This window comes from Tenrec ecaudatus, unplaced genomic scaffold (genome assembly GCF_050624435.1).
Source record: "Tenrec ecaudatus isolate mTenEca1 unplaced genomic scaffold, mTenEca1.hap1 Scaffold_693, whole genome shotgun sequence".
Lineage (NCBI taxonomy): Eukaryota > Metazoa > Chordata > Mammalia > Afrosoricida > Tenrecidae > Tenrec > Tenrec ecaudatus.
The window spans coordinates 683-144,861 of record NW_027459585.1 but is presented as its reverse complement, the minus strand read 5'-3'; the positions used below and the strand labels follow the sequence as shown (position 1 = coordinate 144,861).

Sequence of the window (144,179 nt, the reverse complement as noted above, 5' to 3'; positions counted from 1 at the left end):
GGACACATGCACACTAACTGTTGGGGGACTCAGCTGTCACCACAGGGGCCAGGATCTGAAGAGGATGCTGGCACTGCAGGGCTTCCTGAGGGAAGCCGAGGACTTGCAGAGCTGGCTGAGCAGCCAGCAGCTGGTGGCCAGAGGAGAGAGGACTATGAGCACACCCTAGTGAGGAAGGGGCTAGGGGCAAGGAAGGTGCCCAGGAGCCGAAGGAAGACGGGTGGTGGAGGGGGGGCTGCATGCACAAGGGGCTGATGGGGAACATCAGTCTGGACTGAGGACAGCTGTGGCTTCCTATTCCCCTCTCTGCGTAGAGGGGCAAGTTCTGTGGCTGTCCAGTCTTGCCCTGCCCAGTCACTCACTGAGGTGTCTCACAACCACACCAGCCAGGGCCCCCTGGAACCCTTCTCCTCTCTTCTCAGCTCCTCTTAACCAAGTTTGCAATGTTTCAGCACCAAGTGAAGATGGGTGGCCACCAGGGGGCAGCCTGCCCCACTAGCGGAGAGCCTGCTGGAGTGGCGGCCCAGCACTGCCCCCAGGGCCCAGCAGTGGTGACAGGACCTACAGTGAGTACCAGCAGCCTGGAGCAGGGGTGAGTTTGGGGGAGGTGCTGGGCATGGGCTGGAAGGGCTTCCAGGGAGACCCTTGCTGTGCTGCGGCTCTGCCAAACCCCTGAGAGGTGAACTTGCTTTCTGTGTGCCCACATTGGGGGCCCGGGCCACGTGTTCCAGGGAGCAACTTGTGCAGCCTGTAGCTTGGGACCCCTTACTTAAGCTGAGAGGCCATGTCAGACGACCTTCAGCAAAGCTCAGCCTTTGAGTTCTGGGCTTCTGGCTTCAGGGCACGGTGAGGGCAGCTGCTGGTTCTGGCCCAGCTGCAAGCAGCCTGGCTGTACCTGGCTCTTCTTGGGACTCCAGATAGCACTGGGGAAACTGGGTGCACCGAGAGCCTGGGTTACTTGCTAGAGACCACAGCTACTTAGCAGTGAAGTTGAGACCCGATATGGCCCTTACCATAAAAAGGAAGTGTTTTCTGCCCTGGTGACCCTTGGCCTTCCCTGAGGTCAAGGGTGACCATAGCAGCCATATGAAGAGTGTCAGAAGCAGGGCACAGTGACTGCCTCAACCTCCCCACTCTCCCCTGCCGGGGCTCTTCCAGTCTTGGCCTAGTGCCTCTATTGCTGGGGAGCAGACTGGAGAGTCCCCCACCCCTGCAGGACCCACAATCTTCCTATCAGTGCCAGCGGATCTGAGAAGGCACAGTCTGGCAGGGTATGACCAGGCTCCCTGGAAATGGTCCCATTGAAGATCTGGAGAGCAGACCGATTGTTTTCCTTTGATTGTGTTACAGACACCTTACAGGAGAGAAGGACGTTTATAGATCACTGTCTACAGTTTCTGACCTTCAAAGCACTCAAATCATTGCCATCGAGTCGATTTCTATCATCGAGGCCCTGTAGGACAGCACACGACGGCCCCTGTGTCACTGAGGCTGTCACTACGGGAGCAGACAGCCGAGCCGCGTCTTTGTGATGGGTTTCAGACCACTGACCTTGCCATGAGCAGCAGCCCAAGGCATGCCTTTTTCTGACCTTGGGTTTGACTAATATATATATATATATACACACATATAATGCACATATATATATGAATTTTAATATAGAGGGTTTTGTTTTAAGTGGAAACATGCAGAGCAGTTTAACAATTTATACACATTTTGTTTGCAGCCCTCATAATATAACACAGCACTCTTCTTGCCTTCTCCCTGGCCCCTCCCTCCCTCCTGAACTTTGAGGGCAAATGCTCCCCTTTGCTCTGGGAAGCACTTGCCTCACAGGTGCCATGCGTTCACTTTATCAGCTCGACTGTTGCTTGGGCAGGGGTGATTCCCGGAGCTGGGCTCTGTTTTGAATTTGAAGGGCCCTGGTCTTGGGGTTCCAGCAGTCCCTGTCAAACTTGTAATGCCCTCTCTTCATGAAGTCACCTTCCATTGGCTTTCAAGCTGTGCACAAGTTGCCAGTTTGAGCTCAACCAGAGCAGTTTGAGGCGGTGGCTGGGCACCATCTAACTCTCCTGGTCTCCAGGACAAGGATGGAGGGCTGTGGTGTTGGTGGTCCGTTAGTCCTGTGGACTGCTTTACTTCAGTTTTTTATTTTCTTCACTCGTCAACTCCAGATGGGGAGAGAGGGGATCCTAGTTGCTAGAGGTGGCTTTGCAATGGAGACAAACATTTTATACTAAAGTGAGATTCTTACGTGACATTTGCATGACTGCAGCAGCCCCTGATCATCTTCCTCCGTACTCACCCTAGCTGACCACCTTCCTGCCTCAGAGGATGGGGCACTCCCTCTGCCCGTCCACCCTCAGGTCCTCACTTTCAGTCCCACAGGATCCTGTGGTATCAATCCCCCCCTATCAGCCCCACCCCCAGCCTACACAAGGATTACAAACCCTTGCTCCACTCAGATTCTCTGTAGCTAGTGTCACCTCCCCTGTGTTCCTCAGAGTGTGCTCTGCACCCATGAGATTATTGATTGGTTTCCACCCATACTGACCCTGTGTGTCCCACAGGGCTTGCTCTGGGGACAGCTCTCAGAGGGCGAAACCAGGAAGAGGAGGGGAGGGAGCAGTTGGGCAGAAGAAGCTGTGATGGACCCCACAGAGCCAGACTGCCCATGGAGGACAGGACCCTGTGGCTGTTTTCCCGAAGGGGTGCCCCTCAGGGTAGATCAATGCTCTGGAGACCCCACCACAGGTGGAGGCCCCTCGACCCCTACTCAGTCCCGCCCTCCACACCCTCACCTACATTTGGAGCTGGGTGAGCTTCTCCTCATGGGCCGCCAGCTGCCTTTCCAAGTCCTGGTGCCAGGCATGTGGCCCTCTAAGGGGCGGATCCCTGCTCACTCCACAGTCAGGGTCTAGCAGGAGGTCCTCTCAGGAGGCCAGCCAGACCTCGGCCTGACCCAGCATTCCACGCAGCTCCTCCTAGTCCTGGCTCACCTGGCAGTGCTCCTGGTGAAGGGCCCAGGCCGTCCGGAGTTCCTGCAGCTGCCTGTCCAGCTCCCGGAGACACTGTGACCTGGGGGGCAAAGGGCTGTTGGGAGGGGCGCAGGGTGTCGCCTGGGTGGGGCAGGGCTGGGTTACCGTGGAGCAGGGAGCAGCAGGAAAGGGAGCTCTGGCCACGCACCACCCTGGCCCTAGCCCTCAGCGCGCACATCTCTGGGGCCATGACGTGGCTGCTGTCCAGCAGCTGCTACCCCGCCGGCCGCAATGCCTGGGCTCTCAGGCAGAGCTCCTGCCCCAGTGTCTCCTTGGCCCCCAGCTGGCCCTTCTGAGGATATAGACTAGCGCCTGCTTCTCTTGAGCCCGAGTACTGGGTAGGGGACAGGGCATGGGAACAGGTCTCAGGGCCAGAGGGCAGAACAGGGAGGAGGCAGGGAAGAGCTGGGTGCCCCCACCCGCATGGAACAGAGCGAGCCCCCATCCAGGTGGGGTGGCACATACAGCAGTTCCTGGCAGTGCCTGAGGAAGGTGTGGCCATGGGCTACCCACTCCAGCTGCTGGCCCTTCTCCCAGGCCTTCATGTTCAGGTGGCCCAGGCCTCCAGCACCTCAGCCAGCTGCCCGGCCAGGCCCTCCTTGACCGCAGGGTGTACCTGGATAGCCTCCATCCCCATCTGAACCACCACCTCGTCCACAGCCACCAGCTCCCTCTGCAGCTGGCAGAGAGCAGGCTGAATGCTCCTCCACCCAGGACTTTGCAGGCCATCCTGGCTGTACCCCAGCCTAGGTCAAGCCCAGGCCCGTCACCCCCCATCCCAGAGGGGGAAGGGGCGGGCTGCAGTCCTGCCTGGGGTCAGCTGGGGGTGAGGGTTCCTCATCCATCCATTGCCTACAGAAGAGGGGTTCTTGCGGGGGGGAGGGACTGGGGCCCTCCCCTGCAGGAGGCAGTGCTGGCGCTGCAGGACCTCCACAGACACCAGGTCGTGGCCAAGGACAGCACCCTCCACCAGGACCACCTTCTGCATGTGGCCCCACAGCTCGAGCGCCGCCTTGTGGAAGTCGAGGGCACAGCGGGTAGGAGGGCCAGCAACTTTCTCCCTGAGAACAGGGCCACCTCCTTTTGAGCAAAGACTGTGGCTTGGGGATTTGTGGGGCTTTAACACGGAGGGAAATAGGATGAAGACTCTATTCCCTAACTTATAACAGGGAGAATCTGGAAAGCTGGTATTCCACGGTAGGAAAGCCTCTACTTTGGTAAGTTAGAGGTAAAGTCCAAGTACATTATCCTGCTTTAAAAATCATTCCCACGGATTCTCCGTTAACAGCTAGGCTGCCATAATGTGAGCACATGGCTGATTGTATCTCTGTGTAGAAGCAGATATGATCCTTTTGCCCTCTCTTCCCACCGTGACACCCAGCCCCCCTTGTAGCCTCCCCCAATGCAGGTATTAGCTTTCCTCACCTTGGTGAGCTCAAGTACAGGGGCCTTACGATAGATACCGCCCACCTTGTGACCATGTCACTACTGAAGAGGTGTGTCTCCAGGCTCCCTATACACGCCCCAAGATAGCAAAGGTTCCACTTCTCCCAGTTCCACGTAGTCCATCAAAGGAGCTGAAGTGAGCATGCCTAATAAAACATGTCTGACTCTGTATTGTATTCTCTCGCCCCTGTCTTTCCTGTCCTCTGTGACTTTACCGTGACCTTTACCTATTATCATCGCTGTACATTCGCGCCTTCTGGCCCTTCGGTAGTTAGAAGATGGATGGTTTCCTCTGATCACAGCAGGTTCCTGATGAGGCCCGGAGGCCACAGGCAGGGCCCGAGGGAGGCAAGGGTCTTGACACGCATGTTGGGTGGAAGGCAAAAAGATGGGGAGCCCTGAGCACATGAGGACGGCGGCTCAGGGAGCGAGTGGGCTGCCTGTCAGGGGGTCTGCCTGTAGCACCTCCAAAAGTCAGTGAGGAGAGGGCTGGCCCCGGGGCCACCCAGCCCCAGGATTTCGGTTGCAGGACCTGTCAGGTGCTCAGTGCACTGAGACACCAGATCCCGCGAAAGGAGGGTGTGGGGAGGGGCGGCAGGGAGCTCTAAGAGTGGCGGTCAGCAAGAAGACCAGCAGGGCCTGTGCCCCCAACGAAACTGCGGCCCGTGCTCAGGGAGCATTGGGAGAGCCCACTTCGTGGTCCTGCCACAAGGAGTGACCTGCGCTGAACGACTCCAAACTGGGGGCAGGAAGGAGCGTGGTTGGACGGGGAAGGCTGATTGATGCTGGGAGCTGGAGTCAGCCATGCCCCTTCATACAAACATGTGCACACGAGAATACACACAGAAGTATGCATGCACACACCCACATGCCCACCCCTACACATGAGCACACACACACACGCACACACATGCACACACATCTGGGGTAGGCCCCTGTGTCCCGAACCCCTTGGCTGTCACTGGCCTGTCCCTCTGGGCACCCACCTCTGTGCGGGCTTTCATTGCCTTGTCCAGCCTCACCCATGTGGCCTCAACGCCGCTCCTGTGGACTTGACTCGGCCATGGAGCTGGGTAGGCGAGTTCCAGGGCACCTGACAGCTCCCTCAGGGCCTGCACCCTGGCAGCCCCACACTCTGCCCTTTCTCCCGGAAGACCTTGAACTTCTCTTCCAGCATGTGCCAAAGGTGGGGCTGGAGAGGGTCAATGTGGATGGAATTCAGGCAGCTCCTAAAACTCACGAAAGGGCCAGCTGGCCCCAACAGCTCCCACATCCCTCAGCCCTGGTTCTAGAACTCTGCAGGGCATCTCCTGCCCCCTCAGCCCACCCAGCATCTACCCTACCCTCCGTTCCTCCATCCACTTTCCCAGCACGACTCACTTCCACACCCTCCAGGTCCTGCCCACACTGTCTCTGGAGAGGACCCGGGTTCAGGAAACCAAGGGCAGCCCCTGCTGTCTGCAGCCTGTGGAGGAGGCAAACCTGGGTCGGTGGATCAGGGAGCCTGGTCACAAAGCCCACTTAGCAGGGTCACTTTCCCAAGCCAGGGGCTCCCTACAACTGCAAGGGCGTTCTGGGAGGAGTTGAGCTGGGCTGAGGATGCCCTGCACAGCCCCAGGCTGACCCAGGTCACAGTACAAGCTACTGCGTTTCCAGACCAGATGGAGCTTAGGCGAGATAACGATTTGCCCATGATCCTAGCCCAATTTTGTAACAAATTCATCTCTGATCATAACTCGAACAATTTACTGGCCCCTGGCAACAGTGAATCCTCAGCAATGGTGTAGGGTTTCATAGCGCTGGTGATTCTGAGTGCCACCAAATATGAAACTTCAATGACTGCTACGTTTTGTTTGTGGTACTTGCCACCAGTGTCAAGTCTGGCTTTCTTGAGTTTATCATCAGCTTTGCTTTTAAAATAGTTGGTATCCTTGCCAGCAAAGCTCGGATATTTGCTATCAAAATGGCATATTAGTTTGTTCATCTTCATAGATTCAACTAATAGAACTTCACAACAAGTAAGACATTGTAGTTTCTCAGTTCCTGCTGTCATTGAAGTAAAACCATACCATAAAAAAAATCCTCACTATCTTTTCTTAACGTTCTTCTACATGATCCATTGTCATGGGATGGTTGGCTAATGAAAATAATATATAACCATAGCTTTAATAATACAAAAGATGGCTCTCCCTCCTCCACCACTGCCAACTCCTCCTGCTGTTCCTGCAGCTGCCTGTGTGCTCGTTTGGTGCGGACCTGGTACCTCTTTTGAGAAGACTTCAGCATTCACCCTGGCCAACAAAAAACTCAAGGGAGGAGTCAAGACTGAGAACAATGATCAGATTAACTTGAAGGTGGTAGGGCAGGATGGTTCTGTGGTGCAGTTTAAGATTCAGAGGCACACCCACGTAGTAAGCTAATGGAAGCCTATTGTGAACAGGGTTTGTCAATGAGTCAGATCTGATTTGATTCGACAGACAGCCAATCAATGAAACAGACACACCTGCACAGTTGGAAATGGAGGATGAAGATACAATTGATGTGTTCCAGCAGCAGACCGGAGGCATCTTCTAAGGGAGCCTGCTCCTTTCCTCCAGAACTCTCTTCCAGCCGACCAAGAATCCATTCTCGATTAGAAAACCACAGTTTGATTCCACCACCTCCTGACAACTACAGTATAGTTTTCTCTTTATTTCATTTCCCCTTCCTCATTCCTTTATTGTACACAAAGTAACTGGTGCATGTACACAAGCATATTAAATTTTTCCCTTTGTTTATTTATTCGTTTACTAAATCACCAATGGTATGTTTTGATCGACATCAGGTGGAGATGGGATGGGGAAAACACTGGTTCTGTGAAAGCTCCCCTTCTCCATCAGTGGCTTGCTCATTCAGCTTCTCTCTTTGTATTTCAGTAGGTTATTTTGCTCTCACTGTTTAACAAAAACAAAAAAAATGACATGAAAAAAATCCTTGCATGCCTTGTTCGATTGAAGAATTTTTATGTTTTTCATTTATCATTGTAAAACCAAGGACACTTTTATAACATTTTTGTATGTAGCTATTACATGTAGGGCAATCTGTCTTTAAGTAGGCGTAAATTACTCTCAATGAAGCCTAGATAGTTTTCCCTTCAAGTCAAGCGTCTTGTTTAAATTTCTTATTAAAAAAAATAGTACTAAAGATGATACATGGCACAATTTAGTCAATACAGTTTATTAAAATTTCCTATGATTTAACATTCTCTATGTTGTGTTTTTACATACCTGTTACTATCACAAGGAGCAGTATTCACATCAACCACAGCTGAATATAAAAAGACCAATCAGCATCCAGATAAAGTTCCCATGGTACAGATATCGACTTTTTGCAGTAGTTTATGATTTTACCCAGAAATAATAATTCATGAAGTGTCATTTACCACCAATACTGCTGCTTTTAACACTGTCGCTGCTTTTAACACAGTAGCTGCTTTTAACACAGCAGCTGCTCTCTACGCATGTGTGACTTGTCCACATAAACACATTGTGGTGCCAACCCTGTCACATCCACCTTTATTTGTACAAGTTGAATGTGATGGGGTTGTCTGATTATGTCATTACGCTGCGTACTCGTATGTGGGCAGACCCTCCTGGAGATGGATAGAGGAGCAGTGACTTGGTTCCTAAGACCATTGGAAATACATGTTTTCCAATGGTCTTAAGTGACTCCTGTGAAAGGGTCCTTTGACCCCAAAAGAGGTCGTAACCCACAGGTTGAGAACTGCTGTATTAACAGGGTTGTTACAGGATGATTAAGGCTGCCCATTTGGAACATAGCATAGAACGGAATGTGATCAATGCTGTTATTGTGTGAGTTTGGTATAGTATATCACTTATGAAAGAAAGTGTTAGTCTGGGTTGACTAGAGGAACAGTCATACACTCATGTGTATAAGAACTTTATATAAAAGAGCAATTATATATTGAGAAAACATCTCAGCCCAGTTCAGATCAAGTTCATAAGTCCGATATTAGCCTATATGTTCGGTACTAGTCGATAAATTCCTCTTTAGATTCACAGTATATGTAATGATGCCAAATGCAGGAATATCGCAGGCCAGTGGGTAGAAGGTCTTGTGGATCCAGTGGCAGTGTATGCATTTCAGTGTTGGCACGGGTCTCCTCCAGCTCTCTGACTGTCTCAGCGCAGAAAAGGAAGGCAGAGAGACTGGGTTTGATCTCCATTGAGCTACTTATTTCTGTCATGCCTCAAAATGAGGTCATCAAGCTGCAATTTTATTGACAGGCTGACAGGATATAATGTAATTGCCACGGCATGTATTCAGTAAATTTGCCATGAGTTTTATAAACAATTTACTTGCTAACTGCATTTAAAAAATTTAACTTGAGTTTAATTGACATAATTCATATACCACACAACCCAGTGGTTTAAATATATTAAAAAGAGCTGTGCAGTTATGATCCCCATCAATTTTAGAACATTTTCTTCAGTCTTAAACTCACCATTTGCCCCAGCCTGCCCTGTCCTAACCCAAAGAAACTTAATCCATTTATAGTCTTCACAGTAACTAAGTCCTATCCTAGATTTTATTTAAAGAAAATCATATGCGTATGGATTGTGATAAGAGTTGTATGAGCCCCTAATAAAATGTAAAACACAAAATAAAAAAAACACCTAACTATCCTAAGTCATCATGGCAAAATATTGAATGCTCAAGAAACCACTGAAAACTCCAAAAAAAAAGAAAGAAAATCATATGCAAAAAAAACAGCCCTCAATCCAAAAGAAAATATAAAAACTAGAACAAATTTAAAAGGGACCAAAAGAGAGAAAAACAATAACGTTAAAAATTATCTGTGTTAATCTACTTTCCAATGCACTCAGTGTATAACAAGACTATTTCCATTCTTTGTTCATGGTCTAAGGAGATTCACTGGAGGCTTAATCTGTGTGGGAACTGTGCAAATGGAGTTTGGGCTTCCACTGTCATCCGCAGTCTGCTCAGGTTTTAATCTCTAATACCATTGCCTCCTCTGATCTTGGATTGCTAAGTACATTTCCATGCTTTATTTTTATTCTGTTCATGTTCTGGAGAAAGAAACAAAGTACCTCAGCTTCTTGAGGGAACTACTAAATAATTACGTTACCAGTTAATTTTTCAGGTTCTTTTTCCATGGTCTTTGTGCCGGAATCTTACATTAAGTGGACTTGAGGGGTGCCTCTTTATTATGGTGAAATGAACAGAACATGTTCTTTCTCTAATAACAATAGCTATAGTATTTTTTTAAAAACATAGAGTGTTTAAGAGTAATAGTTCTTGTAGGATTTTATCTTAAAATTTAAGTAACCAATAGATGAGGATTTTATTTTAAACATAAATACATGAACTTGTCGTGCATAAACTTTTTTAGTTTAGTACAAGGTAGTCATGACAAGGCACACAAGTAAGACTTCAAGATGCTGATTTTAGAACCAGAAAATTATAATTAACAATTATAATGTTAGTCTTGAGATTAGATTTCCATACTTTAGACTTCATTTTGACCTTGAGTTCAATGGAAATCCCTTATAGCTGGGGTCCAAATTCGGTGTTAATAGAGTCTCTACAAGGTCTAGTCTATGGAGAGAATCACTGCCTCTGCCTTTTCCTTCTCAGAGCATAAACCGAAATTCAGTTTCTATATGTGAACATTTCACTTTGAACTCACCGATAAGGGATAGGTGATGCCATCTTTAACAAAGATTAGTGTATTATTTTTTTCCATGAAGGTAGACAAATAGTAGTTTACAAGTTAGAGACTCCAAGACACTTTAGAGAGAGATAATCTTATGTCATAATTTCTTTTTTAAAAATCATTTTATTGGGGCTCATACAACTATTATCACAATCCATACATACATACATTAATTGTGTAAAACACCCACTGCCATTGACTTTTAACAATCCTTAAGGATGAGCAAAGTAGAACTGGCTCTTTAGGTTTCTGAAGCTGTATTTCTTTATAGGAGCAGAAATCCCCGTTCTCCCTAGGTGTAACTGGTTGAGTCAAACTGTTGACCTTGGCTTTAGCCAACACATAACCCAATACTAACCAACATAGTAGTGGTGGGTGCCTTCTCGTCAGTTCCGCCTCACAGTGGCCCTGTCTAGATCAGCATGAAGTACTACTGGACTCTGCATCCTCACAATTGTTATGTTTGAACCCATTGTTGAGTTACCGTATCAATTCATCTCCTTGAGTTGTTTTTGTTTTTCCCACTGACTTTGCACTGTACCAAGTATTGCGTCGTTTTCTAAGGACTGGTCTCCTGAAAACATGCCCAAAACTTGTGAGACAAGTCTTGCCATACTCATCTCTAAGGATCAGTCTGGCTGTGATCTCCCGAGACAGATTTGTTTGTTCAGTTAGCAGTCCATGGTACTTTCGGTGTTCTTTGCCAACATGCTAATTCAAAGGCATCTATTCTTTGGTCTTTATTAATTGTTGTCCAACTTTCATATGCTTATGAGGCAATGGAAAATCCCATGGCTAAGGTCAATGGAAAATCCCATGGCATTGCTCAGTCCTCAAAGTGTGACATCCTTGCTCTTCATCACTTTAAATTAGAATTTCAGAAATCCAAAATATGTTTAGTGAAAGAAATTTGTCACAAAATAATAAATACTGTGTGGATCTATTTAAAGTACAAATAATGAACAGCACTAAACTAGTGTTTTAGGGATGCATTCTTGGGTGATAATGTAAAATTTTCAGAATGGAACAAAATGATAAGTCTCCATTTTGGGGCTGAGGATGTGTTACTCCTTGACGAGGCTGTTTCTTAATAATGTCATTAACCTGTACATCTTTGTTTTGCCTACCTTTCTGTAATTATACATAAATAAGATTCTGAGGAGATTGCAACTAATGTCACAAAACAAAATATATATAAATTATTGTATAAAACATGAGTTTTCTCTGTAAACTTTCACCCTAACCATAATAGACTTTAAAAAATAACAAATGCCTTTTATTATTATTTCCTTCCCCCAGCCCTTTGGCAACTCTTAATCTACTTTTTTACATTTATAGAATTCCGATGACTGACTTTCCTACAAATGCAGTCGTAAAATAATGTGACCTCTTGCACCACTTTACATGTGATAAAGGTTTACCCTTGTCAGATACAACTTAGAACTGAATTCCAAAGTAAGCCTCACTATCTTCTATTGTGTGCACTCCTCATTTTGCTTGTCCTTCCTTCTCTTTGGGGACATTTGCATTGTCTGCTCAAGCATGTTGTTCCATTCTTATAAAAAGAGTCCGTGCAGTATTTAAAGCGACCATAACTGAATCATGTGTTTTTCGTAGTGTTGTTTCTGGTTGAATGGTTTTTTTAGATCTGTGCTTAGGTCTACTGGTTTGTAAGCTATGTGATAACAAGAATTTTGTCTGTTTTGGTTGAATGCTCCATCCTAAGTGCACAGACAGTTCCTGACTCGTAGAAGACAACCATTAATGTTCGCTATATAAATACAGGAATGCCACACTCATGATCTACATGGGCATATGTGCTGTTTGAAGTCACGATTACACAATGTTGGCAAGCTTGTTTTCTTTGTCACTTGGTAAAAAGACCATTTTTCTGTTTTCAGATAGAATGGTTCAATTGTTATAAGAAGTCCCTTGCTACTTACATGAGGTCATTGGGAGGAAATGAAGGTTTGGACATAACACAGGATATGAAGCCTCCCAAAAGCTTATATATTGAAGTAAGTTTTACCTCTTGAGAATGGATTTTATTGAATGTGTGGATTATGCTCCTATTATGTAAGAAGGAGATATGAATATAGTTTTGTTAGGTGCCACCAAGTCCTATTCATAGTAACTAGATGTACAACAGAATGAAACACTGCCTTGCCCCGCACCCTCTTCTCAAACATTGCTGTTTGAGCCCATTATTGCAGTCATGGTGTCAATGTATACCACTGAGAGGCTTCCTCTTTTTGACCATCCAGGGACTTGCCATCCAGATGACATATACACGGAGTCGGCCTCTTTAAGGGGCACTCCCGCTGTAGCTCTTCCAGCATAGCTTTGTTTGCTCTTCTGGCTGTTGATGTTTTGTCAGTGCTTTTCTGCGATATCATAATTCATAGTTATCAATTCACCTCTGTCTTATTCATTGTTCACCTTTCATATACATATTAGGTGATTAAAAAATAGCATGGCTGGGGTCAGATAAACCGAGGACTAGTTTTCATAGTTTTACTGAGATAAAAGGACCCCTGGTGGTACAGTGGTTACACATTGGGTTGCGATCAGCATGGTCCGCAGTTTAAAACCCACAAAAACTCTGTCCCTTGACTCCACCCCTTGAGGGATAAGATGGGGTTCCTGCCAGGTCTAGAGGCCAGGTGTGTGGATTTCTCACCCAATGGGGGGGGTTAAATTAAACCTCTCAAGTCTACTTTGAGATTGGTGCGGGAAGTGCTAGGCTTCTCTTTCCCCCTTGCCCCCTAATTGTGTTGTTTTGCTAACACATTTCCTGCTTGGGGGTGGCAAGGTGAGGAATGTTGAGCAAGGGCTGGTGGAACTGTAGAACAAAGCAAAAGTTAAGCTTGGCTAGTGACTGTCTGCACCAAGCTGACTCTGCAAAGCTGTTCTTCACCAGAGGACAGCAAGCCAAGAGGCTTGGTCAGCTGGGTTAGCTCAGGGACCAGAAAAAATTGGCTATGCCAGGCAGGAGGGAAGCTTCCCCAGCGTGTGGACAGCCTATAACAAAGAGGGGAATCTGTTAGTAGTTGCTACTGCTCTCTCAGTTTAAGAAGCTTGGATGTACTTCATATTGAGATTCTCTTCCATGAAGTTTAGGATATCGCTCCTAGTGGACCTTCTCTATAATTGCTGAGAGTTGTCCGAGTTTGTTGTCTGACAGTCATTTTGCTGACTCTGCTGCTCTTTAACACTTTAAAGAAGTCTTTTGCAGCATTTATCTCATGGCTTGATTTCTTCACTAATTCCATGAATGTTGATTATGCATTGAAATAAATGAAATCCGTGTCAATTTATTTTTTTCTCTTTTTATCATTGTGTTTATTGGCCCGAGCATGAGGCTTTTTTTTTCCATCGAGCCATAATCCCTACAGAAAGCTTTAGTCTCAGTTCTTCATTAATGTGTTGAATCCTCTTAGCTTTCCATAAGCAAAGTTGTATCATATGCATATCACAAGGTCTCTGCTTTTACACTGGACATTTTAATACTTTCATATTGAAAGTTACTACCACTAAGGAAGTACTTAACAAGGAGCTTCAAATGTTTCTGGGACTTTTTTCAGTTTTTAAATTCCATATTTGCACACACTTGAAGTCCCTGTCATATAATTGTCATTTTGTTACTTGTTAAGTGGGTTATCCTCTCTTTGCTCCTCATTTCTTCCAGTAGTACCACGTACTTTGGCGCTTAGTTAATTTTTGGATTTTGAACCATCTTTATTATCCTCTTTTGTATACTTTTGAATATTGAATAAAGAAGACCAAAGAAAAATGTTTGCATTCAACTTAGGTGTTGGCTAAATATGTTAGGTAGCCAGAATAGGGGCCATAAAGGGGGAGTGTTAGTCTGGGTAGACAAGAGAAACAAATTCATAGAAACTCATGTTTATAAGAAAGAGGTTTATATAGAAGAACAACTGAATATTGCGAAAACGTCCCAGCCCAGTCCAGGTCAAGTCCGTGAGCCCAATATTAGCCCATATGTCTGATACCAATCTGTAAAGGCCTCGTCAGACTCACGAAACATGCAATGACTCCGATTGCAGGACGATCTTGAACCAGCGAGTAGAAAGTTTTTGGATCCAGTAGCATTGTAAACATCTCAGCGCTGGCAGGGTTCTCTATGTAGCTTCTCTGGCTCCAGAGGTCTGTTGCATCAGGGTAGGTCCGTGTGGCTTTCCCAGCTACCAGGACGTAGTGCCATGTGTCTTGCCAGTAGAGCATCTCCAAGGAAGTGAGCTGAGAGAGAAAAGCGTCTCCTGTTTAAGGAGGAAATACTGGAGTTCCCAGAATTCTCAGGCGAAGGCAATGCCCACACAGAGGCCTCACTGGCTATCCTGATTGACCAACTAGACTCCACCACTTCACTCTTAATCCTCTCAAGTCCCAAATTGACATCAGATTACATAAGCACCACAAGGGGGTTGTCTCCGCAGTAACTGCATAAGGCTAAAGCAAAAGGATTGGAAGAAATCAGGCATCCATTAAATTTTAGAACAATCAAACTGAGCATGCTCAGACAAGAGCTCCCTCCGCCCCGAGGGGAGGTCCACCAGGGCACACAGATTAGGCTCAGTTACATTACCTCACACAGGTGGGCCTAAACTCAAGCCAGTGGAACCAACCAATACCTTCAACCATGCTTCCCCCAGCCGTTGTGGAGAGGAGGGAATAAAGACCCTGCCTTGACTTCCTTCCATTCCAGCATTCTCCACAAGTGGGGGGTGGGAGCCCTTTTGGCCCCTGGGATTTCCTGGTTCCACGTGCTGGGTTATGTGTTCCTGTTCTTTCTATGTGTTTTTTCCCCATTCAGCAGTGAACCCATGTGCAGTTCTGCGGATCCTTGTATGCTTTCTTAAAACAATGTGTATTTTTTGAGGCTGTAATACCTGAAACTTCCCTTTTCCCCATAAAATCACTTGGATTACAAACCTGCTTCTGCTGTGTGAATTCTTTCAGGTACCTGAATCCAGGAACCTAACACCTTTTCTCTATATTGCTTCATCTTGCAATCTACTATCCTTGTATTTCAATCTAAAGGAATGTCTCAACATTCCCTCAGGTTTTATTTGTTTTCTTGAATTTTATCCTCATTTATAAAGGAAAGTTTTGCTGGCTATAGGAATCTTGGATGGCTGTTCATTTCTTTCATTATTTTAAATATGTGACTCTATTACCTCCTGGTTTCCAGGGTTTCTATATATGTAAATTGGTACTTCATTTTATTTGATATTGTCAAGATTTTATCTTTTTTTTAAAGAGTTTGATGATAAGATATTTTGGTGTGGATCTCTCAGGCTTTCTTCTGATTTGGAAATTCTTAAGTGTCATTGATATGTACATTCTTGTCCTTTGTCAAGTTTTGGTAATGTTCTGCTGTTGTCTATTAAGTTTTATTTAGTTACCCTTTGCCCTCTTCTGGGACTTCCATAATATTTGCATTGATTTGCTTGAGGGTGTTCCTTGGGATCATGTTTCTTTACTTTTGTTCCTCAGACTCAATAAGCTGTTCTGTTCTTCTGCCAACTCAAATATCCTGTTGAGTTATCCAGTAACGTTGTTTCTCTTATTTGTTAGTGCTAGTAATTGGATTGGCTTCTTTAAATGTAGGAAGACATATCAGAGGGCCGTATTTGACTTTCTCTGGCTTCACTGTTTCCATGAGGCAGAGTTCAGACATGCCTCCATCCTTCATCCTTCAATATCTATTCTGACACCACCCACTCCTCCCTCACACACTGCCTTTCTGTCGGGTTCAATTATCGCTCCCAGTTGGCCTCACAGAACTCACAGACAATATTCACAATTTAGTGGGCTTATTAAGGAAGGTAACTAGTTACCACAAGTCAGCATCAGGAAACAGTAAGTGTACCTCTCCTGTCATCCAGCAGTCATGTCAGTCTTTAGTCCTTAGCCTCTCAGTCACATAGTCCCTTTGCCTCTTTGGGCCAGAAAGGCAGCCCACTGCTCTGCCTCAAAGTATCATAGTCTCAGTATTGCTCCTCTGTTTTATGTCATGGACGCCTTGCCTCAGCCTCTGGTCTTGGCCTAGTTCCTATGTTCTGTCCCATGGTCTCTGTGCTGCAGCCTTTGATGCCTCCATCTCAGTCTCTACCACTTCAGACAAAGATCTCAAGTATGTCCCACTAGGGCCTCTTACACCTTGATGGTCCAGCATTTCTCTGTGTTCCTGCTTCTGAGATGGCTTTTCCACATAACCATCCCTCCAAAATGGGATTTTAACCATAGCCATATAGGCTAGAATTGATAATACAATGCATAAGAGATTATGGCTAGATGGGCCTTATTCATTGACTACATCTCTTCATCTCTTTCTTAGGATCCCTGCTGGCATTGTAGGATAGGCATTGATTGGACTGCTAACCATAAGGTTCCAGAACCAAACTCTCTGGTATTGAGTCAATGCTGATTCCTAGGGATCCCCTATGGGTTTCTGAGTAGAAAGCCCAGGCTTTCTCCTACTGGTACTGGTAGTTTTGAACTGTCGACCATGCAGATTGCAACCCAGTGATTAACTGCTGTACCACCAGGGTTCTGAGTTTCTTAAGGTTCAAATTTACCAACTGTTGCTCAGGAGAAAGATGAGACTATTAGTTTCTGTAAGGATTTACAGCCTTGGAAAACCAATATAGGGTCATTGTGAGTTAGAATCAACTAGAGGGCGGTGATAGAATCTCTTTATAGATATTTTAATTTATGTATATATATTGCTAACCCAGTTTTCTTTTGTTCTTTGGGCCTGTTTTTTTTCCTAATTGTTTTATTAGGGGCTCATAGAACTCTTATCACAATCCATATATATATACATACATCAATTGTATAAAGCACATCTGTACATTCTTTGCCCTAATCATTTTTTTACATTTTATTAGGGGCTCATACAATTCTTATCACAATCCACACATATACATACATCAATTGTGTAAAGCACATTCCTACATTCTTTGCCCTAATCATTTTGAAAGCATTTGCTCTCCACTTAAGCCCTTTGCATTAGGTCCTCTTTTTTTCCCCCCTCCCTCCCTTGCCCCCCCTCCCTCATGAGCCCTTGATAATTTATAGATTGTTATTTTGTCATATCTTTCCCTATCCGGAGGCTCCCTTCCTCCCTTTCTCTGCCGTCCATCTCCCAGGGAGGAGGTCACATGTGGATCCTTGTAATCAGTTCCCCCTTTCCAACCCACTCACCCTCCACTCTCCCAGCATTGCCCCTCATACCATTGGTCCTGAAGTTATCATCCACCCTGGATTCCCTGTGCCTCCAGCTCCCATATGCACCAGTGTTCAACCTCTGCCCTATCCAGTCCTGCAAGGTAGAATTCGGATCATGGTAGTTGGGGGAGGAAGCATCCAGGATCTGGGAGAAAGCTGTGTTCTTCATCGGTACTGCATCGCACCCTGACTGACCCATCTCCTCTCCTAAACCCCTCTATGAGGGGATCTCCAGTGGCCGACAAATGGGCTTTGAGTCTCCACGCTGCACTTACCCCTTCATTCACTATGGGGTGTGTGTGTGTGTGTGTGTGTGTGTGTGTGTGTGTGTGTGTGTAAAATTAAAAACTTTTATACAATAGCCTATACTGCAGGATAAAGTGTAGCTATCTGCTTTGTACTCCTCCTGGATCATTGCAGTATCCCCACTTTGGGAAACACTGCTATAGAGGGACAGGAGTATGGAAATGCTTATAGTGCCCTCTCTGCAACAAACTTTGATTCACAGTTTTAAGGTAATAGTGATGTGTGAGCTGAACTATATTAAGCTTACATTTTATAGGTCAAAAATGATTGGATGTTGGCACTTTAATTTCAAGCATCTTGATGTAATCTAACATTCCATCTTCCATAAATTTTGTTTTATTATTAAAATACTAAATGAAAATTAATTGATTGCTAAGTTACTGTGTAAGCAAAATGAAAGAGCATGAAACTGAATCTTTTAAATGTATTTTTAAGTATTCCTGAGAAACAAGAGATTGGAAGACTTGATTTCCTTTGAAAAACAGTTTGTTCACTCCCTCAATGCATGAATATCTCCTTTTATTAAATTGGAACTCTATGATGCTCACTCTCCCGACACAACGGCTGGAGCCAAAGTGGGTGAACAAGTAAATGTGGTGAAGAAAGCTGATGGTGCCCGGCTATCAAAAGAGATAGTGACTGGGGTCTTAAAGGCTTGAAGATAAACAAGCGGCCATCTAGCTCAGAAGCAACAAAGTCCACATGGAAGAACACACCAGGCTGTGTGATCGAGTGGTCCCAAAGGGATCAGTTACCAGTCATCAAAGAACAAAAAATCATATCATTGACTGCACACCTCCATGATAGGATCGCTGAAGACAAATGGGTGCATAAGCAAATGTGGCGAAGAAAGCTGATGGTGCCTGGCTATCAAAAGAGATAGTGTCTGGGATCTTAAAGGCTTGAAGGTGAAAAAGCGGCCATCTAGCTCAGAAGCAAAAAAGCCCACATGGAAGAAGCACACCAGCCAGTGCGATCACGAGGTGCCAAGGGACCAGGTATAAGGCATCATGCAAAAAAAAAAAAGATATGTGTGTATGTATGTGTACATGTGTGTATATGTATATATGTATATGCATATATGCATATATATACCATATTAAATGAAGGGGGAAGTGCAGAGTGGAGACCCAAGGCCCAAGTGTCGGCCAATGGAGATCCCCTCATAGAGGGGTTTAGGAGAGGAGATGGGTTAATTAGGGTGCGAGGTAGTACCGATGAAGAACACAACTTTCCTCCAGATCCTGGATGCTTCCTCCCCCCAACTACCATGATCCGAATTCTACCTTGCAGGGCTTGATAGGGCAGAGGCTGTACACTGGTACATATGAGGGCTGGAGGTACAGGGAATCCAAGGTGGGTGATACCTTCAGGACCAAGGGTGTGAGGGACGATGCTGGGAGAGTGGAGGGTGAGTGGGTTGGAAAGGGGGTACTGATTACAAGGATCCACATGTGACCTCTTCCCTGGGAGAGGGACAGCAGAGAAGGGGGGTAAGGGAGACTCCGGATAGGGCAAGATATGACAAAATAACGATGTATAAATTAGCAAGTGCACACGAGGGAGGGGGGAAAGGGGAGGAGGGGGAAAAAATTAAAAAGAGGACCTGATGCAAGGGGCTTAAGTGGAGAGCAAATGCCTTGAGAATGATTGGGGCAGGGAATGTATGGATGTGCTTTATACAATTGATGTATGTATATGTATGGATTGTGATAAGAGTTGTATGAGTCCCTAATAAAATGTAAAAAAAAAGAAAAGAGAAAAATATGATTAGGGCAAAGACTGTACAGATGTGCTTTATACAATTGATGTATGTATATGTATGAACTGTGATAAGAATTGTATGAGCCCCAATAAATTGTTAAAAAGAAAAACAGTTTGTTTTTAGATGTATGTTCTTTTATCCTGATGGATTATGGGAAGGATCTGGTCAATCTAGTTGAGGTAAAATGCTCTTTTCTTTCTTGTTTGCCACTGTTATGTCCCTCATTTTTATTCCTTCTGATTAATATAGTGCATTGTTTGAGAGGAAAACGTCCAACTATGTAGTCTCCTTTTATCTAAATCCCTGGTTTCCTTATTGGTAATACCATCCATGTATACATTTGCAAAGCTTATTTTTCCCTTCCCGGTGACGTAGGAAATTGAGATCTTTAGGTTTAGGACCACAGTAAATATCTGGGAATAGTAAGGTTCCTAAGTACACAGAGGAGGAAACAGACACATAAAATACAGTACTTTTACTGTTCAGGCATTTATATAATCCCACTTCATGTTATGATCACTGCATATTTTAAAAGGTAATTTGGATAAAATATCTGATTTTCTTTTCAGGTACGGTGTCTAAGAGACTATGGAGAATTTGAGGTTGATGATGGTACCTCTGTGATACTAAGAAAAAACAGCCAGGTATTTATTGTCTTAAGAATGTATACTTTGAACTTCAATAAAAGTATTGAATGAAGAAAATGTTCGAATCAATAGTAAAATAATTACCTTGTGATGACAATTTATAGCACAGGCATTATGTTTAATATAGATCACCTTGTTTTGTACTTTTTGTAAATGTTAAGACTTACAAATATTGAATATACAATGGACTGCAAAAAGTGGGAAAATTCCATTCTGTGATTCCATTTATCTACCATGTGTTCTAAGCAATGTACTAGTAAAATTTTTATCTATTAATTACAAACAGATATAATTTTTATGAGTATATTACTTGGGCTTTGTTTGTTGTTTTTTCATTCTCTTTTGTTTTGTTTTTTCTATAGCACCTATATCTTTAGTGACTTCTTTAAGCATTAAAGAGGGCCACATCCTAAGAACTCATAGTTCTTAGATTGGGGCTAGATTTAAATGGGAGCACAAAATCCATTCACATATCTGTGGTTTATATATGTCTCTGGTTCACTTTAGAAACAACATTATCATTTTATGATAACGAAAACTTTTCAAACCATCTTCCTGGGGCATAAGGTAACGATAGTGTTATTCATTTAGCTAATGATACAGAATTTAAAACACGGTTGAGAAAAGCATATAGAAGTATAGGCTGGTTTCAGACATCAATTCATGCTCGAATTGTTGACTTATATAGATTAAATTCAAGTTTCTGAACAATTTATTAAAAAATCTTTTCTGGGGGGACTCATACAGCTCTTATTACAATTCATCCATACATACATTGTGTCAAGCACATTTGTACATTTGTTGCCATATAATTTTCAAAACATTTTCTTTCTACTTGAGCCCTTGGTACCAGCTCCTCATTTTCACCCTCCTTCCCCCACCCTCCCTCATGAACCCTTGATTATTTATAAATTATTATTATTTTGGCATATCTCACACTGTCCAACGTCTCCCTTCACCCACTTTTCTGTTGTCTGTCCCCCATGGAGGAGTTTATATGTAGATCTTTATAATCCCTTGCCCCTTTCTACCCTACCTTCCCTCCACCCTCCCGGTATCGCCACTCTCACTTCTCGTCCTCAGAGGGTCATCTGTCCTGGATTGCCTCTGTTTCTAGTTCCTGTCTGTACCAGTGTACATCCTCTGGTCTACCCGTGTTTGTAAGGTAGAATTGGGATCATGATAGTGGGAGGGAGGAAGCGTTAAAGAACTAAAGGAAAGCTGTATGTTTTATCTTTACTATACTATACCCTGACTGGTTTGTCTCCTCCCCAAGGCCCTTCTGTAAGGGTATGTCCAGTTACCTGTAGATGGGTTTTGTGTCCCCATTTCGCACTCCCACTCATCACAGTGATAGGACTTTTTGTTTTTTGATGCCTGATACCTGATCCCATTGACACCTTGTGATCACACAGGCTGGACTGGACACTATTTACACAAATAATTAGGGTTGATGTTGGAACAAAACTTTCAACAAAATTCATTCCAAAAGGTAGCAACATGCATACCTGGCTAATACATGTCATAACAAAATAAGAAGAGCATTAAAGTAGTAAATATTTGGTATTCCCGGATCACCATTCATTAGGCACCCTGAAGGCCAGAGAGTCAAACCAAAGTCCAATAACTGCCAATTCCATAACTTGGGATAGCAGTCATCATCTTCTCACACTGATGAATTTCAGTCTTAAATCAAAGGGCTCCTGATGAGTTTGAATGAAAGCCCAGTTTACAAACTCCAGTGAATGTAGCTTCCACATGGATTCTTTCTGGTGTGGCTTATGAAAGATATTGTGTGCCTCAAAAGAACAATATTACGTCCACTAGTCTGTAGCACACACCCTGGATTACCAAGAGCTGGATAGAAAGTAGGTCCAAAAGGTCCAATTAGGTGGGCCTCTACTCAAGTACTCCCTCAACGCAAGAACACTTTGTTCTAGTCACCTGGCATTCTGTGATAACCTTCCCGCCAGAATTGCTGAAGACAAATGGGTGCATAAGCAAATATAATGAAGAAAGGTGATGGTGTCCAGCAATGCAAAGATATAGCATCTGGGGTCTTACAGGCTTGAAGATGAACAAGTGACTCTCTAAGAAGCAACAAAGCCCACATGGAAGAAGCACACCAGCTTGTGTGATAAAGAGGTGTCGAAGGGATCAGGTATCTGGCATCAAAGACCCAGAACAAAAAGCCTTATTGATGTGATTGAGGGGGAGGGTGGACTGGAGACCCCAAACCCATTTGTAGACAGCTGTGAGAGTAGTGGTACCAAGAGGGGGCACTGATCACAATGTAACCTCTCCCTGGGCATGGGCAGTAGAAAAGAGGGTAAAGAGAGACCTCGGACAGTGTAAGACATGAAAAATTAATAACAATTTATGAATTATTAAGAGTTCGTGAAGAAGGGAAGAGGGAAAAATGAGGAGCCCATGCCAAGGGCTCAAGTAGAATGAAATTGTTTTGAAAATGATGATGGCAACAATGAACAAATGTGCTAGACACAATGGATGGATGCATAGATTGTGATAAGAGCTGTATAAGCCCCCAAGAAAATGATTTTGATCAGAATTGTGTTCTATCTATAGATTTATTGCTTTCAGTAATATTCATATTTTGATTTTTCTGTAGTTTCCTTTGTACAGGTCTTTTGTTTCTTTGGTTAAGTTTATTCCCAGGTATTCATCTTTTGTATGGATATTATAAATGATATTGTTTTCTCTTTTTTTATATTTTTTTCTTGATGTTTTTATTTTGGAGCTCTCTTCAATAGCATATTAAAATTGATTTCTGCTTATTAATCTTGTATGCCATTACTTTAACAGATTCGTTAGTACTTTCCAACAATCTTTCTGTGGAGTCCTTGGGGCTCTCACTATGTAAAATCATACTATCTGCAAATAGTGACAGCTTGACCTATTTTTTGCCCAATTATATTCCTTTTATTTTAAAATTTTTTTGCTGTCTGTCTGGCTAAGATGTTTATTGTAGTACAATGTTGAATAAGAATATTGATGAGGGACACTCTTATCTACTTCCTGTTTTCATTTTTTCTAAATGATCGTGATCAGGTTTTGAGGATTATGCTCATTTCATAGAATGCGTGTGGGAGTTTGCTGTCAGTTTCTATATTTTGGAATAGTCTGCACAGAATTAGTTATGGCTCTTCCCTGAATACTTGCTAGCATTCTCCTGTGAAGCCAACATACATACTTCTTTAGAATCTTTCTTGGTTGGAAGTCTCTTGGTGACCTCTAATTCTTCTTTTGCTCTACATGTATCTTTTTATTTCATTTGGATCTTTTGTGATGGTACCCTTTTCATCTCAAATTCTAGATATTTGCATCTTTCTTTTCCTTTGTTAAGTTTTCTATCAGTTTGTCGATTTTGTTAATCTTTTCATAACCAACTTTTTGTCTTGTTGATTTCCCCCCCATTTTTCAGTTCATTTATTTCTGCTTCAATTTTTATTAGTTCTTTCCCTTTATTGTTGAAGGACTTATGTGGTTTCCCTCTTTCTACTTGTTGGAAGTGTTTTATTAGTATTGGTTTTGGATTTCTCTCATATTTCGTGTGTGTATTGTTTGCTATAAATTGACTTCAGATAACTGCATTTGTTGTATCCGAGTTTTTGGTATGATGTGTTATAGGTTTGCTTGTTTTAAGGAGTTTCTTAATTTCTCGTTTTCGTTTACTCTAGTGTCCAGTCATTTTGAAATGGTATGTTGTTCAGTCTCCATGTGTTTGTCTTTTTGTTCCTTTTCTTTCTGTTGTAGATTTCCAGTTTTATAACATTGTGATCTGAGAAAATGAATTGTTTAATTCAAAATTCCTTTATTTTTTCCTCCTCAGGAAATAACCTTTATTTCTCCCTTGTATTTGAGGGATATTTTTGTTCAGTATATTATTCTTGGCTGGCTTCCTTCCGCCCCACCCCCCCTTCCACCCGTCACAATTGTATATATGTCATTCCATTGTCTTCTTGCCTGCAGGTCTTTTGCTGAGAAGTCTGAATTTATCCTTATCAACTTTCCTTTGTAGATGACTTTTCCTTTTTCTCTAGCTGCCCTCAGATTCTCTCCTTTTCTTTATGTCTTGATGTTTTCTCTTTGGTTGTCCATTCTTCTCAGCTTGTTGAATAGTGTGTTGAAATTTTCTTCCATGGTTTCTTGTACTTCTCTGTAGATTTTTTTTTTTGGTGGTGTTCTTTTCCCAGCATTTCTTTTCTTTTTTCTTTTCTTAGATGGGTTCTTATGATAGTGTCCTACAGGATTTATTTGGATGCTTCCGGGGTTTTTTGTTGATTGCTTCTCTTGTCTACTGTCGTGAGGGTAATTGTCTTCAAGCTCATTTATTTTATTTTCCTTTTCCATTTTATTCCTCTAGCCTTTTACTATGTTGCCTAATTCAGTTATCTCATTGCTTGTCTTCTAGAATCCTTTGGTTTAAGGATTTTAGTTTCTCAATTTCTTCTGTTTTTCTCATGAACATTCCCCAGATCTCTTGACCTAAGCATCATTCTTCTGAATTCTGTTACTGGTGGTTCACAATCACATCTTCAGACTATTCCATTGGTTTGAGTGCTACTTGGTTGTTCATGTTTGGTTTTCTTGAATTTGGAAGCTTTCTGTGCTTGACTGCTGTTTCTTCAGCATTGTGGTGTGTGAGCTGCTGGTCATACAGAGGTAGAGTTTGTCTAGTGACACAGGTGAGTTCTAATAGGAGCTGGAAAACATACAGTGGTGAAATGAAAAGAAGGGGAAAGGTGCCTAAGTGGGGATAGTGGCTGGGAAAAATAGAATAAAATAAAAGTAATGATAAGAATAAAGTAATGATAGTAATAAGTGACTGTGAATAAGCCAACAGACTTGCAAAAATAATGGGAAAATATTTTCAGAGGGGTAATCACAATAAGGAGCTCTGGTCATATAATGGTTACGTATTGAGTTATAATCCGAAAGGTCAACATTTTAAAACCACCAGCTGCTCTGCCAAAAAAAGGAGACTTTCTATTCCCATAAACAGTTACAGTCTCAGAAACTCACCGGACAGTTTTACCCTGTCCTATAGGATCACTGTGAGTTGACACTTGCGGGCAGAGAGTTAATCTCAATTAATAGGTTTCATGGAAAGATATTTAATGAGAGAACAGCAAGAAAATAGAAAGATAATTGATAGAAGTACAAGGATCAAAAAAAAAAGACTTGGGTATGGTTGTGGGTACCAGATTCTGCTATTGTGGCAATGTGAATGAATGTGAGCATATCTGTGCACTTAGGAGGTCCTGGAAAGCCCATGCTAGAGTGGGTATGCTGGGATACACAGACCTGTCTCTTCCTGGGAGGAATGTGGATTCTCAGGAGGGTGGAGTCACTCCAGAAGAGGAAGTAGGAGATCAAAAAAGAGAGAGAGAGAGTATTAAAATAGAACAAAAGTACAAAATCCAAAAATATATATAATAAAGCTACCTTGTGGGTGGGGATTCCTGCTCTTTTAGTAGTCTGTGTGTACATGTATGCGGTATCATGGCGCTGGCACACGGGATGGAATGCCTTGTAGAACAAAGCAGGAAAAGAGGAGGAAGATGGGGAAATGGTACAGAGCGTACCTTGGGTACTGAGTATGTGTGTACCAAGCTGCCCAAGTGATCTGCTAGCTATCTGTGTCCCTAGAGGCCAGGGAAGTAGAGGGTTGGCTGGCTGACTGTCTTTTCTCAGGGGCCACGAAGAATCACGATGCTTGTAGAAGCAACTCATGTTGCTGCTCATCCGTAAAGGGGGTCTGTCAGCAGGCCTTGCTGCTTTCCACTTTGAGAAACTTGGGTCAACTTGGCTTTTAAGTTGAATTTCTTGCTACCAGGAAGTGCAGAATCTTTCTCATAGTGGAAACTCTTTGGTAGTTGCTGAGCACATCTTCCCGGGCTTGTTATATGGTGGCCATCTTACCCCATTTTCTGTCTTTTTCTACTTGAGGTATTATAGTAGTATAGATGTATTTTTTTTCTCACAACAACAACCTTACATTATTTATTGTTAAACTTGATTAGGAAGCAAAAGAACAAGGAATAAACCAGATTATTTGCCGATTGAAGTTCAATTCCTCAGATGGGGACAAAAATCTTAATTCATGATTTGAGCCTGGGAAAATGCGGCCATGCGTGCCATCCTTCAGGGGGCTCCTTACAGACCCAGCTTGGTTCTTCTCCAATGTCTTCTCTTGGAGTTGTACCTCATTTTATTACCGGTTTTCATTCGAATCCATTGGGGAATGGGCAGATTCTGCTTCTGTTTCTTGGCCAGGAATCTCTTGATCCTGAAAGTCTTATGAGATGACATGGTGAAGTCGGAGCACCACCACACTCGGGGTGGCAGAGAGACGGAGAGGTAGATGTATTTTTTAATATCATTTTACTAGGGGCTCTTACACCTCTTATAGCAATCCATATATCAATTGTATCAAGCACATTTGTACATATGTTGTCACCATTATTTTCAAAACATTTTCTAATTGAGGCCTTGGTATCAGCTCCTGTTTTATTTCCCTCCCTCCCTCCCTCACCCTCATGACTCCTTGTTAAATTATAAATTATTATTATTTTCATATTTTACACTGTCTGCAGTCTCCCTTTACTCTGTTGCTTGTCCCCTGCAGGTGGGGAGTGGCTTATATGTCGATCATTGTGACTGGTTTTCCTTTTCTCCCCTTCCTCTCCCCTCTTCCCCTTCCCCTCATGGTATTGCTACTCCCATTACTGTTCCTGAGGGATTTATCTGTCCTGGATTCCGTGTACCAAGAGCTCTGATATGTACTAGGGTACATGTTCCTGTCAAGCCAGATTTGTAAGCTAGAATTGGGGTCAGGATAGTGGGGTGCCAAGGTCAATTAAAGAGCTAGAGTAGTGTGTATTTTGTTGGTGCTAAACTTCACCCTGACTGACTTGACCCTTCTGTGAGGAGATGTCCAATTGTTTACAAATGGGCCTTGGGTCTCCACTCCAAACCCCCCCCTCAATTCATATCTATATGATGGTTTGTTTTGGGTCATCTGATACCTGATCCTGTTGACACCTTGTGATCACACAGGCTGTGTGCTTCTTTCATGTGGGTTTTATTGCTTCCCTGCTAGATGGCCGCTTGTTTAACTTCAAGCCTTTAAGACCCCAAACACTGTATCTTTTCATAGCTAGGCACCATCAGCTTTCTTCACCACATTTTCTAATGCACCCATTTGACTTTAGCTATCATGTCAGGAAGGTGAGCATCACAGAATGCCAGGTTATTAGAAGGAAGTGTTCTTGCGTTGCGGGAGGACTTGAATAGAGAACCAATATTCATCTGTAACCTTGATATTAAACATAAATATATGAACATAGACCCATATCCCTATAATTATATAAGTATATTTTTATATATGTGTGTATATTTACACCTCTATAAATGTCTTTTGCCTCCAACAAACAATCCTTGAACTAACTACAAGTTTTCTTTCTTGATGTGTTTTGTTTTGTTCTTTGTCAGTGATTTGTTGTTGTTTTGTTGTCTAGTTGTATACTGTTGCTTTGTTTTCCTCTGTCTTATTTTCGTGCATGTTATTGTCTCCACAGGTCTGTCTAAATAAGACAGGCTGGATGAACTATCTGGAGGAAAAACAATGGACCGACAGTTCCGGGGGGGGCTTGGGATAGGGGAAGTGGGGGGGTAAGGAAGTGGTGTTAACAAACCCAGGGACAAGGGAACAACATGGGACCCAAAATGGTAGTGAGGAGGGAGTGGCAGGCCTGGTAGGGAATGATCAAGGGTAAGGTTACATAAAGAAGAGGTATAGCTGTAACCCAGGTGGGGATGGAGCTTGGTAGTAGGGCAGGAGGAAAGTCAAGGGAGATGGAGGAAAGAGGTAGGAGTCAAAGGGCATTTATAGAGGTCTAGACAAAGACATGTACATGCAAATATATATATGAGGATGGGGAAATATATCTATGTTTCTGTATTTATAGGTTTAGTTTTAAGGTGGCAGAAGGAACTTGGACCTCTACTCAAGCACTCCTTCAATGCATGAATACTTTCTTTTATTAAGTTGGCACTCTACGATGCTCACCCTCCCTACACAACTGCTGAAGCCAAAGTGTGTGAACAAGTAAATGTAGTGAAGAAAGCTGATGGTGCCCGGCTATCAAACGAGATAGTGTCTGGGGTCTTAAAGGCTTGAAGATAAACAAGCGGCCATCTAACTCAGAAGGCACAAAGCCCACATAGAAGAACACACCAGCCTGTGTGATCGCGTGGTCCTGAAGGGATCAGTTATCAGGTATCAAAGAACAAAAAAATCATATCATTGGATGCACACCTCCATGATACGATCACCAATGACAAACGGGTGCATAAGCAAATGTGGCGAAGAAAGCTGATGGTACCCGGCCATCAAAAGAGATAGTGTCTGGGGTCTTAAAGGCTTGAAGGTGAACAAGCGGCCATCTAGCTCAGAAGCAATAAAGCCCACATGGAAGAAGCACACCAGCCTGTGCAATCACAAGGTGCCAAAGGCATCATGCAAAATATATATATATATACGACAGTGAATGAAGGGGGAAGTGCAGCAGAGTGGAGACCCAAAGCTCATTTGTCAACCACTGGAGATCCCCTCATAGAGGGGTTTAGGAGAGGAGATGGGTCAGTCAGGGTGCGATGTAGTACCGATGAAGAACACAGCTTTCCCCCAGATCCTGGATACTTCCTTCCCCCAACTACCATGATCCGAATTCTACCTTGCAGGACTGGATAGGGCAGAGGTTGTATGTACACTGGTGCATATGGGAGCTGGAGACACAGGGAATCCAGGGTGGATGATACCTTGAGGACCAGGGGTCTGAGGGGTGATACTAGGAGAGTGAGGGTGAGTGGGTTGGAAAGGGGGAACCGATTACAAGGATCCACATGTGACCTCCTCCCTGGGAGATGGACGGCAGAGAAAGGGAGGAAGGGAGCCTCCGGATAGGGAAAGATATGACAAAATAACAATCTATAAATTATCAAAGGCTCATGAGGGAGGGGGGACCGGGGAGGGAGGGGGAAAAAAAGAGGACCTGATGCAAAGGGCTTAAGTGGAGAGCAAATGCTTTGAAAATGATTAGGGCAAAGAATGTAGGGGTGTGCTTTATACAATTTATGTATGTATTTGTATGGATTGTGATAAGAGTTGTATGAGCCCCTAATAAAATGTAAAAAAAAAATGTCTTTTGCCTCCTTTCCTCCTCTATTTCCCTTTACTTTCCTCCTGTCCCACTATCATGTTTGACCTTCATTTGGCTCTCAGTAATTCCTCTTTCAGCTACATTGCACTTGATCTAACCCCACCAGGCATTCTACACCTTCCTCTCCATCAATTTTAGATCTCTTTTTGTTCCCTGTCCGTGGGTCTGTTGGCTCCCCTCCCCCTTCCCTAGCTCTCCCTTTCTATTATCCCCTGGAACCGTTGGTCCCATTTTCTTCTCAGGATTGTAGGATTTGAATTTTTCTAATATGGTTATAAAGTTCTTTCCTGTTGTTTTGTTTATATAGTGGATAACATTGATTGTTTTTCTAATATGTAACCATCATTGCACCCTTGTTATGAATTCATGTTGGTCATGATGATTTACTTTACTGAGATATTTATTGTTGGCTTTATTAGGTAGGGTTTTGTTGAGATATTTTTACATTTATGTTCATAAGGGATATTGCTGTATTATTTTCTTTCCTGGCTATGTTTCTGTCTGATTTGGGTATAATGATTTTACAAGTTTCATAAAATGAATTTGGGGACTTTCCATTTTTATTATGTCCTACAATGGTTTGAATAAAATTGGTGTCAACTCTTCTTTGAATGTATTGGGAGTTTTTAATTGCATGACTCGTTTCTCTTTTCAATATGTATGTTTACTTTTCCTGCTTCAGTGTGTTCGTGTATGATAGATGGTGGTGTTGTTGCTGTTATTGGAAGGTGCTGTGGAGTTATTCCAACTCAGTGTTCCTATGGACAATAGAGCAAAACCCTGCCCCATACTGTGCAGTCCTCACTATTGTTCTTATCTTTGAGCCCAGTGATGCAGCTACTGTGTCAATCCATCTTGTTGAAGGTCTTCCTCGGTTCTAAAACCCGGTACTTTTATCATGCGTGGGACACGTCTCCAAGGTCTGTCTCCCTGGACAACATGTCCAAAGTACATTAAACCAAGTCTCGTCATTTTCTGCTACAGAGCCTTCTGGATGCACTTTTTCTAAGACAATTTTTGTTTTCAGTTCCTCTTTTTAAGTAACTTATTTTTTCTCAATTGCTGTCAGGATTCCTGTCATTTGTAACTTTCATCATGATATGTCATGATTATTTTATTTCAGTCAGCCCTGCTTTTGGTTTGTTTAGCTTCATGAGTACATTTTTTACCATGTCATGATATATTAAGGAAGTTTCCTTCTCTCTGCTCTTTTGATTGTTTTGTTTGTTTCTTCCTGTTTTTTTGTCCAATCACACATAATGTACTTGATGTTGTCCCACAGAATTCTGTGATTTTCTCTAGATTTTCTTGTCTATTTTAAAAATTATTCCTTTACCAAATTAGGTTGAGAGATTTTCTTTAATCTCACTGATGAACTCTCTCTGATTCAATTCTAGTCCATTTGCTCTTTTTTAAAATTAAAAGATCATACTACTGGGGACTCAGTTTATTGTGCCAACCTGGCCGATAAACACATGTGGGGTTAATTGAAGGGCAGAGGGATAAATGGCTCAGTGAGCCTCACCTTTCTAGTTCTCGGGTCTCTTGCTTTGTGGTCACACCAGGGTGCAACTGCTTTCGCAGTTCCCTGCTACAGCCAGCTTGCAAGACAGACTTCCTGCAAGACATCCCCAGGGAGAAGCCACATGAACGTACCCCGATGCAGCCCTGGGTGCTGGAGCACCCACGTGGAGACCCCTGCCAGCGCTGAGATGCTTACATATTCATTGACTCAGCTTTCCTCTGCAGTCGACATCATTGTGTCTGTTTTGTGAGATGGAGCAGGACTTTGTGGACTGTTATTGGACTAATGGGTTAATGTTGGACTTGTGGGCTTGGGCAGCACTGGGTTGGGATATTTTCTTGATGCGCACTTAACCTTTACATACAACTCTCTCTTATACACAAGTTGCTGTAGATTTACTTCTCCAAAGTACCTAGACTAATAAAGGGGCTCTTAGAGCTCTTATAACAATCAATACATCAATTGTATCAAGCATATTTGTACATATGTTGCCAAGATTATTTTCTAAACATTTACTTTCTATTTGAGCCCTTACTATTAGACCCCAGGGACTCTCAAGGGGCAGGATTGTACTAGGAGGCCAAGAGGTGCAGTCCTTATGCCCTTGTGATGATACTGGCCTTGCTGTGCCCCAGGGTCAGTTAGCCCCTAGGGCAAGGCAGGGCATGAAGTGAGACCAGTGTTAAGAGCTCCGCTGGTGTAGGCAGTCCCCAAAGGAGAGAGGGCCACCGTTGATCCCAACCCTAGCGAGGTGATCTCCTGGCTGTCTTTTCAGGCAAGTGGGGGAGATATGTCAGTTACGTGGGCGCTGACAGAAAATGAACCACCCATGTGATGGACATGGGGCTTAGAGGAGCCAGCAGAGAGCAGGCTGCCACGGTCAGGCCTTATCAGGGGTTTAGAGGCCAGGGTCAAAATATCAGTCCCTCTTTTTCCCCTCCCTACCCACCCCACCTTGACCCCTTGATAAATTATAAATTATTATTATTTTCATATCTTAACCAACCACTCTCTCCCGTCACCCTTGGTTTCTGTTGATCGTCCCCCTGGGGTGGGGGTGTGGTTATGTGTCAATCATTGGAGTCACCTTTCTCCTGCCCTCCTGGTATCACTACTTCCATTGTTATTTCTTGATTCAGTGTGTGTCGAGCTCTTATCTGTATCTGTGTACATGTTCTGGTCTAGCCCGCAGTGAAAGGCAGGACTGGAGTCATGGTAGTGGGGGGTGAGGAACCTCAAGGAACCAGAGGAATATTGTATATTTCATTGGTGTTATACTGCATCCTAGTTGACTCATCCCTTGTGACCCTTTTGCAAGGAGATGTTCCATTATCTACAGATGGATTTGGGGGGGGGGTGTGTGGGGTGTGTGTGTGTGTGTTTTGGGTCTTCTGATGCCTGTTACCTGATCCCATCTCATGATCACACAGGCTGGTGTGCTTCTTCCATGTGGGTTTGTTTATCAGCTAGACAGCTGCTTGTTTAACCTCAAGCCTTTCAGATCCCAGATGCTATATCTTTTGATAGAAGAGGTACCATCAGCTTTCTTTTTTTTTTTAATATTAGCATGGTGTGTTTTATTTTTGCAGTACTTTCACATATCCTGCTCCAATTAGTGATACTTATTTTCCCCAGAGATAAAGAAAACAAGGGAATGGGTTATTAAGCTAAACTGAAATAAGGTATGAATAGCAAACTAGTAAATGTACAAGTAATTTTCTCACATAACACTTGATCACTAGAGTATGAATAGCAGCTTCTCCAACTCTGACACCAAGCGATTACATTTAATGTGATGGAAAGTTAATGTCCAAGCCTGGGTGAGCAGCATCTGACACTTGTCAGAGCCAGTCTTAGTTTTCTGTTGTTGTTGTGGTCGGGTGCTGTCGAACCAGCTCCACCTCACAGTGACCCTCTAGACAAGAGAGCACACCCCATCCAGTCCTGAACCATCCCCAGTATCGCTCTATTTTTGCATCATTGTTGCAGGCAATCCATCAGCTTTCTTTACCACATTTGCTTGTGCACCCATTTTGTCTTCACCGATCATGCCAGGAGGGTGAGCATCACAACATGCCAGGTTCTTAGAACAAAGTATTCTTGTATTGAAGGCAGGCCCTGAGCAGAGACCTAAAGTCCATCTACTACATCAATGTCTTGCCATATATGATGTACATAGACCAATACCTCTATTTTTATGAATTAATGTATTTACATAGGTACACACTTATGCTTATACTTCTATCTATAGCTTTGCTTCCTAGATCTTTCCTGTTTCTTTTTACCTTTCTTCTACCTCACCATCACACTCACCCTTCTTCCACCTTAGTAGTTCTTCTCAGCTAAATTGCTGTTACCCCAACACCACCAGGATCTCTTTATGTCCTCCTCATTGTTGATTTTAATTCCTTAGTTATTCCCCTGTCTTTGGCGTTGTTTGCTTACCACTCCCTTCCCCTGCCTCCTTCTACTCACAAAGTCCTTTGCTCTTCTAATGTGTTATCTGTTTCTCTCATCTTAGTATTAATCTTCTGAATTTCTCTTTGCTGTGGTGTACAGTTTCTAGTTTCAATTGATGTGTTATTTTAGTGCTTTCCTGAATTACTCTAAAGTGTGTGTGTGTGTGTGTTCAGTTTTTCTTTAGCTTCGCAATCTTTCCTTTCTCCCGGTTCATTGATAGTATAAAAGTATAATTTTTAATAGTTTATCAGGTAATTTCAATGCCTTTTCTTCCTGAAAAAAGGTCTTCTAGCTCTATATTGGTCATGTGCTTCAGCTGTTCTGTCTTGTTTCTTCATATAAACTTAAATTGCCTTTGCCACTGAGATGTTGTAGTATTAGTGTTTTTGTGTTTAATTGATCTTAGTATCTTGAGACTGCAGACACTCCACCTATCTACTGGTTGTTGTAAAGGATAATTTGAGAATGTGTGTGGTACTGTTTGTTGTTATTATAGCACAGTTAGCAATGGTTTGTTTGGTGGTCTCACTTACGTAAAGATGATCAGGTGGTACAGGAGTATGTAGTGTCTGTCACTGTATAGGTATGACTACAGGCATAGAGGTGGCTAGGCCTGCGATTGCTGTCCACTGTCAGGTAGAACAGGAAGGGACAAAAAAAATTGCCAACGAAGAAATAATTTTTGAAAAAGAAACCAGCAAGAGACAGCGGACAAACAAGAGCAAGTGAAAGGAATTTAATAACTAGAAGTGTGTGTGTGTGTGTGTGTGTGTGTCAAAAACCAAGGTAGAGAAAAATAAAAGAGAAGCTAATCAAAACATAAAAAAGGAAAGGAAGGGAACTGGAAAAGTAAATTAAAATGGAAAGAATAGAAGTAGAAGCAGAAATAAAGAAGAAAGCAGAGTGCAGAAGTGATTAAAATAAATAAAAGGAAGTGAAGGAAAAGGAAAAACAAAGAGAAAACTTGGGGTGAGGACCTTTTTGTATAGGTCACAGCCTCTAGGGGGTTGAATATTGATTCCAGATGGAGCTTGGCAGGCCTATCTGTTTTCTGTGGTCCACGCACCTGATCCAGTAGGGTGTTTTTACAGCTTAGGTGATAGCTGAGGGGAATCTTTCTGGTAGAGAAGCAGCTGGGTCAGAATGGCTAATCATGGGGGAACTTTCCACGTGTCCAAGAGCAGCGAGGGATCCAGCATTGTATTTTTTGCTAGTGCTATGAGGAGAATCTCAAGCATTTCTGGGCATGGGGGTGATAATCCATCTCTAGGCATGGGGATGTTAAACCATGAGGGCATAGCTTTGTCTTCAAGCAGAAATGGACTTACAAGGATATCTCTGTCTGGTGTATGGGTGAAGGTAGGGGCTGGCAATTGTGATATCAGGAGGGTGTGGGAAACAAGTGAGGATCCTTTCTTAGTGCCAGCTACCAATGTGCCAGGCTTCTGTCTGGATGGAATGCGTCAGGCTAGCTGACAATTCACCTGTCTGTTCTTGCACCACTTTTGTTTCCCTTCATCTTCTAGTTAGTTTTCAGTCCACTTTTCTATAATTTCTTCTGAAGCTCAAGGTTCCAAGATTACCTAGTTTTACTAGATCTCTTGTGTCTTTGTTGTAAGTTGTCTGTATAGTTATTCATTATACCTGATGTCCTTAATACATAAGTTCTTCTTTTTTTAAAAAAAATATATACTAGTTACATTCCTGGAAAATTCAGGGTTTATTAAAGTTGGGCAAAAAACCACTTCCGTGTTTACAAGTTTCTTATTGAATTTAATTTAAACTATACAATTCATTTAAGTAATTCTGATTAAAATACCAATAGCTTTAACAAAATTTGAATAAAGCAATAAATATAGTAAAGTTAACTTAATTCCCTATTAACTACTTGTTACTGTTGAGTTGATTATGATCTATCACTGTTGGAATTTTAAAATAAGCTATTAGTTTGTTTTTTATTGATGTAAAATATAATCCAAGAGGTTATTTTCCAATAATTTCTTTTCTGTGTCCCTTTTTTCCCTCAGCATTTTTTACCTCGTTGGAAGTGTGAACAGTTAATCAGACAAGGAATTCTGGAACATGTGCTGTCATAGCTTCACATTTAGACAGAGTCCAGCTCTTGGAGACATCTGTACATCTTTCCATCTACCTGACACCACTGTTTAATTGTTAAAATTACAGGCATTCTTTATGTAAAACCAGAATTACTTGACTACATAGTTTTAGTGCTCATTTCTAAGAAATTATTAGAATCCTAAGAATTCTCATCCTTGCAGTAATCTCTATCCATATATATAACATTTTATATTAGTGGTTTGTTAATTACCTTTGAGTCTTTTTCCTCTTTTCCCCCCAAACACAGTTGCATTTGGCTGTACAAGAAGAAGGCAGACCCTCATGGGTCTTACATTCGGCAGGGATGCTGTAGCATTCCTGGTGAAGCCAAGAAGCCCAAGATTCTTGAATATTTATTAATGTTTCACACAAGCAAGTTACGATGATGTGTAAGACCTCTTGCTATATTTAATGTGTAACCACAATTGTTTATCATCTGATTTGCGAAGGCAGACAGTAATGGCTAGCCTGGCACATGACTATCAATAAACTTGTGCATCAGCAACAACTAAATGCCATAAGCAAGGTAGCTTAAAACAAAGGGAAGTTTATTCTCGGTTCTGGAGGCCAGAAATCTGAAGGCAAGTGTTGACAGCACCTTGTTCTCTCTCTGAAATAAGGGAGGTCCGTATATCGTTTTTCTCAGCTTTTGGGAACTGCCAGCAATTCTTAGAGTTGCTTAGCTTGTAGTCAATCATTCATTATCTATTTACTTGTGTTTTTGGATTCAAATGCCTTTTAAAGATACCAATCACCATTTTGAAATAACAGTGAAAGCAAATAATAATTTATAAGTGTATGTATATATATAGGTAGATATGAGTTGAACCGGTGGTCTGTGGGAGTATACCTGTGTGGCAGGGACTATTTTGATATACTTATTTGTACTGTAAATATGTCAATATGTCCACGTATGTGATAGAGCATACAGGGTACAAAGTTATGAAAACTTATTCATGTCCAAAAACACCTTCAAGTTCTGAGGCACTGGACTGGAAGGGTAAAGACCATAGTTTGGAGACTGTCTAGGTCAATTGGTGTAACAGTCTTTAAACCGAATGTTTTGCATTTTATTTGGATGAGTAGCAGTTACAGGGAGTCTTATAAGCTTGCGTGGTGACCAGTTAAGTTCCAACTGTTAGTCTCTTTCCATTTGGAAAACAGTTGAAATCAAAGACCCAAACAATTAGGTTAAAGGACTATTGGACCACATGAACTCCTACCTCCTGAGGGGTACCAACTCCCACAATCAAACGGGTCCAGTTGTGTAATTGAGGGGTAAAATTAAAGAGACAACAGACAAAATAAAGTATACAATTGCTCACCTTCAGGACGGCCATGATCTCAACAGCCAGGTCCACACACAGAGAGAAAATGTATCATATTTCTAATCATGCTGTATATACATTTTGAGGACATTCAAGCCCCCTAGTGACAGGTAACCATATGCGTAACAGGAAGGGGCTGTACAATAGGTTTATGCGTGACAGAAAGGGGATGAGCTAGGAATACACACACAATAGGAAGGGGGAAACACTGGGGATACACCTGTGACAAGATACCCGCTAAGCAGCTGACCTCCAAGTGTACAGTCATTTACCATGTGTCATAATAAGGTTGTGACAACCTGGGGAAAACCTTTCTGTATCCCACAACCTCTCTAACCTTAAGACGAGGAGAACTGGAAGGTTCCTGGCTACCACTCTAGTAAAAATCGAAGATCCTGAACAGAGTAGGAGAGAAAAGACCAGCTTCACTGCTCTGATAAAGACAGGTAGAGAATCCCCTCTCCCCCTAAGACTATAACCCTTAAACATCCGTCAAACCTGAAAATGAACCTATTCCCAGAGATCATTTTTATGCCATACTGGACAGACCTGTAAAATAGTAACACTTGTGAGGACTCATGAGAACAAAGTATACTGACAATCATATGAGAAGAAATGTTGCTAAAAGCCAAGTTCAGAAGGCAGGAAGAGGGTGAAATGGGAACCCAAAAAGGATGTTTAAGGGATTACAACTAATGTCACAAAAGAAACAAATTAAGAATTGTTGAATGCGAAACTAATTCTGTAAACAGGTACAATGATGAAGTGTTCTTTAATTAAATAAAAACTTAGTATTAGATTGTTGTTGCTGTGCATGTTGGGTGCTGTTTAAGATTTTCAACTCAGCAACCCCATAAGTGTTTGTTGGGGCTGTAGTTTTGGTCATCTCTACTATATTTTAAATTATGAAATGATGAAATGTTAAGTAAGTGAGTAAAGCTTTTCCAAAAAGTCATGTGGAAATAGAACTAAAAGATAATCAAGAAGGACTTCTGCCAAGATTAAATAGACACCGAGAGATTGAGACAGAGTTACAGAACAGAGGCAGGGTTCAGACAAAAATGAGTGAAAGAGAAATATTTTATTGAGGGAAAAGAACTCCCAGATGGATTCCGCAACCCAACAAGAATAGGTTAAGGAAGTCGCGCATGGTGCTAGGGTGGCAGGATATATACATATTATATGAGCTTAAAGGCATATGGGCCGGTAAGGGGAAGGGAGGTTCTTTGTACTGCGGCTGCAAGTTTCGGAGCAGGAGATGACCTGTCCATAAATCATCTTGTTCTCAGCAAACTTGCTTCCTGGCACGCTGGGGGGGAGTCTGTGTTCTGCCCGGGGGTAAGCTTTGTGACATGCTGGAGGCAGCTGCTTTGAAGTTCAGCAGGTCATTTGTCTTCTTGAGAGGCTGGTGCAAGGGGCTGCCTGGTCCGGACCTGGCCCAAACAGACACACTACCAAGATCCTGTACAAGAAATATGTGAAAGACCAAATAAAACACGAATGAAAATCCAGGGACCCTCAGTTTTAGAGGAGAGGATAGAGAGATTATTTGAATGCTGACTACAAGAAGCTGAATAAAATCTAAATATGAAGACACGAGACTAGTACATTCTCAACTGACATTACAGCACATCCATTATGAAATTTGTGTTTAATGTGAAATCATCACTATAATCAACATTGGAAGATTTTCTTCTTGTACCCATTGCTGTTGAACATTATGAAGTTTTGTGAACAGGGTTTGATCAGAACAATGAGCTGACAACTGCCCCATATCAATAGCTGGCAGCCCAGGTGCCCAGCCCTCCCCCTCCCCCCACCCATTTACCATAGGTGTTCTACCTACAGGTGGGGGCCACTTTTTGACTAATGATAGTGGCCAACATCTTCTAAATCTGTTCTCAACTGCACTCCGCAGTGAACAGAGAATTATAGTCATTCCCGTTCTGTGTCACACCCATAAGGAGACAGGTGCTTAGCACCTAACAACATATAATCACCAATTAAGTACAAATAGTACCATTACAGTACACTGAAAAATTCAATTTCATTTCACCCAAAGAAACAATTCACCAAAATAAAGATCTAGAAGCCCTTTCTAAGGAAGAAATGTCATGGGAACTTCCTAATAGTTAATAATTGGGCATTTTACATAGAGAATATTGCAAGGCAAACAAAACTTTGGGAAAATTCAGGGACGACTACAATAACAAAATTAATGAAACATTAGAAATTATACCAACACAGCAAATTAAAATCCAAAAGATTACAGAAGTAGGTAGCATTGAAGGTAAGTCAATGAAATGTAATCAAGAAGAAACATTCATCAAGAGAAGACAAAGCTCATTAAGCTGATCATTTTTAGGTGCTATTTAGTTGGTTCTTCATAGCAACCCAGTGTACAAAAGAGCAAAATACTACCGTCCTGTGCCTCTTCACAATTAGGTTTGAACTTGTAACCATTTTATCAGTCCATTGTGAGAATCTTTTTTACTACCCTATTTTAACAAGTCTGATGTCCAACAACTTGAGACAATATGTTCAAAGTATGTGAAATGAAATCTTGTCATCTTTACCATTAAGGATCATTCTAGCTGTATTTGTTCTAGAATACTTGTTCTGCCTGTCCCTGGTCTTCTCACTGTTCTTCATCAATACCATGATTCAAATGTATCCATTCTTCTCTGGTCTTAATGCCCAAATGCCACACTCTCTTGGGTCAGACAGGTCTCAGTCTCAAAGTGACTCCCTTGCTCTTCAACACTAAAATGTCTTGTGCAGCAGATTTGTCCAGTGCAATACTGTTTGTTTTCTTGACTGCTCCTTCCATGGGCATTGCTTGTCAATCCAAGCAGAATGACATTTTAGATACTATTAGTCTTTACCATAATGTTGACTACTGATTATAAGGGTTTTGGTTTCCTTTGCATTGAGTTGTATTCCATACTGAAGTTTGCAACCCTTGATCTTCATCAGCAAGTGTTTCAGGTCCTCACCTGTAGCAGTTGAGGTGTCATCTGTATATTGTAAGTTGTTAATAAACACTCTCTCCAATCCTGGGCCTGTCTTCATATGTTCTTAGATTATTATTTCACCATACATTTTGATTAAATATGGCGAAAGAAAGCAGCTCTGACATGAATATTAGTTGCTTTTAAACAGCCCCATATTGTTCTATTCCAATGAATGCCTCAAATACCACTTGGTTTGTACAGGGATGATCAAGGGTTGAGGAATTCCCATTTTTCCAAATGTGATCAATAGTTATGATCTATGTACCCTGTTACCTTTACAACGCAAGTAGCAACAGTTGTTATCTTTGTTCAGCCAAGATCCATCTCATATAATCAATGATAAATCCTTTGTTCCACATCCTCTCCTGAATCTGACTTGAATTTCTGGCAGCACTCTGTTGATTGTAACCATTGATGAATTTTTTTCAGCAAAAGTTTATTTAACAGATATTAATATAAGAAGTTTGATAACTTCTGCAGTCTGTTGTGTCACCTTTCTTTGACGTAGGCACAGATTTTCAGTTGGCCTTGTAACCTTGTGCCAAATTTCTTAGGCATAGACGAGCCTGTATATTACTTCGCTGAAGAAACATTTCCATTGACCAATTGCAGGAACTTTATTTTTTGCGAATGCCTTTGATAGGGCTTGGACTTCTTCCTTCAATACCATTGGTTTTTGATCAGAAGTTACCTCTTAAAATAGCTGAATGTACTTTTCAGTACAGTGAGTGTTCTTCCCATCATCTTTGGGTACTTCCTGCTTTGTTCAATATTTTGCCCATAGGAATCCTTAATGTTTAACTCAAGGCTTGGATTTTTTTTTTCAGTCCTTCAGCATGAGATATGTTGAGTGTGTTCTTCCTTTTTGGTTTTCTAACTTCAAGTCTGCATATTTGATACTTTGTCTCATTAATCTGCCCTTTGTGATTTTCTGTGAACTTCATTTCTTAAATTTATTACAGTTGATCTATGATCAACTGCAAGTTTTAGGGTCTCTTCTGATATCTGCTTTATTTTCTTTTTATTGGCATATTGCTTTCTTATTATATAACCTTGTCATTTATTTCATCCCACAGCATATCAGTTGTCATCAGTGTTGTTAATATTTAATGCTGTTCTTGATGTGTCTATAAAATTGAGGTGGGATATATGCAAGGTCATATTGGGGCTTTTGTGGGCATGTTTTAATTTTCAACATCAACCTGAACTTTTTTGTGAGCAATTGATGTTCTGTTTCACAGTCAGCCTTTTGGCTGCTATTACTGAGCTTCTCTGTCATCTCTTCCCATGGAGGTAGTCAGTATGAGACCTATCTATACATTCTGTATGCTGTCTATCCAAGTACACATTATGTTGTTGAAAAAGGTATTGCATTTAAGTCCATCTCAGCAAATTCTATCATGCAATCAGCAACTTTTGTTTCTCTGAAGCCATAGTTTCAAACTATTGTCCCTCTTTGTTCCAGCTCTCATTCCAATTATCAATAATGCATCTTGATTATATTTGTGATCAGTTCAGACTGAAGTTGGTAGAATTCAATTTCTTTATTCTTAAATTAGAATAATAGTCATACTAATTGGGCTTCCTTGTAGGTATATAGATATTTTCATATTACAGAAAGCATTGTACTTTAAGTTTTGAAATTCTCTTTAATCCACATTCACACAATTCAATAGTTCAGTCATATCAAGAAGAATTGTACAATCATTACCACAATTTCAGAATATTTTCTCTATACCCCCCCACTCCCATGGTTAAATCATCTTTAAATTGAGTTGTGTAATCACCTTGAGTCCTAGTACTCACTCCCCCTCCCACCTTCATTGTTTACTCCCGAAATAGCCTCACCCTCCCCAATCCCTGCTCACCCACCCCTATATCTCCTAGAAACCCTTTCATCAGTTAACTATATTTATCCACTCCTGTGCTTCAACTGGTAAATCCAACAGAAATAATAACAAAAAATAAAATGATATGGATAAGACAATAATATATAAAGACAAATAAAAAGCACCAACATCATTTCTTTTTTCCTAACCCACCACCATCAATATTTTAAAGGCCAGGGAAGAAGTTTTTATCATGGAGTAAGCAAGAGATCCTTACACCTAGAACAAATTCAGGATGGATCTAGAAGGTCAACTGATCAAATCCCAAGTTTGATCCAGCGTAATCAGGATGACAATGATTTTTGTTTGGTAGTAAGTATTTCAGACCTTTGCCTGTAACTAGAGATCTGCCAGTGGCTTAATTTGTCTTGATATTCTGCAGATGGATTTTGGGCTCCCACTGTCCTCCATAGCCTTCCACAAATTGGGTGTTCATAATTTTAGGTCTGATATTACTTCTTTCATCATATTTGAGTTTATTGTCATCTTTGACTCATACGAGCTGGTTTTCTTCCATGTTGGCTTAGTGGACTCCTTACTTAGATGGCTTTTTATTTGAATACACACCTTAAAACCACAAACACGATTCCACTTGAGAGCCAGGCACCATCTGCTTTCTCACCACAATGCATAGGACACTCTTCAGTGATCTTTTCATGTGAGTGAGTATTGAGCAGGGCCATGTTTTCAGAACTGACTATTCTTGGGCTGGAGCTAGAGTTCATTTGGGGCCCATAATCTAGCTGCTTCTCCCGGGGATATTCATGACTCAGGTTTACTGTGGTGGTTGTGTGTTAGTCCAGGTAGAGAGATCCAGGGAGACACTCGTGTATAAAAAAGAACTTTATATAAAAGAGCAACTATATATTGAGAAAACATCCCTGCCCAGTCCAGATCAAGTCCATAAGTCTGATATTAGTCCATATGTCCAATACCAGTCTATAAATTCCTCTTCAGACTCAAGCAACACATGCAATGATGTTGAATGAGGAAAATCACAGGCCAGTGGGTGAAAAATCCGGATCCAGTGGTGGTGGAAGCATCTGAGCGATGTCATGGGTCTCCATATGACTCCTCCATCTCCAGGGCCCTGGCTCCATCGGTGTAGCTCAAAGTGGCTTGTCAACAGGAATGTCTCACAGGGAGACAAACAGAGTGAATCAGATACAGAAAACCTTAAGAGTAGGAACAACATTGTCAGAGATGGTGCCAGAAGATGAGCCTTCAGTCCAGAAGACACTCAGTATGACTCCAGGAGAACTGCCTTCACAAAGTAGAGTCTATTGTGATGTGGGTGGAATACACCCTACATGAGTAAAGCCTTCAGGACCTTCATTTACTGATGGGACATGACTCAAAAGGAGAAGAGATAGCTGAAAACACCAATTACCATATATTCTTGAGTGTAAGCCACGTTTTTTGTTTTTTGTTTTTTGTTTTTTAATTTTAACAATTTATTAGGGGCTCATACAATTCTTATCACAGTTCATACATATACATAAATCAATTGTATAAAGCACATCTTTACAGTCTTTGCCCTAATCATTTTTTCTCCTCTTTTCTTTTTTTACATTTTATTAGGGACTCATATAACTCTTATCACAATCCATACATATACATACATCAATTGTATAAAGCACATCCATACATTCCCTGCCCCAATCATTCTCAAGGCATTTGCTCTCCACTTAAGCCCCTTGCAACAGGTCCTCTTTTTTTTTCCCCACTCCCTCCCCTTTCTCCCCTCCCTCATGTGCCCTTGGTAATTTATACATCGTTATGTTGTCATATCTTGCCCTGTCAGGAGTCTCCCTTCCCCCCTTCTCTGCTGTCCATCTCCCAGGGAAGAGGTCACATGTGGATCCTTGTAATCAGTTCCCCCTTTCCAACCCACTCACCCTCCACTCTCCCAGCATCGTCCCTCACACCCTTGGTCCTGAAGGTATCATCCACCCTGGATTCCCTGTGCCTCCAGCCCTCATATGTACCAGTGTACAGCCTCTGTCCTATCCAAGCCTGCAAGGTAGAATTCGGATCATGGTAGTTGGGGTGAGGAAGCATCTAGGATCTGGGGGAAAGCTGTGTTCTTCATCGGTACTACCTCACACCCTAATTAACCCATCTCCTCGCCTAAACGCCTCTATGAGGGGATCTCCATTGGCCGACACTTGGGCCTTGGGTCTCCACTCTGCACTTCCCCCTTCATTTAATATGGTATATATATACATATATACACATACATATACACATATATACACATACATACACACACTTACATCTTTTTTTTGCATGATGCCTTATACCTGGTCCCTTGGCACCTCGTGATCGCACTGGCCGGTGTGCTTCTTCCATGTGGGCTTTTTTGCTTCTGAGCTAGATGGCCGCTTGTTCACCAAGCCTTTAAGACCTCAGACACTATCTCTTTTGATAGCTGGGCACCATCAGCTTTCTTCACCACATTTACTTATGCACCCATTTGTCTTCAGCGATCCTATCATGGAGGTGTGCAATCAATGATATGATTTTTTGTTCTTTGATGCCTGGTAACTGACCCCTTTGGAACCCCTCGATCACACAGGCTGGTGTGTTCTTCCATGTGGACTTTGTTGCTTCTGAGCTAGATGGCCACTTGTTTATCTTCAAGCCTTTAAGACCCCAGTCACTACCTCTTTTGATAGCCTGGCACCATCAGCTTTCTTCACCACATTTACTTGTTCACCCACTTTGACTTCAGCCGTTGTGTCGGGAGAGTGAGCATCATAGAATTCCAATTTAATAAAAGAAGGTATTCATGCATTGAGGGAGTGTTTGAGTAGAGGCCCAAGGTCCTTCTGCCACCTTAATACTTGACTTATAAATATAGACACATAGATCTATTTCCCCATCCTCCTATATATATTTGCATGTACATGTATTTATCTAGACCTCCATGAATGCCCTTTGACTCCTAGCTCTTTCCTCCATCTCCCTTGACTTTCCTCCTGCCCTACTACCATGCTTCGTCGCCACCTGGGCTAGAGTATACCTCTTCTCTAAGCAACCTTACCCTTGATCATTTCCCACCAGGCCTGCCACTCCCCCTTCTCTACCATTTGGGGTCCCATGTTTTTCCCTTGTCCCTGGGTTTGTTAACACCACTTCCTTATACCCCTCTACCCCCCCACCCCAAGTCCCCCCGGAACTGTCGGTCCCGTTGTTTTTCCTCCAGATAGTTCATCCAGCCTGTCCTATTCAGACAGACCTGTGGAGACACTAACATGCACGAAAACAAGACAGAGGAAAACAAAGCAACAGTATACAACCAGGCAACAAAACAACAAAAAGAAACCACTGACAAAGAACAGAACAAAACAGTTCACAAGAGAAAAGCTTGTAGTTAGTTCAGGGATCGTTTGCTGGCCCTTAGGAGCGTTTTCCAGTCCAGTCTTTTGGGGGCCATGGCATTTTTAATCATCTCATTCACATGTAAAAATTGGACATTGATTAAGGAAGATCAATGTAGAATCGATGTATTTGAATTATGGTGCTTGTGAAAAATATTGGAAGTAATTGGACTGCCAAAAAACAACAACAAATCTGTCTTGGAAGAAGTACAGCCGGAATGCTCCTTAGATACAAGGATGGCAAGATGTTGGACATTGGACAGGTTTTCAGGAGAGACCAGTCCCTGAAAGAATGCTTGTTACAGAAAAGGCACAGCAAAAAAGATGGATTGACATGACTGAAATCATAGGCTCAAAGAGAAAACGTGTGTAAGGATGACACAAGAAACAAGCACTGTTTCCTTATGTTGTCGATAGGGTCACCGAGTCTGAACTGACTGGGTGGCACCTAACAAAACAAGATTGAATATATGCCATCAGTTATATCTATTTTTTATGTTCAAATAAATCTTTATTTTTTTAAATCATTTTATTGGGGGCTCATACAACTCTTATCACAATCCATAGCACATCAATTGTGTCAAGCACATTTGTACATTCGTTGCCCACATCATTCTCAAAACATTTGCTCTCCACTTAAGCCCTTGGCATCAGCTCCTCATTCCCCCCCCCACCCGTCGCTGCCCTCTCTCTCATTAACCCTTGGCAATGTATTATTTTGTAATATCTTGCACTGTCCAACATCGCCCTCCACCAACTTTTCTGTTGTCCATTTCCCAGGGAGGAGGTTATATGTACATCCTTGTAATCGGTTTCCCCTCCCCCCCCCTCCTTCCACCCTCCTGGTATCCCCACTCTCACCACTGGTCCTGAAGGGATCATCTGTCCTGGATTCCCTGTTTTTCCAGTTCCTATCTGTACCAGTGTACATCCTCTCATCTAGCCAGATTTGTAAATTAGAATTGGGATCATGATAGTGGTGGGGAAGGAAGCATTAAAGAACTAGAAGAAAGTTGTAAGTTTCATTGTTGCTACAATGCACCCTGATTGGCTGTCTCGCCCCACCCCCCAACCCTTCTGTAAGGGGATGTCCAGTTGTCTACAGATGAGTCTCTCTTGGTTCCCTAATCTGCACCCCCCTCGTTCACAATGATAATATTTTTTGTTCTTTGATGGCTCCTACCTCATCCCTTTGACACCTCATAATCCCACAGGCTGGTGTGCTTCTTCCATGTGGGCTTTGTTGCTCCTCAGCTAGATGTTCGCTTGTTTACCTTGAGTCTTTAAGACCTTAGACACTATATCTTTTGCCACCATCAGTTTTCTTCACCACATTTGCTTATGCACTCATTTGTCTTCATCGATTGTGTTGGGAAGGTGAGCATCATGGAATGCCAGTTTAATAGAACACAGTGTTGCATTGAGGCAGTACTTGAATGGAGGCCCAATGTCTATCTACTACCTTAATACTAAACTTTGAGGGCCCCCCAGTCCCTTCAAACCTTGTGGATCTGTGCCTACTTATCTTTATGATGCGCCTCCTGCGACCCAGCAGTGTTGAATTTCCCTCTTACTAGCTCTCCTGGGTTGATTTCTGTGGAGTCCCTCTGGTATGTGTTACTCAGTCACCATCTTCCCTCCAAGATAGTTTTTTTAAAAAACATTTTATTAGGGGCTCATACATCCAAGATAGTTTTTATTGATTGTGTTATTAAACATTTTTTGGTCTTCATTGCCTTTTTTCTTGACATTTTTTTTTCTTTGAGAGTGGTGTATTGAAGTCTTCTGTTCTTACTGTCGATGTGTCTTGGTCCTTTTTCAATTCTATGAGGATCTGATGTATTTCAAAGGTATTTCATTGAGTGCATAGATGACTATTAAAGTTATGGTTTTCTGAGCTATTTTTCCCTTTATCAGTATGTAGTATTCAATCTTTTCTCGTTATGTTGTTTACCTTGAAGTTTATCTTCTTGGAGATTAATATTGTTACCCCTGCTGAGTTTTGTTGCTGTTTGCTGGGTATGCTTTTGTTCCACCTCTGATTTTTAATGTCTTCAAGTCTCTGTTTGTGAGGTGTTTTTCTTGTAGGCAGCATATTGATGGGGCTTGCTTTCTTATCCATTCAGCTTCTCTCTGTCTCTGTACTGGTGTATTTAGTACATTAACATTCAGTGAAATTATTGACATGTATGTGTATTTGTTTCCACCATTTTGGTTTATATATGCGTGTGTTGTGTGTTTGGATGTGTATTGTGTTCAGTTTCTTTGTTCTTCCTGTGTCGTTCCCTTGCTCTGGGTGTTGTTCCGTGTGTGCTGGTTTTTGTGAGGAATTGTCTTGAATGTTGGTTTCAGGTTTGTGTGTTGTTGCTGTTGGTTTTTTTGGCCACAGTACTTCATTGAGTATTTTTTGTAATGGTGGTCTTGCTTTTGGCTTTTCTTGTCTTGAAATAATTGTATTATACCACCATATTTAGTTGCTGAACCTTTGTGTGTAATTGATCTTTTTCTCTAGGTGCTTTTAGATTGTTTGTTGTTTCCGTTCTGATGTTTGACATCTTGACTACAATATGCCGTGGAGTTTGCCTTTTAGAATCTCTCCTGGCTGGGGTTCTTTTGGCTTCCTAAATAATCGTCTTTTTCTCTTTTAGACATTGAGCAAAGTTCTTTGGCTGGCGCTCTTGGACTATTCTCTGTGTAGATGTAACTTTGTTTGTTTCTTCCTCTTCTGGAATTCCTACAAGATGCAGGTTGTTCCTCTTAATGGTGTCCCACATTATTATCAAGCTTTTCTCAGTCTCTTTTGCATTTTTTGGTTATTTGTCCTTCCTTTAGATTGGAATCTATAGATTTGTCTTTCAGTTCACTAATTTGGGTTTCTATCTCTTCAATTCTGTATCTCTATTTTTTTTTACAGCCTCCCGCTTTTCCTTTATAGCAGGGGTGTCAATCTGGCCCTGTCGGCCGCATGTAGCCCCTGAGGAGCTTTTTTTGTGGCCTGCGATGCTCTGAAATAAAAATAGAAAAAAATTGTTATGAAGAAAATAGCACTTAGGGGAGATCGAGGCAATACCGTACACACAATTCCCTCATTAACCCTTTATCTGAAGATGAGTATACATGTGGCCCAGTGCTTTTTGGGGGGCCTGTGGATGTGTATAAATGCACTGACTTAGTTCCAGTGATGATTGGAAGCGATCTGTCTGCCACTCTCAGTGTCACATAATGTAAAGAGATCCCAATAGTGAAAAGGTGAAAAATAGCACTCTGGGTTGTGCTGTTATGATCATACCTAGCAGCAGTGCTAGTGACCATTTTTAGAGGGAAGCCATTACAATTGTGCATCACGTTTGTCAGCTGCCCAAATCTTGGTGTTTTTTATTAGTTACCTTGTTATATTTTCCGGTCACAACATAAGACGTAGTGAAAACTAGTAGAAGGAAAGCACTGTCAAGTTAAGGGTAAAACAATAATTTTAGTTTTATAAATACATTAAATAAAATAAATATTTAAATAAAAGCTATTATAGTATTTTAATTATCCTATCCATATTCCTGAATCCTCACTTCTAAATAGAAATTGAACAAAATTTGTAAATGTGATGTGGCCCATGTGAATCTTGCCTGTTGCACCAAATGGCCCGCTTTTTAATTGAGTTTGACACCCCTGCTTTGTAATTCTGCTATTTATTGTAGTGTTTGATTTTTGTGTTTCTGTTTGTTTCTCTAATGAGGTTATAGCTTTTCTATTGTTTTATTTTTCCTTTCAGACTTCTTTCAGCTGTTGCATGAGCACAAACATCATTCTTTACATTCTTTTTCTGGGAAATCCATAACTTGTACAGTTTCAGGTATTACATTTAAGTCTGATTGCTATTTGGTTATTTGTTTATGTTTCTCTTGTTTTGTGTGTGTGTGTGTGTGTGTGTGACTAATATCTTCTGTTGTTTCCTTGTCATCTTGGAGTCTATTGGGAGTGTTATGTAGGCGATGTTATTTGGAACTGGTTAACTCTATTAGCTGGTGCAGTAGAGGGCTAATGGATAGTTTGTATTAAGTGTCTGAGGGAGGTTGCTAATTTATGTGTTAAGGGAGTCATATGAAATTTGGGGAGGAAATGTTATGAGTGTTGGGAGAGTGAAAGAAGCAGTAGGTTAAAAAAGAGGGTGGAGGATCAGGTAGTGTTATATAGTAGGTTAAAGGAAGGGGTATTTGGCCCTGAAATGCCTCATTTGCAACGATGGATCAATGGGTACTAGTATTTGAGAGCAAAAACAATTTTAAATATTGTGATAGTAGTATTAGTCTTTGGTTTTATGAGTCTGAAAATGTAAGAAAAATTTTGATGATCAGTACAGTGAAACTAAAAGACAGGTTAATGATGTTATGAAGTAAAACTTTGGATATTTAGACTAAATAAAGGAAAATGAAAGAAAAGGGGTAAGAGATGACAGTTTTAATAATAGTAATAGGAAAAATCATACTAGCATAAGATGCAGGAGAGCTGTTAATGTATGTTTGTCCGGGACACTAAGCTTCACACAGAGCTTAGTCTCTGTTGTGGGTACGAACTAGTAGGTAGATGGGGTATTAGGGGTCTAGGAAATAAACCAATGAGATCGTAAGGAAAAAACATAAAGTAATATATCATACAAATGATATATATAAACTCCCTTATATAAATTCCTTGCCTGGGCTTGTAAAACCTGTTCTGCCTGCCAAACCTGCTCCAGCTTCTTGTTTTGTGATGCAAATACTTAGTCAATGAGTCAGGTGTATGCAATCCAGGTATGTGTAACAAGTAATATGAAAATAAATCCTCAGAGTGGCCCAATTATTTAAGGTACCAGGCCTTTGGGGTGTCTTCCGATCAGGGGTTGTGCTGAGTGGTACCTCAGGAGGGGGCTGGAGCTCTTGGTGTTAATCACTTAACACCTGCTTTCAGCTGCCCTGTTCTCAGCCCTGTGAGGCTCAGTAAGCTGTGAAGTACCCACTACTAGGAGTGAGTCCTAGATGGGGGATCTCCACTGGCAGTCTTCTGGTCTTGGCAGGAAGCCAAAGAAATTTATATTTTTATTTTCCCTGGTCCCAGTCTGGTCACTTCGAATTATGATCCTTTTGCTCCATCACACCCCACTGGCACGTACTCCCCACCCCCTCAGCTAGCTTCCCAATTCAAAGACCCGGGAATCTCCCCTCAGGTGGCCGAGGAGATGCCCTAAGCGGTTCTAATTGGCTGGTGTTTCTGCTCTCTCGTTGTACTCTATTTGTGTCTACCTATCTTTATGGTGACAATCCTGTGGTCTGGAAGTGCTATCCCTTTCAGTAACTCTTTTGCGCTGTTCTCTGCAGTGTGTGCTGCTTGGTCATCCTCCTCCTCCCAGCTGACCCTCAATCCCCTCTCTGGTGTTGCTTATCTCCTCTTGCTGCTCTCATTGTCTTTCTTATTTGAAAGTTCATATCCCCTAGGAGGAGTCATCAGGCTGTAACCTGTTTGATAGGTGGGACTAGTGCTACAGTTTCCCACAGGGTCACGTTGACATAACATCTAACTGCCACAACAGCTAAAGGCAAACTGCTTGTGCTGCTCCTTTAAAACTGGAATTGAGAAAAACACATTTGCCCAATTAGTAGCTGCTATCAGATACTAGAAGAGATATTAATCTACTCAAGCAATAAAACCATTTCTGGGACAGCAGCTGCAATTGGAGTCACCACCTGGATAAGTTTCCAGGCACCCCCTGCCATTCTCAAAGATCCATCTGTTTTTTGCACTGACCAAATTGACAGGGACAGAAGAGGCATTTTCTGCCTGCAATATGGGAATTAACAGAAGACCTTGTGAGAACAGGTTAGTAAGCAGGTCAACCTTGAAGCTAGGCCCTAATGAATGTCCTCACACAGCAGTGCTGCTGGAGATAAATCTGACAGCACACTGATCCAGAGACAAAAGCTGAGATTGCAATTTAAAGAGCCTCAAGGGTGGTCTAAATAACTAATTAGAAAGCTAATTGTACATCTGTGGAGTGGCAAACTCCTCCCCTTTAAAACTGTCTTTTAGAAACTAGGAGTCTTCCCCTAGACAATGAATGACCCTTCTTAATTTGTGAAAGGGGCCCCCACTACATTCCGGGAGCAAAGCATATTTTATCTATGCTTAAGGTATCCTTTTCACCATGCCAGAAGGACTCACATACTTTCTTTGGAAATGATTCTATCTATGCTTTAATAAAATTGTTGCCCAGCCTGTGTGATCACAAGGTGTAGATGGGATCAGAAAGTGTTAGGGAGCTAGAGGCAGAAACCTCTACCTCTACCTGCCAAGGCCTCCCTCCACCCTTACAGACTGTGGGAAGCTGCTCCAGGCTGGATGGCATGAATAAATTCAGGCAGTTGAGACGAAGCTAGTACTCTTGGGAGGACCTCAATCTAGGCCAGGTGAGCTTAATTGAGTCAATGGAGTCAACCAGTACTGTCAACCACGCCTCCCAGTGGAGGGCCCTGAAAAGTCAGAATTGCAAGAAGATGACAAGCAATTCTCCAGGTCTCCAGACCCCATATGCTAATTGCCATACATTCCTCACTACCCCTGTAAAAACCCTCGTCCCCAGCTGCTGAATGGGACTTCCCTGACCTGTCCGCCTAGGTCACGAAACCTCGGCAGGGAGCCGCAGGAGCCGCCCTACTGCCCCACCTAATAAAGCTATTTCTGTTTCTGCTTTCCTTGTCCTGTCAGTTATGTCTGTCTTCCTCCCTGTACCTCAGTTTCACCTTTACACTTCTATCCTTTATAAAAATTCACTTGGATCACAAACCAGGCTTCGGTGTGAATTCATTCTCATGGGAAGCCAATGACCCAGGTATTTCCACCTGAGGAATCTAACAGTATCAGACATCAGGAGACCCCAAACCATCATATGATGTGAATGAAGGGAGTCGGATGGAGACTCAAAGCCCATCTGTAGACAATTGGACATCCCTCACAGGAGGGACAAGTCAGCCAGAGTGCAGTACAGCACCAACGAGACACACATTTCTTTAGTTCTTTAGTGCTTCCCGCACCCCACCCCACCCACCTATCATGACCCCACTTCTACTTTACAAATCCCAGTTCTAGCTTACAAATCTAGCTAGACCAGATGGTACAGATAAGAGCTCTTGTCACACGGGATCCAGGACAGATAAACACATCAGGAACAGTAATGGGAGTAGCAATACTATCAGCGTAGGCCACTTAGGGGGAATGTAGGGGGAGAAGGGGGAGAAACAGAGAATTGATTACAATGATGATGTAGACATAACCCCCACACCCTGAGGGGGACAAACAACAGCAATGTGGGTGAAGGGAGACAGAAGATGGTGTAAGATAGGAAAACGATAATAATTTATCAAGGGTCTTGAGGGTGGGAGGGTGGGTGAGGGAGGGAAAAAAGGAGCTGATATCAAGGGCTCAAGTAGAAAGAAAATGTTTTGAAAATGATGATGGCAACATATGTACAAATATGCTTGACTCCACTGATGTATGGATTGTTATAAAAGAGATGTAAGAGCCCCTAATAAAGTGATTAAAAAACCCCACACTAAAAACTGGCTTAACCGCTGCTGGTGCTTGTGTGTGTGTAAGCACAGCTTATACCTGGACCCTTACAAACCACATAGGTCTAGAGTTTGCTAGTCCCCCCCATAGACAACAGCTCAGTTCGGAAGTAATGGTCTCCAGCCCTATATTCTTCAATTCCTTGATGGTGCAATCTTTGCACCCTGATCTTTGCAATCCCTCCAGGAAAACATAATTGCGTTGGCTTTACCATTTTCCTAAGTAGAGGTAGCTTTACTAGCTTCCACTCCTGCCCCTGCCATAGTAGTCCATGTTCTAGAGTCAGGTAGCCATATGGGGTACTGGCAGTCAGTGAGTCTGTCTATTCCATTTATGTGTTCTAGAACAGGGAAATTACTATAGGATAGGTTTGGGCTCATACTGGATCCCCTGTGAGATCAACCTGAGCTAAGACTCCATTATAACTTGACCTTTATATGCTCCTAGTCTGATTGTGGGACCTTAAAATTTAGGGTCACTTAGATTAATGTCAGTTTGGAGCCAATGTCCAGTAACCATCCCCAACGTCTGATTATTTCCTTTCTCCAATGAATTGTCACTTATAAAAGGCGCAGTTTCCACTGGGCAGGCCTGGGAGAAAGGCTAACTATGCATTTTTTTTATTAGTGTAGTGGGTGCCTTCCTCAAAGGGACCTGGCTTCCCCGTAAATGAAGGGTTTGTGAACTGGCTCAATTTTTGGGAATTGATCGAGCATTTGCGACTCTATATCTGGCTATTTGAATTAGACTGCTATTCAACTGGCCTAGAATTTTTCAACTTGTACAGATCAATGATAGATTTGGTAGGTTTCTCATTTATTTCACTCCTAGGGACACTCTGCTTAGGTATCCAATGCCATACAAATCAGGCTATTCTGTTACTACTTTGACTCTGCTAACCATTTGGCAACCACACCCACCTTGTCTCTGTTAAATGCTACTGCTTACCGCCTACTACCATGGGACCCAATCAGCCATGTTATGTGCAAACGTCTTAATTAGGGTATTTTCCACTGTCAAAACTGGCTCAAAATAAAATATCAATCACAGCAGTCTTTAGAGATACTTAAGATCCCTTCAGAAATTTGTTTCCCACTGAGAGAAAAGGTGTGTCCTCAGTGCATTCCATTTGTGAGTCTATGGGTCTGCCCTGAAACACGCCCATTCCCTTAATCCTCTAAAGTATACCAAGCTAGGTCTGGTACTTCAACTTAACTTGCTCTAAGCCACTGCAGAAGCTTTGCTTCAGTAAACCAAACAGATAAACTATTAGATTCTGTCCTAACGTCTGGTGCTGAAACACTGACTGAAGGATCAGTGCTTAGTTGGTCCACGTCAACACATTCAGAGTGATGCAACCGTTCGCTCCTTGCATCATCATCTCACTCCCGCACACATTCCTCGGGTCTCTGCCTGTACATACTAGAAAATGCTAGCAGTCCTTTAAGAGGATAGCACAGCTCTTTCTGGATCAATATTTGGAGGTCACCTTTGGGATTACTGAGACAAGTTTAGAGGCAGTGTCGAAGCAGGCATGAGTGTCGAAGGTGTTTCCCAGCAAGTGTCAGCATTATCTTGCAAGGCATCTGCTGCAGGGAATGCTCCAGATACAACTCGAGGTTCCCTATCAGCAGGGAAAGTTGGGCTAAGCTCAAGTGCAGGTGGAGGGGACAATGGCTTTACTAATGACGGATTAAACTCTTCAGATGTGAGTGGTAGTGTTGTTGGCTGAAGTAACTCAATGGCATGTCAAAGATCCATGTTCTGATATTTCTGAGAATAATCTTTCCATGTGTCCCTATGATGGTTCGATTTTATATCAGTTTGATGCATCTGTGTGAAAGTATGGGTAGAGTTCAATCTCAATAAGGCCCTCTCCTTGGAGGAGGTGCCCAATTTAGAGAGATGCCATGGACAACTTTCCTTCCCTCTCCCTCCATCCTGCTTACCTTGATTCTGCATCTCTAGGATTCATGGCCGAGCCGGCCTGCTGATCATAGGAGCTGCAGTGCCCTGCCCTCTTCCTGCTGACCTTACATCCAGATGCTCTTGCCCCTACTGGCCTGTGATTTTCCCGATTCCTGCTTTGCCTTTGCTTCATTGGCTGGAAGCTGGGTGAGTCTAAAGGGGACTTCATCTAGCATCTGACCCATGGACTTGAGTTGAACTGGGCTGGGCTTCCTGATGTAAATTTATTTTTGCTATAAAGTTATTTGAGTGTAGTTTGATTTATTTCTCTAGAAAACTCAGCGTAGCACAGTCCTCTCCACCGTAACTTTCAGGTTCCCATTTAGTCCCAATCCATGCTCTCCTGTTAACATCAGAAATCATTCTAAGTAGAGGGTTCAGTTAGTGTTGTAATTCAGCCACTCTTTTTTTTTAGATTTAGTACTTTTAAAAAAAACATTTTATTAGGGGTTCATACAACTCTTATCACAACCCATACATATACATACATCAATTGTATAAAGCACATCTATACATTATTTGCCCTAATCATTTTCAAAGCATTTGCTCTCCACTTAAGCCCTCTGCATCAGGTCCTCTTTTTTCCCCCCTCCATCCCCGCTCCTCCCTCCCTCATGAGCCCTTGATAATTTATAGATTGTTATTTTGTCATATCTTGCCCTATCAAGAGTCTACCGCACCCCCCCTTCTCTGCCGTCCATCTCCCAGGGAGGAGGTCACATGTGGATCCTTGTAATCAGTTCCCCCTTTCCAACCCACTCACCCTCCACTCTCCCAGCATCGGCCCTCACACCCCTGGTCCTGAAGGTATCATCCACCCTGGATTCCCTGTGCCTCCAGCTCCCATATGCACCAGTGTACAACCTCTGCCCTATCCAGTCCTGCAAGGTAGAATTCGGATCATGGTAGGTGGCGGGAAGAAGCATCCAGGATCTGGGGGAAAGCTGTGTTCTTCATCGGTACTACATCGCACCCTGACTGACCCATCTCCTTTCCTAAACCCCTCTATGAGGGGATCTCCAGTGGCCGACAAATTGGCTTTGGGTCTCCACTCTGCACTTCCCCCTTCATTCACTATGGTGTGTGTGTGTGTGTGTGTGTGTGTGTATATATATATATATATTGCATGATGCCTTATACCTGGTCCCTTTGGCACCTCGTGATTGCACAGGCTGGTGTGCTTCTTCCATGTGGCCTTTATTGCTTCTGAGCTAGATGGCCGCTTGTTCACCTTCAAGCCTTTAAGACCCCAGACACTATCTCTTTCGATAGTCGGGCACCATCAGCTTTCTTCGCCACATTTGCTTATGCACCTGTTTGTCTTCAGTGATTGTATCATGGAGGTGTGCAGCATATGATTTGATTTTTTGTTCTTTGATATCTGTTCCCTTCGGGACCATGCAATCACACAGGCTGGTGTGTTCTTCCATGTGGGCTTTGTTGCTTCTGAGCTAGATGGCCGCTTGTATATCTTCAAGCCTTTAAGACCCCAGACACTATCTCTTTTGATAGCCGGGCACCATCAGCTTTCTTCACATTTACTTGTTCACCCGCTTTGGCTTCAGCAGTTGTGTCGGGAAGGTGAGCATCACAGAGTGCCAATTTAATAAAAGAAAGTATTCATACATTGAGGGAGTGCTACTATCTACTTTTTTGCGACACTTCGCTGTAGTACCTTTATCTTCAGTGATCATTTCATGAAGGTGAGTACTGAGCAGGGCCATGATAATTCTTTTTAAGTGTGAGCCCCCAAACCATTCCTGAATCTATGCTTTTTAAAAAATTTGCTAACTTAGGAGTTAATACAAATGTCATATTATTCCATAGTTCAATCACCTCAAACAGAATTGTAAAATTGCTGCCACAATCAGTCTCCACACATACATTTCCCTCCTAGACTACTTGACATCATCTCCCTCTTACTTCCCCCGACCCTCTTTATCCTCGCCCCCCCACAAACTATTGTTATATTTTCTTTCTCAAAGTCTCTGGGTCTCATTTACTAAAAAGCAGAAACAAATAACAGCTTCAAGAAAGTGACCCCCATGGTGCTGCACCCCTGAGACACACCTTAATATACCCAAGCACATGCAACACACAGTAGAGGGGCTGTCACAAGATTTCCAGAATAATAGATATCTTAACCTAGCATAAAGGGGGTTGATATAACATGACCTTATTTGTCCACCAACCATCAGTACACCACTCTTGGTACAGCTGTTTTCTGCTTCCTCAGGCACCATGTATTTCCAGCTTAAGTCCTCATGTTACAAGTGTGTCTGAGGTAGAGTCTAGTTCACCCAGTGGGATTCCCATATGGGGCTCACTGATGTAGCCTCTGGAGCATGCATACACCCCAAAGATCCAGGATTTGGTGTCCCAGCATTTTATGGCACCTGGTCTGCTTTCCTGGGATACCCCCCCCCCAGATGCCCTACACCAGTTCTGCCCACCCATTGCATGCCACTGAAGACACCTCCCATTTATTGTTGCCAAGAGCATCCTCAGTCTTTTGTCCTCCACCTGGAGGTTAGCTCTCCCTCCCCTCCCTTCAACAGGCATGCACCTATGTACCCCCAAATTTGACCATTCCCTTTCATCTCCTGTGCGGCACCTCTCATCAGTAAACCCCATTCCTCCGACGGGGCTACCTCCCTCTCTGGGAGACCTCACCACAGATCTAAATGGCTACTATTCAGCGAACAGCCACTACCCCCTCGCACCCTCCATTTGATCCCAGCTGTCGTGAGGTGACCTCCGGCCAAGTGACCTACACTATACTCACCAGGAGCAGATGAGTGGAGGTCATTGGCACTGGTCCAGCTCGTTAGCGGCCTGTCTGACCCCAGCCAGACGACTGCATGGCCTGCACGCTTGAGCTTGCGCCCCTTCTGCTGCTTGTTCCTGCTGCTCTGGACTCACACAGTGCTTGTCCTTTCGTGCTTCACTCGCTTCCCTCAGCATGTCTTCCAGAGCCCTCCACGACGTGAGGGGTCTCATTGCTGTTCTTCAGGCATGCGCAGTACTCATCATGTTTATGTACCAGAGGTTTTTTATCCATTGTTGGGAATGGAGGCCGCTTCTAGCAATTGTGAGCTGTGCTGTGATGAACATGGGGGAGCAAATGTCTGCTTATGATGTTTTTTATTTCTTTGGGGTATATGTTCAGTAATGGTATTGCTGGATCATATGGTAGTTCAGTTGCCATCTGTTCTAGGTATCGCCATACTGCCTTCCTGAGTGTCTGTACATATTATAAGTCCACCAGCAGAGGATAAGAGTTCCTATATCACCACACACTCTCCAACATTTGCTGTTCTCAGCTTTTTTACTTTAACTGGGCTACAGTTATGGGTGTTAGGTGGTATCTCATGGTTGCTTTGACTTGCATTTCCTGGATAGCTAATGACTGAGAGAACTTACTCATATGTTTATTAGTTATTCGCGTATCATCCTTTGTGAATCATCTGCTCCGGTCCTTTGCCCACTTTTTCATAGGGCTACTAGTTTGTTTTTCTTGCCACCTTGTAAATTCTGTAGATTTTAGTAATTAGTCCTTTGTTATGTCATTACTAAATATCTTTTCCCAGTCTATGGGTCTTTTTACTCTTTCAATGAAGTCTTTTAATGTATGCAAGTTTTTTATTTTTTAATATGTCCCACTATTTTGTTTTCTATGGATTGTGTCAGCTTTGTTATTTCTGATAGCCCATCTACTGCACTAGGGTTCCTAGTTTTGTCCCAGTTTTCTGATCCTGAGAGCTTTGGGTTTTACATTTAGGAATTTGATCCATCTTGATTTTGTTTATGTGCATGGGTGAGGCAGTGGTCTTTTTTTGTTCTTCTGCAAGTGGATAGCCAGTATTTCCAATAGCATTTATTGAAGAGGTGTCTGCTTCCCATTTAATGTTTTTTAGGCCTTTGTCAACAATAAGTTCTCTGTCTGTGGAAGCTAGAGGGTAGACAGGTGTTATTTTTGTGAAGGGAAGACAATATAAAACAAGAGATTGGCAAAAAATATTGGAAATGAAAAGACAATGGTAGATTTAACGAGTTATTTAATGTAAAACTGATGTCTGCTCTATAAACCTTCAGCTAAGTAACAATAGAAAATATTTTTAAAAACTTAAAAAAATTCTCTGTCTCTGAATTCTATTCTTTAATGACTATTTTAACACAGACACACACACGTTCTATTTTGTTACCATTAGACTCACAGTTTAATGATAAAAATTACATTAAAACAGAACAGAAAAGTTGGTGAAGGGAGACGTCGGACAGTACAAAAAAAATAAAAGGAATTTTTTTAAATTTATTTTTTTAACAATTTATTGGGGCTGATACAATTCTCTTCACAGTTCATACATATACATACATCAATTGTATAAAGCACATCTGTACAGTCTTTGCCCTAATCATTTTTTTCTCTTTTCTTCTTTTACATTTTATTAGGGACTCAAACAACTCTTACCACAATCCATACATATACATACATCAATTGTATAAAGCACATCCATACATTCCCTGCCCCAATCATTCTCAAGGCATTTGCTCTCCACTTAAGCCCCTTGCATCAGGTCCTCTTTTGAAATTTTTGTTTTTTAAAAAAGTGACTTAAATAAGAAAAACTGTGCATGAGCAGCCAGTAGTAACTATTGGTCTCTCTGCACTCGGAGGAAACAAGAGTGAAGTCAAAAGACATGTTGAATACAATTATTACAATAGAATGATGAACAACCCAAACATTAGTCTCTATAATCTTGAGCTTGGAAAACCTAAATGGTGCCTGACTCCCGCTACCTATTACTCTGAACACAATCACATTAGAAGGTCCTCAATGGAATGGGGGTAAAATGAGGAACAGAACTCATGATCATAAAACAGACTGGGTTTACTGGTTGAATGGAGTCTAGTAGCATACCCCAAGAATATAACCAATGTCCTCTAGGCGTGGAACTGAAATGACCTTTTTTAAAACCATCAACAGCTTAAAACCCAAAGGGCAGCATTTACCCAATGAAAAAGTCCAGAGGGTTACTAAAGAAGGAGTGATGGTAAGAGAAAGCCCAGTGGGGAAGTAGGATGGCACATGGAAGGTATTGGAGTGGATGTGCAAAATCAATGTGTATGAATTTTTCGATGTAAAACTGATGAACTTCTCTGTAAACCTTCACTTAATTGGTAATAAGTATACTTCCCTTCCCCCACCCTAACAGTTTCAGAGTCTCAAATGTTTTCGTGTGTTGTATCTTCATTTTCATTTGACTCTAAATATTCACTGGTTGTTTGTATAATGGTTTAATTTCCATATAATTGTGTATTTCAGTTTCATTGTGTTACCAAATTCTGTTTACATTCAATTGTGATCAAGAAATATACTTTGTCGCAGTCTGCTCCAGCAAGGGGACAGCATGCCACCAGCTGTTGTCAGTTGTCCAGTTCCCTCTGTGTCCCATTAGCTTCCCCCAGGGACGCCATCCTCCGAGCCTGGCGTGCCAGCGTGGGGTCTAGTCCCGCTCTCTTTCTCTTCCTCTCTCCTGGCCTGCCTCTGTGTGGGTGTGGCATGCTGGCTCCTCTCCCTAGCCTGTAGCTCTCTCTCTTCATGCATCCTTCCATGTGACCATGCTGTCCTCATGGTTTGGTGCTTCATAGTAGGGTCTACATGCACTCCAGGCTGGGAGAGGCAGCTCCTGGACAGTCTTGAAGGCCAGCGAAGAGACCCAGGATTTTTGTATAGTTCTTTTCTCTTTTTAAAAATTTTTTCTTATTGATTTACTATTTTTATTTTAAAAAATCATTTTGGGCTATGTCATAGTCGGTGTACCTACCTATATAGGATAGGTATGGGAGGCCTGCTTGAGGTGAGAGCATTGGGACCAACGGTTCCAGGGAGACCTGGGAGGTCAGAGTGGTGGAGGAAGGGGGTGCTGAGCAGGCTTCGCCATGGACAGGGGAACAACTGGGGTGTCAGAGCCAGTAATGAGGATATAGGGATCCAAGGTGGGGGTGGTGGTAATGTTGGAGCAACAGCAGACTAGCTAAGGGGGTTACCAAGAGGCAGAAATAAGGGGAAAGTGGCAGTGGGACATGAGGAAGGTAAAAGGCAACAGAGGAAGGACCAAGGAAGCAAAGCAATGGATAGAGGTATAAACATAGTGGTGTGCATATGTAAATACATTAATCTACAAAAATAGAGGTATTGGCCCATATACACATATTTATATGGCAATACCCTGAGGTAGGGGATGGACTTTGGGCATCCACTCATATCCTCCTTCCATTCAAGAACACTTTGTTCTATGGGGACCCAATGCCCATCTGTAGACAACTGGACATCCATTGCAGAGCGGTAGTGGGGAGATGAGTCACTCAGGCTTCAGTGTAGCAATAACGAAACTCACAACTTTCCTCTAGTTCTTAAACACTTTCTCCCCCCAACTATCATGATCCCACTTCTACCTTGCAAACCTGGTTAGACCAGAGGATGCACAGCGGTACAGTTGGGATTTGGAAACAGGGAATCTAGGACAGATGAACCCCCTCAGGACCAACAGTGAGAGTGGTGATACCGGGAGGGAAGGAGGGGTAGAAAGGGGAAACCAATCACGGGGATCTATATATAACCTCCTCTCTGGGGAATGGGCAACAGGAAAGTGGGTGAAGGGAGATGCCTGGCAGTGTAAGATAAGATAAAATAATAATTTATAAATTATCAAGGGTTCATGAGGGAGAGGGGAGCGGGGAGGGAGAGGGAGAGAAAAAAGGAAAATGAGGAGCTTATTCCAGGAACCAAAGCGGAATGCGAAGTTTGAGAATGATGAGGGCAATGAATGTATAAGTGTGCTTTACACAATTGATGTATGTGTGGATTGTGATAAGAATTGCATGAGCCCCAATACATAAATTTTTTAAAAAAGAGAAAGTTTTGTTCTAACCAGTCAGCAGCATGAGATGTTTACCCTCCTGACACAATCGCTGAAGACAAAATAGGTGCATAAACAAATGTGGTGAAGAGGGCAAATGGTGCCCGGTTATTAAAAGATATAGTGTCTGGGGTCTAAAAGGCTTGATGTCACACAAGCTGCCATTCAGCAGTGAAGCAACAAGTCCACATGGAAGAAGCACATCGCTGGTGCGATCATGAGGAGTCATAGGAACTGGGCATCAGCAGACACGTAACAAATAAAAACGAGAGGGCTGGAGCAGAGATCCAAAGCTCATCTGTAGATAGTGGAACAATCTCCCCACAGAGGGACCACAGGGAAGGATGAGTCAACTTTCCTCTAGTTCTTAAATATTTCCTCCCCACCACTATCATGATCCCAATTCTATCTTAAAATCTGGCTAGACCAGAGGATGTACACGGGTACAGAAAGAAACACAGGGGATCCAGGACAGATGAACCCCTCAGGACTAGTGGTGAGAGTGGCGATAATTCAAGGGTGGAGGAAAGGTGGGATAGAATGGAGGAACTGATTACAAGGATCTACAATATAAGCCCCTCCCTGAGGAACAGGCAACAGAAAAGTGGGTGAAAGGAGATGTTGGACAGTGTAAGACATAACAAAATAATAGTAATTTATAAATTGTCAAGGGTTCATGAGGGAAGGGGGTGGGGAGGGAGGGGAAAAATGAGGAGCTGATACCAAGGCCTCAAGTAGAAAGAAAGTATTTTGAGAATGATGATGGAAATAAATGTACACATGTGCTTGACACAATGGGTGTAGATATGGATTGTGGTAAAATGATTAAAAAAGAGAGAAAGGAATATAGTCATTGTACAAAAAATAAGAAAAGAATATAAGCCAGGTGACATTCCACCATTTCCAGATCTAGCTCTTTCTTTTTTATTAAATCAGTTTTTGGGGGGCTCGTACAACTTAAAAAATAGTTTTATTGGGGGCTTGTATAACTTGTATAATCCATAAATATATCAATTTTCAAGCACATTTGTACATTTGTTCTCATCATTTTCCCTTTTGTGTTCAACTTTGAGTGACTTTCTAGTATCATTCCTTCACATTTCTCACGTTGGAGGACTGGCTTTAAGTTTTCTTGTATGGGAGTCTAATAGCTATGAACGCTCAGCTTTTATCTTAGAATACTTAACTTTTTTTTGAAGGACAATTTTTACAGTCCTTAATTTTTGAAGGACCGCTTTACAACTTGTACAGTGTAAGCATTTTTCATAAAACAAGTATGGATAGATATAATCATATTTATCATATGAGCAAGGGGAACACTGCGGAGCATGTTTGGGAACATGGCAGGGCTGAAAGAGACAGGTTTTGTGCTACATTTTATTCATTCCTAAACAGTGTTATATGAAAAAAGAAACTTTTAATTAAAAATATCTTTTGAAAGAAGGGCTTGGCTCCCCTCCTTGACCCCAGTGAAAAAGCCTATCACTTATACCTGGCCTGCCCTCAAAAGATCAGGTGATATTTTTACATCATTTACCACAATTCATATGCATTCTGATTCAACCCAATAATTGCAGCAATACCGTCAATGTACCATTTGAGTTCAGTTCCCGATCTGCAGGGGAAGAGTGCAAATCTTGGAGGTCCTGCCTATCTCTGTTCGATCAGTAAACCTGGCATCCTTTAGGGTTATGTTCTTAACTTCTCCCCCACTCTAGACAGAACCTTCTGTTGTGATCCTTTTCATAACACTTGGTCATGGTAGCTGGGTGCCGAACAATGTTTTCAATTTCTAGGTTGTGAAGACTGACGTTTTCCTGGTCCTTCAGTCTGGGCACTTAATTCGGAGACCTGGGTTTGCTGACCTGGGTTTGACCAGAGCCTGAGCTGAATGTCTTTGGGTTGAGGCTCATAGCAGAGTTGTATGCCACTTCGGGTGTTTATTAGCATACCTGAAACTCTGTAATGTGTCCTGTTAAACACCTACCCTGAGCATTTCTCTTGGCACTATAACTTATTGAGTTATTAAATTCTTTCATCACGCATTTTGTCTGTGAGTTTCTGTTTAGCCGTTGCAATGGATACATGCAAAAGTAAAAGAGTGGACACTAATCAAGACTATATAATGCATATATAATAAATGTACAAAGAGACCAGGAGACTTACTTACCATCTTTGGGATAGTGCGTGCCTTTAGGACGAGTAAAAGGTTGCAATCAATAGAATACGACCTTCACCTCTATCTAAAATATTTTATATCTTTTAAAAAGAAAAATTTCAAAATATTATATTAAATGTATCTAGTTGATGGGTATATGGGTTTTCTCCTAAAACTGTATTTTCTAATTATTTGAGATATTTTATAATTGAAGAACAAAGGACAAAATTGAAATATAGATATTTTTTAATTGAAAAACTGCAAATACAGTGACTCATTTCACATTACAGTAGTACATTCAGATAAACAAATGACCATCAATTTTGGTATAAAACTATATTTTTATCTTTTTTTAACATATAGTTCAATTCCCAGTGCAAAAACACTCCAATGAAAAAAAGATTAATGTACAATAAATACAAGCCTACAGGTGTAACCACAGTACCAATATTTACATGTGGTAAAGTGGTTCCAAACGAACAAGAGTCCTCTCCTTTATTGTCTAGAGGACACTCTGCTTACAGAGGGAAGCCCTTCTGGAAAGTCTGCACTCAGCAGCCATTGGGAAGTGTAACAGAGGACAGAGCTGAATAACCAGACAGTAAAGCTCTTAGGTTCAGGGTAATGGTTTCATGGGACATACCATTATTTGGCTTATTAACATGTTTGGTGCTTCTGTTCTACCTCCTCCTTCAGTTGTCAGGCACAGTTGGTGTCGATTCATGTGGAACAACAGAATCGAATAGAGTAGGATTCTGGAATGCATGGCTAATTAGCTGCCTCCATAAACAATGCCCTCCTTTGTCACGAGTCCAAATGAACTGCATGGTGCCTGGCTACCACTGCTGAGCATTTTGATCAAAGAGTTCAGAGAAGGATCCTGAACAAAATGGGGCAAAAATACAGACAAGAATAGAAAATTCTCACAATTCCCAACTTTCTGGAGGCATGGAGGGTGGCTGACCTCCTAAAACTATTGCCTTAAACCAGAAATGTACCATAATGTCTTCTTGAAACCAAGTAATAGTTTGGCTTAACTAGTAAAAAAAAAGTCTGCTTTGAGCTTGATGATCTTTTAACAACTATGTATGTGGAATAAAATGGAAAACAACTTGAAGTATTTGCCTGGGACTTTAAACAAAAAAACAAAGCCAACCACACTGCCATGAAATCAATTCTGATTCACAATGACCTTACAGGACCGAGTAGACCTGCCCCTGTGCGTTTCTGAGACCGCAACTCTTCATGGGAGCAGACAGCCATGTCTTTCTCCCAAGTCTGTTGGATTTAAAGTGCTGCTTTTGTGGCTAGCAGCCCAGCGCTGTCATCACCATGCCACCTGGACTCCCCTGGAACTCTAAGGGGAGTGAATTTATGCTAACAGATGAGCAACAACTCAAAAAAGCTGAAAATGGCTACAGACCGGAGGAATATAATCCGTATCAGCAAACTGTATACATTAAAAACTGCTGAAGTGATGTATGTTTTGTTGTGTGTCTGCTTAAGAAAACATAAATGAAATTTAAAAGGAAAAATATGATAAAGCTGTCTAGAGCCCTACTTTACATTTTAATCTTTGAAGCCAAAGTCACTACGAATTGTAATTGACTCGATGGCAATGAGAGCTTAAGTCGAAAACGCAGTATTGGAACTGCATTATCTTAACCCACTTTCTCTGTCAGGCCTGACCAAGTGTTTCCATCATGTTTTCCCAGTGGTAAAATTGGGAGTTTTATAAAAATGTGCTCTTGTCCAACACGTGTATGTTCCCAGGATCTGGCACAGAGCAGATGCTGCTGGAACGAGCCAGACACCACAGTCGCCCTGTTTCTGAGGACCATGGCCAATAACCTGCAAGTGATTAAGGCATCACAGTGGCTCAGGTTTTAAGATTTCCTTTTCAGAATGAATTCCAAGAAAGCAAGCAGTCTTTACACACAGAGGGATGCCGGAGAAATTTTACTGATTAATTTGTTGAGAGCTCTGAGTTTTTCTTCCAAGATGAGGCTGTTTTTCTCAGCTCCTCTTTGTTTCTCTTCAGTAACCTGGAGGGCTTTTAGCAGGTGTGCGTTCTCCACATAAAGCTCCTTGAGCAGCAAATTGGACATCACGCTGTTTTCAAACTAGAGAGGGAAGAGAGCCACCCATTACTGTGAGTGCAGGGAAGGGGTACATGCTCCCGACCCTGTTCATTCCACGGTCGTTGAAATGATAACTTTAGGTTCTTAAGGATATAACAAAATTATTGCGTGTATGACACTTCTTGTTACCCTGAAGTGAGACCTCCAACTGAGGGTGTGATGAATTATGTACTGGAGAAAATTTACGGGAAATTGTGGGAATCAGTTTAACCGGAAGACCCAAGAGTCACAAATCAACAGTTCTCAGAAAGGCTATTGTACGATACAATAATGAATTGCAAAGAATGACAACAATTTTTGGTTCTTTACTGCCCCTTGCCCTAGGAATCACTGTGGCCCTGACCCCCACTGCTGTTTCCTGGGTCTGAGCTTTCTGCCAAACCCATACGGTTTCACAGATGTGAATGACAGGAAACACTAGCAATGACCTCATTCAAAATACAAGGGCACAAGAATCCCAGCATGGGGTCCAGTCAACACCAAATTTCACTTGTAGAACATAGTCAGTAAGCGCCCACATGCCAGGTCTTGCTCTAGCACTAGCGAAGCAGTGGTGAACGTAGTCTCTGGGCTGTGCGCCACATATGCTAATGAGAACCAAACTTAGTATGCCATATGGGGGAAGTGCTGAGAAAACCAAGCAAGGAGCAAGAGGGGTGCAGCTAGTTGGTTGAGGGAACTGTAACGACTAATGTAAACCTCAATTTGACTAGACTATGATTCTTATCAGTCTGACAGGTGCTTTTTCATAATGGAATCAACTTTCATTTTTGTGATCTGATATGAACAGCCAATCATTTGAAAGGGAAATTGCCTCGGGAGTGTGGCCAGCTTCCTTTATCGAAGTGGAAGTTGTGGCAAAGTTTGCTCTCTTTCTTGACCTGCACTCTAGTTGCCTGATCTGCAGTTCCTGTGTTATAAACCTGAAGAAGTCTCCAGCCTAACCAGCAGGTCGTGGATTCACCAGTCCTACAACCCCACAAGTCATCAGAAATCCTTAGCTTCCACTGGACACATACGGTAGGTTTGGGACTTGCCAACCTCTACAACTGCATAAACCCCTACCATGCAGCAAATCTCTTTATATGTATGTATGTGTGCATCTCATTGATGCACCCCTCTCGAGAACTCAGACTTAGCTATTTGGCACCAAGAGTGATTCTAGAAGAACAAAACTCAAAGAATAAGTGGTAGTTACATCATTTCATGTCAACTTGAAGATATATGAAAGTGTAAGGGTAGAGTTTAGTCTGTCAATCAGGTCACACCCTGATGGTGACTCTCTGTGGGCAAGACTTTCTCATAAGCAGGGTCCTGGGCACCTCCCCCACTCTCTGTGCCTTCACTTTCCTGGCTGCTGCAAGCACTACGATACGGTCAGTTGGATCCACATAACTACACCCACTGGCCTGTGATTGTCCTGCATTCTGCATCATTGCATGTGACTTAATGAGTCTGAAGAGCGACTTATAGACTGAAGAGCTGGACTGGGATGGAATGTTTTATTGATCCATAATTACTTCTTGAGATAAAACTTTTTCTTATACATATATGAGTATCTCTGGATTTGTTTCTCTAGTCAACCCGGCCCAACACAGAATGCTTTCTTTCTTTTTTAGTTATATACTTTCCTTGGGAACTCTTACATCTCTTATCACAATCCACACAATCATCCATTGTGTCAAGCACATTTGTACATCTGTTGCCATCATCATTCTCAAACATTTGCTTTCTACTTGAGCCCTTGGCATCAGTTCCTTGTTTCCCCCCTCTCCCCAGTCCCCCTCTCTTATGAACCTTTGATAATTTATAAATTGTTATTTTGTCATGTCTTACACTGTCCGACATCTTCCTTCACCCACTTTTCTGTTGTCTGTCCCCCAGGGAGGGGGTTTTATGTAAATCCTTGTGACTGGTTCCCCCTTTCTATTCTACATTCCCTTGACACTCCCGGTATCACCACTCGTCCTGAGGAGTTCATCCATCCTGGATTCCCTGTGTTTCCATTTCCTATCTGTATCAGTCTACATCCTCTGGCCAGATTTGTAAGGTAGCATTGGGATCATGATGGCGGGGGAGGGAGAGGAAGCATTTAAGAACTAGAGGAAAGTTGTATGTTTCATCATTGCTACACTGCACCCTGACTGGCTTGTCTCCTCCCCATGATCCTTCTGTGAGGGGATCTCCAGTTGCCTAAAGATGGGCTTTGTGTCCCTACTCTGCACTTCCCCTCATTCACCATGATAGGATTTTTTGTTCTTTGATGTCTGATATCTGATCCCTTCGACACCTCATGATCACACAGGTTGTTGTGCTTTTTCTATGTGGGTTTTGTTGCTTCTGAGCTAGATGGCCAATTGTTTACCTTCAAGCCTTTAAGACCCCAGATGCTATATCTTTTGATAGCTGGGCACCATCAGCTTTCTTCACCACATTTGCTTATGTACCCATTTGTCTTCAGCGATCATGTCAGGAAGGTGAGCTTCATGGAATACCAGCTTAATAGAACAAAGTGTTCTGACATTGAGGGAGTACTTGAGTGGAGGCCCAATGTCCATCTGCTACCTTAATACTAAATCTATAACTATATGCACATAGATCTATTTCCCCATCATCATATATAAATATATTTACATATGTACACACCTGTACTTAGACCTCTATAAATGCCCTTTGCCTTGTAGTTCTTTCCTCTATTTCCATTTACTTTTCTCTTGTCCCACTATCATGCTCAGCCTTCATTTGAGTTTCAGTAATTCCGCTCAGTTACATTGTCCTTGATCAAGCCCTACTAGGCCTCTTACACCATCCTCGTCACTGATTTTGGAGCACTTGTTGTTCTCTTGTCCCTGGGTTTGTTAACTCCACTACAGCATGCTTTCTGAACTTATTCTCAAGTCTGGCTGGATTTAAAAGTACTAATTGCTCCACTTCCAATAGTAAAGAGGCATAGTTATCCATGGCATGAGGTGGCAATAAAGACAAGCATAATATCCCCACCATTAGATCAAACATCTGTGAGAGACAATGCTGTGAGTGACTACTATTTCATTATTATCTTTCAACATTTTTGTTACACCCACAAGCATAGTGAAGCTGGCTGGTTCAGCTTTCAGATACACAACGCGGAAAGAGAAAATGATGAGTCCAGAGCTTCAAAGTCCTGGCTCAAGCAGTACATAAAGGACCTGAAAGTTGCTATTTGGGTCTTGAAATAAAGTCTTATTTCTTGTAGCAGTGTTGAGATTGCTGAAAACCCATCCAGAGTCTTATCCTCACTACCACTGAGTTGGCTGCAATGCACAGTGACTGCACAAGCCAAAATCGAATGTCCTCGAGGGCTCTGGGGGCTATAAATATTTATCGGAGCACAAACTTCATCTTTTACCTGGGGCGTGGCTGGTGCTTTTAAAATCGCTGACCTTTAGCTAACAGTCCAGTTTGTAACCCACACACCACCATCATTCCTGAGTCCTAGCTGAAGAATAGTTAATTACACCATCAACTGAATCCCTTATGTTGAAAGGTTTGACGGGGAAGATGTGAGATCCTGAAAATTGAGATGGGAAAATGTGGACAATAAAAGGATCAAGCTAGGGACATGGAGCCCTTATTGTTGAATTACCTTTTTTTATTTTCAGAAGGACCAGCCTCCTGCCCCCATCTGAAGGGATTAACCCACCTTCTTTGCCTGAATCACCTTCGAGAGTAAAATCAGCCCTCTTATCCTCATCTGACCATAGTCCCACAGCTGTGTCCCAGGAATCTTTGTATGAGGCAAATGCTTTGCAAGATGCACTTTTTGCTTTTAGAGCAATAACTAGTGTGAAGTCCACTGTCCCGTGACACGACTTCTTTGAGGCATAAAGTGTGGCCCAGGAGGAGGTATGGCATACTCCAGACAGAGTCTGCTTGCTTTTCCTACTGAACACAAGGAGAAACAAAGGCCTCGGGATTAGGTGTGGGAACTGTGTCAGTCTGAGTGTAGTGCTATGAGCCTGCCAAGTGGCAAGTCTTCATTCGATGTTTCAGCTCACGGCGTCAGAAAAGTACCTAGTAGTTACATTGTTGCGGAACGACAATGAGGACTATGAAGTGGCCTATACTGAATGAAGTTGAATTGCTTTTATATACTGGAAAAGGGATCTAAAAGCTGAAGTAAATTGGAATGTTAGAGTAGATTTATCAAGATGGACATACCCACACATGCAGGGGATGCTTAGAGGGCTCTATCAATTCCAAGATGAGCAAGTGTATAGGCCCACAACTCCTATGAATCCTCTGAGGTAGAAATCCACTACACTGTCAGAATATAGATAGTTAATATTTCTCAAAGGATCCCTATGGCACTAAACTGACACTCATTCTAGGAGGCCCAAATGTCAGCTCATGCCTATCCAACAGTGGGTACAGTGGTCTCTGAAATAATCCTGTAATAATCTCTCCAGGTCCAGAATATGCAATTGGCAGAATTTTGGATCCCTGACACATGGAGAAAGGGTTATTACAGTAAGAAAGGCCAAGTGGAAGCCATTAGAACTTTCCTCAAAGAAATATTAGACCAAAAGCAGTATTACATTGCTGGAGAACCTGCAGAGATTAATGTCACCATAAAGACTTGAAGAATGGAGGGGGATGATTTCCACCACAATCTCATTCAACTTACCTATCTGTCTTGTGCAAAAAAAAAAAAAAAAGGATCTTAAGAGAGTGACAGTGAATTGATATAAACTTAACCAGTGGTGGCTCTGATTGTAACTGCTAATCCAGATGTGGTTTCACTGCTTGAGCACATTAGTACATTTCCTGGAAGACAGCACATAGCTATTGCTTTAATCAATGTCTTTTTCTTGATACCTGTCAGAAGCAGTGTACCTTTAGCTATCAAGGTCAAGAATACAAGGGGGCTTCAAAAAGTTCTTGAATGAGATCAGGTCCCTTAAGGGTAGCATTGGTGAAGAAATTAGATGGTGCCCCACTAATCAGACAGAACAGCATCTGGGATCTTAAAGGCTTGTTTCCAAACAAGCAGCCATCTAAGTGAGATGTCAACTAATCCACATGGAAGAAGCACACCAACATCTGTTATCCATGGATTGTAAATTATATAATCCAAATCGGAAGAAGGGAATAGTATCAAAGCTTAGCAGGCGAGATTCTGGTTTTCAGAAGGGAATGGATGAGAGCGGAAGGCCAAAATACATTTGCAGGAGCTACTCAGCGAATAAGTCTCCAGTGATTTTCCGATGAAACTGAGGAATGGGAAGAACCTGGTTACCAGATGAGAGTACTGAAGATGACTATAGGAAATTAAAATGATAACTCTGACTTGAATAGCTAAAATCTCGAACAGTTAAAACTATGGGGGTTTATTTCTGTTGTATTTTGTCATCGTGGTTAGCCGTCTCGATTCTTTGTTATGTTTTTGCTTAACGCCTGGCCTGCAGTTCTAGTTCATAAACCTGCAGACATCTGTTCCTCTGCTACCCCATGAACCAGCAGAGGTCTCCAAGTTGCCACTGGACCCATGGATATGGGACGTGCTAACCCCCCCCATGTGTGTGAGTCACGAAGTACAATTTTCTCAATATATTTACATACATGTTTTACTGGTTTTGCTTGTCTACAGAAACCCCGAGGCTGTTCCTGTAAGATGACATGTGAACGGAGTTCTGAGTAAAATGAGAGTCCAGAGACTATCCCAGTTTTTCCCAAAGGGGGCAGTACTGCCCGTTGGGTAGCAGTGAAACAGTCCAGTGACGATGTCTGGGCCTCAAAGCATCCAGGGGCGCTACACAAGCAGACACCCAAACCGTATCCTGAATTAGGGGCAATAGTACAAAAGATTTTAATGGTCAGGTGGACAATGAGTGATTTTTTTTCCTGTAAAAAGGGGTGGTAGGCCAAGTAAGTTTAGGAATCTAGGGGCTATGTGAACACCAGGTAGCAAGAAGAGAGATTACAAAGACCTTGCAGCTGGTCAGGGCCTCGGGTGACTAGGTAGCAGCAGGCAGCCACCATAGCTGAAGGTGTGTGCTCCTGAGGAAACATAGACAGGAAGTCAGGGCAGGAGTGGACACTAAATCTAAGAGAGCCTTAAAGGACACCGTGACAAGGTTGACTTTTACTTTGAAGAAGATGGGAAGGTGTGAGGCGCGGCGAGCTGAGATCTCAGAGGTATTGCAGCGCCTGTGCTAAGAAGAAATCAAGGCCGGTATGCAAGGCAGAACCAGGAAGGCCAGAGAGAGGGCATAAAGTGAGGGGGTGTGGACCAGAGTGAGATCAGTGGGGTACGAGTGCTTGGAGTCTATATCCATTCTGAAAGCTGTGCTGCGAATTAGGTGTAGACCCAGGCAGGGGGGACGAACAGTGGCTGAGCCATGAGAGGAGCATGGAAGGGAGAGAAGCAGGGTTGTGAGCACAGAGTCTTTGAAGGGCATTTAAAGAGCAGAGAGGAGGGCTGAGGGCTAGGCCAGAGGGCCAGGCTTCTTTACAATGGGCTTACATACTTATGGCAAGGAGGGCTCCCAGTGAGTGGGGGAATAAAAAAGAGCAAGGCAGGATGGAAAGAAGAGGAGAAAGGGGACTTAAGAGGAGTAGGGGAGGGACAGGAGGAAGTAAAGGAACAGTAGAACAGTGACAGGCATGGTGCCTGGCACTCGGTAGAGCAAAACCTTTTACAGGGCCGAGACTATTTTCCCACAACCACGAACAGGGAAGTGTAAGTGTGTGGGTGCCTATTTATGGCTGTCTGGTGATCAGGAAATGTTACCGGTATTTAGCACCTGTCAGGAAGGATTCTCAAGTACAACACATGTGATATTCCACCAGTGAGCAACATGCTTCCCCCAATGCTAATCTGTTTTCTACTTGAGGTATACGATGGGGTACCCACAAAACCTGGAATTTTGTTTCAAAGCTTTGTATTTAAATTTTTTTACAAAACAACCTTATCACCTTCAAAGTACTCTCCATTACACCTAATACATTTGTCAATTCTGCGCTTCCATTCTTGGAAACATTGTTTTTTTTTTCTTTAAATTCAGCTGTTTGGACGGCTGACAGCACCTCTCTCATTTTTTTGCTTCATCTCTTCTATATCATCAACTAGCTGTCCTTTCATGTTCCTCTGCATTGGTGGAAACACAAAGAAGTTGCATGGAGTGAAGTCAGGTAAGGTGCATGGGACAAGAGAGGCATGCTGTTTCTTGTCAAAAATTGGCACACTGAGATGGCATGTGAGCAGTTGCATTGTCATGATGGTAAAACCAGTCCCCCATCTGCCACAAATCAGGTCTTTTTTGTTGCACATTGTTACACAATATTTTCAAAACCTCTAAATAGAAAGTTTGATTAACAGTCTGACCTAGTGGAAGGAACTCTAAATGCACTATATTATGGACATCAAAAAAATCAAATGAGCATAATCTTGATCTTTAATTTCACTTGACGAGTTTTTCTTGGGCAAGGTGATGACGGTGTCTTCCCCTGGCTTGACTGAAGTTTGCTTGTCACCAGTAATGACCTTGAGAAAAGTCTGGATCACTTCAGAGTTGTTCTTTCCAAGAATGACTTGTTTCCAGTTGACACTCCTTCTTGGTGGCCTGTCACAAATCTTCTGTTAAACTTCACTGAACTAAGCTCCAAGATAGTCGATAACTTCCCCATCTTTTTAATGGTCCATCATTGGTCTTCAAGCAAAAGTGGATGAATTTTTTGGACATTTTTGTCTGTTTGGAAAGTTGATGGACATCCAGAATAAGGTTTGTTATCGATCGACATTTTACCTTTTTGGAAATAAGAAAACTACTGGTACACTTGAGTTTTTTTCAGAGTGCTATCCTTGTAAGTTGTATTCAACATCACAACAGTTTCTGTGACATTTTTCTGGAGCAGAAAGCAAACTTTCACAGCCACACGCAGTTCTCTTAAATGAGCCATCACAAAAAACAAGGTGTGAGCAAAACTGCTTTTATGAAAAAATTCACTGTGACCAGAGAACCTTCCCAGGTGACGCCGCTGGGTGCACTAACTCAGAACAAGTTGCTCGATGCTCAGCTAGTAGGAACAATGCATCCTATGAAAGCTCCACAGAGTGGAGTTTTCCTGTTTTTCTTTTTTACCCACTCATATATGTTAGGTCATGATTAAGGGGCTGCTCAGATACCTTATCTGTGCAGTATAGTCTCCCCTAACACCCTGACTCTACAGTCCAGGAAAATGTGTTTTCTTCAAAGCCCTTGGCCAACTACAATCTTATTATTAGCTCTCATCAGCTCTAGAATTTAAGTTCCATGAGGGCTTATTTATCTCAGGTCTACCTAGAAAAATGCTTTCCTACACAGTAGGTGCTCAGTAGGCAATGTGCTGAATGAAGGATGCATGAATAAATCCATAACCTTCCTGAGGTTATGTGGCCATCTCAAAAAAGAAACCTTAAAATGATACCCAAAAGAAAATAAGTACAATAAACAAGCTAGTTTTATATATATAATAGAATCTTTTATTGACTGCTATTAATTATGAATCCTGTGGAAAATTACTTCATGTTCAAGTATAAGGTGTTGACAGAGGCTCAGTCTGAGGGGTAACTAATGAACATGGCCTCTCGGAGTCTGTGACCAGACAGTCTCTTACTACACCAGCTGTGTGAATACCCAGGAGGTAGAAGTGTGCAGATATAAGATGTTTGTGAGGAAATGACAAGAACTTATCACTCACCTGGTCCTTCTGCTCATCTACTTTTTCTTGTAGAAGCATTTCCATATTCTTTAAGATCATTTCCACTTTATCCACTTGCTTTTCTGTGGTATTAAGTTGTTTTTCATGTATTTCCTGACAAAAGGAGGTTACCAATCAAAAAATTATGTTTTAAAAGAACTAACTTCAAGACATTTAAAATGGTATTTGGGCGAAATGTACACATCTACAAGTTACTAGCTACGAGCCTCTGTCTGAACATGGGATGCTAACAAGCTCTGTCAGGAGTATAGGTGTGGCGCAGGGCGTAGTGTTTTGCATAGGAATCCGACAGTGGCAGTTTCTTACATAGGCTTACAAAAAAACAAAAACAATGCCATCAAGCCAATTTGACTCACAGCGTCCCTCTATAGAGTTTCTGACAGGATTTCTTTATGGGAATAGATAGGCTTATCTTTTTCCCTCGGATCATCTGGTGGATTTGAACTGTCAATCTCGCTGTCAGCAGTCCAATACTTATCTGGTAATGTAACCACTATTCCAAAGACCTGTCATATGTTTTAGCAGTTGTGTTCCTAGGTATTTACTCAAATGAGTTGAAAATCTGTATCCACATAAAAGCCTGCATACAAATATTTATCGTAATTTTATTCATTATTGCCCCAAACTGGAAGTAATCAAGAGGTCCTTCAACAGGTCAATGGCTAAACAAACGAGCATATCTGTATCATGGAAATATTATCTAGCAAAAAAAATAAATGAGCCATCAAGCCATGAAAAAAAATATGGAGGAAACTTAAGTACTTATTAAGTACAAGAAACCAGTCTGAAAAAGCTACATAATGCATGATTCCAATTATAAAGCAAAATTAAAGAGACAGAAACAAGGTCAGCGACTAGCAGGAGTTCAAGGAACAATAGAGGAACAAACAGGTGGAGCAGAGAATTTTAAGGGCAGTGAAATTATTCTGCATGAAACTTTAATCTTGGGTACAGGGCATGCCTACGGGCAACCCTAAGCGTCATCCTGAATGGGAACAAGAGACAGCAGTTAATAACGAAAACTGATGCTGTGGAGTTAGTTCTAACTCAGGGCAACACATGTATTTGTCAGAGTCGAAGTGCTCCATGGGGCTTTCTTGGTCATGATCTGACTCTGTAATTCTAACATCCCAGAAAACCTGATCTGATCTGTAACCACATGGAGTTTCTTTCTATCTCGTTATTTATTTTTCAATATGAAAACCGTTTGCAGTAGTGGTCTCATACATCTGTCTCTTGTGATTGACTAATTTCACTCAGCATCATGTTCTCCCGAATAATCCATATTATTGTTTTGCATCACATCTTTTAAAACAGTTGTATTAGCACTTCACCCACGTCATACAATTCAATCAGATCAAGAAAAGTTGTCCAATTGTTACAATATTTAATTCAAAACCTTTTTCTTCTTCCTTGTACTCATTGTAATTCATGTACTTATTTTTTCTAACTGTGGCACAAATATACAGAAATATTTTCCAATTGCACAACTTCTAGTTGTATAATTCAGAGCGAGAAGAGGCTCAATAATATTCTTCATGTTGTACAACTATCATTGTTATCCTTTTTCAAACTATCGACCACAGTGACAGAAACTCAATGCTCCCAAAGCAACAGATCTTTCCCCTTCACCCATGGTAACTGTTGGTCAAGTTTGGTTTCTTTTTTTACAGTATTTTAAAAAATCATTTTATTAGGGGCTCATACAACTTTAAAAAAATTTGTTATTTTTTTTAAACAATTTATTAGGGGCTCATACAACTCTTATCACAATCCATACATATACATACATCAATTGTATAAAGCACATCCATACATTCTTTGCCCTAATCACTCTCAAAGCATTTGCTCTCCACTTAACCCCTCTGCATCAGGTCCTCCCAAGAGCAACCTCACTGGACACCCCTCCCCCACAATGTCAGCCCTCCCTCTTCTCCCCTCAACAGGCATGCACCTATGTTCCCCCAAATTTGACCATTGCCTTTCTTCTTTCCTGTGCTGCCCCTTGCATCAGTAAGCCCCATTCCTCTGACAGGGCTGATTCCCTCTCTGGGAGACCTCACCCCAAATCCACATGGCTACCTCTCAGGGACCAGCATCAACCCCACCCCATCCATCTGATTCCAGCTCTCATGAGGTGACCTTCGGCCAAGTGACCTACATGATACTTACTTTGAGCAGATGATGTGTGGCTCTTTAGCGGCCTGCCTGGTCCCCAGCCAGACGACTGGATGGCCTGCACACTTGAACTTGTGCCCGTTCTGCTGCATGTTCCTATTATCGTGGACTCACACAGTGTTTATCCTTCTGTGCTTGACTAGGTTCACTCAGCATAATATCTTCCAGATGCCTCTACAACTTGAGGTGTTTCATTGCTGTTTTTAGGGATGTATTCCATTGTATGTATGTACCAGAGTTTTTATCCACTCTTGTACTGATGGTAATGTAGGCTGTTTCCATCTTCTTCCTGCCCACCCACCAGCTTTTTGCTACTATGAACTCTGCTGTGATGACCATAGGGGAGGGAAACATCTGTCCGTGATCTGCTTCTTATTTCTTTGGGGTACATACCAGCAATGGTATTGCTGGATCATATGGTAGTTCAGTTGCCATCTGTTTTAGGTATCGCCATACTGCCTTCCAGAGTGCCTGTACATATTTACCAGTCCACCAGCAGGGGATAAGAGTTCCTATCTCACCACACACTCTCCAACATTTGTTGTTCTGTTTCTTTTGAAAAATCATTTTATTGGGGACTTGTACAACTTATTGTAATCCTTCCATTGTGTCAAGCACATTTGTTCATTTGTTGCCATCATCATTTTCAAAATATTTTCTTTCTACTTGAGCCCTTGGCATCAGCTCCTCATTCCTCCCCCTACCTCCGCCCTATCCTCCCTTTCACATTCTGGTTTTTTTTAATTGGGCTAGTTATGGGCATTAGGTGGGATCTTATGGTCATTTTGACTCGCATTTCCTGGGTGGCTAGTGACAGGGAGCATGTATCAGTATACCAGTATCAGACTGTTTTGACAACTGTGGCTGTATAAGTAGGTTTTGGGGTCAAGTAATGTGAGATCACCTGCTTTGTTCTTTTTCTTGGGGAGTTCTTTGCTTATCCTGGGTTTCTTCCCTTTTTATATGGAGTTAATAATCAGTGTTTCCATTTCTTTGAAGAATGATGTTAGAATTTGGATCGGCAATGCATTTTATTTGTAGATTGTTTTAGATAGTATCAACATTCTCACAATACTGAGTCTTCTGATCCACAAACACGGAATATGCTTCCATTTGTGTAGATCCCGGTTGGCTTCTTATAGTAATGTTCTATAGTTTTCTTTGTACAAGTCTTGGTTTTTGGTTAAGTTTATTCCCAGGTATTTCAGCTTTTGCAAAGGATACTGATTCCTTGGTATCTTTTTCTGTACCCCCATCCCTGGTATAGAAGAAGTCAATTGTTACTCTTGTATACTGCTACTCTACTAAACTCCTCTATGACTTCCAGCTAGTCTCTTGTGGACCCTTTAGGATTCTCAATATATAAAATCATATTATTTGCAAACAGTGAAGTTTCACTTCTTATAATGAGATTCTTGAGGCTCTTGCTATCTATATTTTCAACTTGTCTTTTCAGAAAGGTTGTAGGAATTTACTCTCTTTTTAAGATTTAATTCCTTTATGCTACTCTTCTAAATAAAGCAGATTTATAAAAAACTATGATATTCCATGTTCTTTTCCCCTAGGCTTCCTGGCTATGTGTGGGGCAGTGTATGTCTCCATATCTTTAAGTTGTTGCTCTCATATTCCCACTCTGCACTGCCCACTCACCTGCTCTTTCACCTGGTGACCAGCCCGATCCATCTTCAGTGTCAGCAACTGAACGGGTACTTGATTTTTCTCATTTTGAGCCTTGTGGACAAAGGCCTCCTCACCCAGGTGAAGGATCCTATGGTTGAGCTGAGATAACTGATCCTTGTATTTCTGACTCTAGAGCAAAAAAGGGTAAAACAATGATTGAAAACAAAAACGAAGCCCCAGCAGATCCTTTCAGTGGTTAATGAGGGGTAATTTTGTCTCACTGTGGGACGTGGCAACATCTGGAGGCATTTTTCATGGTCATAATTGGGGTAGGTAGGGGTGGCTACTGACATGTAGTAATGCTACTAAATATCCTACAGTGTATAGGACAGCCATTATACAGACTTATCCAGTCTCACACAGCAATGATGCTGAAGTTGAGAACTCTGCTTTATTCCTGAGAAGAAGTGAGAATACATCTAGACCATTAAGAACATTCAAACCACTGTTCTGAAGGCCTCCCACTTTTATCTAAGTTATTTAAAACATCGTGTTAAGAGGGGGGGGGGAGGAAGAAACTTAAAGCATATGAATCTCTTCAAAAGGACCTCTGACCTGTCCCTGATATCCAAATCTATCTGGCAGTAAGTTGTTGATATTCTCAGTACCACTGGGCCAGGAAATTAGAGTGTCTGACAGATGTCCTCTTGGTGTATACACAAATGGCCGTGTGTTCCAACAGTTGCTAGAAAATTTCTCAGTTTTTCACCATAGAGATTTCAGTTACTGTCAACCACTGGTCAGGAGCATCTTTCAATAAATTACAATTTAAAAGAATCAAATTACATTTTTGTTGGATTGCCTTTCTTTTTTTCTCACAACAATTAGTTTTCAGGGGAGAGATCAACCACAGTTCCAAGGTATTCCCACGTTGGTGTGAATACCTATGGTTCAGCAATGAGCAGAATCATATCATTTTTATCTTGTAGGTTTAATACGCACACACAAGGGTAAGTATAAAAGCATTTTATAATAGAAACTTGTTAAAAATGATTATGGAAACATATGTATGAAGGTGCTTGACACAATGAATGTATGTATGGAATGTGATAAGTTGTATGAGCCCCCAATAAAATGATTAAAAAAAGAAACCTTAATTAAACAAAACTATCAAAATATGAAGCTACTGTTTCATGTCATATCTTTATCTATGCCTATATGCTTCTGAAGTGTTTTCATCTTTCTATTCATTTCCCAAAGAATTCTCACTCTTCAATTTATGTCATGTCAAATGGGAGTTTTGTCATGTTCAAGGGATGCAAATCATGTTCGTTTTAAATGTCCTCTGAGCTTGGGAACACAGAGCAGTGTGGAAGGCAGATAAGGCTGCGTCAGGTGGATGGGTCGTTCCCAATGAGGAGCTCGTCAGACAGTCCTTGCTACCCTCCAGGAGGAGCAGGTATGGCGCCGTAACAGAACACACGCCGTGGTACATTTTCCTGTCCTTCTTCCTCCTCCCCAGCGCAGCTTTCCATTCTCTTCAGATGTCTTCCTGAGAAGTCTCTGTGATCATCCTTGAGAAAATATAAAGAGGATTCCTTTGAAACCCAGAAAGAGAGTCTCCAAAGCCTTCTGAGGTGACTTGCCTTGAATTCATCTTTGAGGTCTTCCCGACCTTCATTAAAACGCTAAAAAGTATTGTGTTATGTGGAGCAGCAGCATTCCTGTAAACTTGTGGGGAAACTTAATTAATTTGGGAATATTCACTTGAGTTTTGTTAAAAATGTGATAGCCCTGATGTAAATGAAAATTGATTTTTTAAAATTTATGTTTTTCCCAGATCATTTTATTAGGGCATAATCCAGACATCATACCAATAGCTCTATCAGATCAAGCAGCGTTGTGCAATTACTGCATATAATCAATTTCTTCCTTTTCATACTACGTGATATCAGCTCCCCATTACCTCTTTCCTCCCCATCAATACACCCCAAGAACTCTTACTCCAGTTATTACCTCTACAGATTCACCCAATCTGGGTTTGATAAACCCCCAAACACAGAAAGATACATAACAGAGAATCAAGAAAGGTACCAAAATAACAAAATACAGCAGAGATAAGACCTAATCTAGAAAACAACAGCAAAACCCAGAAAATATTAAAAACTAGATAAAAGTCAAAGTGTATCTAAAGGGAGCTCAAATAACAAGATTTTAACCATTCAAGCCCTATTTATCATTTTAATTTACTATAATCGTCTTTCCAATACCAGCTGCCTGATAACCAGGTTATTCCTATCCCTCAGTGATAGTCAGAGGGGGGCCACTGGAGGCTTATTCCCTGTGGAGAACCTGAACATGTATTTTGGGCTCCCACTGTCAGCCATAGCTTTGTGAACACCAGAATTTCACAAATTTCAGCTCTGACAGCACGCCCTTCTTCAGATCTGGTTTATATAATTGATAATCCTTGGATCATCGATGATCGTGTGCTTCTTCCAGGTGAGTTTACTGGCATCTCACTTAGATGGGTGCTTATTTGAAACAAGCTCCAATTATTTCCAACAGGGTTTTGTGGAGACCTTGGGTTTTTCTCTCTCTATAAAATCATACCATCTGCAAATAACTAGAGCTTAATTTCTCTTTGCCCAATTGCACTCCCTTAATCTCTTGTTGCCTTTTGATTCTGGCTAGGATCTAGCACAATGCTGAATAAAAGTGGGGATAATGGGCATCTTTGTCTGGTTCCCATTTTCAATTGCAATGATTTCAGCTTTTCTCCATCCAGTATGATACTGGCTGTTGGATATTAAGACATGGACTTTAGTATATTGAAGAATTTCCTTATATTTAATTATTGTTTTTATTAGGAATGGGTGTTGGATATTGTCAAATGCTTTTACTACATCCATCAATATGATCATCTGGTTCTTCTATATTTTGTTTATATGGTGGTATGAATCCCATTTGGGCATGAAGTATTATTATTATTTTGATATGTTGTTGAATTCTACTGGCCAGGATTTTGTTGAGAATCTATGTTCATGAGAGATATTGGCTTGTAGTTTTCTATTTGTGTGAGGTCTTCCTTTCATTGTCATTGGTTTAGTAATTTTTTCTCCATCTTTTGACTCTCAGTCTGTTTTTGTCTGTGAGTTTGAGGTGTGTTTCTTGAAGGCAGCAGATTGATGGATCTTGTTTCCTAATCCAGTCTGCTACTCTGTCTTTTGACTGGGGTATTTAGCCCATTGATTTTCATTGGTATTAATTCCAAATGCAGGTGAGTTACTATCATATTGTATTATCTGTGTTTGGGAGGGAGGAATCTATTCATGTCCTTGTTTCCCGTCTAGATCTACTGTTTTGGGTGTTGTTTTAGTGTGTTGACTTCTGGAAAGAAGCACGGACTGTGGCGATCTCATAATGTTTTTGTGCTGTTGATTTTCTGACCATAGAGATATGGTTAGTGTTTTCGGCAATGCTGGTTTTGTTTTTATGAATTCTCTAACTATTTCCTTGTTTGGGAATACCTTTATTTCTTCTTTATATGTGATATATCGCTTTGCTGGATACAGGATTTTGGTTGGCAGGTTTTTACTTTGAAAGTTTGATCTATGTTGCTCCATTTTCTTATTTCCTGCATATTTTCTGCTGAGAGCTCTGAGCTTATTCCAATCTGATTACCTCTGAAGGTGACTTTTTCCCTCTCTAGCTGCTCTCAAGATTCTCTCCTTTTCCTTGAAGTTGAATATTTTGACTATCATATGTCCTGATGCCCTCCTATACATGTCCCCTACCCCCACCCCCCGGGTCTAACCTCCTTGGAGTTCTCTCTGTCTCCTGAATGGTTATTATCTCCTCCTTTATAGTACTGGGGAAAATTTCCTCCACAAATTCTCTTACTAATTTATATGTAGATTTGTTTGTTTCTTCCTGTTCCAGTATTCCAAACAAGACATTCATTACTTCTGTTCATGGTTTCTCACATCATCCTCAGGTTTACTTCAGATTATTTTACTCTTTTGTTTGTTTCTCTCATTTGCTGAAGTCTGCATGGTTGTCTTCAAGTTCATAGATTCAATTTTCATTTTCTTCCATTCTATTGTTCAGTTCTTTTTTGGGGGTAATTATTTTATTGGGGGCTCATACTACTTTTATCACAATCCATTCATACATCCATTGTGTCAGCACATTTGTACATTTGTTGCCCTCATCATTCTCAAAACATTGCTTTCTACTTGAGTCCTTGGTATGAGCTCATTTTTTACCCTCCCTCCCTGCCCCCCTTTCTCATGAACACTTAATAATTTATAAATTATTATTAGTCATGTCTTACACTGTTCAACGTCTCTCTTCACCCACTTTTCAGTTGTACATCCCCCAGGGAGGGGGTTATATGTAGATCATTGTAATTGGTTCTCTCTTTCTACCCCCACCTTCCATCCACACTCCCAGTATTGCCACTCCCACCACTGGTCCTGAAGGGTTCATCTATCCTGGATTCCCTGTGTTTTCAGTTCCTCTCTGTACCAGTGTACATCCTCCGGTCTAGCCAGATTTGTAAGATAGAATTGGGATCATGATAGTGGTGGGGAGGAAACATTTAAGAAATAGAGGAAAGTTGTATGTTCATCATTGCTACACTGCACCCTGACTGGCCCATCTCCTCCCCGTGACCCTTCTGTAAGGGGGTGTCCAGTTGCCTACAGATGGGCTTTGGGTCCCCAATCTGCACTCCCCTCATTCACAATGATATTATTTTTTGTTCTTTGATGCCTGATACCTGATCCCTTTGACACTTCATGATCACACAGGCTGGTGTGCTTCTTCCATGTGGGCTTTGGTTGGCCTAGAAGGCCACTTGTTTACCTTCAAACCTTTAAGACTCTAGATGCTATATCTTTTGATAGCCGACACCATTGACTTTCTTCACCACATTTGCCTTCAGTGATTGTGTCTGGAAGGTGAGCATCATGGAATGCCAGTTTAATAGAACAAGTGTTCTTACATTGAGAGAGTACTTGAGTAGGGGCCAAATGTCCATCTGCTACTTTAATACTAAACCTATAAATATATGCATAGTTCTATTTCTCCATCATCATATATAAATATATTTACATATGTACATGCCTATATTTAGAGCTCTATAAATGCTATGTGCCTTGCAGTTCTTTCCTCTATTTCCTTTTACTTTGCTCTTGTTCATGTTCAGCCTTCATTAGGGTTTCAGTAATTCCTCTCGGTTACATTACCCATGATCAAGCCCTACCAGGCCTCTTACACGCTCCTCACCACTGATTTTGGATCACTTGTTGTTCTCTTGTCCCTTGGTTTGTTAACCACTTCTTTTCCCCAACCTTCCCCTCTCTCATGTCCCCCTGGAACTGTCAGTCCCATTGTTTTCTCCTCCAGATTGTTTATCCCACCTATTTTATCTAGATAGACCTGCAGAGATAATAATATACACAAAAACAAGACAGAACAAAACAAAGCAACAAAAGAAAACAAAACAACACCACCAAAAAACAAATGACAAAAAAAAGAAAAGCCTGTCAATAGTTCAAGGTCTGTTTGTTGACATTTGCGAGTGTTTGCTGATTGAGCCTGATGGGGTGCCATGCTCTGAACCCAAAGTCTATTTTTGATAATGCCTCGGGACTTCCTTGCTCTGCTTCCCTTGCTGTTCTGTTGCATGCCCTTCATGTTTTGCCTCAGTGTGGTGGGGTCAGATCGGTCTAATTCCCACACTGTGTCTCCAGTGTTGTCCCCTATAGGGCTATGGGTCAGTGGGGGATGTCCTGTCTCATAGTGGGACCAGCCATATGGTCCTCTCTGTGCATTGGCTGTTCTTAGTGGGGATATTGTCCTTAAGGCTTGGTGGGCCAGGATGTGCTCCAGTCTCTCTTCCTCCCCCTTCATTTGCTTCGATTTGCTCTGATCAGACATGTCCCTCTCTCGGAGCTGTAGCTTCAATGCTATCCTCTGAAGTACTTTCTTCTGGGGGCAAGGGCTGCTGTCCATGTAGTTGGGATTGGGGCCAACCCCTCAGACCTCTCTACTGGTTCCTTGCTTCATTCCAGTATGTTGCATTCACATCTTGGAGCATGGGGTAGAAGTCTGGTCCTTCTTTCCCGGCGACGATATGAACAAGACCCTCCCTTTGGATGGGTTAGTTCCCTGTTCCCCAGCTACCCATTTATTTCATTTTCTTCCCCCCCCCCAACCTTTTTAATTGTCTAACATATGTATCCCTGGATTTGGTCTGGCCCCTGCCATACTACCACCCCAGGAATGTTTGTATACAGTAGCTTTTTCCTTATGTCCCTTTTGCATTTTTTTTAAGTTTACCTCAGCGGACTCATGTTGTATTTGTGTTTTGTGCTTGGCTTACTTTGTTTAGCATCATTTTCTCCAGTTTTTCCCATGTGGCAAGGTGCTTCATGCATTCATCACTGCTTTTCAGTGATGTGTAGTACTCCAGTGTATGTATGTACCATAGTTTTTATTTAAATCATTTTATTAGAGGCTCATACAACTCTTAGCACAATCCATACATACATCAATTATGTAAAGCACATCTGTACCATAGGTTTTTAATCCATTCATCTGTTGATGGAAATTTGGGTTGTTTCCAACTCCTTGCAATTGTAAACTGTGCTGCAATGAACACCGGTATTGCTCAGTTCTCATACAATGTTTTTTAATTCTGTTATCTCATTGTTTTGTTTCTCGGTTTCTTTGGGGTGTGAGGTTTTTAGTATCACACTTTCTTCCTTTTTTCAGAATTGATCCCCAAATCTCTTGTATGGTCACAAACATCATTCACCTGTATTCTCTTTCTGGTAATTTAAGGTCTTCACTTTCTGTGTATTCCAATGAAGTTGCGTAATCTTCAGTTGTTGACTTTTGTTTATCTTGATTTTTTGTGGTTACTACTGCTGACTGTTGTTTGCATGGCATAGTGATCCAACTGTAGATGGTATGTAAGGTTCTGGATTGTGTGTGAGTAGGTGGAGGAGGGAGGGACAGGACTTGCTCTTTGGGTTAGTGGAGAAAGTTCAGATAGGGGCTGGAAATTGTATTCTGTTGAGATGAGGAAGAAATGATAGAGCTGACTGGGTAGAAGGAATAGGAGATAGGAATACATGAGTAGGATTTAGGTGACAGAAATAATTATAAGTGGTGTTCTGGTTATAGTGGTTTTCTGATAAATTAAAAACGGGGATTTTAAGGGGTCTGCTAGTACTTGTTAGTTTATGTGAAAGTGTGTCTCACTGTTAAGATTCTGGCTGAGACTGGCTGAATTCCCAAGGAGGTTCTAACTGGTGGCAGTTTCTAACATTTTATATTTTCTTTTGGTTGAGGTTTTTCTCTGTTTTGCTTTGTCATTGTTTGTGCTTTGTGTGATTTTCTGTGTATGAAATCCAGGCTATGTAAATCTCTAGAGACAGTAACTGGAGTGATAGTTGGCTAGGGGCATGGCAGGAAGGTTGCGGGAAGTGGGAAGCTAACAATGAGTGGAAGAAGGAAGAGTTCTGACATTGATGGTGCTGATGACTGCACAACTCTTACTCTTGTACTTCTGCCAAAGAAGCCTCATCTCAATCTAATTATTATCAATGACTAGACAAACCCAAACTTCAAGACACGGAACAAAACAATTGCATGTAATATTCAAAAGTGCCATGGTCTCCAAAATAAAGAATAGACCGAGAGAAAGAGACAAGAAGACATGATATAAATGCCATATGTGATTCTAAGAATTATCAGGATGGCTGGCAGCACCAAAATGGGGTGTCCCTGACGGCAGTAATGTATCCACACGAACTTTCTGATTTTTGACAAGGGAGGTAGTTACTGCATTCTGAAATCGTTGAGGAACAAAGTCCTCTATAATATTCGAAAATAGTTTTTAAAGAAAGAGAGAAAGAAAAGTTCATTAGCTTCACATCAGGTGGTAATACTAAACCTGACTGTTGATCATTTCCATTTCAAGGCAGGCCTGATATTTCTCTTTCTTTAAAATATCAATTTCTTTCCTGTTGAAAAAGCAAAATTAACAATATCATTGCCAATTAATGTGTTTTCTTCTTCTAGTAACAGTCCACCATGGCTTGGACAAAAAGGCCCACCCCTACCTCCCCTCATATTCTACGGCCCAGATCCCTCTACACTACTGCTACTGCTATGATTGATAATAGTGGTGATGGTTCAATCTTGATCCCAAGCTCCTAAAGCCAGAAGAATTTAGGAAAGTTTACCCTTAGGACTTCAAACCGATTCATTCCAGTTCCAACCCCTGTTGATAATTTGAATTTTTGACCTAAATATACTGAATCACAATCAATATTTTAGCAAAGTTCTCAGGCGATTCTTTAATTTTTAAAAAAGTTCTATTGATACATAATTCACATATATACAATTCAATAGTTCAATCATATCAAGATTGTATAATCATCACCACAATCAGTTTTGGAACATTTTCTTCATTCTTGTACTCGTCGTTATTAGCTTTCCATTTCCTTCTAACCAACTGTGTGAAACTCCCAAAGAACCAGTAATCCAGTTAGGGTCTGTATAGATGCACCTATTCTGGACTTCATCTATAGGAAAACATACTTTAAAAACAACAGAAACAACTAACAATAACAAAGTAAAACAGACAAGAACATTTAGAAAAGAAAGCAGAAAGTATTAAAAACTGGAACAAATTAAAAATGGAACTTAAGAGAGATCAAAAGACAAGGTGCCAAATTTTAAACTAACTGCATCTCCAATAATCCCCTTTCCAATGCATTTTACATGCGAACAAGGCTGGTCCCATCCTTGGTCTAGGGTCAGATGGGATTCGTCAGGTGACTCTTTTTGAGGCGGAAATGAAAATTTTCAGCAGGGAGGGTGAAACCAAAGCCAGGTGTCACCTTGGTTTGTGCTGGTAACTGCCAAGGTCAATGGTATAGCCTCCCACACCCCTTAACGATTCAGTCTTAGAAACCCTCTACAGACTCAATGAGAGTGGGTTTAGTTTTCGCTTGCAAGATTTTGCCAGATTGTACAAAAGGAGCATTCTCCGTGGCAATCCTTAGTCAAGCAAATTACTACGGATTTAGCAAAGTATGGAACTAGCCACCCAGCAACACAAACACAAACCATCTTACCCTCACTGCGATCTGCTGGGAATGGAGTCTGGTAGTACACTTAGGAGAAAATGGTTTCAAGGGAAGACCTCCTGGATTTCAGAACTGTAATGATGCAAATCCCCGCTGGTCCCTTCCCCTGCCATCCATATTCTGACCGTCATGGCTACTCCATATACTATGCTCCATGCTCGCAGCAGGTCAGAGTTGACTTTATCTTGAACTTCTTATTTGGAAGAAAAATCAAAAGGCAGACTGCCCTTGGATATGGCTACAGCAGTGAAAACTCACTGACCAGTGTTAGCACTCCACTCCCTGTCCCTTGTTCCTGCCTCAGTGTCCTAGGGCCCAGACCTACCCCTAATGCCGATATCTACATACAAATATAAACCGTGGTGAAAAGTCCACCTGAAATTATTACTGAGTCATGAACATAGATATTGTATTTGTCTAGGAAGGCCCTAGGATCATTTCACTGTACTAAACTATGTCCACCTGTCCTCACCATCAGGTGTGATGCGGAGTACTTTCATACAGGGAATAAGGTGGTATGCCACGATGGCAGAGGTAAGAAGGATGGGTGTAGCAGCTGCTCACTGTGGGGTGGTCAATGCTGCCACATACATACGTGTTCTACCTTTTACGTCTGAGACCAGGCATTCAGGTATGAGAGGGGCTGCCTGCATGTGGAGGTAGGCCAGGGCCCTTTACATATGTGTCATGTCATGGTCAGAGACCAATTAGGTTCATCCACTCTTGGCTTTCTGGAAAGTGAGGTTGATTTGAGAATACGCCCCACTTTCTATCTCAGTAACTTCTACACTCACTTTACTGAGAGGAAACCACTCATTCTGCTATGTGAAAACTGGGTCACAAGCTCAAAGGTCCTAAGTTGAACCTGGACAAGCCTTTACCTCTGTACATCATTTGTTCTTTCTGCAACTTTAAGTTCTTGCCGAATCCTTCCCAATTCATTTGTCAACGATGTGTTTTCTTCAGAAAGCCTCTGTAGCTCGGCTCTGCAAGCACAATTGACAATCAGAAGTAAGTTGGGAACCATGTGCCCATGGTTGGTATCAATGCGTAATACTGAATGTGAGACCTTGGGGCATTCCAAAAGCTATTCCCTGCTAGTGAATCCCGGCAGGGATCTAAGAAACAAGAATGACCAGAGCTTAAAATATATGCACACATTTTCCTCTTTAGTGAGACTGTCACCTGCTATACTCCAAGGTCATCACTGGAAGGAAAAACTGAGGAAGAAACACATATTGATTTATGGAGCGGCCTGATGCACAGTGAATACCTCAGCAGAGAAAGGCAGGTGTCACTATCTACTCCATGACCAAGGCTACCCTGGGCCACATTATTTCCTGACAAACAATTCTTAAAGAATCTCTGCCAAGACAACACAAGTGATTTATGACAGGCAAGTATTTTTACCAATAAAAAAATCCCTAATGAGCTTTGAACCCATACTTTCTGTCCTGAACACATGTCGATATTTATCCCCCCAACTACGTCTTTGTCTGGCATCTTGTTAGATTCCAATTTTCCCAATCTAAGTAATGCTTATCTTATGCATTATGTTCTAGTATCAAGCACAAATATGTCTCATCTGACTTCATTTGATCTCATGGGGCACTAAGGGAAAAATAGAGAAAAAGAAGTCATGGGAACTTTAAAAGCAGCAAAGGGTTTAGAGTAGGGCTGTCAAATAAATGGGACATGAAATTTGAAATGGTCACTCTGGCTCTAGTATGGGAAACAGACTGATTCTAGGTGTGTACACTGTGTTAGGTGGAGGTGGAATTCTACTTTTGGCTGCTTGGAGCGCAGATACACTGAAGATTGCTCATCCTATCTGCTGAACAATTAAGAGACTATGTGAAGCCAAGTATGTAACTGCCCTCACAGAAGTAATGGAGAACACACTCAGAGCAGAACACAATGGATGACTAGGGGCTCCGAAAACGTAGACAATTGTGTGTGTCAAGAGATTCCACCAAGAGTCAAAAGAGAAGCTAAAGGCTGTGGAATTTCATATTGGACAATGACATACTGGACAAGAGACTCATCTCTAAAATTTACAGAAAATTGAGTATCTCAACAGAAAGAGATAGGCAATCTAATTTAAAAAATGGTCAAAGGATGTGAACAGATCCTTCACCAAAGAAGACATTCAGGGGGGCAAAAATATATGAAGAAATGCTCTTAATCATTAGCCATTAGAGAAATACACATCAAAATGAGATACGACCTCACCCCCCCAAATTAACTGGAAGGTTAAAAAAAACAACAACAGATAACAACAAATGATGGTGAGGGTGTGGAAAGACTGGCACTTTCATACACTGCCGGAGGAACTGGGAAATGGTGCAGCCACTGTGGCAGGCAGTATGGTGCACCCTGAGAAAGTTGGGAAGAGAAATACCATGACACATCAATCCCTCTACTTGGTATGTGTCTTCGAGAAATAAAAACTATGACACAAATAAATAGATACAGACCCATGTTCATCATAGCATTATTCACAATAGCAAAAAACAGGAACAATCTAAATGCCCTGCAGTGGAAGAATGGATGAACAAACTTGGGTGCAATAAACACACAATGAAATGCTATGCAACGTCGAAGAATAACGATGCACCTGCAAAGCCCTCACAGAGGGATGGACACGGTGGACAGTACGCCGAGTGGAATTAGTCAAAAACAAAAAGGACAGATATCGTATGAGACCACCACTATAAAAATCAACTGTAAGTTTTCTTATGGAAATAAAAACATTCTTTGATGGTTGCAGAGGATGGAAAGGAGGGGGGGGGAGGTGCGGCTAGAACACAGGCAAGTGATAGCCTGGGCGGAGGGGAATGCAACACACAGGAGAAACGATGGAGGCAGGCAGGCGAGTACACCGGTAGTTTGCAAGAGTGAGAAACTACAGACGCAAACACTGTTAGATTCAAAGTCCTACAACAGTGGGGGATTGGGGAATCTACAAGTGAGTACTTGGACATACACACAGGCTGAACAGATAGGAGACTTTTACAAACATATATATGTGTGTGTGTGTGTGTGTGTGTGTGTGTGTTTAAAAGAGAGTATTTGTATATTTACTTTTACTGCAAATATATCCATGAATGTGGTGGGGCGAACAGAGGACAAAATTATGACAACTTCTTAAATATAAGCAGATACTCTGAAGGAATAAGGTACTGGGCTTTGGGGGAGTGGTATCACAATAGTTGCAGGGGACAAAATGATCCATTAGCATATCATAGTTCACAAAGACAGTGCTCTACATTCTAATCTGGTAAGTAGCAGCGGTCTTAAAGGTCTCTGAGCAGCCGTCTAGGGTGCAAGGACTGATCTCTCCCTGTCCAGGGCAGAGCAGCGGGGTGGCAGTTAAACAGACACAGGGAAAACACTTAGTCGAAGGGACAGTGAGAACACCGGTCTCCACAATCCTGGGCCCAGAAGAACGGGGTGATACCTGGCGCCACCACCACCAGCTCTGCATAAAATCACACTAGAGAGTCCTGGAAAGAGAAGAAGAACCTGTCAATCAAAATCCTAAAAGAAACCAGGCTTACTGGTCAGACAGCGTCTGGTAGGGCCCCTAAGACCGTGCTCCCTTGGGTCTGGACTTCAACTCACTACTGTGTTAGAAAAGTCAACCGTTAAAATGAGATGGGGAGCATTCACCCAAAGACAGAAGGCTAGGAAAGGAGGAGAAAAGGACACAGAAAACAGGGAAGTCGTGGACTAAGGGAGGGCATATTAAGAGGACTGGAATGAATGAATGGCATCAAAATATGTATGAATTGCAGAGTGTTAAAGTATGATCTGCTCTGTAAACCTTAATTCACAATAAAAACTTCATTAAAAAAAAGAGTTGTAGTTGAGTTTTGCACAAGACACATTGTTTCTTATGTCAATAAAAAGGTAAACATTATTATATCTTAAAATCTAAAAAATTCCATTCCATACAAACATATTGCATTGACCCAGAACTTTCATAGCAGTAGAAAAATGCAGGCAAGAGAATGAAAAATAAAGTGCAAATGAAATAACTATAGCTCTAAGCAACAATATGGAAGAATCTCACAAACAACATATGGTAAGAAAGGATGGATGGTATGCTTCTTTTATATAAAGTGCAAAAACAGGCAAAATTAAGGAGTTAGAAGTCAGGATACTGGCTATGTGTGGGGAATCCAGGAGGGTTCTATTTCTTGTTTTGGGTGCTGGTAAAACGATCTGATCAATTTCTTATAAAATCATAGCAGTACACTTTTTTATTGCATATAACATTAGAATATTTTAAAAAATACACACCTAAATACACCAAAGATATGTGATCATGAATGTATCAGAGATAAAAAAACATCCAGATCACTGCTGTGGTTGGCAGATTAATGACCTCCTAAAGACTGTTCTGGGAAGCCATGGTGGTGCAGTTGGTATTGTATTCATCTGCATTTCACTCTAGGTTGCTAACTGGAAAGCCAGCAGCTAAAAGACCCACCCACTCACTGCTCTAAAGGAGAACGATGGGGCTTTCTGCTTCTATCAAGATTTATAGCCTCACAAACCCTAGGGATCAGTTTTACTCTGCCCTTTGGGGTGGATATGAGTCAGAATTAACTCGATGGCAGTTGGTAAAACATTATTCATGTTCTAATTCCCGATGGTGAATATTATGTTACATGGCTAAGGGGAATTACAGTTGAAGATGAAATTAAGTCTGCTGATCAGCTGACTGTGAGATAATGAGATTATTCTGGACTATTCTAGTGGGCCTATTGTACAGACTAGGGTCCTTTTAAATGAAAGAGGCAGAAGAGGCACAGCCTTAGATTCAGCCAGCCATTGGACGCTTTGAAAAGTGGAAGAGGCCACGAGTCAAGAAATGTGAGTGGCTTCTAGAAGGTGGAAAAAGTAAGTACATGGGTTCTCCTTAGAACCCCTTGGAAGGGGCACAACCCTGATGACACCTCGATTAGAGTACAATTTAGCTCTCAGTTCTAGCTAACATGCAACTAAGCTGTCAAGAAATTAGCTAAATTTTAACCTATTTCTGACCTGTAGCGTCTAGAACTGTAAGATATTAAATCTGTGTTGTTTTAAGCCACTCAGGGACATGGGTCCATCTATGGAAAATATTGGGAAAGGCCTTCCTATATCCCAGGCTTTTGAGATAGAGCATTTGCCAGCCAAAGTCCTCAAGCGAGAAGGCCAGTTCCACCTGTGGCCTTTCAAGCAGCCTGCCCAGCTGGTGGAATTAAGAACTCCCTCTCAGCTCAGCTTTCTCTAGAAGGCATTGGCTTCTGCGGCCAACATCCGAGTGTCCCAGTCAGTTCTTGGGGCTCTCACAGAATTCACGAAGCAGTAGATCTGCGCCAAGGACACTTTCAATAAATACACACAGTGGGACTAAAGGAAGGTGCTTGGAGCTGGCAGGCAGAGACCTTCAGAGACCCCAAAGGAATGAAATGGGGTTCAGGGCAGTCTTTCGTGGGCCCCGTGAGACAAGCACAGATTTCCTGCCGACAGAGATAGTGAAAACCTGAGTCTAAGCCACAGCAGTCCTCTTGGTGAAGTTCTGGGGGTTTCTGTATGGAAAATTTCTCTTTTCGCATTCACACAGCACCTAGCAACACCACGGCCCGAGTACAGGCCAGACTGGGCTTGTAAGCTTGGGCACACCTGGGCTACGTGGTATTCTCCTGGTGCCGAGTCTACCAGCCTGCTAGGAGGAAAGGGGGTTATGCAATCAAGTCATCAGGGACTGAGATGACTCAGTTCCACTTGTTTAAGAATGGATAGAGGGCAAACCTGTTATTCTCTCTCGAGTCTGCTTCTTTCTCCCTAGCCAGAAGCTTATCTTCCAGCTGTAGGAGCCTGGTTTTCATGTCATTCTTTTCTCTCTCCAGCACAGTTTCTACCTTCTGTTATCGGTACAGCATCTTCTAATTTCTGCTGTCCTGTCCTAGTGGTCCCTACCCCATGCTCACCTTCCAAGACACAGAGGCTCCTAGAGGGGCAGCTTGTGTCCAGCCATGTCCAGTAAGGGCTGCTCTGTGGCTTTGGACTCCTGCTGCTCAGATGATCTTTGCTTCTGACCAGCAAGGCTGCTAGCCAAAGGTACGGGTTTCTCCAGGAACATGGGCCTTGCCCCTCTAGGGGATAGCATAGATCACCCATGTCTCTAAAGGAGCAGGAGCCACCTCTATATCATTCACCAAGATGGGATGGCCCTGATAGTGAGCTATGCAGAGGGTCCTCTGGGCTGTGGGGCTGCTCTCGGGACCGGGCTCTGGACAGGATCTGCAGTGAGATGCCTCCCTGGCATACGCAGGAACTCAGCCTCTCCACGTTCTGACCCTGCTGGTCCCGTCTCCTTTCTGACTTCTGTGGACCTCAGCAGGCCTGGAGGCAGTTGCCTTTCCCTCCTTCAAGAAGGCTTTCAGCCCCTCTGCCTCCAGGGAAAGCCCTTTTAATTGCTTCCTATATGTGGTTTCTAACTTTTCAAGTGCAAACACTTTGCAAATTTTAGCTTGCTCTTTACTCATCAGCCCTCCCTGCCACCCTCCACCCTCCACCCCCCACCCAACTTGCGTTGCTGCTTCTTGCACTGGGCTAGCATCTCCTTCTGCCTCTCTTCTCTATCCCTTGTCCAAGTCCAGCTGGGCTCCCATGTCTGTCACTAGCTGCAGTTGCCTCTGAAGCATCTTTTTCTTTTTACAGTCCCATTGCTGTAACAAGTGCGCTGCTTCCATCCACAGGAGTTTCTGGCTCAGTTCAGCCTTTGCCCCCTTTCTACAGAAACTTTCACATGGACCTGGCTCAGAAACACGAATGTCACATGTATCACAGGGTTAGAAAGGCCTGCCCAAGCGCACGTTCTAAGTGCACAACTCCTCGCTACTCGTGCCAGCTGTGCTCAGAGAGTGCATGCACAGGATCTAGTTGATAATGCAGCAGACACGACTTGTCAAATGGGACTAAATTTACATTTAGACGGATTAAAATGGAATAAAATCAAAGCTCAGATTCTTGGTCACATCAGTCACTTTCAGTGACCCCATGTGGCCAGTGGCTCCTGTAATGGGCAGGCAAACACAAGATATGTCTATCACTACAGAAAGCTGTATTGGGCAGTACTGGCCTAAAGTTTAGTGAAAAAAAAAAAGTACCTTTAGTCGAAATTACTCTAAAAAGTATTTTAAACATCTAGGAAAGAGGCCTTTAGAAGCCCCAGGAAAATAACACTGAGGTGGAGTGAGGCCCAGCTGAGAGCAGTCAGCCTGGGAGAACAAGAGTAACTCAGCTCATCAGAGTCATGCAATATGGCTCGACTCACAATCATGACATGGGGTGGGAATGGGGGTGGGAGCAGCCTTCCAGCCAGTTAAGGAAACTCCTGGGACCAGACATGTCCCTTTGCTGCTTCTTAGAGCCTGAAAGGGCTTGGGAATAGTGGCAATGGTCTATAAGGTGTTCTGGACAGTAGCCCGCCCTTTACCAGACAGTTCACAGGTTCAGATACTATGAAGCAAAATTCTCAGGAGGAAGCTCTGGATCATCCTAGCGGGCAGTATGTGTTATTGCAACGCCCAGGTCTGAGGCCACTGTGTGGTCATCTTTTGGGGAACAGAAAGGCAGGGTACAGAAGAGGGTACAATTCAGTAGTCCAGGATTTTCTTTACCGCCCATACTTAAGCTGCCTCAATTTCCTTGCACCATGACAGAAAGGCAGACTGGCTCTGGGATCATCAACCTCCCCAGGTCACAGGACACGGGAGATGGCTTGATCCACTGTGGTCATCGTAGTGCCACTTCTAACCCGAGCCATGTTCCCAGCTAAGAATGCTTCCCAAGGAGGCTTTGCAGGTCTGGTCAGCAGGGCTCTAGCCCGCTTGGTGTCCAAGTTGGCGAGGGCCAAGATTCTCTGTGGGAGAGTGAGGTCATGATAAATAGGCATGGGCTGGCAGCAACCAGTTATCATTCCACTAAGTGAAACCTACTTGATACGCTCAGTTTTCCAAAGAAATCTTTCATTGCTTTTCTTTGTGATGACACAGCAACTCGCTGCCATGAAACCGATTCTAACTCCTATGCTCTGCAGGATGGAGCAAACTGCTGCCGAGGCTCTCAGATGGTCCCTCTTCTTGGAGGAGCAAGTCTGTTTTTCTCTCACAAAGCAGTTGGGAGGTTGGAATCACCAATCTTGTAGTTAGCAGCCTGATGCTAACCCAAAGCCCCAGCAGGGCTCCTTTCGCTTAGGACAGCTTTGAAAAGCTACCTTCGCAGATAACTGGCCTCCCTATTGCAAAGGAGCTTTTAGCCTTTTTCTCCATTTGCCCACATACTACCGCGTGCACTGGAAAATTAGAACATGACATTAAATAAGGAAGATGCTTTGCTACTTTGTTCCTTTGCTACAGAGAAGTCTGAGGCAGAAAATAAATATGAATGTGTTAAAAGTAGTCTACAAACTAAATTACTTCATAACTTAAGTTTTAATATATATATTTCTAATTTAAGTTAAAACAACTCATACAAAGCCCTATTTTTTCCTACCTTCCTCTCTGTGGCCAGAGAAAAACTACCCACTTAGCATGCACTGCAGTTGAGTCATTTCCTGAATTAAATATCTAATGTGGGTTTTTGGGAAGAACTTCAGACTGAAGGAGGACCCAGAAGAAAACAGGGCAGCAGACCTGATTTGTGGTAGTCCGTGCTGGTGTCTCAGGCGTAGCTTCTCGTCTGGCCACTGAGCTAAGGTGGCCAACTCCTTGGGGCAATGTGGGCCCCCACTCCTTATCTCCCACAGCTGCCCCTGCAGGCTGCAAAGGGCATCCTGAGACTGTGCATGGAGCGCCTCTCTAGCATGCTGACTTCACTTTTGAACATAAGCTCCATTTCCCTTTTCTCCTTCTCAAAGTTTTTCTTCATTAGTTCAATTTCCTGCTTGTAGTTTACCTGGAAAGAGAAACATTAGCCCCTGACAATATGACATGGAAACAGCAAGGTTGTCGGGCATGCCAAGGAGCTGAGGCCTGCAGAAGTCAGGGATGAAAAGGCAGCGGTGACATCCCCAAGACTCAGTGCTCAAGATGTAGGCACAGCCTTGTCTGGACCAGTTGGATAACCTCCCGTGGGAGAAGATATTGTCTGGCCGTTGGCTGGCAAGCTCCGTTTAGGTAAGTAACTTGCACCCAGGAGCTCAGAGGTCCCGGTGGAAACAGGGTGGCTGGCTCTCTGAGTCCTGAAAGTAGAAAGAACGCGGCACATGGCAACTGTGTGCGGACATTCTCTTAGTCACCATCTAAGGAGAGGCAGGAGCTAACTTCATCTGAGAAGACCTTGTCAGCCAGGGTAATCCTGGCTGAGAAACTATGCAGCATCCCACGAGAGGCAAAGCCAAGGATAAGTTATGCTAAGAATGAGGTAGGTGGTGTGAATTCCCACACAGCAGTTGGCAGGGCTGCACTCAGCATGCCAGCCCCCAGCGACTTTGGGCCAGGCACTGACAGTCATTTCTGCTTGTATTTCCCTCAAACTGTCTTCTTAGTGCCCCCGCTCACCAACCAGAGAAATCCAAGGCAGCTGCCTGGAGAAGGGTCAGCACTAAGCACGGCTCTCTGTGCACAAAAGGAAGCCCCAGGCTCCCCCTCGGGCACCCCTCACACCTACCTTCGTCTCCAGCTGGCTCTTGACGTCTTGGTAACGTTCTTTCACCTGCTCCATCATGAGTTCCGTTTCGAGGCTCACTGGAGTAGGAGCTGTAACGCATGTGAAAAAGCCTGCGAAGAAGAGGAAATCTCAGCTTAGCTCAGTGAGGACATTACAGGTTTCTTACAGCTTTCCTATTCCCAAGGGACAACAAAGCACAGATTCTACATGTGCTTTTTCAAGGGAAAGGCAGTGATGGTGGAGTCCTGCCGCACTGGCGTACAACAGCACGCATCACTGGTGATCTGCTATGTTGTATCCATGTAGAATAAAGGATCTCAAACTTATTTGGTCAGCTGTCCAATTTTCAGAAAAATAGTTACCCAGCAACCCTCTGGCAATTAACTTTTATACAATAGCCCATCCCTAATCCAGGATAGGGTGTAGGTTATTTGCTTTGGCAGCTCCCACGGATTATTCCAGTGCCCCCCAGGGGGCAGCATTGCCCACGTTAGGAAACACTCATTTAGAACCATTTCACACTTTCACCAGAACAGATTGCTCAGGAGGCTCCTGCAGCCCATCACACCCTTCAAGTTCCTACAAAGTGGCAGTGATATCGTGTGAAGGGACTTCAAAAAACCTCCAGAACACGGAAGAAAAAGATAATGGAATTGTCCATGAATGTAAGGCCCCCTTGTACTTCACTTCAAGTTTATTCCCTGGTGATGCCAGGATCATAGAGGAGGTGGGGAGATGGAAGAAGTGGGGTGACCTGGTGACACATGCCTCTGGGCAGTGTGATGCCTGGGAATGAGCCTCACTGTGTATGAAGGTGGCCAGACACACCTCATGGCCTGTTTATTAGCTAAAGACTTCAAATTGGCCTCCTCCTCCTCACACAAATAATGCTGGGTTTCAGGATATGTAGGAGCTCTGGTGGCATGGTGTTTATGCATTGGACTGTGATCTGAAATGTCAGCAGTTTGAAACCACCAACAAGAGTTACAGTCTCAGAAACCCACAGGGGCAGGTCTCCCATGTCCTATAGGGTCATTATGAGTTGGCATCAACTTGATGGCAGTAAGTCTGTGTGTTGCTCGATAAACTGGTCAGATGATTGCTGAAGCCAAAATGGGTGCATAAGCAAATGTGGTTGAAAAAAGCTGATGGTGCCTGGTTATTAATAGCATATGGGGTCTTAGATGCTTTGCAGTTAAATAAGTGCCCAACTAGCAGGTAAGAAACAGCCCACAAGGAAGCACACCAGCCTGTGTGATCATGAGGTGTTGAGGAGAAATGGTATCAGAAGTTCAAAAGATAAGCAACCAAATTGATGTGAAGGGGCATGGATGTAGTAGAGACCCAGAAATCACAGCCCCTCTGGTAATTGGACAGTCACGCTCAGAAGGGACACAGGAAGGGATGATAAATCCAGGGTGTGGTATAGCGCTGATGAACTACATAATTATCCTCTAGTTCCTTAATATTCCCTCCCCTTATGATTATGGTTTTTATTTGTTTTGCCTCTTTAATCATATCAGATTTGATGTAGGTTCATCGTATATTTAATATCATTTGATACATGAAAGCTAAGATAGATAACCCTTCAGAAACAATAAATGGAGTAACGGTTCCCTGAGGGTACGGGAAGGGGGGAGGAGATAACAGGGAGCTGAGAGCACTGATGACTGAATAACCCCACTCAATGGGATCGAACAACAGAATTGTATGTGAGTGGATATATTGGATGTGCAAGATATGGAAAAAAATAAAGTAAGGTTTCCTGGGGCGGGGTATGGTGGGCAAAGGAGGGAATAAATGGGGAGCAGATATCAAGGAGTTCAAGAAAAAGAAAATGTTTTGAAACGGATTGTGGTAGCAACTGTACAACACTGTTTGATGTGATTTAACTATGGAATGTTATACTTGTAAGATGTCCCAACAAAATGATTTTAAAATACAATAATAATAATAATAATAATAATAAATAAAGCAGTCAGGCACATTCCATACGTGTGGAATGAGGAATGGTGCTTGAGAGCACTGCAAGGACTCGCTTTCCGACCTGAATCACCACTCCGCACACCAGGCACACAAGGCACATCTTTGAACTACGTGTGTTGCTAGGGCTTGGAAGAGAGCTGGTCTGAGACTCAGAATTGCATTTATGCCATGACTCAGTCTTCATTTTGCAGTGTCAAGGATGGGACGTGGCAAAGTCATCCTCTACTCTCATTGTCACCCTGAAAATGGTGACAAACTTTGACATAAGGGACAAGACAAAAACCTGAATGAGAACCTCTGGAAAGAATTACTTTGCCTTGGAAACTGAGAACTGTCAACTTGCGCAGTCACCTGGGCTGACAGGAGGTCCGTGAGGCTGGACAGTCCACATCACTAGGCTTACTGCAACCCAGCTTCTTACTATTCTCTCAGCAGCAGACAAACATCGGAAGGGTCAACTGAGCCTTGGTGCTGCTTCTAAAATGGTTTCCATCAGAGGGATGGGAGGACAGTACATAAAAAGGCCACATTGTGAAACTGCTAGGTTTCATTAGCGATGGCATGAAGCCTAGGTCTGTGATCTGGTGCCGCAGTCCCCAGTCTCGAGCAGACCCAAGACTTCAGGGCCTTGTCTCCCAGGTTTTGGGTCAGTGGTTCGTGCTGAGGGCCATAAATTCTGTGTAGTTGAGGGGACACAGTGTCCATTTCCCTGGGGATGGCTGACCTGTCTGTTGTGTGGAAGAATACGTAGGATGCCTTAAATGGATGTCACAGCACCCTTGGCATCTCTGGATGTGGTGCAGCTGGCTGTGTCAGGCTCCATCCCACATTTCCCAAATGAGTCTAATGGCCTTTGGCTGTTGACTCACAGGATTTCAAGACACCAATCTGCCATTTGCAGGTGAGCAGGTTATGTTGGGGTCCAAAGACGCTGTACCCACATTCAGAGAAAACTTAAGGTTCCCAGGTTGGCTCTTTTAGCTATAATTCATTTACATTTTATTAAATAAATAGCTTTAGAGCACTACAAAACTGGGAGGGAGGAGGATGCAAAATGCTCGACTGCCAAAGATCCACAGGTCAGTGTCCACAGATCTCCCTGGGGTGAGGGAGTGGCCTGTCAGTGTCCACAGATCTCCCTGGGGTGAGGGAGTGGCCAAAACTTAGCACACAAAACCACTGTGTATCAGAGCTTTGGCAGCAGGGCTGAGAGACTTGCCACGGTGTCTGCTGATGCACAGTTGGGGGCACTGATCCAAGAACCAACCCCTGGCTATACAGGACTATGACAAAACTCTAGGGCAGCTGTGTTACCTCCTTGTTCTTGTCTTTTGAAGGAGCTGAGATTAATCAAACACAGTCTACACTGTAGGTGGAATTTGTCATAAACCTCAGCACTAAGAGGATCCTGAAGCCAGAGATATCTACTTTTAAGCAGATATGCACGCCTATGCACACAGGTCCCAACTGCTTCCAGTGCTTGACCTGTGTCCTGCGCAGGCGCCGCTGGCACAGGTCTATTCTGACGAATTCTGACACTCAAGGGGACAAATCTCAAGCTCTCTCTGAATATTAGGGAGTCATTAATATGTTTTAGATATAATTTATCTCTTTTATTAAAAGAGTTTTCACATCAACCAGCTTACAGCTCAGAGGACAATCTGTATAGAGACTGGTCTGTGACCTGGGCAAAGGAAATATAGCTCCTTTATTTACTGTCACATACCCTCACTCTCTCTGTCTCTAGCCTATGCTGAAACCTCACCACCAAGTCCCTTCATCTTAATCACAACTCTGGAGGTGGCTTTGGAACATCTACGAGTGATGGACATGCCTCTGATGAGGTCATTGTGAGATCACATAACTGCTGCCATTTCATTACAGTTGATAAAGCCCCCATCCCCTTCCATAAATTCCCAGCTACAAGGAACTCAGCCGGGTGGTGCCAGTGTGTCTGGGGCAGGTGTTTGTGCCTCAATATACCCTATGATGCTTGGAAGTGGCCCATGACACAAACTACGGGTAGGTCTGAGAGATAGCCCAGTTTGCTGGAACAAGGACTCCACCCTTTCCCCAAGAAGATCCTCTACCTTCGGAGCAATCTGCTGGGGGCAGGCATCCATCTGGCCGGAAACTAGATGGGCTACTCTGTGTCTTGTGCATCCATGTCTGTAGGCCTTCCAGCGCAGCCTGCAACTCATCATTGCGGTCCTGCAGGTCCTATAAGCAGAGTAGAGATGGCCCTGCAATCCCCATGCTACACAGCAAGGCCCAAGGAGCAATGCAGCACCGCAGGGTCTGCAGGATGCCCAGTGGAAAGGAAATTCAATTCCTGACAGCAAACATGTAACATTCAAACTATAAGTTTCCAACTATGCAGTGAGTTAAACATGACAGGGATAATTCAGCTTTCTTAAATCCTACATCGCCTTCTATCACTAGAATCATAGCAGGGGCTAAATTTTTTTTTAAAGTGAAGTGAATGTGGAGGAGAAATGCAGATCACCAACACCTGACTCAACAGGAATGTGTGCAAGTCCACCACAGTGATGGGGTATGGCCAAGAAAAGCAACTCACTGGTGTCCTTTCTCCAGAGGGTTCTGCAGCTTTGACTGTCAAGGCGTTGCCATCATCTTAAAACAAAATGCCACCCAGCAGAGCAGAAAGGCCACATGGATGGCTGAGGCCCAATGAGGCACATAGAGTGGGGGCTGCAGGACAGACAGGCAATGCTGGGAGGCTGCCCTGAATCTGCACCTGGCTGCAGTGGTCTGTCTGCACAGGAGTTGAGGAAATGCACTGTAAAAAGCACACTTGGTTGCCAGGGTTTAGAGGCGAATCTCCCAAGACACAGCTCTCACTTGTAGATTTAAGGGTAAGAAGGCAAGAAGCGCCTGTCTGTGGGACTATCGTGGTGTGAAGTCTCTTGGCATGGCTCTTCTGTATAGGTCTTTGTGATTCCCATTGATGATTAGGTGGGACTTTGCAAATAGGGCATGTCTAACACAAAACAGAGTGGACTGGTTCATTTTCGTTGCCACTTCCCTGGCCATAGGGATGTGTTATCTTAGAATAGGAACAGAGAGGAATCCCATGAACTTAAGGGACAAAGAACTACCAGTGGAGAACAAATGAGATCTCTGTCTAAAGACAAGAGTAACCAGAGGCTGTGAAACAGAAATTACTGGACAGACTGAAAGAACAAGGCAAAGTCAGAGGCTGAGGCAAGGAGACACGGGACAGAATTGAAGAGCAACACAGAGACTAAGGACTAGAGAAAGACTTGATTGAGGCGAGATGATACTGTGGACCAATGACTGTATCCTTAGTGTTTTCTGATCTTGGCTTGTAGTAACCCATTAAGTTCTCTAAAAAGCTCCCTTAATTGTGAGTATTGCCTGTGAGCTCTGTGCGACCAGTGCAATGGATTATAGAACACAGCACAAAAGTAGAATGCTGTGGAAGAAACAGTTACTATCAGAAAAGGGTAAAGAATGATGGAGGGTGGAGGCATGTCTGATCTCTATTTTGTGGCAATCGGCCTTGATTGATGGAGCTACGTAGGATTCTTCTCCTTGATGTAGCCAGAGGTCAGCTATGCACTCCATGCGGTTTACTCAGGGACCCTAGATCCCTTCGTGAAGGAATGTGAGGTGTGTGGTCACTTTCCCTTTTGTGCACCTGGGGATGGGGGACTTGGGACTCTTCAGACCTAATGAATACGGCAGCAGTGCTCCCAGGGACTATAGGAGTATGATTCTACCTGGTTTCTCCTTTAGGAAACGTACTCTGGAGGGACACTAGACATTGAACTGTGAAGAAGCCCAAACTGGCCCATCAGGCAGCCACATGGTAAGCGAGCTTTCAGACATTTCTGGTCTAGCCAGTAAGGTGTGTAGCTGAGGCCCCGGCATCATAGGGCAGAGAAGAAACATGTTTGTTATGCTATGTCTGAGTTCCTTCCCACAAAATATAAAATCTATGAGCATATTTAATTGCTATTTTAGGCCATTAAGTGTTGGCGATAATTTCTTATGGAGCCATAGTAACTGGAATAACATGTATGAGTGAGCCACAAATAGCTCATGGAAATAGGATTAAAAGGTAAAGGAATTTCCCATGAATTTTTGAAGCCCTTTTTCTGTAATTTACAAAGGTAAATTACAGTCTCTTGAGGGGAAAAGTATATTAATTTTAAGTGGGAGAGAAAAAAAAGTTCTCACAAAAATCTGTTAAGAAATGGATGGTAGAGACTTCCAGGAAGATGGCGACTGAGTAACACATAGCAGAGGAACTCCACAGAAATCTGTGCAGGAGAGTCACTAAGAGGGAAATTCCACACCACCAGGTCGCAGAAGGAGCATCAGAAAGATAAGTAGGCAGAGATCCAATAGGTTTTAAGGAGCTGGGTCTTTTGGCTTACCACAATGGAGGCCAGCTAGGGTTTGACCTTAGCCTAAGGTGACCAGACGTACCGCTTTTTAAACATTTTTTCTCGTGTCTATGGTGTTTTTAAAAAGTCCCAATTTTTGGAAAGAATGCACAACAAGTGAGGGTATATACGGTTTTCGGCTGCCATGTGGCAATTTCACCAGGATATGAGTTTTATCAGTGGTGTCCCGCTATACCAATGTTAAAATCTGGTCACCTTACCTTGGCCCGGCCACTGTCTTGGCTGGAGCCAGGATCATTTGTAGGCAACACAGGGGCTTTATCTCAACACAGCCACAGTTTGACACCATCTCAGGGCAGGGATTAAACCCCTCCAGCCCCATGGTCAAGGATCAGGTTCATTTATATTGATGCTTCAGTTTCCCTCTCTTCTCTCTATTCCCCCCTATCCCCCTGTCTCAGTGGGCTGTTTTTTTTTTCCTTCTCTTTTTTCTCTTCCCCTTTCTCTCACACAGCACTGCCAACATCCTGACCACTACCCTTAGCCTAGGGCATTAATGCCTGCACTCAACCCTGCTGGGCGAGCTCCTCCCTCTGCAGCATAACCAGAAGCTGGGAAAGCCCACCCACACTCCAACAGGGGATATCCTGCCCAACTTCTTCCCTGGAAAAGCCCACCTGCCGGTCCTCTGTAGTGCTTAAGACATGGCTGGAGAAATTCGGCACCCCTTCTTTGGGGGAAATCCTGCCTGTGTGCCTTGGGGAGCTCCTATCCATCCTCTGTGGGCCCACGTTACTGAGGGAGCTTCCTCCCGCCTGCTGTAGTGCCTCACAGACTAAGAAAGCTTATCAAACACTCACCAGCTTTCCACGGAGCAGTGGGAAACTCTGCCTAACCTACGCAGTGATCTACCTGATCAGGGAAATTCCGCCCACCATTCACGGTGCTCTATACCAAAGCAGGCAACCAACCAGATTTCTGTGACACTCCTGTTGCAGCGGGCAACTTTGCATGCCACCTGTGACAACCCAAGCCGTCATGGGCCACACCATCATGGATTCTTGTGAGATCACCCAGTAAAGCACCATCCTCGTGGATCCACAACAACCCAACCAGCATCTCCGGAGAGGCCCATCCAACTTGTTGACTAGGGAAAGAGTGAAGCCACAGGAGGACAAAGTGGTTGGCTAATTCCATAGTGAAATTAGCTGTAGCAGTTCGAAGAAGCTTTCCTACGAGTCTCCCAGAGAGAGCCAGTGCTCTTTGACTCCCTGAAAAATGGCACCTGGCTCCTCTAAAACAAACAGCAATCAGGCCCAATGACCTCAACAAAAAAACATGAGAAACAAACTTCAATGGCAGAGATGTCCTGAACCGAACGACATGCATAGAAGAAGCAGATATTTATCTGCCACATAAAGAATTTTTCAGAATACTTCTTGCAGTAATACAGGATATGAGAAAAACAATACAGAAAAAAGATGAAATGAAAGAGGAGATTAAGTCCATACACCAAAGGGAAATACAAGAGATCAGGGAAGAGATAACAAAAACTAGTAGCAGACACACAGACCTCGAGAATCGACTGGAGGAGGCAGATAATTGCACCAGTGACCTAGAGGACAGCCAAGGAGACTTTAAATGCGAACAAAAATCTAATAAGATCATTAGTGAAGCTGAAGAGAACCTAAAAGCTAGGTCTGATGCTATGAAGTGGAACAACATTAGAATTATTGGATTACCAGAGGAAGACACCACAAAGAAGTCAACTGCAACAGAGAGGAAATTCTTGGAGGAAAACTTCCCGAGCTTAATGAATGAAAACCTGGCAACCATTCAGGAGGCTGAAAGAACACCAGTCAGATTGAAACCCAAGAAGAAATCAAGGCACATCATACTTACTATCCAACTTTGAGGAAAAGGAGAAAATCATGAGAAGAGCTAGGGAAAAACAAGCAATCACATAGTTTCCCAAATAAGAATATGCTCAGACCTATCATGTTTCCCCAAAAGTCAGACATCCCCCCAAAATAAGACCTACTTACAGTTTTGCCTCGGGCTGAAATATAAGGCATCTCCCAAAAATAAGACCTCCCCAAAAATCAGCACCCCCGAAGCTACCGTAACTCTGGACTCTGGATCATAGTGGTGGGCACCACCACGCAGCTCACTATTGGCTGCAGCGCAGTCAGAGCAGACAGGTAGTACGAGGTCTCTTTTAATAAAACAATAAACGTGTACCACATTCTTCTCCATGGAAAAATAAGATATCCCCTGAAAATAAGACCTAGTGCATCTTTGGGAGCAAAAATTAATATAAGACACTGTCTTATTTTCGGGGAAACAGGGTATCAGAGAACACTATGAAGAAGAGAAGAGAGTTGTTGAGTAACATTGCAAAAATTGAAGGAAAATAATGCAAACCCAAGAATACTCTACACAGCCAAATTATTGATCAAGATAGATGAAGCAGTAATTGTCTTTTAGAGAAGGAAAAACTCAAAGAATACATTAGAAGAAACCCAGCCTGGATCCTTGTCGATCCAGTATAGGCAGAAGAACAGCACTCACCAAGCATAAGTAAGAGACTGCCACAGAGAACAACCTCACCCAGAGGGAAACAAAGAGAAAACAGCCCCCAAGATAGCATTGGATTAAGGGTGAAAAGAAGTCAAGAATGAAACACACACACACACACTACATTAAAAAGAAAGGGAGGTGGGAAAACACCCAACACAAAAGGTGTAAGATGACATCACAGAGTCCACGGATGGAAATAATACCCCTGAATATCTATGAACTAAACTCAGGCATTAAAAGACTGAGGCTAGCAGACTAGTTTAGACTAGTTTAGAAATACAACTAATCAATCTGCTGCCAACAGGAGACACATGTCAAGACTACAAACAAAACTAGGCTGAGAATCAAATGCTGGAGAAAAACATACCAAAGAAACAGCAATTAAAAAAAACCAAGGGTTGCAATCGTAATCTTGGATAAAACTGACCTCAAAGTGCAAACCATAAAAAGAGATGTGGAACACTATATATTGCTCAAGGGAACAGTAGGCAAAGAACCACTAAGCATTGTAAACATATTCCCCAAATGACAGACCTGCTGAATACGTCAAACAAATGCTTCAAAATATGAAAAAGGAAGTCACAGCCTCAACAATTATAGTAGGTGACTTCAATACACCACTCTCTGAGAAAGAAATATCACAGGGAAAGAAACTCAACAAGGAGGCCAGAGATCTAAACACTACAATTAGTCAATTTGACCTGATATATATTTACAGAACTTTTCATGAAAATACAAAATATTTCACATTCTTTTCAAGCCCACATAGCACATATTCGAAGATAGACGACATGCTGGGGCATAAGTCAAATCTGCATAAATTTAAGCACATTGATATCATATAGACTTCTCTCACTGACCACTGTGCCATAAGGCTGGAAATCAGCAAAAGGAAGATGAATAAAACAAGGCAAACAATTGGAGGATGAATAACTCTCTACTGAAAAAGGAGTGTGTACTGGCTCAGATCATAGATGAAATTAGGAAATTTCTAGAAACCAATGAGAATGAGAATAAGACGTACCAAAGCTTATGGGACACAGCAAAGGCAGTTATCAGAGGAAGTTTCATAGCAATACATGCACACCTGAGAAAGGAAGAAAGCCATATGATTGATATGCTGGCACAAAATTTACAGCAACTAGGGCTGAGTCAACAGCACAATCGTGCTAATAGCAAAAGAAAAGAAATAATAAAAATCAGGGCTGAGATTTAGGAGAGGGAAAATAAGAAAACTATGGAAAAAATTAATGCTGCTAAAAGTTGGTTCTTTGAAAAGATAAACAGAATCAACATATCGTGGGTAAACCTAACCAAAGAAAGACGGGAACAAATTTCAATAGCAAGAATGAGGGATGAAAGAGGGGACATTACAACAGACTCTAATGAATTCAAAATGACAATTAAAGAGTATTACGAAGGACTGTATTCCAATGAATTCAACAACTTGGAAGACATGGTCAAATTTTGAAAAACAATCCCTCCCTCGAATTTCCCAGAGGAACATCAAGAATGTCAATAGACCCATAGCAATAGAAGAAATAGACAAGGATATCAAGGGATTACCAACCCCAAATTCCCTGGACCAGATGGCTTCACAGGACAATTCTACCAAGCATTTAGGGAAGAAATGACACCAATCCTACACAAAATCTTCCAGAACATAGAAAAGACGGCAACCTCTTGAAGCAAGTATAAATATGATACCCAAACAGGGCAGGAATCCTACAAGAATTGAGAACTACAGACCAATATTCTTAATGAACACAGATGCAAAAATTGTTAACAAAATACTTGCCAATAGAATACAAATGTATATAAAACGAATACCATATATACTTGAATATAAGCCGACCTGAGTATAAGCCTAGGTACCTAGTTTTTACCTGGGAAACTAGAAAAACTGATGACTTGAGTATAAGCCTAGGGTGGGAAATGCAGGATGTGAATTAACACAGAGACCAGAGGGGAGAGACGGAGCGCAGCCACGGACACATCCTGACCAGTTCAGCTGCCAGCGTAAGTGAATCACTATGGGTGCTTCTGCAAATTGGAGCCTTCCACGTCATAGGATGGCTCTGATTGGTTAGATGTGAGTAACAAACATTCAAAGCCCTGAAGTATCAGTGGGGCTTTGAATGAACAGCGGAGGAACGACAATCACCTGTGAGATATTACACCTCGTATAAGTTAAACCCCAGTTTTTCAGCACATTTTTTGTGCTGAAAAATTCAGCTTATACACGAGTATATATGGTAATTCACCATGACCAAGCAAGATTCATACCAGGGATAGTTCAACATACGAAAGACCATTAGTATCATGTGCCACATTGACATGAAAAACTCTAAGAACCACATGATAATATTGATAGATGTGGAAAAAGCATTCGACAACATCCAACACCAATTCCTTTTTAAGACACGTCAGGAGATAGGAATGGAAGGACAATTCCTCAAGACCATACAAGCTATATATGAAGAACCAACAGCCAACATGGTAGTCAATGCAGAAAAGAGGAACACAATTCCACAGAAAAAGGGTCCAGACAAGGATGCCCCTTGTCCCCACTCTTATTTAACATCGTACTGGAGGTTTTAGCTCGCAGCATAAGGCAAAGGAGAGACATCAAAGTTATTCGTCTGGGGAAGGAAGAGGTAAAACTATCGTTATATGTAGATGACATGATTTTATAAATGGAAAATCCCAAAAGATCCAAAAGGGGCAGAGTGGCAGGATACAAGATCAACAAACAGAAGTCCACTGGACTGCTATACATATCAGCTAAAATAACAGAAGAGGAGGTCAAAAAGGTGGTACCCATCACAATAGCCAAGCACAAATTAAAATATCTAGGGAAATAGCAGACTAAAAGAACAAAAGATTTATATGAGGAAAACTATGGAACACTATTACAAGAAACCAAGAGTGATTCAACAAATGGGAGAATATCCCATTTTTGTCGATCAGAAGACTCAATATAGTAAAGATGTCAGTTCTCTCCTAGGCACTATATAACTTTAATGCAATCCTGAGAGAATTACCCTCATCTTTCTTGAAAGAAATGGAAAAACTGATTACCAAATTCATATGGAGAGGGAAGAAGCCCAGAATTAGCAGAGACTCCCTAAGAAGGACACAGTGGGAGGGCTTGCTTTACCTGACTTTAGCACATATTATAATGCCATCATGGTCAAAACTGGGAGGTATTGGTATAATGACAGATACTTAGACTACTGGAAAAGAACTGAAAACCCAGAAATAAAATCATCAGCATACAGACAACTCACTTTTGATAAAGCCCCCAAAATATCAAAAGCAGGTACCCTCTTTAACAAGCGGTGTTGGAAAAAATGGATATCTACCTGCAGAAAAATGAAGCATGACCCTTATCTGACTCCATGCACAAGAATAAACTCAAGGTAAATCACAGACCTTGAGGTAAAACTCCAAACTATTAGGTCCATCAATAAGGGAACTGGGACCAATCTGAGAATTTTGGCACTGGGAATACATGGGATAGCAGAAACAGGGAAGGACACAAATGCACATGAGTCACAAATTGACATGTGGGATACACTGAAGATAAAACATCTGTGTACATCAAAATAATTCACCAAGAGAGTAATAAGAGAGCCCACGGACTGGGAAAACATCTTTAGCCTGACACATCAGACAAAGGCCTTATTACTAAAATCTACAATACTCTGCTAGTTTCCAAAGAGAAAAAAACTAATTGCCCACCGAGGAGGTGGGCAAAGGACCTGAACAGCAGTTCCACAAGGGTACAAATCCGAATGCAAGGAGTTGGAAACAACCCAAATTTCCACCAACAAATGATTGGATTAAAAAACAGTGGTATATACATACAATGGAGTACTACACATCACTAAAAAGCAGTGATGACAAATACTAAGAGGACGCCTGGCCCTCCCACCAGAAGAACTTATTTCAAAAGACGGCATTGAATCTGCAGCTCCAGGAGAGGGACATATCTGATGGGAGCACATGGGTGATGATGAAGGGGGAGGAGGAGAAAGTGGAGCACATCCTGGCCCACCAGGTCTTGAGGACGATTATCCCGATTAGAGCAGCCAGTCCACAGAGAGGACCACATGGCCAGCCCCACTATGAGACATGACGCCCCTCACTGACCCATAGCTCTACCGGGGACAACACTGGAGACACAGTGTGGGAACTACGCCTGATCTGATCCCGCCACACCGAGGCAAAACACTAAGGGGGTGCAACAGAATAGCAAGGGAATGGAACGGCGAGGTCCTCAGGGAATGATGAAGGTGGACTTTGGGGCTAGGGTGTGGTACCCCAATTGATTGAACTGGAAAACACTCCTAAAGGCCAACACACAATCCTTGAACTAACTACAAACTTTTCTTTCTTGTGCTTTTTTTTGTCATTGATTTATTGTTGTTGGTTGGTTGTATATTGTTCCTTGGTATTTTTATGTCTTGTTTTTGTGCATGTTATTATCTCCGCTGGTCTTTCTAAATAAGATAGGCTGGATGAACAATCTGGAGGATAAAACAACAGGACCGACAGTTCAGGAGGGACATAGGAGAGGTGGGGGAAAAGGTAGTGGTGTTAACAAACCCAGGGACAAGGGAACAAGTGATCTAAATCAGTGGTGAGGAGGGGCTGGGAGGCCTGGTAGGGCATGATCAAGGGTAATGTAACAAAGAGGATTTGCTGAAACCCTGGTCGGGACTGAGCATGATAGTGGGACAGAAGGAAAGTCAAGGGAAATAGAGGAAAGAGCTAGGAGACAAAGGGCATTTATAGAGGTTTAGATAAAGACATGTATATATGCAAATATATTTATATATGAGGATGGGTAAATAGATCTATGTGCATATATTTATACGTTTAGTATTAAGGTAGCAGAAGGACATTGGGCCTCCACTCAAGTACTTCCTTAATGCAAGAATACTTTCTTCTATTAAATTGACATTCTGTGATGCTGACCTTTTCAACGCAACTGCTGAAGACAAAGCGGGTGCATAAGCAAATGTGGTGAATAAAGCTGATGGTGCCCGGCTATCAAAAGATATAACGTCTGGGGTCTTAAAGGATTGAAGATAAACAAGTGGTCATCTAGCTCTGAAGCAACAAAGCCCACATGGAAGACGCACACCAGCTTGTGTGATCACAAGGTGCCAAAGGGATCAGTTATCAGGCATCAAAGAACAAAAAATCATAACATTTTGTGCTTGCCTCCATGATATGATCGCTGAAGACAAATGGGTGCATAAGCAAATGTGGCAAAGAAAGCTGATGGTGCCCGGATATCAAAAGGTATAGCGTCTGGTGTCTTAAAGGCAAACAAGCAGCCACTTAGCTCAGAAGCAACAAAGCCCACATGGAAGAACCACACCATCCTGTGCGATCACAAGGTGTTGAAGGGATCAGGTATCAGGCATCATCAGAACAAAAAATCTTACCATAGTGAATGAGGTGGGGGGCGGGGTGCAGATTGGAGATCCAAAACCCATTTGTCAGTCACCGGAATCCCCTTGCAGAGGGGTGTAGGGGAGGAGGCGAGCCAGTCAAGGTGTGATGTAGCAACAATGAAAAATACAACTTTCCTCTAGTTCTTAAATGCTTCATCCTCCTGCACTATCATGATCTGATTTCTACCTTGCAAGTCTGGCTAGACCAGAGGATGTACACTGGTGCAGATAGGAACCAGAAACATAGGGAATCCAGGGTGGATGATCTCTTCAGGTCCAGTGGTGAGAGTGGCACTACTAGAAGCGTAGAGGGAGAGTAGGTTGGAAGGGAGGAATCGATTTCAATGATCTGCATTTGACCTTGTTACTAGGGGGTGGACAACAGAAAAGTGGGTGAAGGGAGATGTCGTACAAGGCAAGATATGACAAAATAATAATTTATAAATTATCCAGGGTTCATGAGGGAGGGGGAAGCGGGGATGGAGGGGACAAAATGAGGACCTGATGCCAAGGGCTTAAGTGGAGAGGAAATGTTTTGAGAATGATGAGGGCAATGAATGTACAAATGTGCTCTACACAACTGATGTATGTATGAATTGTGATAAGAGTTGTGTGAACTCCTAATAAAACAATTAGGCCTCCACTTACTCAATGCAAGAACACTTTGTTCTATTAAATTGGCATTCCAGGATGCATACATTCCCGACATGATTGCTGAAGAAAAATGTGTGCATAAGCAAATGTGGTGAAGAAGGCTGATGGTACGTGGCTATCAAAGCGTCTGGGATCTTAAAGCGTTGAAGATAAACAAGCGGCCATCTAGCTGAGAAGCATCAAAGCCAACATGGAAGAAGCACACAGCCTGTCTGACCACAAGGTGCAGAAGGGACTGGTTATCAGACATGAAAGAACTAAAAATCATATCAATGGGTGCCCACCTCCCTGATACGATCAATGAAGACAAACGTGTGTGTAAGCAAATGTAGTGAAGAAAAGTGATGGTGCCCAGCTATCAAAAGATATAGCGTCTGTGTTCTTAAAGGTTCTAAGATAAACAAGTGGCCATCTAGCTCAAAAGCAATAAAGCCCACATGGAAGAAACACACCAGCCTGTGTGACCACGAGCTGTCGAAGGGATCAGGTTTCAAGCATCAAGGAACAAAAGATCATATCATTGAAAATGTGGGTGAGTGCAGAGTGGAGACTCAAAGCCCATTGGTAGCCAATCGGACACCCCTTAGTGAAGGGTTGTGGGGAAGAGATGAACCAGTCAGAGTGCAGGGTAGCAGCGATGAAACATATAACTTTCCTCTAGTTCTTAAATACTTCCTCTCCTCCACTATCATGATCCCAATTCTACCTTACAAATCTGGCTAGACCAGAGGATGTACATTGGTACAGATAGCAACTGGAAACACAGGGAATCCAGGACAGATGACTCATTCAGGACCAGTGGTGAGAGTGGCGATGCCTGGAGGATGGAGAGAATGTGGGGTGGATAGGGGGAACTGATTACAAGAATCTACATATAGTCTCCTCCCTGGGGGAGGGACAGTTGAGAAGAAGGCGGTGGGAGACATCGGACAGTGTAGTATATGACAAAATAATCATAATTTATTAATGATGAAGGGTTCATGAGGTAGGGGACAGTGGGGAGGGAGGGGGAAAATAAGCAGCAGATATTAAGGGCTCAAATAGAAGGCAAATGTTTTGAGGATGATGATGGCAACAAATGTACATATGTTCTTGACACAATGGATCAAGAACATATTGTGATAAGAATTCTATGAGCCCCCAATAAAATGATTAAAAAAATAAGAAAAAAAGTAGTGATGAATGCATGAAGCACATTGGAAAGAATTGGAGGAAATTATACTAAGCGAAGTAAGCCAAGCAGAAAATGAGAAGTACTATATGAGTCTGATGAGGAAAGCTTAAAAAAAAAAAAGTGCAAAACGGGCTTAGGGAAAAAACTATTGTATATAAACATTCCTGGGTTCAGGTTCAGGGAGTATGGCAGGGACCAGACCAAATCCAGGAATACATATGGTAGACAACTAAAAAGGAAGGGGAAAGAGAGAAAAAACAAAAACAAATGAGTAGTTGGGGAACAGGGCACTAACTCCCCCAAGGGGAGTGTATTATTCATATCTTCTCAGGGAAAGAGGGACCAGACTACAAAGCGGTGCTCTAAGATGTGAATGCAACATACTGGCATGAAGCAGGGAACCAGTAGAGGGGTCTGAGAGACAGGCCCCAATCCCAACTATGTGGACAACCACCCCTGCCCCCTGAAGAATTTACCTTAGGGGCAGCACTGAAGCTACAGCTCAGGGAGAGGGACATGTCTGATCAGAGCACACAGGAGCAAATGAGGGGGGAGGAAGAGAGAGTGGAGCACATCCTGACCCACCAAGACTTGAAGATGATATCCCTGCTCAGAGCAGCCAATAGCTAGAGAGGGCCATATGGTCAACCCCACTATGAGACATGACATCCCTCACTGGCCCATAGCCCTATAGGGGACAACACTGGATACACAGTGAGGGAATTATGCCTGATCAGACCCCACCACACCGAGGCAAAACACTAAAGGCGTGCAACAGAACAGCAAGGGGAGCAGAGCAAGGACGTCTCGAGGGAATACCAAAAATAGACTTTGGGGCCATGGTGTGGCACTCCATCAGACTCCACCAGAAAACACTCCTAAATGTCAATAGACCTTGAACTATTTTCTTGTTTGTTGCTTTGTTTTGCTCTGTCTTGGTTTGTGCATAGTATTATCTCTGCAGGTCTGTCTAGATAAAAGAGTCTGGATAAACAATCTGGAGGAGAAAACAACAGGACCGAAGGTTCCAGGGGACATAGTAGAGGGAGAGGTGGGGGAAAGGAAGTGGTGTTAATAAATCCCAGGGACAATGGAATAACAAGTGATCCAAAATCAGTGATGAGGAGGGTGTAAAAGGCCTGGTAGGGCTCGTTCAAGGGTAATGTAACTGAGAGGAATTACTGAAACCCAAATGAAGGCTGAGCATGATAGTGGGACAAGATAAAAGTAAAAGGAAATAGAGGAAAGAACTAGAAGGCAAAGGACATTTATAGAGGTCTAAATACAGGCATGTACATATGCAAACATATTTATATATGACAATGGGGAAATAATCGATCTATGTGCATATATTTATAGTATTAACGTAGCAGATGGACATTGGGCCTCTACTCAAGTACTCCCTCAATGCAAGAACACTTGTTCTATTAAACTGGCATTCCATAAGGCTCACCTTCCCAACACGATCGCTGAAGACAGCACAGGTGCGTAAGCAAATGTGGTGAAGAAAGCTGGTAGTGCCTGGCTATCAAAAGATATAGCACCTAGGGTCTTAATGGCTTAAAAATAAAGAGGCCATTTAGCTGAGAAGCAATAAATCCCACATGGAAGAAGCACACTACCCTGTGTGATCATGAGATGTTGATGGGTTCAGGTATCAGGCATCAAAGAACAAAAATATTATTATCACTGTGAATGAGGGGCAGTGCAGAGTGGGGATCCAAAGCCCATCTGTAGGCAAGTGGCGATCCCCTCACAGAAGGGTCGCAGGGAGGAGATGAGCAAGTCAAGGTGCTGTGTAGCAATGATGAAACATACAACTTTACTCTAGTTTCAATGCTTCCTCCTCCCCACTATCATCATCCCAATTCTACCTTACAAATCCAGCTAGACCAAAGGATGTATACTGGTACACACAGGAACTGGAAACAGAGGCAATCCAGGACAGATGACCCTCTCAGGACCAGTGGTGAGAGCGGCGAAACAGGGAGGGTGGAGGGACGGAGGGGTAGAAAGCAGGAACTGATCACAAGGATCTACATATAACCACCCCCTGGGGGACAGACAACAGAAATGTGGGTGAAGGAAGATGCTGGACAGTGTAAGACATGGCAAAATAATAATAATTTATAAATTTATCAAGGATTCATGAGGGAGAAGGGTTAGGAGGGAGGGGAAAAAGGAGGAGCTGATACCAAGGGCTCAAGCAGAAAGAAATATTTTGAGAATGATGATGGCAAGAAATGTACAAATGTGCTTGACACAATGGATGTACGTATGGATTGTGATAAATGTTGTACGAGCCCTCAGTAAAATGATTAAAAAAATAAAAAGCAATGGATGGTAATTAAAATAGGAAAAATCCCACAAAGAATGGTGTCTTGCTAGGCACCCGGTTGAGTAGTACTACCAATCCCATGGGTGTCAGGGTAGAACTGTGCTTCACAGGGTTTTTGATGGTGATTTTTCAGAAGTAGATCACCAGGTCTTTCTTTCAATATCCCTTTCAATGTGGGTGGACTCAAACTGCCAGCCTCGCAGTCGGCAGTGGGATGCGTCAACTGTGTGCACTTGCAGCTCATTTCCCTTTCCACTGGGCAGCACGGATCTTGGAAGCAGCATCCACAGTCATATTTATCTGGTGGCCTGCTTCTTGTGTGGTTCTTCTTATATTCCAAATAGGTATTCTGAAAATGTCCACTGCTGATAACAAGTTGATTCTGACTCACAACGACCATATAGGGCAGAGAACTACTTCTTTCGGTTTTTGAGGTGGAAAATCTTTACAGGAACAGACGGCTTCATCTCGCTCCCACAGACTGGCTGATGGGTTTGAACGACTGACCTAGATTTTAACAGCACCCAAACATAGCCACTAAGTACCACTAGGACTCCTTTAGACACATCCCTACCACTCAGCAGTGTGAGAAAGCTGATGCCTGATATACAACGAGTCGAAGTCTCTCTGTCTTGAGATTTACTAACACAAAACCTAGGAGCATAGTCCATTACAACTGGTAGAGATGTGTGGAGCCTGAGCTAGAGCAGCAGGGCCTTAGCACGTCTACTTGGTGGCTCTCTGGAAGGATGGAAGTCAGACTACTGTTTTTAAGTTATCACTTGCTTAAGTGGGTGGCTGTGGATGTTGAAGGTGATAAGGAATCTGGGGAAAGTCTTGTGAAGTAGCAAGTCCACTAAGGTCTATCACAGCATTAAGAACAAAGGACTCTGGGTTTCTTACAGAGGCCACAGAAAGCCATTATGGTGTCCAGCAAAATACACAGCAGAAAAAAGTATCAAACCAAAGATAGCGGGTTACCATCTTATATTTCCTTTTATCAAAGGCAGCCTCACCAGGAAAATCAAGATGGACAGTTGGGAAAAAAAAGAAAAAGCTGAAATGATGCTTAAAGAGAAAGAACATTTGATAAATCCATTGTAGTGTCCACAATAGCAGTAAAAACTGCCACTGAAAGCGATCTGACTAAAATCTTATATTTGCCAAGGGCAGCCTCATCGAGAAAACAAAGATTACCAGCTGAGAGAAAGAGAAAGAAAGTTAAAATGATAGCTAAATTGGAGGAAAATTCAGCGACAAAGGGAAGAAGCATGGTTGTTGTGCTTTGCAATATGCATTGTAAATTACAGTGAAACTTTACGCTAAAATTTGGAAAAGAATGGGCGCTACGCAGGGGGAAAGGTCATGCTATTTCTCCTTCTGTAGAATGAGTGTAAGACACTGAGTTCAGCCAACAAGCAAGGATATCCCTGTAGCAATGAGCCCATCTGGTAACCTAATCGACCTCAAGAATCATTCTCTTGTCAAATGAACCGGCAGTCATTGGAGAAATGGCAGATTCTGGGGTAAATGGCAGCAATGTACAAGGTAAATCTGGAGTATCTCAGGAACCACGTAATAAAACAACCAAAACAATGATGGTGCAGTGCAAAAACTTAGCAGATAGGTTGACCTGTCTGGCACAATTTGAACACCAGAAATCTAAGCACAGTAATGAATTATAAACCTTTGGTAATAAATCGGAAATTCTTTAATTCCATAACAACAGGTAAAAACCCACTGCCTTCAAGTTGATTCTGACTGTTCGTGTCCCTATGGGAAGAGTAAAACTGCTCCCCATGGTTTCTTGGTTTCTTTTTTTACCCTAGAGTTCTGAGAGCGTACATGTTTATGGGAGCAATAGCTTGATCTTTCCCCTACAGAGAAAGATGGATGTGAATTGCTGACTTGTGGTTAGCAGTATCACACCAATCTGCACCACCAGGGCTCCTTATACCAATATGTGACACACGCCAACCGATAGATGGCATCGCCCTACTTTAATTAAAAAGGAAACAACAGAAAAGCACTAAGTCAAGGCATTTCTTTGAAACAGGGAAGAAGAGTCCCAAATAACCAGAAGCCTTGGGAATTTGGCAATACCAGACCAGCCCTACATGTACTTAAGGAAGTTTTCTAAATGGAAAGGAAAGAACATTAATCAAACACTCAAATGTACACAAAGGGGGAGGAAGGAGTCAGACAGAGATCTCAGAAAATAAGTACATATTACGACTACTGGATGTAGGGTGTACATTACTGTCACTGGAGGTTCACCAACAGAAAAAGGAGAGGGAACAGTAAACCAGGAATACTTAATATTTCACATTCATTGTTGATTGCATGCTAAATGTTACTGTAATTGCATGTTGTATAGTATAATATTTGTAGTAACCACTAAGAGAATATGTAAAGAGGAATTAAAGCTCATAACAAAAGATGCTAAATACAAAAATTAACAGGAAAATTGATAAAAAGAGAAACCAGATAAAAGAAACTCAAAACCCAATTAGCTAAAAGAATGAAGAAAATGTAAATAGCCAAAATATTGACACAAAAGGCAGAGTGATAGACTGGATAAAAAACATGATTCATCTTTTGTTACCTACACAAAACACACATTCACATTAGGACACAAACTGACTGAAAATAAAGGATGGAAAAAATGTTCCGTGCAACCAGCACCCAAAAAAAGGAGTGTGGTCATACTGATAAAGGCTATTACATAATAAAAGGGCTAATACTTCAAGAAGATACAACGATTATTAGCATATATTCACCTAACCTGTCCAAAAACATGACACAAACACTAATATCAAAGAAAAAAAATTACAGTGCCGCTATTAATATTTGTAGATTTGAAACCTTCAATTTCAGTTCTCGACAGAACATTTAAAAAGTGAATCAATAAGGACATTAAGAACATAAAGAAAATCATAAGCCAATTTAACTTAGAACACTCCATCCATCATCAGCAGACATTTTCACAGGATAATTTTTCCAGAACCAACTACAGATTAGGCCACAAATCTCAAGTTTTAAAACATTAAAATCATACAAAGCATACTTTCTGACCATAATGGTATGAAGTAAGAAATCAATCACAGGAAGAATAAAAATGAATAATTATTATTATACCAAAATTAAATATTGTACGACTAGAAAACAATTTCTCTATGTAAGAAATTAAAAGTGAAATAAAAATATACTTGGTATCAAATATAAAGGAAAGCACAACATACCAAATCCTTTGGGACACAGCACAAACCATTCTCAGAGGGAAATTCATAGCAATACATGCCCATATTTAAAAAGATGGATGAAAATCAATTGTTTAAATGAAAACTTGAACAAAAAGGAAAGGAAGAGCAAGAGGCCAAAGATACTAGCTGAAATGAATAATAAATACCAGTGAGAAAGAAATGAAATAGAATACAGTTAAACAACAGAAAAAAATCAATCAAACCAGAAGTTGGTTCTTTGAAAAGGATCACTGAAACAAACTACTGGATATACTGGGGGGGGCGGGGGGGGGGAGGGCAAATAATCCAAAGAAATGAATCTGGAGACAACACAACATATTCATTGAATAAAGAATCATAACACTATGAAAAAGAACTGCAACAGATTTGAAAGTGCAGATGAATGGGACAAATTCCTGAAAATATACGACATACCTAAACTAATATGAATAGAAATAGGTTTAAGCAGAGTAATTATGAAATAAGCAATTCAGAATGTGATTAACCCCCTGCTCCACCCCTTCAAAAAAGACCAAAAATATATATAAAAAGAAAAGTCAATGGCAAGATGGCTTCACTGGGATATTTCATAAAAAATTCAGAAGTGCTGACACCAGTTCTATAGAAACTTTTAAAAACATTAAAGAAAGGGGACTAGAACATGTCCAACTGAACACATACACACAAGTAGATCCTTATGTAACAACCAGGATAGACTAGGCCCTAAGAAAAGACAGGTGGCCTGTGATCTCAGACAATGGCTTGAAAGTGAAGTAAAAGGAGGCTTCCATATATCAGAGACTGTGGGAGCAAGCAGAGAAGGGAAGGAAAGAGCAGGTCCACTGAAGAGGCGCCCAGTGGTCTCCTGCTACCCATCTGTAGCTCCATTCTGCACTGCTGGCTACAGCAACCCAGCTCCACTCCTCAAAGACTATCATTGTGAGCAGGGTCCAAAGCTTCACGTGTAATAAGCACGCAGGTCCCATGTGGCTTCCAGCTCTCCAAGCAAGCTGGCCTGCACAGTTCCCGGAGCATAGGTCCCAAAGGACCAGCCTAGGCTATCCCAAGGACAAACTTGGCACCATGATGGTTTTCCTGAAGATTGCCTGTGCTTTGACGGACTATGTTAAGAAGCTCTTGGCCTTAGGGAAGAATACACTCAAGTACAGTGTTCCTCCCCCTCCCAACTTTTCTTAGTACAGCCTTTTACTGCCCAAAGCCTTTTTTCCCTCCCCCGTCCCTCTTCTATTATTCATTTCTGGCACTACTCAACAAAGTCATCGACTCCCACAAAATCTAGCAGCCCTCCCAACCGTAATACCCGGCCACGATGCTGCAGTGGCAGCAGTCACTCCTGATTCATCAGAAGAAGGATTAACAAATGAACAACACTCAGATCTCAAGGAATTTTCTTAAAAAGAACAGGCTCTGAAACTATCATAAATTGAATTCAGAAAAATGTTGTCATGTACTTTCAACAAAGAGTTTGCGAGAACAATGGTCAGAATAGAAAAGCTAGATATCTTCAACAAAAACCTCTAAAAAGAAATGCAGAAAATATTAAGATAAGAGAATTAGGCAACAATTTAGAAGAACAGAGTAAGAGAATTGAAGAAATGGAAAGCTGAATTGGTGAGTTTGAAGGCATATCTCTTAACTCCAATTTATGAGTGATACAATCAGCTAAAAGAACAAAAGAATCTGAAGAAAACATAAGAATGAAGTGGGATTCTATCCATATAAGAAATTCCGGAATAATACTTCCTTAACAGAACAGAGGAGGAGAAAATAATTCTCCAGGAAGCAGAGAGAACCCAAAACACCACAGATCCCAAAAGAAAACACTGGAACATATTGTCGTTGAAATTTCCAAGACAGAAACAATTAGCAGGCTGAGAACAGCTTGGAAAAATTGTTTTAATTCATTTACAAAAACACTTTTATTGGCATATGACTCACATGTCATACAATAGCTCAATTATATTAAGATAAATTGTAATAATCATTATCACCACAATCAATTTTAGAACATTTTTTCTTTATTGTATTCATGTTATTTCCCCCAACCTCCCCTGCCACAGCCCCCAAAACCATTGTCTATATAGATTTAGTTATCCTGGATTTCATATACAGAAAAATGTATTTTTAAAAGCCTAACAACAATAACAAAGAAAACAGATTAAAAAAGCTCTAGAAAAGAAAGCAGAGGTTAAAAGAACTGGAATATATTTAAAATGAGTCAAAAGGGAGATGTATAAATTTTAACTTAAATACATCTGTAATAACCAATTTTACAATGCTATCTGTCTGATAACAGGGCTGTTCACATCCCATGGCTCTGGTCAGAGAGGATTCCCCAGAGCTTGCAAATGTTATCCACAACCTTAAAACCAGGTGTTCATAATTGAAGCTGATATCATTCCCTCCTTCAGATTTGAATTTCATGAGTTAAAATCCTAGGATGTTACAGGCTGGTGTGCTTCTTCCACATGGACTTAGTTGATCCCTCACTTAGATGGCTGTTTAAGACCAGCTTTTAAGACCCCAGATGCTATTTTTTTCTGATAGGTGGGCACCATCTAGTTTCTTCATTACACTTTCCTATAGCATTCATGTCTTGAGTGATTTCTTCATGAGGACGAGCATCAAATAAGGCCATTTCATAAGAACTAATTGTACTTAGATTGAGGCTAGAATTAAGTGCAAGCTCAAAATCCATTCACATATTTATGGTTCATCTGGCTCTATCAATCATCCCCTTGGGCATAAGGCAATTTTATTGATAGTGTAGTTAATTTAGCCAATGGTATAGAATTTAAAACAAAAATATGTCTTGTAAATTTAAATTTTATGTTTTCTTCCCATTGTCTCTCTTTTGTTGCCTTTAATAGATATTTTTATTAATTTATTTCTATTACCATCCTTTTTGTCTTTTTTCTCATATTTTTCTGTGTTACCAATGTTCTTAGGAACAAAGACACCGCTCCTCTATCTGTCTCTAGGTGGGTCCGCCCACATGCAGATACACCCACATGTGAGTACCGTGAGTGAACATTGTTACCCATGCTGCACCATGCTTTAAGACAAAATTTCATTTATTTGTCAACATAAATAAATATTTCAAACAAAACAAAACTGTAAACCAATATCCCTTATGAATATAGGGGCAAAATCTCAAAATCCTGGCCAACAGAATCCAACAATCTATCAAAAAGCTAAGCAAAAGAACCACAGCAGGTGAGATTGGTTCCAGGGATGCAAAGATGGTTTGAAATGAGAAAAATAATGAATGTGATCTACCATATAAAAAAGAAAAACAACCACATGAGCATTTCAATTGATTTAGAAAAGGTATTTGATAATATCTAACAGCCATTCTAGATACAAATACTAAAAAATAGGATTCGAAGGGAAATTCTCAATGAAATCAGGGACATATATGAAAAACCAACTGCCAGCATCTTACTCAATAGGGAGAAACTGAAAGCACTCATTCCTCTTTCAGATGGAATTACACAACAATGCTCCTTATTAACACTCTTATTCAACATTGTACTGGAAGTTAGCCAGAGCTATCAGGACACAAAAAGAAGTTTCAAAAATCCAAATGGGCAAAGAAGTAAAACTGTCACTATTTGCAGACGATCTGATTCTATACATAGAAGGCACCAAAGGCTCAACAAAAATATTGCTAGAAAATATAAAAAGATTTGGCAACATGGCAGGAAACAAAATTGACATATAATAATCAACAGGATTCTTGCATACTAACAAAGATAACTCCGGAAAAGAAAACAAGGAATCAATACCATTTACAATAACCACATAAAGATGAGTCTCTTTAACAAATGGTGCAGGAAAAATTGGATTTCGACTTGCAGAATAATTAAATAAGACTAATGCCCCACACCCCCACAAAAACATATAATATGGATCAAATATCTAAAAATAAATACCAGAAAATCAATGAGAAAACATGGACAAACTTAAGAGTGCTATTGCAGGGGATACACAAAATGTCAAATATTAATGAAGGATACACACGTAACAGAAGACAAAATTGAAGTCTGGGACTTAAGAAAAGTAAAACAAAAACTTCATCAAAAAAGTAAAAATGTTATCTACAGATTAGGAAAAAGATTTTGGCAATGATATACGTAATTGAAACACTTCAATAAGAAAAAGATGAATAGGTCTGTGTGGCAAGATGGTGATGCAGTAGCATTCCAGAGGGACTCTGCAGAAATCAGTGGAGGAAAGTCACTGAGAGGGAAATATCACTCTTCTGGGTCACAGGCAGAGCATCTTAAAGATGAGCAGACACTAGGTCTTGAAGAGCTGTGGGGTTTGGGCTACTACTGTAGAGGTTGGCTATGGCTTAGCCTTTCCCCTGCCACAGTCTCGGCTGGATCTGAGCTCTCTTGGCCAGCACAAAGGCTTAACTTCAACACAACCACAGCTTACTGCTGCCTTTCAGCAGGGTTTAAACCCCTCCAGCCCCACAGTCAGGTGACTGGGGCTGTTATTTCTCTCTCCCTTCTTCCACAGTCTAATTGGCCTCGGTACCCACCACCTGGTCTTTTTTCTTTCTTGTCTTTCCTTTCACATGTCACTGCTGGGCTCCAGGTCACTGCTCTTTACCTAGAGCAACTGCATCCATCCTCCACTCAGCTGGGGCAGCTCCTGCCCACTTGCCCTCTGTAGCCTTACAAGCAGCTGGGGAAATCTTGCCTGTCTTCTGCCACACCTCAAATGGGGGAATCTCCCCTTAAAACATCTAGGAGAACTCCCATCAACCCTCCAAAGCCCTGTAAGCAGATGATGGAAATCCCAACCACCCTCCACGGTGCACCATGTGGCTGGGAGGGTCCCTGGGCCCCTCCCCGTCCTCTGTGGTCCCACATGGCTGAGGGAACTTCCTCCTACTTGCTGCCGTGCTTTACACAACTTAAGACAGCTCTGTGTGAGCCCTCTCCAGTGTGCCATACTGCTGTGGGAGCATCTGTGTGACCTATATGGGAGATCTTGCTACTAGAACAATTCCGTCTGTTATCTGCAGTGCTCTACACTAAAGTGGGCACACCCATCAACACTATGTGGCAATCCCGCTGCAGGAAGCACCCCCGCACTTCCCCTGAGGTGTTCCAAGCCGCTGTGGGCCACACCACCATGGCTTCCTGTAAGATCATCCAGTGCAGTGTCATCCTCCCCAGTCCACAATCACCCAACCAGAGTCCCATGAGAGGACCATCCAACGTAACCTCTAAATAACAGGATACGGGTTGGCTAGGTAAGGAGTAAAACCACAGGAGGAAAAAGTGGTAGCCTGACCTAGTACATTTAGCTGCAGGCAGTTCAATGACGCACTCCAATGAGTTTTCCAAAGTAGGAGACCAGTGCTTGTTGACTTTCTGAAAAATGGCACCAGGCTCTTCTAAAACAACACAACACAAACAGCAACCAGCCACAAAAACCTCAATGAAAAAACAGGAGAAACAAAAGGCAATGCCAGAAGTCCTGAACATAATGACATGTATAGTAGAAGCAGACATTGATCTGCAAACAGAAAGCAATCTTCAGGATTTCTGCTTGGAGTTATACAGAATATGAGGGAAGCAATATAAAAAAAGGATGAAATGATAGAGGAGATAAAGGCCACGCACCAAAGGGAAATAAAAGACCTCAGGGACAAGATAACCAAATCCAGTAGTGAATTCACAGACTTCTCCAAAAGACTTGATGAGGCAGAGAATTGCACCAGTGGCCTAGAGGATAAACAGGCAGACTTCCGCAAATGGGAAAGGCAGTTAGCCAAGATAATCAAAGAAACTGAAGAAAAGCTGAGAGCCATGTTTGATGCTATGAAGAACAACATCTGAATAATTGAACTACCTGAACAAGGCACAACAAAAGAGTCAATGGCATAATAAATAGTGTAGAAATTCTTAGGGGAAAACTTCTCCAGATTAATAAATGAAAACTAGGCAACTATTCAGGAGGCCAAAATAACACCAGCTGGACTGAATTCCCAAGAAGAAATCACCAAGGCATATAACAGCTATTCTATCCAACTTAGAGGAAAAGGACAGACTCATAAGAGCAGCTAGGGAAAATAGAAACAGTTACCTATAAAGGAACTCAAACAAGAGTCTGTTGAGACCAATCAGCGGACACTGTGAAGAGGAGAAATTGAAGAAAATAACACAAACCCAAGAATACTCTATCCAGCCAAATTATCAAGATAGATGGAGAAGTTAGAGTCTTCCCAGACAGGAAAAACTCAAAGACTACGATAAAAGAAACTAGCCCTACAAAAGATCCTTATAAACCGGTATGGGCAGAAAAACATCACTCACCAAACAAAAACAAGAGACTGCCACATAAAACAACTCCACCCAGATGTAAACAAAGAGTAAACAGCCCCCAAGATAACAGTGGCAAAGAAAGGCAGAATGAACCACACACAAATGGACAACACACTGATAAGAAAGGGAGGTAGGAAAACATTCAACACAAAAGGTACAAGATGACATCACAGAGTCCACAGCTGGATATAATAACCCTGAATAACAATGGACAGAACTCAGCCAATAAAAGGCAGAGGTTAGCAGCCTGACTTAGAAAACACAACCCCTTGGGCTGCTACCTATAGGATACACATCTTATGATTACAGACAAAAATAGGCTGAGAATCAAAGGCTGGAGAAAAATATACCAAGAAAACGGCCATTCAAAAAAAAGCAAAGGTTGCAATCCTAACCTCAGATTGTAAAAATAGTTCCCAAGGTACAAGCCATAACAAGACATAAGGGGTAGGGGCACTATATAATGTTCAAGGGAACAGTAGATGAAGAACCAGTGAACATAATAAATATATTCATGTTCAACGCGACGTCCACAAAATTTATCAAACACTCCAAAAGATGATAAAAGAAATCACAGGCTAACAATTATAGTAGGTGACCTTAATACACCATTCTCTGAGAAAGATCACAAGGAAAGAAGCTTAACAAGGAGGCAACAGATCTAAACATTATGATTAAATGACTTGACCTGATAGATATTTTCAGAACGCTCCACCAAAATGCAAAAACACCCTCATATTCTTTTTAAGCCCCCCATGGCACATACTCAAAGATAGACCACATGCTGGGACATAAGTTGAATCTGTGTAAATTCAAACATAAAGAGACCATACCGACTTCTCTCTCCGACCACTATAACATAAGGCTGAAAATCGACAGAAGGATGATGAAGAAAACAAGGGAAAAATTGTAAGAAAAATAACTCTCTTTTGCAAAAGGAGTGGTTACTGGCTCAGAAAGATATGAAATTAGAAAATTTCTAGAAACCAATGAGAATACAGTTACCAATACCTTTGAGACAGCAAAGGCCGCTATCAGAGAAAGTCTGATAGTAATATGTAAGCACATGAAAAAGAAAGAGACGTATGATTGATGTGCTGACACAAAACTTACACCAATTAGAGCAGTCAGCAGAATAATCCTACAAATTGCAAAAGAAAAATAAAAAGGGCTGAGATTCATGAAAGGGAAAACAAGAAAATTATGGAAAAAAGAAATGCAGCTAAAAGCTGGTTCTTTGAAAGGATTAACAGAATCAAAAGACCATGGAAAACCTAACCAAAGAAAGGAAGGAACAAATTTCAATAGCAAGGATGAGGAATGAAACAAGGGACATTACAATGAACCCTAATAAAATCAAAAGGGTAATTGCACAGTACTATGAAGGACTGTACTCCAATGAGTTCAACAGCTTCTCACTCCCCGCTATCACGACCTCAGTGCCGCTTCCCAATCTAGACTAGACGGGAGCATGCGCATAGGCATAGGCAAGAGATAAAACTCACGACACATGGAACCAGGAACAGGAATGGGAATAGAGACAACAAAAGGGTAGGGGGAAGGGGGGCGAAGTGGGGAGAGAGGAGACACCAATAGCAATGAATAGCATATAATCCCGTACCCCCAGTCAGGGGGGAGAACAACAGAAACTAGAAGGGAAGGGAGATGGCGGTCGGAGTAAGATTTGAAAATAATTAACAATCTACAATGTATCAAGGGGCCACGAGGGTTGGGGTTGGGGGAGGAGAAGGGAGAGAAAAAAAGAGGAGCTGATCCCAAGGGCTCCATGGAAAGTAAATGTCTATAAAAGAAAGACAGAATATATGTACGGATATGTCAGATACAATTGATGTATAGATTGTAACAAGAGTTGTAAGAGCCCCCAATAAAATGATTAAAAAACACCCACACAACAACTTTGTTTTTAAAGAAAGATATACAGTAGAAGAATAGCAGCCGTCAAGTCTGGAGCACTGGGCCTGGTTTCTTGGGACATTCTTGTGGCTATAACATGAGGCCACTTTTAGATATCAAGTTGACCTTCCACACGCAGCAAGTAGACGTCATCAAATTAGAGGCTTTTCAGCAGAATCAAGGCTAAACGTAGAAGCCCGGTCTCTTCAAGAAGATACTCTCAGTGGTCTCCTCTTTCAACCTCCAAAAGGAGGGCCTGAACATGGCCTGCTCAAACCTCAGCCACTCTCATAGCCATCAGCTAGGTTGAGCTACACAGACACTGGTCACCTACAGTTCTGTCCATTCTAATGGTTGAACACCACCCTCTTAGCAGGTACAATGAGACAAGAAGTAGAGTTCTTTGGACTTTTTTGCACAAGAGGTCTAGAGACCTGCTGATGCAGCCAGAGGGTCATGCTTTTAGAGAAAACCCTAAGTTCCCCATAAGCTTTGACCCTGCCCCAGTGTAGAAATGGTTGGGGAAGAGGATGGGAATGAGCAAAGGTGAAGGTTTGGGTACCAACAACCAAAATGCTGGCATGTAAGACCCAATACAAGATTAATATGTGACTGCTCACAGCAGTCAAAAGAGTGAGTGCAGTAGAGCTGAGGATGGTGAGGGAACCCCCCCGGCCCAGCCCCCCAAACTTCCCTGGCACATACCCTGCACTTGAATTCATACTCCTTCAGGATCGCCATGAACTGTTCTTGAGAGAAGAGTGCAGTGCCATCTGGTTCCAGCTGATGTCAGACCCAGAAAGAAAGCAACAATACAGAGAATGGTAAGGCAGGTCCTCTTGGGCCAGGTTCCTGGGGCCACCTCCTCACTTTCCTTCTGGGAATCTAACTTCTACTTTCCAGTAGCTCTAGAAAAAAGCATCCAGTCTACCTACTTTCAAACTTGTTTAAAAGGTCTTGCCACCAACAGCGTTTTCTTAGGACCCGGAGCCTGTGGTGGCTGGGATGCACTTCTGCCTTGTCTCTGGTGCAACTTCTCCCTTCCCAGCAACGTCCTTAGGGTAGATGACACCACGCTCTAAGTGCTCCTTTGGCCTCTCTGGCTAATCCCAAGTACTATTAGTGGGTCCTGGCTTTATCAGTACAGAGGCCATACTACGCGGGGTAGCACTAGGTCACAGTGACTTGTCATGAAAAGGGGAAAGAAAAAGATATTATATAGATTTCTCTCCATTACAGGATTTTTGTAAGGAAAAAAACCAAAGTTCTATCACCCAAGTATCATTTTCAAGACATGGCCCACACTACTGACCATGATTCTAGTTGAAAGACTCAGAATAAGCAGAAGCACTTGCCTTGTCCTTCAGCACAAACTCAAGGTCATTCTGCAGTTTCAGCACCAGCTTCTCTGAATCTGACTACTTTTCCACAACTTCAAAGATCTCCTTCTGCAATCGACTGTTTTCCTAAAAGATTCAGGCCAGTGGTTTAATAGCTATATAACGCAAGCAATGACGCAATGGTAAGTTTCTCACCTTTCCATAAGGGAGAGGTGTTACAGGGAGGCAAGCTGCTTTTCCTTGAAAGAGTTCCTGTAGTGGTGGAGGGTGTGAGGGCAGCTGTGTTGAAGTGAAATTACTTGGAATGGCTTTTCTATTCATGTCTTTGTAACTCCCACCAAATTTTGGGGCCATATCAAGCAAATAGGGTATGTGAAATGCTAACTGAGGGAATTTGTTGGTTTTCCCATTGCACTGTGTATATAAGAGTGAATGATAACAGTTGCAGACAGAAACATTCCATGTTAATCAAGATGGAAACACCAGGAGTGAGCACATGTAAGATCCTTGCCTGAAGTAGTGGAGGCACCAGAAGTATCAGAGGCCAAGGCACTGAGAACAGAAGACAAAGCAAAGGAGCAGTGCTAAGCTCATGAGGTAGAGGGCAGAGGTGCAACACTAAGAAAGAGATGCCTACCATCGTGGGTGAGAAGAGGCAATGCAGACCAAAAAACCTGTTTCCTTAACGTTCTGTAACTGGTTAGCTTCCTTAAGCAATTCTATAACCATGAACATTGCCTGTAAGTTTTTTTGAAGACGTTGCAATACATTATTGAACCCAACAGAGAGGTAGCGTGCCAACTGAGGGATGTTGGTATCAGATAAGGGTAAAAAAAGGATAGAGGGTCAAGGCATTCTGCCTTGTGGCAATTAGCTTGGGCTGGTGTGGCATTGGAATCTCCCCCTTCGTGTAGCTAGGAGGTCAGACGTACGGCATTTCATCAGTTGGTGTCAAGAGTGGAATTAACTGCAATGGCTCCAGGCTCATGAAAGCATGGGGTTTTACAAAAGAAAGGTCAGGGTAAGGGAAGTGAAAATTTTGATTCTTAGATTATTCCTTTGGTTATTCTTACTATGGACTGCTGAAAGGACAAAATGATCTGTCTTGGAAGAAATACAGCTATAGTGCACCTTAAGAGTCTAAGATGGGCACACTTTGGACATGTCAGGAAAGACCAGCCCCTGGGGAAGACATTATGTCTGATAAAGCAAAGGGACAGTGAAAAAGAGGAAGGCTCTCGATGCGATCGATTGGTACCATGGCTGCAACAGGAGGCTCAACGGGAAAAACTGTGAGGATATTGCAGAACCTGGCATAGATGCATAAGGTCGAAACCTACATGATGGTACCTACCTAAAACAATGGCAGTGCTTGAAAGAAATGTAAGAGGTGTCAAGGGCGTGAAAGTGCTCTGGAGTGGCCTGAAGGAAATACCAGGCTGGTTAAACAAAACAGTTAATAAGAAGGCCAGGGTTTCCTGGATGTACCCTAACAGAGGCCCAAGTCCGTAGACATACGAATGGGATAATCTGGGTGGAGAAAAGAACATTGAACTGAGTGTTTTTAAAAGGATGATGTATTTGGGTTTATGTGTTTAGCTGACTGTTGGATAGAGGTTTCTCCTGACTAGTGTTATAAATAGGTATCATGTGCGATAGAAACAAATACTCAGTTTTATGATTACAGAGAGCTTGTATGTTCACATTCAGCCTATTCTTATTGGATTTGTTAAAAGGGGAGTTAGGAATTTTCCCTGAAGAAATGGGTTTTTGTTTTAAGTCCAAGTAGAGTATTGGAGGCCTGTTGGTGTAGTAGTTACGCACTGGGCTTCTAACTGCAAGTTCAGCAGTTCAAACCACAAGACACTTCATGGGAGAAAGATGTGGCTTTCTATTCCTGTAAAGAGTTACAATCTTAGAAACCCACAAGGGCAGCTCTACCCCCTGCCCTATAGGCTGAATGGGAGTCAGAATTGACTTAACTGCAGTGAGTTTGGTTTGGTTTGGTTTGGAGAGAGCAGTGAAAGCTCTCACCAGTGTGGATGGAAGCCTCACCCAGAACCTTTGCTACCAGTACTTTTGCACTTATTTGCAAAGACATGCAGATCCACCCAGAACAACTGAAAGAATGAGTAGGAGAAAAATCGGTTTGGCCTTTTGAATTTTGAGCTGCCTGCCTTTAGAGTCATCTTAGCAGGGAGAAGTGTGTTCCTCTCAGAGAATGGCTCCTGACAGACTGAAGTTAAGGGAGCTGGCGGCAGCCTAGTACGCTCACTGTGCTGACACTTGGGTCCACTTGGGTGGGAGTGGTGGAACTGCCGCACTGATGACACAGCCTGCATTTTGGCATGTTCTATTGGCACCTGCTGATCTGGCCCCAGAAGCTAGAGATGAGAGAGAGGGGCTGGCTGGTCTGAAGTTTGAAAATGTGAGTGAAGAGGGGAAGACATTGGGAGATTTCATGAGTTGTGAATTATAAAGCTGATGATCAGGACCTAGGCCATGGGGAGTTAGGGTTGATGAGAATATATGAATTGGCCAGTTAATCTAAAGTACAGGGAGGTGTGTGTGAACTCCCAAGCTTGATACTGGTACCTATTTGATCTACCTTGGATTCTAGGGCTGAGTTGACCAGAACCCAAATGAATGACAAGATAAATGTTGACACTATGATCTGGCATACATTGCTCTAATTTGATGGCTTTCCCTGGATTGGATTATATTTATGGAAACAGATGCTCAAAGTTTAAATCATAAATAAAGATTCTTCTGATCAAAAATTTGCTTGTCTCCTCAGAGGACTGGTTGTTAGGGATTGACAATTTAGCAATGGGATATCTAAAATAGGGAGTGGTAATGAAGTAGCTGGTTTACCAGTTTTTATGGGTGTATTAGTATCAATATGAAAAAGAAAAGAAAAAGAACAAGTCAAGGGAAAGTCCCCATTGAAGAGTGTCCTCTTTTCACCATGGGCTCAGGTAAAAGGAGGCGAGGAGAAGATGCTGGTTTGATGATATGACTGAAGTACGAGTGACTGTTAGCAGGGTCACCACGACTGTGGAAACAAATCCTAGATGTCAGTGGGCAGGAGGCAATTCTTCATGTATTAAAGGAGCAATGTCTAGAAGAGCCAAAAGGTAGCCCGGGGTGAAGTGAAATGATCCAAAGGGCTCTTCTATCCATATCTTTGTAACACTCATCAAATAATTGGGTGGGACTAGGCAAATCGGGTATGTGAAACACTCATAGATGGGTCGGACAGTGATGCCCTTGCACGGCATCTCAGTAGCAGAGAGAGAGAATCCTGTGTCCATCAAGAAATAAGAGCCATCAGTGGGGCACATGTGAGATCCATGCCGTAAGTCGTGGAGGCAGCAGAAGCCCTGGCACTGAGCACATGAGACAGAGCAAGGAGCAACACTGAGACCACGAGGCAGAGTGGTAGGCTTCCTGGCCCATGGAACAAAGCAGAAGCCAAGGGACTATGCAACTGAGAGGCCTGGGACCAGAGAAAGAGGTGGTTATCAGCATGGTATTGTAGACAAAAGACCTGTATCATTAACATTTCCCTGATTAACTCGATAATTGTGAATATTGTCTGTGAATTGTATGTGGTCACTGAAATAAATGACCGAATCTAGCTAAGAAGAGTGTTATGGGAAGGTTAGGGATGGTTGGCGTTAGAATAGCATAAAGATGGTGGGGGGAGGCATCTTTAACTTCTGCCCTGTGCCAATTGGCATTGGGTTGGTGTTAGAGTCTCCTCTTCTGTGTGTAGCCAGAGGAGGTGCGTGGTGGCCCCCATAACATTTCTTTAGTAGACCAGCTCCTAAGCCAGACATGCAGACACTGAAGTGCCCAGTGCTTTCCCACTGCCGCTACTTCTCCCACTTCAAGAGCTCAACAGCAATAAGCTAGGAAAGAAGATTAGAGACAAATGATTTCAGGGTGTACTTCTAAATAAGAGATCTGAAATAACATCAATGCAGTCCATATATCCAGTCAGGGAAAAGTCCAGTGTTTACAGACACTTGAAAGCTGCAATGACAAATCAGAAGGATGTGGAATTACTTCTGAGACACAGTGTATAACTAAGAGGTAAGGCTCTGCTGAGTGCTCCGCAGGGTTGAAAAGCCAGGAGCTGGAGTAAGGGAGACAGACATCAAGGGAGGGAGGACAGGTAGAAAGGGAGAGAAAAAAGGAGCCAAGATGAAAACGGAGAAGGCAGGCAGGCTGGAGTGCAAAAAGGACTGGGAAGAAAGTCCACCGAGACAGTCAGCTCAGCTACTTCTGCCTCTCACCTGCTATGCCATCCTCTCCCCAGAGGCCTCACAACTAAGACAGGGATTCAGGGCCTTCCTGTCTCTCCTGAGAAGTAATCCCTGGGGATCAAGTGCCGGCTGTGGTAAGGACTGGGTGGCACACACCCATGAACCTCTCAGCTCCTGGAAATACAGTGGGGCTCCTGCTAGGTGAGCTTCAGGTCCTGGCTTTTTTTTTTTTTTTGCTAAAGCCACAATATGTTCCTGGTCTCTGGGGATGCAGGCGTGCCAGATGCTGTTGCAGACCTTCCCTGGCCCCTATCTACCAGCTCAGAGCTGCAGGCAATAGCCACGAAGTAGCTATACTACCCTAGAGCTGGCTGGGGCAATTGTCAGGGAACACAGTTGTGAGGAGAAAATCAAGCTTTATGTACTCCCAGCTTTGTGCACATGCATTTTCTTTGTATAGCACCCTCATACCTTTAGCACCAATGATAGCCTCTCTTGCAAGCAGGCTTCCTCCCTGTGCAGGGCTTCAAGGTCCTCCTCCAGCCTAGCCCTCTGCATGCTGGTCTGCTGCCAGAGCAGCTCTTGTTCCATCTCCAACTCTGAGCGAAGCAGGGCCAATTGTCCACAGTATCCCTGCTCCAGGTGTCTACAATACCCACAAAGGAGAGACTGAGGGTACCTTTTGGGACACCTCCTTAAACTACCTCCCCAGTGTCACACATGGCCTGGCCTTCTGGAAGATTGTATATCTACTGACAGTTTTAGGCTTTATAGCCGCCTGTTTGATAGAAAGTATGAGTGTTCTGAAGGCAGGGACCAGACACTGGACACCACATTCACTGCTGGTCCTTCCAGGAGAACATGACCCCACACAGAGGCAAGGTGCCAAGGGGCCAACCTTTTCACCACGCCAGGACTCTGCATCATTTATGACGTCTCTCTCACTCTCTCTGTTTCCTGAGGCACATGATTGGGCCTATGCACAGTCATCAGAATTAGGAAGCTCGACATATTGTGTTGGTCATCCCTCCATGCTAGACAGGGCTCATTACCATTCTCAGGTTAGAGATGAGGAGACCAAAGGACTCAGCTTACCCAAAGGGCAAGGGGCTAGGGGCAAGGAAGCAGGATTCTAAAAGGGCATGCCCCACAGACATCTTGCCCACCAGTGAAGGAAGACAGACCAGGGAGCAGGCAGCCAGTGTTCTGACTTCTGGCATGAGCCAGTATGAGAGAAAGAGAAATGTAGAAGATCATTTCATGTAGCCTCAGCTGTTTCCAGCAGAGCACCTTCAGTAAACAAAAGATTCAGGAAGGTGAATCACTAGCTGAGTTTAGCCACCTCTGGCCAAGACTTTTCTCTCAATAGGGGTGAAAAAAACCTTCTCCCTGATGCAGTGTGGATATATATGTGGCTAGGTTTTCTTACATCCTTTTCTCTGGCCTTGAAGCCATCACCAAACATACCATACAGAGTTCCCCCTAAGACTGTTCAGTATGAAGGATGATGAGAGGTAAGACTGAGGTGTTGGGGTACCTTCGCTGTGTTGAGTGCTACCTGCTGAACTCCTGAAGCTGTTTGCAAAAAATATCTTACATAACACCCATCACAAGCACAAACAATAGTTAAAGGTCTTCCTTGAGCTGAGGGCAGGTCCAACGGACTGAGCAAAGAGAGTAGAGGTAGGGTAGAGACGAATGTCTGCAGCCCATAGGCATATAGAATGAGAAGCCAGTGCATACTGCACCAGCCCCACCCAGAGTTCAGTTGATGCTTCTATTGTACCCTCATCTTTCAAGGAGTCTTGTGATAGCTAATTTCATGTGTGCCGTTGGGTAGGCCATGGGGCTCCACTGCTTATTAACATATTGGCTTAGTATTGCTATGAGGGCATTACATATGATTAGCATTTAAGCCTGTCAGTCCTCAGTAAAACAGGTCATGATCCATGATGTGTGTGTGTGTGTGTGTGTGGGGGGGGGGGGTTATGCAATAAGTTGAAGGTTTTCCGAGCAGACGTTAAGGTTTCTGGAAGGAGAAGGATGTTTTAAGACCGTAGCCATCCTGCAGACAGTCTCCAACCTGCCATCTGACCGATGGATTTTAGAATTGCCAAGCCTCACAACCAGGAGGCAGTTTTCTAAAATAAATGAATCACGTGTATCCCTCCATGTTTCCACCCATATGAACACCCATCTATCGTACTGACCGTGTTACTCTGGAGGCCCCTGACTGATGGTACAAAACAAAAAGTCACATTTTCTGGTTTCTACTGGCTCAAGTAAGGCCTTCAATGAACCAGAACTATAGCACTGCCACTTGGGTAGCAGCTATTTGTCCTTCACCCACCCTCTGGCCAGGGTGTAGGGACCAGATTGGGGACAGCTGCTGTGATTCTAGAGGGCTACTGTGCCAGGCTCTGACCCAGAAGCTGTCTCGGTGGCACCTACTTGATCCTGCGTTCCGTGAGCTGTTCCATGGCAGAGTGGCAGTCATCCATCTCTGTCACAAACTCCAGGTTCCTCTTCTCAGCCTTCTCCAGGTCCTGTCTTGCCTTGTCTCGCTCCTGCACCATTTGCTTCATTTGCCCCCTGCCCACAGGAAGGAGACACTGTCAAATGTAGCTACTACTCTGTCAGCTTCCCACAGAAGCACATACCGTTGCAGGGCCCTCAAACTCTGGGTCTGCATAAACGACAAAAAACAGCCAACATGATGGTGTTGAGTGCGGGCTAGCCTTGTCTTTGAGTCTTTGAAGAATGGTTCTCTAATGGTGTATCCTGACATTAAATGACTTTATTCGTTTTGGTTTATATTATTGTCGACTTGCTTTTGAATTGAGGTTTTTTGGTGTTTATTTTGTTTTGTAGGATTTTCTGTATATGAAATCCGGGATAGGTGATCTATAGAAACAGCAATTAGATTAATAGCTCCTTCCGGTTGTGGCAGGGGAGACTGGGGGCTATGGGGAGTTAATAATAACGGGTACCAGAATGAAGAAAATATTCTAAAACTCATTGTGGTGACGCCTACACAATTCTTTTAAAATATGTCTAAACCACTGAATTGTATGATACATGACTTATATGCCAACAAAACTGTTGGAAAAGTTATCTTTCTATAAAATACTATCAACTTTTGTCCCTGTGAATCTATTTAGCAGAACAACATGAATAACCCGTTGAGTGAAAGCAGAGCTCTGTTGTAATGGAACACGGTGACAACTGCCACGTTGTGCTCAGTGAAAAGGTCTAAGAAGCAATTTTTTTTTTGTGCGCTTTCAGTCAATTGGCTTAAGCCTGGGGGCCCCGTGGGCTGGTCTGGAGAACATTTGCACCTCCATAATAGCAAGAAAAATGTCAGTCACATAAGTTTTAAGTTGGATTCAGCTGCTTGGGATATTATTAAGGGGATTAGGTTAGGATTTTGAGATCTGGCTTTCTAAGCCTCTCACCAAGTATGCAAGACCTGTGGCAAGAATAACCATAGGCGGCCCCTTGCTCATTAGGCCCTATTAGGAAGAGGCAAAGCGTCTCTCCCTACACCAGAGACCCTTTTCCTTGTCCCATCACAAGTTGCCTATAGAGGGTGGTGGGGGCAGGCAAGGCAGCAGCCCAGACCCTTGCCAGTCCCGGACCCCTGAGAACAAACCACACCCCTAGCCTTGAAACAACCTCTCCCAGCCTCTTACTGGAGGTAGCTCAGCTCCTGGTGGTAGGAGGCCAGGGCCGCTTGCTGAATGACACCAGTGACCATCAGGAGCTTGTTGTCGATAGCCCAGGCCAGATCCAGAAGGTTCACCTTCTCATCCACACTGAATTCGAGGCTCTAGAAATAAATCCCAAGGGACATTCAAGATGAGTTTAAGTCTCTCAACAATTTGACTCCAGACTCCATTTTCCTTGGCTCTCCCATTTGCCTGAGACTTTTCCTCTTGGGGCCGCCCCCACTCCAACTCCTAGGCTGTCAATAGGAGATCCCACTGTGCCTGAGCCAGGGACACATGAGGAAGAATATGACTCCATGCATAGTACTTCATGGGGATTAATAGCAAGAGAGGGGCCCTTCCCCCCACCTAAACCCAATAATTATAAAGGCTGTATGGAGCTATAGAGAGGAGACTTTGCCCAAGGCTAAGGGCACTGGAAGGAGCTCTGGTGGTGTGGTGGGTAATGCAATAAGATGTTAACTTCAAGGTCAACAGTTTGAACCACCCCATTTCCCTGAGGAATAAAGTAGAGGCTATCTATTCCCATAAAGATTTAAATTCTTGGAAACCCAAAGGGGTAAGTCCATTCTGCCCCCTAGCATCATGATGAGTTGAAATTAACTTGATAGCAAAGGAAAATTTGGAAGCAGTTAGAGATGAAAGGGTACTGATACAGGCACTTACAGAGAGCAGTGGCTAAATTAACTCTGCCAACTGCCCACCACTGTAAGCCACTAACATTCTTTCTTAAAAAAAAAAATCATTTTATTTGGCTCATACAACTCTTATCACAATCCATACATACATCAATTGAGTAAAGCACCCTTATACATTCGTTGCCCTCGTCATTCTCAAAATTCGCCTTCCGCTTGGGTTCCTGGAATCAGCTCATTTTCCTTTTTTCCCTCCCCTTCCCTCCCCATTGCCCCCTTCCTCATGAACCCTTAATAATTTATAAATTATTATTTTATTTTACATTCTCCTTTTTTCTTATGCCACTTGGAGTTGAGTTTTTACCATTTCAAACTAAAAGAATTCTGGGAGAGACTCCTAACGTAATATATGTAAAGAATCCTGACACATATTTCATATCTCCATAATATCTATCTATCTATCTATCTATTTATCTATCTACACACACACACACTGATGATTTGTATTGGTAGAAAAATTATGTATCAGAGGACATGAGCCATGGTCAAAAGTATTACAGAAAATGAAATCTTCCTTCTCTCTCAGAATTTTGAAAAATAAACTTAAAAAGAGATGTTATGTGCATCTTACCACCCACATATACAGAATGAAACAATGAATGTTTAAAAATGAATCTTTGCTATATTTATTTTAAATTGACTACTGCACAGTGTGACACTAAGTCCAAGAGCAAGAGCTACACCAGGCTAGTCTCCTGGGCCAGTTGCAGAAGAAATGGAGGAGCATGGGCAGGAAACCCCCATGGCTTCCAGGAATGCGAGGCTGGCCTGTGGAGCCAAGTGGCACAGTTCCCACCTAGGTCTTTTTTGATCAAAGGACTTGGCAGAATGCATGCCCTTATGTAGTGGTCAGTGCTGACTATATACATGCACCTTCTCTGACTCTGATGCCACCACAAAAGTGTGCTTGTTCCAACGCCCGTCGGAGTGCTGCCTTGTCCAAGCAACAAGCCTGAAAGGTTAGCATGGCAAAGGGGGAAGTATCTAATACATGAAAACCTACCTTCAGAGTGTTTTTATCACTGTTGTTTTCTCTGTATTTTATTTATGCTCTTTCAAAATTAAAATTTTTATATATTAATAGCCAAAAAGAAAAGTTTCCCGAGAATTTCCCTGTCTGGGATTCTCTGTTGCAGCAGGAGTAAGGAAGCCAGAGAGCAGAGGCCAAGCACAGTAACCCTCTCGGGCTCCCACCCCACCCTCAGCCCATTCTCAGCGGAGCAGCTGTGGCCATCCATTTCCAAACCTGCAAAATCTCCTTGCCATTTTGAATGCCCTCCTGGGCCCACAGAGCCACCACCTGCTCAGGGCATGCAAACCCAGTGCCGTCATCGATGCCGGAGAAGAGGTGCCGGTCTGAGCAGATGGACACGAGGGACGAAGTGGTCGTGTGGCAGCTGCTCTCCTCTGTGGTCTGTACACCAGGGACCAAGAAAGTGCTGTGAGCACGCACGTCTGTTCAGCCCAATCTCTTGTTTCTCGTGTCCCCCACTGCACAAACCTGCACGCTGCCTAACAAGAACAACCTCACCAGTTATCGCTCTCTTCACTTTCTAGCAAAGGTGAGAGGGCTGGGCACAGTGATGTGATTCATCAAAGCAGCCATGACTGCTCTGGAGCCAGAAGGCAGCAGACAGGGCTTTCTACTCCCACAGAGAGCTACAGGCTTGCAAACTGCCAGGGCAGGCCTACTGTGTCCTGTATGGTCGCTATGAGTCCACACTGAGTCAATGGCAGTGAGGATGAGTGTGAGTTGGGTGTGTAAGTGCAGCCCGTGAACTATCCGCATCTCTCTGGCATGACGAACAAGGTACACAGGGCCTCACAAAGGAAGAGCCTAAAGAGGGGCTTGCCATCATGGAGAAATTCCTAAGAGGCTCCAAAAGCAGAGTGGGCTTCCCTGTGTGTGAAACTGCACATTACTGGGAATACAGAAGCAAGCAGCTTTCAGCTAAGCAAGCTAGGGGAGTCTTACGATGATGGTAAAGTCTCTCAAGCGGAAAGCTGACCTGCTACGTTCAGATATTCTATGAATCCACAAGGGCAAGAAATATTTCCCTTAAATTTTTTCTACCTCAGAGCCCTTTCCAGTAAATATGTGTTGTCAGGAATCCCTGGGAATAAGAATGAGTGTTCTCCACGCCTTCAGGTCATCACATTTCTGCTCCAGGCATCCAGTGCTCCTGCCTCCCTCAGAGTAAAAACCACCTTGCTCCAACCTGCTCATGGCTCTTCAGCTACCCTCTCCTCACTGCCTTGCTGGCTGGGATCTGGATCTGGGACCCTCAATACCTTGCTCAATCACCCTTAACTCCTCTTTTCTGACACACCGGCTCGCTGGCCTCCAGATAGAAGGATACCTAGCTATTTTTTAGCCCTTTCAAGTCCAGCCCCACAGCTTAAATCATGCTCCTCTTGCTCTTTCTGGCTCATCCTGGACTCTTTCCGGTCCCTTCTCTGATGACCACCAGGCTTGTCCTAGCTATACTCTCCACCCTTCATCCCTCATCTTCTCCCAGCAGTACACTTCCTGAGTCAGGCTCAAGGGAGCAGAAACCTCCTCTGCCTGTACTCACTGAGTCACCAATTCTCTAATGAAGGAGCTTGTTCACCGAGCTTACTAAGCTACGCTGGGTGCTCTGCGTGCCAACTGGACAACACTCTAGAGCAGGTATTTTACTCTGTTTGCAGGTGGAAGAGGGCACCATGGCTATCAATGGAGAGTCCCTGATACTCAAATGCATCTGGAACTGCTATGAACCCTCTAGCCACTTACTCTAGAAAATATGAGGCTCAGAATGGGTTTCCCCTATACCATGTCCACCTGATTCTCCTGCTGTCATATATATATATATATATATGACATCAGTACAGAGCTAGTATACCTGTTAGTAAGTAGGTTATCTATCTATCTATCTATCTATCTATCTATCTATCTATCTATCTATCTATCTATCTATCTAACAGGTATACCACATGACATGGTCAAACATCACACTCTATAGCCAAACTGTGGAGACACACACAAGATATGGCACACTCTACTTTGAAATAATACAGGAGACTCTACCACCCTGGCCTCCTTCCAGTTTCTGCCCTAAAATGACAGTGCAAATGGGCAATTCTCAGGTGAGAGCTATCAAGAGAGGGGTAGGACTTTGTGCTCCACAAACGAAAGACTGAATCCGCCCACTCCTCAGTTTGACATTCTATGCCCCAAAGGTATTATATACTGTGTATACACTCATATCTCTGCAGTGAATTTAGTGTGGGTGTGTAGAGAGTGCATGTATATGAATATACTGTGCATGAATGCATACAGAATGTATAGTGAAGGGATGTGTAGGCACTGTGTTTATGATGTTTACGTACACTAGCAGTGTGTGTGGTGGGCATGAGTTTGTGTGCCTTACAATTTGTGTGCATATAGTAGGTGGTACCCCCTCAAAAAAACCCTGGAATTTTTTTCAAAGCTATGTATTTAATTTTTTTCCATGTACCAGTGACCGGGCTATGGAGGCTGCTGAAAAGGAACAGCCCCATGCATGCATCCCAGGATCGCTCTGGCCCATTGCCATCGCTGGAAAGCTGTATCTGCCCAACAGTGCCCAGCAACCATGGGGCATGCATTTAAATTCTTTTACAAAACAAACTTGTCACCTACAAAGTACTCTCAATTACACTTGATACATTTGTAAAATCTGCAATTTAATTCTTGGAAACATTTTTCAAACTCATCTGTTTGGATGGCTGACAGCACCTCCCTAGTGTTTTTCTTCACTCTTCTATGTCCTCAAATAGTTATCCTTCCATGTCCCTCTTCTTCGAGGAAACAAAAAAAAGTCACACAATGCAAGGTCAGGTGAGTAAGGTGCATGGGGCAAGAGAGACATTCTGCTTTTTGCCAGAACCTGGCACACTGAGATGGCTGTGTGAGCAGGTGCATTATCATGGTGGCAAAACCAGTCCCCTGTCTGCCATAAATCAGGCCTGTTTTTGCCGCACACTGTTACGAAATCTTTTCAGATCCTCTAATAGAAAGCTTGACTAACAGTCTAACCTGGTGGAACGAATTCCAAATGCACTACAAATCGACATTTTTATCTGTTCGATAAGATGATGGACGTCCAGAATGAGGTTTGCCATCAATCAACATTTCACCTCTTTTGAAATGAGAAAACTACTCATACACTTAGAGTTTTTCCCATAGCACTGTCTTTCTAAACTGTATTCAACATCACAACAGTTGCTTTGGCATTTTTCCTGAGGAGGAAACAAAGTTTCATAGCTGCATGCTGTTCTCTTAAATTCGCCATCATGAAAAACAAGGTTCCAGTGAAACCGCTTTTACAAAAAATTCACTGTGACCAGAGAGAACCTTCTCAGGTGGCGCTGCAACTCGGAGCTCTCAAAGAGGGAGAAAAAGTCATATTATGAAAGGTCTACTCTGCCCAGCACAATTCCAGTTCTGGGAGGGTACCACCTTGTATCATGTGCATATATAGTGTGTGTGTATAGTTAAGTGTGTGTGTGTGTGTATGACAGACGCATCTATAGTTTGGGTGTATACATGTAGCATTGACTACATGTATCAGGTGTGTATATATAGTGGGTGTACATGTATACAGTGGATGGGTCCAAACTGTGTGGATATGTGTACAAGTGTGTGCTGTATGTAGAAATACACGTGACAGGAAGAGTAGATGGCTATGACAGCAGGATAATGGGTCAAGTTGCTGTGCTGAAAGACCTGTTAGTCTGGGTAGATTAGAAAAACAAATTCATAGACACTCATAGGTGTTAAGAGAAAGCTTTATACACAAGAGCAATTGAATATTGAGAAAAAATTTCACCCCAAGTCCAGATTAAGTCCATAAATCCAATATTAGCACATATGTCCAATCCCAATCTATAAAATCCTCCTCAGACTCACGAAACACATGCAATATGCCAAATGCAGGAAGATCACAGGCCAGTGGATGGAAAGTCTTGTGGATCCAGTGGCATTATAAACATCTCAGGGCTGGCATGAGTCTCCATGTGGCTCCATGGCTCTATCTGCCATCAGTCTAGCTTCATGTGGCTTGTCCGGAGGAGGATGAAGCACCTATCTGTATCTATCTGGCCTCTGTATCTATCTGGCCTCCAGTAAGCTATTTATCTCAGTGGCACGCCTAAATGAGGTTATCAAGCTGTGACCTGATTGACATGCTAGACAACACCCCTCAACAAGTTGACACCAGAATATGTAACTACCACAGACCAACCTTTGTCAAGTTGACACTTTTACACAACTTTTTACCCATACATAATTCTTAACAAAAAAATAATAAAATCATATCTGTAACTAACAAGATAAAACTAATAAGTGTACCATTCAGTATGTGCCATCCTCATTTAAACATATTATATAAGTGACAAAACAATATTCTATGCCTAAGCATCGCAGTTAAGGAACACACACTTAAACCTATAATCCTATGTACATATTCCAGCACCTATGAAAGTTTGTAGCCAACCACTTCATGCCTTTATCATCTCCATTTTAGGTATAAAATTTCTATACTGCCCACTTACATCAGCCGTGTTCTGAGGAACCTTCATCCCAGTTAGAACCTTGTGAACTCCCCATCCATAGTAAAGTCAAATCAGGACAGGCTATCCATGAAGTCTGCAGCAATATCTCTACTTCACAGGCTCAAACATCTCTTCATCTGGTCGGATTCTGGTCAACTCAATGTGGGCTGCTTCACTCAGCGTCCACATGGTGCCCATTGGTCACCTCGCTTCTAGACCATGGGCACTGTCACAAATTTTCAACAAGCCTAGCCCCCTTGCGCTAGATCATGAATTTCAGACCAGTCAACCCACTCTCGTTTTCTCTTCACGTTCCTGAAACAAGGTCCATGAGTGTCAGTGGCCAGACTCAATCAGTCTCTTTATTGCTGCATTTCGCCCACTTCCACTCAACAAGTGGATCTGGGTGGTCGCCTAGCAAGCAGTTCAGCCTGCCCACAGGCTCCCTGTAATATTCAGCCCCAGAGAGTAGTTTTCTTCATGGTTCCAGATTTTTTCCCAGCTTCTGACAAAACCACGAGTTCAAAATTTAAATATCCAAAGAGTTCCCTTTTTTCCCCCTGTCAATCTGTCAACAGCCCTTGGCAAGTCTCTTCACCCTTAAATGTCCTCAACACTGAAGACACTTTTCTTTTCAGAGCTTATTTTTTCAAAGCCTTCTTTGCGGGTGTGTCCTAAACCCATCTAACAATCCAGTTTTAATGACGAGAAACAAGTGGGCTTACAAGCTCTCTATTTTCAAATTTCCCAATAATCATTTCTATCAATCATATATCAATAATAATAAACAGAAAAAAAATCAGTATAAACAGAGTAGCATCAGATCCTAAGCTCTATTCGTAAAACAGTCAAATTCGATGCTTATTTAGTTATCTTACTCATTATCTAAACGCTTCTATTGATAGAAAATATGGCATTAGGCCTCTGACAGCATCAAGCCAGAGCCAGGGTTCATTATTTATTTTTATTTTTTAAAATAATTTCATTGGGGCTCATACAACTCTTATCACAATCCATTCATACATCCATTGTGTCGGGCACATTTGTACATTTGTTGCCATCATCATCATTCTCAAGATATTTTCTTTCTACTTGAACCCTTGGTATCAGCTAAGCATTTTCTCCCTTCCTCCCCC

The 144,179-nt window shown here is 42.6% G+C and overlaps 1 non-coding gene and 1 pseudogene across 1 annotated transcript; both read right to left on the bottom strand.

Annotated features, from left to right (window-relative positions):
- Nucleotides 1-78,508: 78,508 nt before the first annotated feature.
- On the bottom strand, nucleotides 78,509-138,880 carry LOC142436849 (ninein-like protein; annotated as a pseudogene).
- A 2,078-nt stretch (nucleotides 138,881-140,958) lies between these two features.
- Nucleotides 140,959-141,090, bottom strand: LOC142436850 (small nucleolar RNA SNORA84). The gene has a single exon (XR_012782155.1). It is a non-coding gene; the product is annotated as a small nucleolar RNA SNORA84 (small nucleolar RNA).
- Nucleotides 141,091-144,179: the final 3,089 nt, after the last annotated feature.